The sequence below is a fragment of the Mastacembelus armatus genome, chromosome 18 (genome assembly GCF_900324485.2).
Source record: "Mastacembelus armatus chromosome 18, fMasArm1.2, whole genome shotgun sequence".
Classification (NCBI taxonomy): domain Eukaryota; kingdom Metazoa; phylum Chordata; class Actinopteri; order Synbranchiformes; family Mastacembelidae; genus Mastacembelus; species Mastacembelus armatus.
The window spans coordinates 18,223,341-18,335,480 of record NC_046650.1 but is presented as its reverse complement, the minus strand read 5'-3'; the positions used below and the strand labels follow the sequence as shown (position 1 = coordinate 18,335,480).

Sequence of the window (112,140 nt, the reverse complement as noted above, 5' to 3'; positions counted from 1 at the left end):
TGGTCCTGACTGAATCTCTTTTGCCATCTGCTGGTTCAGACCAACCTGAGTCCAAAGTCCACTGGAGTCAGGAGCAGCAGCTGCCTCTGGGAACAAACGTGATGATGTGGTGAGGTCCCTCACAGCTTTACCTGTTCCCAGTCCAGAGTCAGCAGGTTGTGTCAGTGACTGCAGTGGAACTCAGAGCTGGGCTCAGAGCTGGACTCAGAGCTGGACTCAGAGCTGGACTCAGAGCTGGACTCAGAGCTGGACTCAGAGCTGGACTCCAGCTTCTGATGTTACCTGGATGCTGCTGAGCCAGTCTTAAACAAATCACATCACAGTCACCTGACTGGTTACCAGGCAACAGCAGGTGAGTCACTACAACACATTAGTCAAACAGGAAGTGAACTTCCACACCTGGACTTTCCTCATGTAACCGACCATTTTCCATTGTATGGAGTCACACTGACACTGGTCCAATATGGATCATGGACCTGGGAACAGTGACGTTCTCCAGACCCTCGTAGTGTCACTGTAACACTGTTTGGGAGGGAAAGAAGGAACTCTAGCAGAGTCTTCAATGTTCAGCTGTTTAGGAAATGTTCAGCCATCGCCCCAGTCTCAGCTCTCACACACTCTGGAGCAGCTTTTCTTCTCTGGATCTGCCTGCATTCATCCTTCTCTCAGTCTGAGTTTTTCAGTAACTGGAAATCATTTCCAGTCTCTAACTCAGATCCAGAGGACAGTGGAACAGGTTGTGACTAGCTCAGTAATGACTCACGGGGAATTTTATCTCGGTCTGCAGTTGGGGACAGATTTCAGTCTTCACATTACACAGAATGAAAAACTGGAAGATTTTTGTCTTTCAGAAAGAAAAAGGAACCAGAGAACAACAACAGCCTTAGTGTCTGTTACAAAATGGTGGCTGTTGTTGTTCTCTGTAAAAGACACGTCCTCTTTTTGTTTTTCTTCTGTCAGACCAGGAGCAGCTGCTTCCTCCATCAGCATTTGAATTTAAGCTGCAAAGACAAAGTTTTCACCTGTTTCTCTTGTTTTTCTGCCCAAAGTGTTTCCTGTCTCCTCAGTCACTGGACTGAAGTCTCTGACTGAGGCAGTGAGGGGTTTAGTGGTTAGCACTGATGCCTCACATCAAGAAGGTTCCTGGTTTGAAACCCATCAGGGGCCTTTCTGTGTGGAGTCTTCATGTTCTCCCTGTGCTTGTGTGGGTTTCCTCCCACAGTCCAAAAACATGTATGTCAGGTTGATTGGTGACTCTAAATTGCCCATAGGAGTGAGTGTGAGTGTGTGAGGTTGTTTGTCTCTATGTGGCCCTGTGATGGACTGGGGACCTGTCCAGGGTGGACCCCTGCCTTTCACCCAAACAGAGCTGGGATAGGCTCCAGCAGGTCCCTGTGACCCTGGTTAAGGAATAAGGGGGTACAGATGATGGATGGATGGGCCTTAAAATGACTGAAGCGTCTGTGCTGCCCCCTGCTGGTTGGTCCTGGTCATAGCATGGACTGTGTTCACATGAAGCTTCTTATACAGACATGCAGTAAAATCTGACTGGGCCTCACACTCTCAGCAGCAGAGGAAGAAGTACTCAGACACTTTACTGCAGTAACAGTAGAAATACTACAGTGCTCCAAGTGTGAGTCCTGCATCACATGTATATGGTATTATTGGATTATAGAAAGGACATTATCAGTGCATCCAGACACTGCTGGTATTTCCCAAAGCATAAAGTCAAAGATGAGTCTCAGACCCAGACCAGAGCAAACCAGCCTGTGGTTGGTTTGCTCTGGTCTGTACTGGTTTGCTCTGGTCTGTACAGCTGTGTCCAGGTGTGACACCAAAGCTGGATTTGCATGTGAACATTTACACACAGTAGGTCTGGGTGCTGATGACTGACAGTTCGTCAGCAGGAGACAACATCAAATCCTGCTCTATCAGTGCAAAGGGCCAGTCAGGATGATGCAGTCCACCTCAGAGTCCACAGTCATCTCGTTTTCTTCACACTGATGCTCGTCGTCCTTGCACAGAGTCCCCAGTTCATCTGGAGCTGAGTCCAGCTTGTTGCTTTTGGAGGAGCAATAATGTAATTTGATGTGTTTACTAGGTGAAGGCCGCACCTGTAAACTGAATCTGATTTAAATGTACAGGTGTGAGGGAGGGGGCAGAGGCTGCCACCTTTAAAAATGATGTTCAAACATGATCCACAGCGTCTGACAGTAACAAGACATCAGTCACTGATTGATGGGAGAAGGTGGTTGTTTCAAACGTCCATGAGCTGCACATCTGGATTTACTGTTGTTCTGTTTGTATTTGTTCTGACTGTTACAGCAGCAGGTTGTTGTGGTGTGGTGCTGTGCTGCCCCCTGCTGGCTGCATCATGTTTCATTCCTCTTTAGTTTTTGTCTTGTGAGTTAACCGTTATTGCTTCATTTATAATTTCTTAACAGATGTAACTTCCATTCGTGTTCCAGTCAGTAGGTCCTCGTTGGCTGCAGCTTGGACACCTTCTGGTGCTGAAATCAAAGAAATGCCCAATTTAATCATCAAATCTCTCCCTAGTAAATTTATAGGGCACAAAGGTGACGACATAGAAGCATGTTTGAAAACGTGACCCAAAGTGTGTACACATGTTCACGGCTTAGTCAAATACTCTTTCACTGTCTGGCCAGAAGAACCAACACTGTAAATGTGATTGGAACATGTTCAGGGCTCTGATAGAAAAAGGCCTCAGGAGTTTTCTTCACATTCATGGTTATTGACTTTCCCTGTCACCCAGAAACACTGTTGAGACTTTATATCATGGAGCAGGTAGCAAACAGCCCAAACAGCTGAAGGTCCAGTCCATGTTCAGGGTTAGTAATGAAAACATGACCAGTCTCGCCCAAACAGACGTTCAGAGAAAACGCAGCAGGTTCCTGTTTCAGAGAAACGTTCAGAGTCAACACAAAGTGTCTCTGGGTCTTTATACAGGGATGATAAAATCAGTTCAACACTGTTTGTCAGAGACTTTAAAACATGTTTGATTGTTGGAGACGCCTTAAAGGATTAGTCTGGACCAGTTCCTATAAGTGACTGCAGTCTGATGTTGGAAACATGTGATGCAGCCTTTATAATGCAGAGAAGGACAAATGTCATATCCCTGAATTATTCTGAAGACATTCATGTGAGCATTGACTGAGTGAAGACATGAACTGTTGTGTCTTTAATCTGAGCCAGTCTGCAGGTACCTCCTCCACCTACACTCCACCCTGAGGTAGAAAACAGGACCAGGCTGTTTCTGCAGCTCACACAGCATCTTGTTAATCCACTGACTCTGACTAAACCTCAGAAAAGTTTCCAGTTCAGACTCAGAGCGGCGGCTCTTCCAAGGGGACTTGGAAACTTATTTCAGACCGTTTGTGGATCAACGGGACCAGACGACAGAAGAGAAAATGCCTCTTAAAGAAATTGCGTCATTGCTGAGTCTTTGTCTCTCAGTGAGTTTCGTGGTCTGTATGACTGGAGGTGAGTCCTGTTTATCCAGTCTGCATTTTGTGTTTGTGGTCCTGCAACAGTTCATTTGGAATAATATTGTTTAAAATCTTAAATGGAGGCAGAATTAGCCAATCAATCAATCAATCAATCAATCAATCAATCAATCAATCAGTCACCTGCTCATCAAGGCGGGTCTCTGCCTGTATCTGCTATGACCCTGACCCTCTACCCTGCCTCTGATTGGCTAACTCAAACCGTAAGCTTGACCAATCCAGGCAGAGTCCACAGACTGTCTGTGCTGTCTGCAGCAATGATGTCTATATTTATGTATAAGGTTCTGAGCAGATAGAACATCAGCAGTGCTGCTGGTTTACAGAGCAGGACCTGTAGGTCTGCAGATAATGTTTGCAGATGAGCAGCAGCTAATGCTAATGAGACTTTCACAGACCCTGGGCTAACTGACAGCAGAGTCAGACAGGTCGTAGACTGTCCCTTTACAGAAACACAGACAGGCCTCAGGTCTGTACTGAGGTGGTTAGATGCATCATGTGCCTGTTTATGTTGCAGTGGAGTTTTCCTCAGGTGTTAATAAAACCCCTGTGGTCTAAGGAGGCTCCAAATATTTGACTACATCTATAGAGCGTTAGTTTCTGTAAGGCTTGTTTATGTTTGTATGGACTGTGGATCCTGCCTCCTACTGAACACCTCCAAGAACCTCCAAGGATCCAGTATAACCAGTAAGACACAGTGTGACCCTGCCAACTAATATGCTGATCCTGAAATGAGCTTCTGCTTCAGATGAACTTTATTTCAGTCTTGTGGACAGTATTTTAAAGATGATCGGCCTTCACTCCTTTGTACCCGTTCAAATTAAAGGTTCATTAGGACTCAGAGCAGCAGGTTTCTCTTGTGCCCCTTTGGAGGCTCCACCCACAGGTTGGAAAGCACTGCACTGAAAATGTGGTTTGTTCTTAGATGTAAATAGATCGTCCTGTTTTCTAAGTGTTGATTAAAACATGGTGCTTTTCTACATCCCAGTCCAAACACGGCCTAAAAACATCTGGAGTTTAACGTATGTGGACAAAAACAAGTTATTAACATGACCAAAGGATTGTTTTAATACATGCTGCATTTTACTGGTTATACTGGGCTTCTTCAGCTACGTCGACTGGTAGAAATGAACAGAGCAGGTCACTGATTCATGTTCAAACATGATCCACAGCGTCTGACAGTAACAAGACATCAGTCACTGATTGATGGGAGAAGGTGGTTGTTTCAAACGTCCATGAGCTGCACATCTGGATTTACTGTTGTTCTGTTTGTATTTGTTCTGACTGTTACAGCAGCAGGTTTGGTGTTCAGGCCAGACTGAATGATGCAGATCCAGTTCCTGCTGGCCCCCGCGACCCAGTTCAGCAGAGACCAATATGAAGTTACACCTGGACCCTCTAACCTCTCTGCTCTCTGTCTGTTCCTCTGTTCTCTAGGTCAGATAAACATCACAGCTGAACCTGGAGACACTGTCACTCTGCCATGTCGAGAGACCAGCTACCCTGAGATCTCATATTTAAAATGGGACAGACCTGATCTGAAATCAGGTTATGTCTTCTTGTACCGCAGTAAAAGGTTTGATCCAGACAACCAGCATCCATCTTTTAAGGAGCGGGTGGAGCTGAAGGACTCACAGATGAAGGATGGAGACTTGTCTGTGACTCTGAAGAATGTGACGTTTAATGACACTGGGACATACAAGTGTCGTGTCTTTCAGAGACCAATAATCTGCATCTTGGCACAACCTGATCTCCTTAGCACCGTCCACCTGAGAGTAGTTCCAGCAGGTGAGTGTGTGTTTGTCTGAGCAGCAGAGCTAACGCTGCTTCCTGGTTGTTGATGTGAGACCAGATGTTTGTGTTTTCTCCAGATGTTGTTGATGAGACTTTGTAGAAAACAGCTGGATGAGTGATGTGGTCAAAGTGCAGGAGATAATGTCTGACAGGAGTTTGTTCTGTTCTTCAGTCATCACCTACCTGACACCTCACACCTGTTCTCTCCTGCAGGTCACAGAGAGGGTGGAGGAGACGAGGACGAAGGAGACAAGGATGGAGGAGACAAGGATGGAGGAGACATGGATGGAGGAGACAAGGATGGAGGACACAAGGATAGAGGAGACACAGATGGAGGAGACATGGATGGAGGAGACAATGATGGAGGAGACAAGGATGGAGGAGACAAGGAAGGAGGAGACACGGATGGAGGAGACACGGATGGAGGAGACATGGATGGAGGAGACGATGGAGGAGACAAGGATGGAGGAGACAATGATGGAGGAGACAAGGGTGGAGGAGACAAGGAAGGAGGAGACAAGGGTGGAGGAGACACGGATGGTGGAGACATGGATGGAGGAGACATGGATGTGGATAAGACTGAAAAAGTAACACAGGAGGAAGGAAGTTATGGACTTGTTGGACTGGCAGTGGGTCTGACAGTTTTTGTTGCACTTTTTGTTTCTGTCATTGTGTTCCTGAAACGTTGGAAGCCCGTACCAACCTCATACCAACGGGCTCCTGAGGAACCAGAACCAAAGGTGTCAAATGTCTCAGTGTAAGATATTTCCAAACCAGAACATGTGTGATACCTGACAAATACTGTTTGATTTTTTCATTTCATGTGACACTTTTTCACTGAGCTTATCTCTGAGTTTTGTATTTTGACATCAGCCTTTAGGAGGCAGGATCAGCTGCAAAGATCAATCAGTGAGAAATACTGTAACACTAAGTCTCTTTCCTTAAGGTGAACTAACAAACACCCAGCAGCACAGTATACAACTGCATCGTCTGCATAGAAATGAATTTTGATCTGCTCACTAACTTCTGGTGAAAAACAGCCTTTACAGAAAAAAGTATGAGCCACTTAAGGAGACAAACCTGCAGTGTCTGTTTGTTGTTTATTGTTGCTGTTCTTTTCTCCTTCATACCTTAAAAACCTCATATTACCATATTATCTCAGTACAGCACTTAAGATTGCAGGTTTACTTGTGGTTCCCAGGGTGTGTTCCTGTTCTTTTCTCTATCCCCAACCAGTCGAGGCAGATGGCCGCCCAAACTGAGCCTGGTTCTGCTGGAGGTTTTTTCTTCCGTTAAAGGGAGTTTTTCCTCTCCACTGTCACCAAGTGCTGCTCATAAGGGATTTGTTGGGTTTTTAGTTTTTGTAAAGTGTCTTGAGATGATTTGTATTGTGATTTGTGTTGTGATTTTTATACAAATAAAATTGAGTTGAATTGAATTGACTCGACTCTTAAACACTTTACTGTCATTAACCACTTTGACCAGTTTCAGAACAAGCTGCAAAGGTTTGGTCCTTTTTATCTGTCACCTACAGAAACAATGTGATGTTCACAATGTTTCTGAATTCAGAGGGTGGAGCCTAAATGATGATGGTTTGATTAATCTGGTCAATTGTTAATTCCACGTTGTGTCTGCTCTCCTGTGTATGAATAAATAAACTAAAGGAAATGTGTGAAAACAGGGAGTGTCTGATTTGACATATTTCATAAGGCGTCTGTGTGCAGAGGGTGTTGTTTACCAGAAGCTGGATCTGAACCGTTGGACCTTTTGTTTGTGTCTAATCTGTGGGTGTATGAGGACGTGTCTCAGCCTGCAGAGCTGATCAGCTGTTTTTGAATCAGGCAGCAACAAGCAGGTTAGAAAGTTACAGTCAGGGTTTAAACCCAGGTGGATCCAGGGCCTTTCTGTGTGGAGTCTGCATGTTGTTGTGACTGGCTGCTGATCTGTCCAGGGGTGACCCACCTCTCACCCATTGCATGCTGGGATTGGAATTAACATCATGTTATTTACAAAAGTCATGAGCTCAGACCCTGATGAGTTGGTGCCTGGTGAAATTTCCAACACTGTTCTGAATGTTGGAACAGAACCAGAACAACAGAGACCAGATCCAGGGACTTATTGTTTGTTGGCCTGTATGGGCAGGTCCTCCCTCTTTGACTTTCATTTCCTTTGACTTGCCTTAGAGCCTAACGTCCAACTGTCGGCTGATTGTTTTGGCACCAAACACAGGAACAACCTGGAAAAGTCCTTGAAACAGTCATTTTAAAATATGTTACCTGAAAAAACTGATGATGCAAAATCCTCTGAATCTTCGTTTTTCCCTTTTCAACAGTGACATAAAATTAAAGCCTTAAGAAACAAACTGCTGAACTGGTTTATAGTGACTGTTGTTGTGTGTTTCGATGGGAAACAGCTGCTGGTGACGCCCATGTTACTGGTGTGGACTGTGCTGCCCCCTAGTGATCACAAAATGAGGCTTTATGAAGATCAGAAACCTTTTTGAACCACTGTCAAAAACCGGTTCACTCCTCGAAGCTTCATTCAGTGCACCCATGGGTGACATCTACTGGCAACACCGGTTGTTGTGCAGCCACATGAAGCTTTTCAAAGTGACGCACCTTTGACGTGTGATATGAGACTGAACTCATGTTGTGACTGAAATGACCTGACAGCCTCATTTTCTCTGTCTCTGGTGTTTGTGTCCCACATTAACAATGACCTGCCTGAGTCCTTCTCTCTATGGAATAATGGTCTAAGACAAAACTACACATTTGGAGATGGGCTTGACATTGTTGATTCTGAATTACAGCCTATGGAGGTAACATCACTGCTGCCCCCTGCTGGCAGAAACATCAGAAGTGTCTGATGGTCAGTAATCACTGGTTATATTGACATATAGTGAATTTATTGTTCATCCATGGTTTGACGTCTAACAGCTCTTCTCATGTTTCTACCTGCTGCTTGAAATGGTTTTATGTTTAGAGAACAGAGCACAAACACCAGCACAGCTTTGTTCCACAGATCTACCTGTCGACTTGAACTCGTTTGTGTTACGTTAAATGGACCAATCACGTTTCTTCTCATCTGACTATTACCAGGGCATGCTGGGTAAGTAGTGCCCCCCCCCCCCCCCCCCCCTCCACCCTATGGACGTGGATCTGATTTCCTGATTGCACTGCTGTAAACAAGGATCCAGGATTTTCCAGCAGACGATGTTTTTCATGAGTTTTTACGTGTCTCTCCTGCACGTTGTGATGGACTGAGACTGATAAACTGAGATGATGAGAGTCTGATTGACTTTAAAGGCATTTGAAATGTTCTGTACTGTAGTATTACCGTAGTATCTCTGTAACTATAATAATAAGTAATCCACCCTGAATTGGAAGTGTCCTTCCAATCAGTCCAACCAGCACAGCACCAGCTGCTGCTGGACTGGACGCGACCTGAAGTGTCAGTGAGCAGTAAAGGCTGTGGACTGTAGTGTTACTGTAGTATCACTGTAACTATACTATAATAATGTATAAATAATATTACATATATATATATATATATATATATATATATATAAATAATAGAAGATAAAAATGCAGTTTTTCTTTTGTCTCCATCTGCCTCGTCCTAATGAAACTGAGGCTGTTTTGTCCTGTGTCTTTAATAAATGTGTGAACCTGAATTTTCAGTCTCCAATTCAAATCTAATGACAGCACAGGAAACAAAGTGTGTTATTGTACTTCAGTCCAGCAGAGGGCAGCACAGGACACACTGTCCCAGCTGCTGCTGCTCAGTCCATGGAGACAGACATGAACCAAGGCTGAGCAGAAAACACCCAAATCAGGCCCAGACAAGGACATGGGGTGTCCAGCTGGGACCAGGCCTGGAAACACATCTGGATCTGCTGCAGCTTCTCCCTCTCTGAGTCCTGATTGTGTGTTGCTGTTTTCTGGTGTTGCCACTTGATGGCGCCGTGGCCTCGTTGGACTGTTGGTCCTGATCTCATCAGTAAAGTCCAAAGGGAAGGAGCAGCTGGTGAGGAAGGACTGAAGCAGCTGTGAGAGTCCTGGACTGATGGATTTCCTCTGGTTGTCAGGGAGTGATGGGGGGAAACTTTCTGAAACAATCCCAGTGAAGCTGCTGTGTCAAAGGGTTTGATCCAGGTCAAATGGTGCCACCTGCTGGTCGACTCTTGGTGCTGTATTTGTGTGGATGGATTTAATGTGGACCCGCTGATTGGAATCTGAACGGACTGGTCCTAAGAAGAAAGAGGCTCTGCAGCAGCTACACAACATGATTCATCTAAATGGCAGCAGATTTTCTTCTTCTGCAGACTTTAACTGTGACAGAGACACGACCCTGACGCAGCTTTGAGTCACAGATGACAAGCGGTCAGAAGAAGAAACAGCTGGAGGAAAGTGAGCGTGCACATCTGTATCCTTCAGCAACATCAGCTTTCCACTGTCAGACCAACATTTGTCTTCCAAGTCCAACAGTCCTGAAGGTTTTTATAGGACGTCACTGTCACTGATCAGTTTCTTCAGCTCACACTAGAAATGTGGCTCAGTCATTATATGTTTTCTACTTTATTGTTTCAGCTTCAGCAAATAACCGACTTTCTATCTGCTGTGCACAGAGGACTGAACCTGGAGTTTCTGATCCACACACCTTTGGTTCCCGCATCACATCCTCATCCTTCTCTTCTGCTACCTCTCACACACTTCTTCTTCTTCTTCTTCTTCTTCTTCTTCTTCTTCTTCTCCTTCTCCTCCTCCTTCTCCTTCTTCTTCTCCTTCTTCTTCTCCTCCTCCTTCTCCTTCTCCTTCTCCTTCTTCTTCTCCTTCTTCTTCTTCTTCTTCTTCCCAGATTATCTCATTTTCCTGTAAATGTTTTGTTCTCAAAGTGTTTTCTCTTTGTAAACAGTTTTTCAATAAAATATCCACGTGTTTTTCAGTGAGGCTTTTATTTTGAAATTACTGTCTGGATTTATGTTTATGATGTTTTTTTTCATCCATAATAAAAACAACCAACCTGCATGTGTGAAGAGGATGATGATCTTCCTCTGTCATTATAAATCTGATAGCAATGAATGGGATTTTCTTCCAGCCAATAATCAATAATCTAACAGGATAACTAGCACCGCAACCGGAAATGACCTATGGATCAACCTGAGCCAATCACCAGCCCGGAGCCGTGCGCAGTGGGCGTGGCCGTCAATCACGGCTTTTTAAATTCTGAGCGCCAGGTGCTCAGGTGTTGTCCAGGTGCTCAGCCCGCTGAAGCTGTACAACCAAGACCCGAACCTTTTCTCCCTCGTTGGTCCAAACACTTCGGTTTGGAGCCGGATCAAGAAGGACCAGCACCTTGACCATTAAACCCGAAGAAGAAGAAAGGAGCGAACAGGTGCGGAGGCAGAGACGATAGAAACCTGCAGACAAACGTCATATTCACCTGAACAGAGCTGTGTCTGCAGGACCAGGGACCCAGAGTCCGGCAGAGCTGAGACACCGAGCGTTTCTTTAGCAAAGACACTTTGTTGGTGCGACCCTCCCTCATTGTTTGTCTGCACCTGCTACAGGTGCGTCAGGTGCGTGACGCCCCAACACGCAGAGCAGCGTGGCCGCATGGCGGACTGAGCTTCAAGGCCATTAGGCTCAAAGTGCCTCCTTAAAACCACGTCGGACCGAGACCGGACCTCGGGTCTGCAACGTGTGGATCCATAAGGGCCCTGAAGACTCGTGGACTAAGGTGAGCTTGTCCGTTAGGTCAGTCAGGTGGAAAAACCTGTGGCGGCTCAGTGTGACGCAGTTTTAGCCATGAGCCCTGTTAGAAGGCCCACCGACGGTCGGTTGTCCTGGGCCCACAATGACCCACTAAGTTTTCCATAAGCTGCTGGAATCATTAGTCCTAATCCAGTTTATTTAGTAGCCTGGTCATAAAAGCTGGTTTTTATCTTTCTGGGTTTTCTTGGTTCAAACTATTTGACTTTCCTTCATATCAAATAAAGAAATAAACGAAGAAACAAACAGAAACAGTCCAAACAGGAAGAGACAGCAAAGACATTGAAGATGAAACTAGTTTTAGCTCATTATTATTCAGGAGACCAGGTCAAGTGTCCGTTCAGTTCACATCAGCCTTGGACATGATTTGGTCCTGGCCATATAAGACCCAGGGGGGACCTGCCTGTCGGTTTGGGTTAGAGCCACAAACTGGAGCTGCACTGGGGGTTTTCAGGGCCCAGTATAGAGTCCAGCAGGTGTTCAGACCCAGTCTCACCTGAGCTTTGGGTTGATGTAGCAGCTCAAAGTGCAGAGTCTGAATGAGGCCGTGCTCACTCTGAGCAATAAATGAAGCAAACTCCTGGACCCCATGAGACCAGACTGACTGTTGTCCTTTCTCTTTCCAGATCCCTGTCCACTGTGAGGTCTGCCAAATAGTAAGGACGTTGTTTTCTTGTCATACTTGGCCGCCATGACTCTCTCTGTCCTGTCCTGGCCCCTGGGCCAAAGAGAAGCCTGTAGTGGTTGTTTTAGTGGTTTCTGTGCAGGGCTTAGGGTCAGGGTCTTTCTCTCCCGTCATGAGGCCTGTGTTCAGGTTCTTGGTGCTACAGGTCAAAGGTCGAACATGGTCATGGTGCCATGGGTGCTCTCTCCCTCCCTCCCCCACTTTCCAGTCATGGTGGCCTTGTATCATCTTTAAAATCCTCTCTGTGCGATCTAGCACCTGTCCTTAACTCTATCCTTATTTTTTATTTTTGCCACCAAGCCCATGAGCCGCCAACATCCAGTCTGTCCCATCAAATGGCTGCCCATAGTCAGGTGAGAGCAGCCGTCTGTGGTTTGTCGTCAGACCAGGGGCAGATGTTTGGATGTTTGTCTCAGCCTGTTGTTTGGAAGGTGTTGTGTCATTGAGGGCTGAGCTTAGTGTGACCTCTGTCTCTTTCTGCCCCAAGATGGCCCCTAAAAAATACTAAAATAAAAAACTAAACAGAAACACAAACAGCTTTTAAAAAACAAGTCTAGATAACCAGTGTGGCCATTAGAACAATGCGTCGTTACTAAAAGGCTCCTTTAGGCCACAACACCCAGCCGGTCAGCTCTCCGTCCTCCTCGTCGTCTGTTGCCTGACTGGCCGGCTCTCGTCTGGACACACACTCTCCGTCTCCACAATAATAAACATGATGATGACAAACAATAATAACAATATTAATAACGTTGTGAACTGTGCCTCTCTCTCTCTCTCTCTCTCTCTCTTCCTGTTGTTGGTTGTGTAGTGAAGGTGTTTGGTCTTGGCTGTTGTTGTTGTTGTGGTAGTCAGCCTCCTCTTTCTCTTCTCTCTCTCCAACATAGTTTTTTATATATATAATATATAGTCTGTGCAGTTTGAATCCATGTTTGTGGACTAACTGTTATAGTTTGGTTCCATCTGCTCTAAAACAAAAGGCATGATGCCAAAATAAAAACATCTCATTCTAAAATAAATCACAATAATAAAAGGTGTGGTTGTGTTTCTGGTTCTAGTGTGTCCCAACACTTCTCCTTATCGGTTCCACACATCTCTCTCTCTCTCTCTCTTTCTTCCTCTGGCGTTACCGTGTTTTCGTTTCAGCCTCCAGTGGATCTTCAGCCTGGTCTACATGAGGTAAGGGTGACAAGGTCACACGGTAAGTGGTTCTGTGATGTGGTTTGTGATGTTTGCGGGCACTGTGCCGCGGCTCACGTCGAATGGCCGCCTGCTGACAAAGAGCCCAGAGCGGAGGGTTGTTCGATCTGGTCTGCGGTCACGGTGCCAAGGTTCCCGTCCAGTGACCCCCTGCTGTTCTACGGCCGAGGGCTGTTGGACAATCCTCCCCTTCGGTCAGTAACTTTAGCACAGCGTGGCCACCGGTCGCTCCGATAGACCGACTTAGGTCAGTGTTTTAAGGACTTAAAGCAGTGACCTAAGCATGAGAGGTTTGTTCTGTGCTTTCTCATGTGGAGGCACGAAACAAACAAAAACATTAGCTCTAAATATGTTAGTCAGTGTAGATACGTCATAATAACACAAACTAAAAAGATCCCCAACCTGTCCTTTGTTATTTTGACTGCCTTGTCATTTCATCTGTCACGTTAGAAATAATTAGTAGTTTGTGATTTTGATGCCTTAGTTATTTATTATGTGTCTCTACCAATAATGAGTTATTTTTACTGCCCTGTCACTTATTTGTCTCCATTTCTGTCTAATCTATAATTCATCTTTATTTCCATTAAGCGGCTGGGCTGGTGGTGCCAAGAGAACCGACCTGTCGGTTTTGGCTCAGATAGGTCTGTCAGTTGTTGATCTAGAGTCAGTGGTGCTAGAAGTCCTGTTGTCTGTTGTGGTGTCAGAAGATCTGACTGGATTATTTTAGCTCCAACAGGCCTGGTGGTTGTTGAGTGTTAGTGGTCTGGTCTGTTGCCTGTTGTGGAGCTTAGAGGTCTGACCTGTGTGTTCTGGCTCCAGTAGGCCTGTTGGTGCACTGGTGGTTGGGTCGGTGTTGGTCCAGCTCTGTCTCAATGCAACTCTTTCCTCCTCTCACTGTTTGAACTTTGACCTCACTGTCTATAAGTGTCTGTCCAAGTTCAGTTCAGTTTTGTGTATAGCACCAGATCACAACAGAATCATCTCAAGGCCCTTTACAAAACCAAAAACCCAACAAATCCCTTATGAGCAGCACTTGGTGACAGTGGGTGCATTGGTTTATGTGTTAGCAAGTCTAAGTGTCTGCATGTCCGTCAGTCCTGACCTCAACTCTGCCCCCTCTTTGGTTTTATTTACCAAAAACCAGTTTATTATTTTCAATACGTTGTCAGTTGTCATGTCTGTACCAATAATTGGGTGTTTATTATTTTCAATACATTGTCAGTTGTCATGTCTGTACCATTAATTAGGTGTTTGTTATTTTCAATACATTGTCAGTTGTCATGTCTGTTCCAATAATTAGGTGTTTATTATTTTCAATACATTGTCAGTTGTCATGTCTGTACCAATAGTTGGGTGTTTATTTTCAATACATTGTCAGTTGTCATGTCTGTACCAATAATTAGGTGTTTGTTATTTTGACTCTTGTCATTTCACACCTGTCCCTCTACCAAAAACCAGTTTATTTTCAATACATTGTCAGTTGTCATGTCTGTACCATTAATTGGGTGTTTATTATTTTCAATACATTGTCAGTTGTCATGTCTGTACCATTAATTAGGTGTTTATTTTCAATACATTGTCAGTTGTCATGTCTGTTCCAATAATTAGGTGTTTATTATTTTCAATACATTGTCAGTTGTCATGTCTGTACCATTAATTAGGTGTTTATTTTCAATACATTGTCAGTTGTCATGTCTGTTCCAATAATTAGGTGTTTATTATTTTCAATACATTGTCAGTTATGTCTGTTCCAATAATTAGGTGTTTGTTATTTTGACTCTCTTGTCATTTCACACCTGTCCCTCTACCAAAAACCAGTTTATTATTTTCAATACATTGTCAGTTGTCATGTCTGTACCATTAATTGGGTGTTTATTATTTTCAATACATTGTCAGTTGTCATGTCTGTACCATTAATTAGGTGTTTATTTTCAATACATTGTCAGTTGTCATGTCTGTTCCAATAATTAGGTGTTTATTATTTTCAATACATTGTCAGTTGTCATGTCTGTACCAATAATTGGGTGTTTATTTTCAATACATTGTCAGTTGTCATGTCTGTACCAATAATTAGGTGTTTGTTATTTTGACTCTTGTCATTTCACACCTGTCCCTCTACCAAAAACCAGTTTATTATTTTCAATACATTGTCAGTTGTCATGTCTGTACCATTAATTGGGTGTTTATTATTTTCAATACATTGTCAGTTGTCATGTCTGTACCAATAATTAGGTGTTTTGTTATTTTGACTCTCTTGTCATTTCACACCTGTCCCTCTACCAGAAACCAGTTTATTATTTTGAATACATTGTCAGTTGTCATACATCATGAGGATCTACTGGGGCCTGTCTCTCTTCAGGCACAAGATCACCGACGAGATCACCTGGAGATCTCAACAGACCAATAATCAGTTGTCTCTAATTTTAAATGCCTTGTCATGTCTCATATGTCTGTACCAATAATCAGGTGTCTGTTGTGACGGCCATTTCTCATGTCTCTCCATTTGTCTCATGTAGAATTCTTTCTTTTCCACCTAATTAGAGGTGGCTGGGCTGGTGGTGCCAAGAGCTTTGGGCTCTGATAGGTTGTTGTTTATGGAGTCAGTGGTGCTAAAAGTCCTGGTATGGTGCCAGGAGGTCTGACTGGTCTGGTTTTGGCTCCATGAGGCCCTCAGGTTGTTGTTGTTTAGAGGTGGCTGTGTCACCTGTACAAGGAAGTCTGACCTATTCTGGTTCCAAAAGGCCTATTGGTGGTTGTGTATTGGACTGGATTAGTCGGTAGTGGTTAGAGGTCTGTTGCCAGTTTTGGCTCCAATACGCCTGTTTGTGCCCTGGAGGTGGTTGGTTGGTGCAGCTGCAGCTCTTTCCCCCTGTCACTGCATACTTGTTCTCTGACCTCACTATGTGCAAGGGTGTCTGTCCATATGGGTGCACTGGTTTATATGTTAGCATGCCTAAGTGTCTGCATGTCTGTCTGTCTGCATAAACGTGTCTGTGTCCATGTTTGTCTGTTGGAACCTGCTGGAAAGTGAAGCCTCAACAGTCCATCTGAAATTGGTAAGGCCCTGAGCTTTTTGTTTTTCAGTCAAAGAAACTTTGTTCTGACAAATGTCTGTCGTCCTTCAATACGTCTCTTGGTCTCTTGTCCTTCTACAGCTGCATCAGATGAGATGCTCAAACTCAAACGGATCATATTGGCTGCTGGATGGTGTGACAGAGATCCACAACCTTTGTTCTGGGGAAAGTAACTGCCTCCTGTGGAGAAGGCCAGATAAAGAGTCCAGGTTGGCCACATCCAGATTCAGAAGGACCTTAAAAACTGATCCAGGAAGGTGAGTGACAGCCTGAGCTCTAACTTATCCAGCCAGTGTTGGTTGTTGGCTGTGACAGGTCTGGGAAGCTCAGGTTTTGTTAGTTAATGTTCTGGAAAATATTCCAGATAAGAAAATGTTGGTGAACTAAATATTTAATGGATCTTGTAGGTAACAAGCACATCTCAAGTCTGGTTTCCTTGAGACTGAAGAACCTGGGCTCCAACAAGCACTTGTCTGTCAGGTGTCCTGTAGGGGGAGCAGTTTAGCCGCTAACCATCGGACCTCCGTCTTCTGGCACCGGATCATGGTCAGGCCTCCAGACACAGTCCTAAGGGAAGTATTGTAGAGTCTGTCTTTGTATCTGTGTTGTTGTAGAAAGTCAGCAGCCTAGTTACTAATACCTGAACTAGTCTTCCACATTAGCACCTGCAGCCCAGATCAGGATTGTGATAGTCTTGGGTTTGATGGTTCTGTCTGTCCAAAACTGGTTTGAGACTTTTCTTTGCCTGATGTTGTTGAATTTTACCTCTTTAACCATGAATTGATCAGGCTTTGATAATGATTGGCTCATTGTATGAATTGGAGACTGATGACCAGGGAAGTCTTGACCTGGTCAGACTGGGATTGTCCAAAGCAGGATGTTACGTTAAGAGTAGTTTTGTTGTTGATCATCACCACCCAAATTTAAACAGAAATATAATCCTGGTTGTACCTGAGGGTTCAGTCTCTGGGTCGTCTCTCTGCCAAGTTTCCCTCCCAAGCAGAACCTCCAGTCCTGGTAAGGTCCAGCTTTGCGTTCGGTTTCCGGTCCCGTGGGGAGGCCTCCCAGCAGGGGTTCTTATCCCACCCCTGTAAACCATCGTGTCGCTGACGTAGGGATATGTCGGACGGTTTCGTACGTATCGATCGGTGGACGTGGTACCAGTCAGGACTGGGTTTCTGTTGTTGGGGGCAGTGAACCTGGCAGAGACAGACGGTTCAGACAACTGGACTGAAGCTGTTGGACACTCGGTTTGGGTGTGTTTAATTTTTCATCCAGTGGTGATGACAGTTATGGCTCTGAAGACTTGGTTAGTGTCAAATGTCCAGGCTGACTCCATATTCAGGTTTTGTCAGTGTTATCAGTGTTAGTTGAGAAATACTTCAACAGCTGAGCTGAGTCCAGTTAGTCTCCAACAGGTTTTATCCACAGATGTGGATCAGAGAAATCAGAGTCAGGCTACTGGAGGTTTAGTTGTTGCTGCAGAACGACACAGGAGGACCAAACACAAGATGTAGGCACATAATGTGGACTCCTGGTTTGGAGCTGTGTGCCATGGTTGTGCAGTTTCCAAAACCAGACCAGGATCCCTCTGGTTTTGTGAATCAGCTGACTGTGGTGCTGAGACAGAAAGTGATGCTGACATGTTTCAGGGAAGGAAGCTTCAGCTGTCCCATATCAGCCTGATGCAGAGCAGACTACATGAAGGCAGCCTGGGTCAGTAGGTGCTGTTGGACAGTGAGGGGAGGTCAGTGAAGAGGGTAGCACTCGTCTCTCACCTCCACTCGTGTGTTAGTTGCTTTTCAATCCATAGAAACTAACTAGTCTTTATTTCCTGTTTCGAACAGACTCAGTTGGATTCAGTTGTTTCTGTTGAAGCTTTTCTGAACAGATCAGACGGTTTGTGGCGTCTGCTGCTTTCAAATGCTTCACTAGTGTCAGAGAAAAGGAGGAGTTTGAGGTAGTGAACAGGTCTGCAGCTCAGATGGACTCGGTCTTTCTTGGCTTTGTCTCTGGCCAGTGTTGGACAGACAGAAGGGTGGGGGGGTCTTGTGTGGCCTCAGTGTGTTTGCTCATATACAGCTCACTGCTGCCGTGAGCCCGTAGCTGAAAACTGACAGTCAGATCTTGTAATTGCTGTCAGATGTTAACAGACCTGACTGTGGTCACACATTCAGTGTCCAAGGCTTCAGTTGGTAGAAAGTCTAAAGAAGAGCCTGTGTTCCTGTAGCGTTGTCCCCACACCTCAGGACCCAAAGCCAGGACTAGAAGATTTGATGGTTATAAGAAAACATCTAATTGTGCTTCCTGCTTTGAAAAGTTGCAGTTCACCCACGAGCCATAAGGAGACAGAGGCTGAAGCAGGTCGGCAGGTTCCCGTGGACCAGGAGAAAACAACGTGAGACTCTGTGACCAGATGTGTCCTGGATGAGGCTGAAGACGACCACGGTGGACCAAACGTCCTCGATGACGACGTTCCTGCGCCTGTTGACCCACTGATGTGTTCAGGTACATCATCTAATTCTGTTAAACCTTAACTTGCTTTGTATTGATCAGGATTATTGACAGATTGTTTCTTTCTGGTTGGTCCAACTTAAAGGGAACCTGTGATGGGGCCATGTTGTACACCAAGACCAGCCCTCCACCTTCATCTCCAGATCTCCCATCGGACCTGTTGGTATAAAACTCTGATCCAGCAGACTGAGCTCAGTAAAGACAGGAAGTGAACTGTCTGTATGTAGGATGGAGCTCCACCTCACCTGTTGAACATTTTTGGATGAAGTCTGTCTCAGCTCCACAGGACAAAGTTAATGTTCCTGTTAGTCCATGGTGGAGGTTTCAGGGCAGTGTGGATTTGATCAGACTTTGATTCTCCAAAGCAAGAGTCACTTTATCTTGTAATATTCATAGTCGTCTTGTTGTTGTTGATCATCACCACCCAAATTTAAACAGAAATATAATCCTGGTTGTACCTGAGGGTTCAGTCTCTGGGTCGTCTCTCTGCCAAGTTTCCCTCCCAAACAGAACCTCCAGTCCTGGTAAGGTCCAGCTTTGCGTTCGGTTTCCGGTCCCGTGGGGAGGCCTCCCAGCAGGGGTTCTTATCCCACCCCTGTAAACCATCGTGTCGCTGACGTAGGGATATGTCGGACGGTTTCGTACGTATCGATCGGTGGACGTGGTACCAGCGAGGACTGGGTTTCTGTTGTTGGGGGCAGTGAACCTGGCAGAGACAGACGGTTCAGACAACTGGACTGAAGCTGTTGGACACTCGGTTTGGGTGTGTTTAGTTTAATTTTCCATCCAGTGGTGATGACAGTTATGGCTCTGACGACCTGATTAGTGTCAAATGTCCAGGCTGAAGCCTCGTTTGAAATCTTTGAGATGGTGCCGTTATATTGTGACTGACTTCCTGTGAACTGACTTAATGTTTGCGGTCAGTGTGTAATTGTCTTTCAGTCTTTGTAATAAACATCTAACTTCAGTTTTTCTCTGGCTCACATTTCTGTCCCACACTCGTAGGTTCTTATTTACCGTTGGTCTCCACAAGACACTTTCTACTTTAGGTCTTGGCCTCCAAGGACGAAGTTCATGAAGTGAATTTAGTTTTACTGTTTGAAGTTGGGTCTTGAGTTTCTGAAAATCAATAAGTAGACGTTTCAGGATTCATCACGTCCACAAGGTCATTTAGTTTTTCAGTCACAAAACCTTCTAGTTTTTCTTTGAGAACCTCTTATGTCAGTGTTTGTGGCTTTAAGGTGACTTTGTTATGATCTAGTTTCAGATCTCACAGCTTCTGCTAAATTTGTCCTTAACATAAAAGAGCAAGACCTGTCTGACAAAGGCCAGTCAGAGGAGCTGCCCCTGGAGAACCTGGATGGTGTCTGTGGGTTTTAACCAGGCAGACGGTCTGACAGAAACGTTGGAGACTTTGTGTCCAACACTGATTTTATTCCATGCAAAGATACTGAACCATGGCTGATTCTTCCACTCAGTGAGTCAGCAATGGAAACAAACATGACAGTTTGTTCACACATGATCTTGGAAGGTCAAACTTCAAACAAAACAACCTGCAGCATTTTATCACCTGCAAAAATCTGCTGAACTTTATTTATGGATCTTCTGTTGCTGTTTATCTGCAGCTTCTGCCATTTTCCTCTGATTGTCAGCTCATGCTTATTATATTTAGTGTTGGTGGAGAATTTGGTGGATTCATTGTTGGTTTGTTTTCTGCACAAGTTCAAATTGAGCTTTATTGTCGTTCATGTGGGGACATACAGACTAGAGGTCGACCGATCTATTGGCCCGTTTTGCTGCACGAGGCCGATTTATAGGCAGGCACATCTGCGACCAGCTAAACGTTGAGACAGAGCAACACACACACACACACACACACACACACACCCTGTTGACGTTTGACACACATGGCTTCAGCTGATGATGGCAGGGGAAAACCATCCTGATAACGTTCCTCAACAAATGTGTGTGTGTGTCCGACACACGGGCACGATGCTCCCACCACAAATACACTTTCAATGAGGAAAGTTAATGTGCACGTTTTAGCCGGAAGTTTGGTCTGAACTGCGCATGTTTCTACTTTCACATGCAAATGACTTGTTGCACATATTTGTTCACACATATTCTGAGACTGTGGCCCTTTTGAATTATAGCAGGTCTGTCAACTAACATAAGGATCATGACAGGTACCCTGCAATAGATCAGTCCTCAATAAATGTTTAATTTAAGCAATGAAATCCCTTTTTATACCTTATGAGATGAAGGGGGAAAATTAAAATCTGCCAAAAGAATCAGCATCATCGGCCATCGACTGCCCTGATTTCTAAATATTGTCATCTGCCAGAGAAAACTCATATCGGTCGACCTCTGTCATGAAATGAAATGTGCCTCACAGGACCATGGTGCTACATAAATCCAGACATACAACAATGAAGTAAAGGAGAGTAGACCTATCCATAACTAACCTATTGACTAACCTAGTATACTTTATATAAATGGTTACCTGTACGCAAACTAAAAAATACAAACTGGGGAACAGTGTAGGATGATTTGTCATGTGCATATAAACATTCATGCAGGCCCACTCACCTGTGTAACACACTTTGAACTGCATAAAATGTGATGATGGGGGGGCAGTGAACGCTGCCGCAAAGATCATCGGTGCCCCTCTCCCCTCCATCCTGGACGTTTTCCTTTCACACTGCTCCGGCAAGGCCAAGGACCCCACCCATCCCTCCCACAGTCTCTTCCCCAGACAAACACACAACAATCCCTTGTCTCATGCTGTGTAGACCGGATGAGTTGAATTAAGTCCAGTTTGTTTTCCAAAGAGTGGACGTTTGAGACCATGAGTGATGGATGGTCTTACCATGGTGGGGTTAGCCCTGAGGCTTGCGTGCCTCCACACTTGCCGCACTTCTGTCCCCTCTCAAACCACCGACGTTGCCGCTTAGTGTGGGTATCGTCAGTAGGCGGTTTGGCTTCAGCAGCAGACAGAGGCTTTGTAGCTGCTCAGTAGTCACCGGTGACAGCTGTTGTTTGTACACTCTGCCGATAACTAGAAGCCTCTATTGATCAGATGTGTTTCCGAGTGTTTATCTGATGACTTTGCAATAAATTCAGACAGTTTGAAGCAGTGGTGCCCCCAGAAAATTTTCACAGGGGTGGCCACAAGGGGGCCAGAGAAAATCTTGGGGTGGCACACCAGATTGGGCCTCTAAGTGGTACCTGATTGACTTCAGGTCGTGGCTGTTGACTCTTTTGCATCAAACTGTTAGGAAACTGTAAACTGCGTAAAATAACGCTACTCTCTGAACTGGTTAAAAATCATACTGAAAACACATGATAACATTAAGATAGCAGACATAAAAGTAGCCGCTGTGTCCGAACGCACCGCCATCTTCCATAAGGTATCACACTCAAAGGTTTGGACCAGAAACTCACCAGATGTTACCTGGATGCTGCTGAGCTGGTCTTAAACAAATCACATCACAGTCACCTGACTGGTTACCAAGCAACAGCAGGTGAGTCACTACAACACAGAGTTGAACTATAGTCCAACAGGAAGTGAACTTCCACACCTGGACTCTCCTAATGTGAACGACTACAGGGAAAGGCTGGTGCCATCAGCAGAGACTGTCCCTCCCAGACTATTGGTGTGTTCATCACTGACAGTCTGTGGCTTCCTTTAACTCATCCATCCATCCATCATCTAGACCTGTTTAGTCCTAACCAGGGACCATGCATCTTTGTGTAGTTACCGTCCATCAGAGTCTCTGTTCCCCGAAACGTCTGTGAAAGTGAAACTTACATGTTTTATATATTTGAAAATGTTTTGCATTTAGTCAAATCCCAGTTGGACCTGGAGTGAGTCCAAACTGAGCCAGTTTCTGTGCAGACCAACAAAGTGAACTGTCTGTTGTTCAGTCTGTGACTTTTCCTGGAGCTGCTGTGACTCAGTGTCTGTGATGATGGAGCTGATTGTTCTGGAAACTTCACATTTCTCATTTTCTCCTTCTGGGACCTTAAAGACACAAATCTCATCTGAAGCGTCTGTGCTGCCCCCTGCTGCTTCTTAGGCTGCATTTTCTTTCAGTATGTGTTTGGGCTCCAATACAGACTTTGGCCACAAGGGGGCCTCAGGGCCCAGGTGAGACAGGTAGTTGTGTCCAGAACCACACGAGAACAACAACAAACCCAGACCAAAGTTTAATGATCCTGCAGAGAAACCAGATCGCTGCTGTAGCAACAAGAACATGGTCCAAAAACCATCAATAAAATATAAATAACAGTAAAGTCACTGAGGACATTATCCACAAAACAGCTGGATTTTATCATCAGATTCTGTTAAACAGGCTCATATGAATCAAAGTCTGACAAAACAAGTAACTTGATGTTGTCGTGCACCAAACTAAAACTGAAAGAGGCTGAGGGACTTAAAAATACTTTAACAGTTTCTTTAATCTTTGGTTTTAGTTTTTAGTTCCAGTGGTTTGTGCTGAAAAATGCATCTAAACGTTTCCAAAAATAAGAGACAACAGCAAAACACACAACCTGTAAAATGTTGGAAAAAATGAATGGAGTCTGGTGAGAGAGTCTCTGGGCACCAGTTACAGACCAGCAGGACGTCAGTGGGTGGACTGGTGTCTGAAGGTCTGAAGGTGTGAAGGTCTGAAGGTCTACCTCAGTGGCGAGTAGATGACCTCTGTCTGAAACTCTGAACACACACACACACACACACACACACACACACACACACACACACACACACACAGTTCAATCCATATCCACCATCAGAGACAGCGTCCTAATGTGTCCTCACCTTCATTCATGTGTTCAGTGTATCTGGGTCTGGTCTATGGGCCAGAGGCTCCTTTAACAAACTGGTTTCCTGTTGCTGTCAGTACTACTGTTGGTATTAGCACAGTATATTGAGAATACTGCAGTAATAGTACTACTAATATACATATAATTATAAAATTATTTCTCAGGTACAGATATAAAGAGATGCAGTACTACTTCATAAATGGCAGCAGGGTTTAAGTATTTGTTTGTTCTTCACACCTCTGCTGAAACACAGTGAGACCAACCAGAGGTGGAGGGAACTGAACAGAAACAGGAAACTGTACGACCACAGAGCTGCTCACTGGAGTTAAAATAAACTGACACTTTTCACCACATGATTCAAAACAAAAACCTGTTGTCACACCATGTTCACAGAATCATCCCCCACAGTGGAACATGCTATGGTCAGAAACCAGAGTGAGACCAGAATAGAACAACAGGTTTGAAGAGAAGCTCCAGGCTGGTTCACCGACATCACAACACTGATGTTAAAGCATCAGTCAAGGTCGTAAAGCGTCAAATCAAATGAGTCCAATGTCTTTGCTTTAAATACGACACATTTCACCGTCACAGTTTTATTACGTCCTAACAATCCACTGTATAATCCATCCTGCTGGGGAGTCCTGGGACTCACTGTGACGCTTCAGGACCGAACCAGGTTCTGATAAGATCCAAAGCCACACACACAAATACAGACTCACCCGTGATCCTCCTGACGGGCTGCTGTTGTTGACGTGTCTGACACGTTCGGACGTCACTGATCTGATCTTCTCCAGCTGCAACCAACCACAATGATCCACATCATCATCTACTCACTAACATTGTTATGGACATTTGAGCTCAGTGGAAAAATTCATACACAGTCAGGAAGAACCATAAACCTGAGGAACATAAATAACATGTTAAACACAACGTCCATGTTTTATTTTGAAAAACAAAAGCTTCAGTGGAAAATCCAGAAGTTTGTGTCTGACCTTTAGGTTTCCTCTGAACATGTCGTCTCACCAGGAGAACCAGTAACACCAGGAGAACCAGACCACAGACTGATGCTACAGGCAAAATCACATAGAGAAGAAGAAGAGGAGGAGGTGCAGTAGTTGGTGCAGGTGCAGTGGTTGGTGCTGGTGCAGTGGTTGGTTTCTCTAAAACGAAGCAGAAATAATGATGTAAACCATCAAAGGACAAAGCTTCAGTGATTTAGCTGCTCAGTGAAAAATGAGATGAAACAGAAACTGGAGTTTCTTCTTCTTCTGATCATCTCCAACACATTGAACATGAATGAAGCTGCTGATTGTAAAGTTGAGAGAACGACGACGCCGATCAGAGCAGGAACCTGTTAACATCAGCACACACACATCCACTGATTCAATGAGGAGTCTGTGACCTCTGACCTGTGACAGAGATCCAGCTGGGTGGAGACTCTCCATGGCCCCTGATGTTACACCTGTAGACGCCTTCATCGGCCTTGGAAACATGGAGGATGGTCACGTGACCCGTAAGCCGATCGATGACGAGGGAGCCGTGTTTATAGAAATCAGCTGGGAGGTCGGAGGATGTCTGGTTTCTACAGATCAGGGTGATGTTTTCTCCCTCCATCACAGGGAGGACAGGACTCTGCAGGATCACTGCTCCACCTCAACACAGAGACAAACTACAGCATTTCATCCATTTCCACACAGCTTCATCAATACTAACTCCACAGGCTCATCTTACCACTGACAGTGATGTTGATGCTCTGACTGGTTGCTCCCTCTCTGGACTCACACCAGTAAACTCCACTGTCTGATGGGAAGAGGTCTCTGATGTTACAGGAAGAACCAGCTGATGTTCCCCAGTCAGCCCCACACTGAGTCCTGGTTTCTCTGGTTGTGTTCCTCCTCAGGGTCCATCCAGCAGAGCTGTCGTCCTCCTCACAGCTCAGAGACACAAAGTCGTCTTTAAAAAACTGGGAGCTGCTGGGACTCAGAGTCAGACGAGCTGTTCAACAACAACAACAACAACAACAACAACAACCTTAGTCATGTTCTTGCTGAAAAAAAGTGTTTTAATGTTGCAGCTGCTGTGTGTTTGGTGGATCAGAGGGTGGCCAGATGTTGAAAAGATGTGAATTCAAGAAACACAAGTATATTTTTTATTTTTCCCCAATAGACAAATAAAAGGAGAAAGTTTTTATCTTCTATTTATGTTTTTCTACCAAACAGCTCCAGGTCCATCCAAACCTCCTTGTGGACTGGAGGAGGACCAACCCTGATCTACATGTCAGATTTTCCTCCTGACCAACAAAGACACGACTGTGTGACTGAATAATGTCTCATCAGGATTTAACCTGATGAGACATTTAAAATAAAAATGGACACATGGAGATGGAGCCTCTGAGAACAACTGACCTTGGTCTGTTGTGCAGCTCAGCACTGACAGCAAAGCTGCAGAGAAATGAGAGTCAGGTCAGTGTGAGGTTTAACATGGAGCAGAGACACAACTTTAACAATCACACACCAGATATTTACTGTCATTTATTATTAACAACAACAACAACAAGACAAAGATCATCCATCATTTTTAGATGTGAGTTTTTAATCAGTTCAGTTGATTCTCCAAACTGTTTCTATGAATGAACAGGAAGTGATGATAGTCTAAGAATAATAAAGATAATCATCATGGTGAGAACAGATTATTGTTGCCTGGAACTAAAAGAATCTTTCTGCATTAAGTTAATGAGTCAAAGAAATTTCTTCAAATGATGTTTTGTTCAATTTTCCTGCTGGTTTTCAAAAACCACCTCAGTGGATCAATGAACTAAAAACAGTAATCGATAAAACCTGATCCAGTCTAAGGTCTGACTGACACCAACATCCAACAGTCCTTTAATTCTTTCTCACAGATCAGTGTTAGTTTAACAGATTATTTGTTGATATTGATCATCAATGATCTGAACCATATTGATCTATTGATTTGGATCAAAGTCTATGTTCCAGGTGAAGTCTCAGCTTCTCACTGATCAATATTTCATGGACTGATGAGGGTTTTTCTGGCTGTTTGTTGTATTTCCCTCCAAACTGAAGTGGCTGTGTATTTTCTTTCAGCTGCCTGATCTTAAACCTCCCTCGGTTCGGTCCTGGCCTTTCATTAGTATCTGACTACAGTCCTACTGAGCTGCTCTAAAACAGAAGCTGGATCATTCAGACCAACAGACTGTACTTACAGAGCAGCAGCTGCAGAGACGTTTGGTCCATGGCCCCACTGATGCTATGAGACCAGCCTGAGTCTGGTCTCAGCAGTTAATCCCACTTCCTTCTTCTGTAGCTGACGACGGTGGCCTGTAGTTCTTGATGGGGTTGGTTTATAGCAGCAGCAGCAGCAGCAGCAGCAGGAGCAGGCGCCTCCTTCACTTTATATCATCAGTTGTTATTCCACTTATTATATATTGTTTAGTTCATGTTGTTGCCACAGAGGAAACTGTTTGGCTGGTGGATCATTTCCTGCCAATGAACTGAAGCTTCTTCATGTATGTGTTGGTAAACTCAGTTTTCTGTGGTCAGTGAGCTGCCAACCTTGATGCTGACGACAGTAACTGATGTGGTGCTGATACGACTGTCTGACAAATGGATCCTTATGGTCCCAACATCATAGGTATGATGGTACCACAGTCCTGCCCTGACCTTAGGGACCATGAAGGTGTCAGGTACTGCAGTGAGTCCTCATGGTGGTTGTGTTGGGCTGCAGTTTGACATAAATCACCTTGTATGTCTCAGTCTGCATCAAACTGAGAGTCTGCTGACTGCAGCAAACTGGGGGACTGACCTGTCCAGGACTGGGCGTCCCCCTGGAGACTACACCCAAATATAGACCAGGTCTATGGGGGGCTGCATGTAGAAGAAGAGGAGACAAACAACAACAGTGCAGATGTTCAGCAGCACTCACTGGGACAGGAAATAAAAGGCAAACATCAAGAGTCTCCAGTCTCAGCAGTGATGGTCTGCTCTTTAGCTCCAACCTCAGTCGCTGAGCTGGATGTGTCTGCTGCTGCCCCTGTTCCAACAAAGAACAGCTGCAGACTCTGAATTCAGGACCCAACTCCAGGTAAAGGAGAGTTTGCTGCCTCACCTGTTCTCCCCCTCCAACAACACAACTCCTATAAACAGGCTCACCTCTACAGTGTTTCTGGCCCCTAGTGGTTGGCAGCTGTCATCACACCCAGAGTCAAATAAATGGAATAAATAATATGATCCTGATTTCAGGTCTCAGGACTTTTGCTGCTGTTGTTCTGTTTATTTCCAGTTATTATTTTATTTTCTGCCTGAGTCTCTGAGTTTCATAGTTTTTGTTTACACCCTCATCCCAGACTGCAACATCCTGTTTCTAGGAGAACTCAGGACAGAGAAACATCAGTCAACTTTAAAAGTCTCAGCCTCAGGTCTTTATCAGGGGTTTGGACCCTGGTCTATAGACCCGCAGCTCTGCTCATAAGCTGAACTGTGGTCCTGACTGAGTCTCTGCTGCCATCTGCTGTTTCAGACCAACCTGAGTCCAAAGTCCCCTGGAGTCAGGAGCAGCAGCTGCTCCTGAGTCCAAAGTCCCCTGGAGTCAGGAGCTGCCAGCTGCCTCTGGGAACAAACATGATGATGTGGTGAGGTCCGTCACAGCTTTACCTGTTCCCAGTCCAGAGTCAGCAGGTTGTGTCAGTGGCTGCAGTGGAGCTCAGAGCTGGACTCAGAGCTGGACTCAGAACTGGACTCCAGCTTCTGATGTTACCTGGATGCTGCTGAGCCAGTCTTAAACAAATCACATCACAGTCACCTGACTGGTTACCAGGCAACAGCAGGTGAGTCACTACAACACATTAGTCAAACAGGAAGTGAACTTCCACACCTGGACTTTCCTCATGTAACCGACTAGTTTCCACTGTATGGAGTCACACTGACACTGGTCCAATATGGAACATGGACCTGGGAACAGTGATGTTCTCCAGACCCTCGTAGTGTCACTGTAACACTGTTTGGGAGGGAAAGAAGGAACTCTAGCAGAGTCTTCAATGTTCAGCTGTTTAGGAAATGTTCAGCCATCGCCCCAGTCTCAGCTCTCACACACTCTGGAGCAGGTTTTCTTCTCTGGATCTGCCTGCATTCATCCTTCTCTCGGTCTGAGTCTCTCAGTAACTGGAAATCATTTCCAGTCTCTAAATCAGATCCAGAGGACAGTGGAACAGGTTGTGACTAGCTCAGTAATGACTCACGGGGAATTTTATCTCAGTCTGCAGTTGGGGACAAAATAACTGAAGCGTCTGTGCTGCCCCCTGCTGGCTGCATTATGTTTTATATCTCTTCAGTTTTTGCCTTGTGAGGTAACTGTTATTGCTTCATTTATAGTTTCTGAACAGATGAAGAGACATATGGAGAATGTAGTAGCCCATTTGAAAACTCACACTGCTCCACTTAAATTACACTGTAACTCACCCAGAACCAAATCTGCTGCAATAAGGTCTTCACCATGCAAAATAAGTCTGGTCTTAGAAATAAGGGGAACAAACCTCGTTTTTATAAATTCATTTACAGAGTAACGTCCTGCAGAGTTAAAGTGCAGTGCGAGGTGTGTTGTGGAATTCTGGAAGGCTTATTGTGGATGACGTCACTTCCTGTGGACAAATTCAAAACAAAACATCTGCTTATAGTTTGACGTCACTGAAACAATGAAATGATGTTTTGTTGTAATTTTATTGATGAAAGTTTGTTTTTTAGAAAACATCCAACACACGTTATTTATTTGTCTTTTCTGTGTTTATGTTCGTTTATTTTCTCCAGTTTTCTCAAACATTTTCTTCTACGGACATGACGCACTCACGTCCTCGGAATGTAATGACGTGTGTCAGGGCTCTCCTTCCATTGGCCGGTGGACGTGACGTTCCCGAACCACTTCCGCCATCTTTAAAAAGAAGCGTCATGGCGGGAAAAGGTGACTATCTGTCAGGTGTGTTTGTTTCTTTGTCAGACCTGAGTGCAGGATCAATCAGTGTTATCGATCAGGAACAGGCGGGAAAACAGTCACGTGTCACGTGTTCTGCGTGGCGTTTACAGATGTTCAGTCAACATCTGGTGGAAGGTTTTGGTTTGTGGTCACTTTGTGTTTTACCCGTTTATGTCCAGTTGTGTTGCTGTTTGTCTTTGGCTCCACAAAAATATCAGGCAGTTTTCCTCTGACTCTGTTCATGGACTTGGTTTATTGGTGACTGATCTGGTTTGAGACATTTTCCAGTGGTTGCTGACCAGTAACAGGGCGTTGCAGGGTTTCATGGTAAACCAAAGAAACATCAGAACCATGTTTAATATTTTCTTTCAAAATAAGTGTCTGATGGTCAGTAATCACTGGTTATATTGACATATAGTGAATTTATTGTTCATCCACAGTTTGACGTCTAACAGCTCTTCTCATGTTTCTACCTGCTGCTTGAAATGGTTTTATGTTTAGAGAACAGAGCACAAACACCAGCACAGCTTTGTTCCACAGATCTACCTGTTAAAGTGATACAAATACTGCGACCAGAACTATCAGAACACGTACTTTACATACACGACTCGTACTGTGTGTTTCAGATTGTTTCATCCAAGTATTTATGACACACTGATAATAAACACAAAGACAATTAGAACATGATGGACACAGCTCATAATATATATGTGCTGTGTCCATACAAGCGTAGTATATATGGATACATGTACACAATAAGGGTTTGTGTATTAGTAGTAGTACTTTGTTCTGCCATAGTATTATTATCTTCGTACTGTAAATGTGGTGCTGGTTCTGTTTGTTCTTTAACCTGAACTTTGTCGACTTGAACTCGTTTGTGTTACGTTAAATAGACCAATCACGTTTCTTCTCATCTGACTATCACTGAGCTGCCTCACCCTCAGGAGGCGGGGTCACCCCCCAGGGCATGCTGGGTAAGTAGTGCCACCTCTCCCTCCACCCTATGGACTTGGATCTGATTTCCTGATTGCACTGCTGTAAACAAGGATCCAGGATTTTCCAGCAGACGAGTTTTTACGTGTCTCTCCTGCACGTTGTGATGGACTGAGACTGATAAACTAAGATGTGTCTGTAACTGGACAAACCAAGAAGAGTCAACGTGCCTGTTGACGCCATTTTCACTTTGATGAGTCTCTTTGATAAGGATTGTTGTGACTATTTGCTGAACTATCCTGGTGCTTTGGGGAACGTTGTTTCCTGTGTTGTGTTAAAGAAAAAACAAGAGAATTTAATGTCTGTTTTATTTTGAGATGAGAATCAGCCCTGAGGTCCCTGGAATGAGGTGGCCTGCCATCTCCAGGTCAGGGGAGAGATCCTGGCTCGTGAGATTGACAGACAGATCAGTGCAGCAGTCTGTTGTGGTGAAGAAGGTAGACTGACTTACTGGTCAGTCCATGTTCCTCCTCTCACCTTCGGTCATTGGCTTTGAATCTCAGATACAAGTGGCTGAAATAAGCTTCTGTCACAGGGTGGCTGGGTGCTGACCTTAGAGAGAGGGTGAGGAGCTCGGAGTAGAGCTGCTGCTCCTCCACACTGAGAGGAGCCAGCTGAGGTGGCTCGGGCATCTGTACCGGATACCTCCTGGACTCCTCCTTAGGGAGGTGTTCAGAGTGTCCAGAGTGTGACCTCTGGTCTGGGTCGGCTCAGTAACGTGCTGACTAAGGCCGTAGGTTCCATGGACAGCAGAAAGTCCCTTGGTGTTTCTGTCACAGGCCTTATCCACGTGAACATTAGAATCAGCTGTGATAACTAAAGAGTCCAACTCTGTGTCCATCAGCTCCTTCACCTCCATTTTCTCTCTGATCCAAAGTCAGATCTGATCAATAATCAAAGACTGATCAAACTGATTGATCAGCCATCAGAGGAGTTGGATCAGTGGAGCTGCTTCTGTTCCTGATGTCCACTGATTCTTCTTTGTCCTCAATTCTCTTCAATCATCTGCAGAGGAGACAGAAGACAGTCAGAGACAAACAACCAGAGACAAACAAACAAACAACCAGAGACAGAGAAACAACCAGAGACAAACACAGAGACCTCTGACCTTTGACCCAGAGCATCACTTGTTTCTCTCTCAGGACTCTTCCCTCCCTGTTCCTGATGGACCTTCCTGTTGTCCTTGTCCGTCCACTCCACTGTTGAAACTTGAAACACGTTAACTAAAGCTCTGCAGGCCAGCTGGACAGACTCCACCCCTGAGTCCACCTCCACCTGTGGGACTGAGAGGACAACAGACACAACATGAGCTGGACAGACAGCAGCAGGACTGACAGGAACAGCAGCTCCCTGTTCCATCCTTCTCTAACAGAAACCAATGGAAACTAGTTTGTGAATGAAGACATGTTTCATTGTTCCTGACATTTGGAGCAGTTCCCAAAGAACGAGTCAGGAACCAATCAGATGAATGAATCAGTAACAGTGTTCCTGAAGAACTGACTCAGGGACTGTGCAGTCCATGATGACAAAGGACTGAGACCAGACTCTGAGACTCTGTTAGTGAGATTATTGGGAAACTACAGTTACAGACAAAATCCAACAATTACACAGCTGGATAGAAAAGGTCAGAAACAACAAGAACATGTTTGTTGTCTGGTCCCATTGGACTGGAACTGGACTAATGACTGCAGTGTTACTGAAGTCCAGGTTTCAGTCCTGATTGAGGATCATCAGCAGCTACTTATTAGAGACTGATTCATTCTCTGTTTGGTCTTGAAATGAGCTGAGACACAGTCAAAGATCAACTACAGGAAACATGGTAACCAGCCGCATTATGGGTAATGTAGTAGTGACATACCTGTCCTGAAGTAGTAACAATGTATGGGTCACTGCAGAATTGGAGGACATTTTACGTCCCACCCATCAAATCTTAAATAATCCACATATAAAATACTAAAAAAGAGAAAAGAATGCTTGAAAATAGTTTTTAAAAATAACAAATATGTCTGGAGTACCCCCTAAAATGCAATTTCTCTCTTGTCCCACCCCCTTAATGACCAAATTTAATCTCAAATAAAACAGTTTAAATCAAATTTTAATTTATTATTTGTTTCATGCCTGTCTCTTGTAACTGTGGAATCATTTGTTTTAATAAACATAATATTTCAAATAATAATTATTATTTATGGAACGTGTGTCCCACAACATGCACACAACCCTGTTACCATAAACTTTTTAGCCTGGTAGAAGAAGAAGAAAGCAGTGAATGACACGACATGCTGGACATGACATGATCAAACAGTTTTCCAAAAGAATGGCTAGAGCAAAGGTATGTCCTCTCTTCTATTTTTCATATTTTCATAACATATTTAGCCTTGACTGAATGTCTCAATCCACCTCATGCAACAGAATAAGAGGATTATTTTTGTATTTTGTCTTCACTTATTTACATAAGTAAGTTTGTCCTCTTGGTCAGTAGTAACAGCTAGATAAACAGCTAGCTTCTACTCCTGAGAGAAAGCTAACATTAGTAAGGATTTGCAACCCTGTTACCTGTAACCCTGTTGCACCAAGTAAGTAAAGTAGGAAGTAAACACCAGATAAATCATGTAAAAAATATTGTAAAATTGATCTGAAAGCTGAGCTAATCGAGCCTTTGATAGTTTATTATCTATTATTGATCAATATGTAGCAGAAAATCAGAAAAGTGAAGGTTTATTTTTCAAGAAATTTGAAGCCCAAATGTCCTTCAATTCTGGAATGACCCATATGAAAAGACCCACAGCAACAGCAAGAACCACAGACACAGTCATAGATCAACTAAAGGAAACATGGTAACATGTTCACACTGAGACATGAAACACTACGTGAACTCATCAATATAATCCAATAATAATGTAATAATCAGTGTAATCTGTGATCAGACCCCCTGCTGTGTTTACTGCACTAATGTGCACTTTAAATCTCTGCATCACAAAGATCAATAATCAATTCTCATCAATGATTCTGTTCAAGTTTGGACTTAAAGCTTCAGAAGCAGAAAATCAATGCAGACACTTCTTAAATTGACTCAGTGACTTGTTGTTTTATTGGAGCTTGTTTGATGACAGAGGCTGGACTCAGATAATATTAGAGAAGAAGAAAACACAATAGTCAGCAGTCAGTAAAATAAACAGTCAGTAACTGTCCAGCTGACCCTACAGAGGACACCATACCAAGGCTCAGATAATCACATGTTGCTGGATGGTCAACTGTATACAATACACATACTCAAGAAATACTGCTAATACTACATCAATACTATATACAATACACATACTCAAGAAATACTGCTAATACTACATCAATACTATATACAATACACATACTCAAGAAATACTGCTAATACTACATAAGTACTATATACAATACACATAACTCAAGAAATACTGCTAATACTACATCAATACTATATACAATACACATAACTCAAGAAATACTGCTAATACTACATCAATACTATATACAATACACATACTCAAGAAATACTGCTAATACTACATAAGTACTATATACAATACACATAACTCAAGAAATACTGCTAATACTACATCAATACTATATACAATACACATAACTCAAGAAATACTGCTAATACTACATCAATACTATATACAATACACATACTCAGGAAATACTGCTAATACTACATCAATACTATATACAATACACATAACTCAAGAAATACTACTAATACTACATCAATACTATATACAATACACATACTCAAGAAATACTGCTAATACTATGTTGGTTCTAATCAAACATCTACACAGAGACTTTCTTTTCTTTGTTCTAGGTTGAGCTCGTGACTTTTAGGAGATACACACTCAGTGTTATCCCCGGCTGCGCAGCCACGAACCCGCCCAGAACACTTTAATTTATATGTGATGTGGTTACATGACTTCCAGGCACCGTCTCACTTTACACAATAGGGGAGAGTTGAAACATAGGTTAACTTCAGAGTTCATACAAAGTTCACATCCATACATTTACATGTCTTGGTGATTTGCACAGAAAACCTGGGTTTCCTCAACTATGACATGCCTGGTTGCACCCTTTACATAAATCTGTCTGCAAAATGACAATTCTCATAACACAGTTAGCAATTTACAATGCCCTTATTCTAACATTTCCCTCCTGTTTGTCATTTTCACCATAGTATCAGAGTTTTCCATCTTCCTTGTAGGATTTTCTGGAAACTCGTCATTATGACTAAACAAGATTTGGAGAAGCAAGGCTCTGTGAGGGGTTGGGCGAAAACCTTCTGTAAAGGAAAAATTCCCAACCGGCCCCCAGGCTCCTGGGCGACCACCTCTGGTCCTCTATCAGAGCCCAATCAGTCACACATAATCAGTATTTACACAACCTGTAGCATGTCTGCAAGAGGATACTTGGTAGGTCCTGATCCGTAGTTTTTGTAGCTGTATGCCGAATTGGAAACCCCTTTGTTGGGAGCAAGTGGTATTTACAGTCTTGTAAATATTTACAGTCTGTGCTTGCATAACAGACAATACTTAGTGTCCCTAGACACAAAATCAGCCGATGGAGAGCCATAGCTGGGAGTAAGGATCAGATGGTCTCTTCAGCAGCCAAGGGTTTTGATACCGGCTGACTTCCACCTTACTCGGCTCCTAGTGGCTGTAGTATCTTGCAGTGGCTCTGATGAATCCACGTAGGTCTCTCCTGAATCTTCACTGCAGTGGGAGTGGTCAGGATCACTGTATAGGGCCCCTCCCACTTGGGAGTAGACCAGGTCTTCCTCTTGATGACCTTTATCAGGACTTGGTCACCAGGCTTGACTCTCTGCACCTGTGGAGACAAAACATCTCTTGGCAGATTATTTGCACTCATGACTTCTCTGGTTTGCAACATCTTGCTCATCCATTCAGCTAATGTGGTTTCTCCTTGAGGTTTTTCACACACATTTTCACAAATGGGAAGTGTAAAAGATCTTCCATAAAGGATTTCAAACGGGGTCAGGCCTCTGTCTGTTGGCGTGACCCTCATATACATTTTCACCAGGGGGAGACATTCTATCCATGTCCTTCCCGTTTGCTCCATAGTTTTCCTCAGTCTCATCTTTATAGTGCCATTAGTTCTTTCTACCAGGCCTGCACTTTGGGGATGGTATGAACAGTGGTTTTTCAATTCAAACCCCAGATGTTTAGACATCTGCGTAACTACTTCATTTACAAAATGTGGACCATTATCACTGTAGACTCGCTGTGGGATCCCATGATCTGGAATAATGTTTTTGCACAGCGCTTTAGCCACTGTCAGTGCATCAGCACTTTTGCTAGGCACAATCTCAACCCACTTAGAGTATGCATCTATCAAAACAAGACAATACTTGTATGTCTGACATTGTGACAACTCTATAAAATCCATGTGAATAACTTGGAATGGATAGTCCGGATTGGGGAATCTCCCTCTCTTTGGTCTGAGATTTCCCTGTGGGTTATGCTTACAGCAAGTCAAACAGGATTTACAAAAATTTTTTGAGTAGTTATTGAAACCTGGTGAAACCTGGTGCGTGAAAATACTTCTCCACTGCATATACCATCCCTCCTGTTGACACATGGCAAGGCCCATGCGTCAAAATAGCTGCCGTATGATAGAGACTTCTAGGCAGACAAAATTTGTCTTTAATCTTAAAAAGGTCTTGCTCAATTATGGCTCTTTTCTGCATGTCTGAAAGTACTTCATGATCTATAGGCTGTTTCACGTCTTCCATGAGGTATAGGTTACATTTTCCAAACTGTCCCTGCGCCGCTGCTTTTCTGGATTCAGTCAGGGCTCTGCCTTCTGGTGTTAGTTTATGACCCAGGAATACAACTTCAGAGGTAGCCCACTGTAGCTTTTTTGGAGATGCTTTGTTACCTGTTCTTTCTAAATGTTTGAACAGTGCTATCGCCATGTCTTTGTTGTGCTGCTGAGTGTCTGATGCAATTAAGATATCATCTACATAGGTCAAAATTTGGCTATGTGTAGGCACGTGGAATGTAGATAGGCAATTTTCCAATTCTGATGCAAATATAGTAGGGCTATCAACATAACCCTGTGGCAACCTGGTGTAGGTGAGTTTCTTTCCCTCAAAGGTGAACCCAAACCATCCCTGTGAGTCTGGATGTACTGGGATAGAGAAAAAAAAGCATTACTGAGATCCACAATCGTGAACCACTTAATTTCAGGTTTTATATGGTTCAGCAGAGTGTGAGGATCTGGGACACACGGGGCCCTACTTTCAACTGCTTTATTTACTTCCCTTAAGTCTTGAATCATCCTCCAACTCCTCCCATCAGCTTTTTTCACTGGGAATATAGGGGTGTTACACTGAGCCTCTGGTGCTCTCACCAGGATCCCTGCATCAAGCATCTCTTGTACTACAGGCCTGATTCCCTGAAGCGCGTCTGGTTTAAGGGGATACTGCTTTATCCTAGGTCTATAGTCAGATTTAGCCTTAATAATAACTTCTGGAGCTGTGGTCATTAGGCCTACATCAGTTTTGCTCCGAGACCAGAAACTGTCAGGCACCTCAGCCAAACACGGATCTAACTCCTCCAGAAGTAACACTCATTCTCGGTCATCCTCCCCCATGTGAGCACGGGGAGTGGCCGTTACAACCCAATTTAAGTTTTTGTAAAAACAGCTTCCCACACTATTACTAAACCAGCCCCCTTCATCCTCATGCCAATCACAAATACTCTCAGCTTTATTCAAAAACTGCTTCAACTCCTCCCAGTGCATGTCATTCGTCTTAGACACTGACAAGTGAGGATTAGGTGACCATCCCATCAAGAGGCGCTTAGCTTTTGAAGGAAGACTAACAGAGTAGACTGCCTTTCCTTTCCTATCAGTATAAAGGGTCTTAAGCGTTATTCTCTGTGGCCCTAACTTCTCAAACTTCCGTACATAATCAAAATCTGGACCTGGAGTGTGTTTATAATAGAGGGTGACATGCATCTGCTCTGGGGAGAGGCTTTCTGAGTGTGGTGGTTGAGGATCAGGCAGCAGGCGCAGGAGCTGCTCTCCTGTGCGCCCAGGGTCAGGCATGGGCAGATCTAGGGACCACCAGTAATGTGGCGCCCCTTGTTTCAGCACTACATAAGAGGGGATCTCCTCCCCCGGGCCTATGGCTGCCATCCCGTTTGTAGTAGGTACTAGAGATATTTTTAATTTGCTCAACAGATCTCTGCCCAATAAATTCACAGGACAGTTAGGACACAAAACTGCCATTACCTTTTCCTGAAAGCCAGATGCCTCATCCTCAATCACAAAACTTTGGGAGAAACTGCAAGGGGTGACCTGTCCATTCGCTGATTTTACAAAAATATTCTTATCACCTTTTGTCACGCCAGGAACTTTATCCCTCAAGACTGTTCTGTCTGCTCCTGTGTCACACAAAAACTTTATTTTCACTCCATTAATTTTTAACATTCTAATGGGCATTACCTTATTCCCTTCTGCACTATAATAAGTGTCTACAATTTCTTCAAGGTCCAGCATTTCATCTACAGTAGGGCCTAGTCATGCTTGGGGGTTAAAGGGTCCTGGTCTCCTATACTCTTCTGATCGTCTGCCTTCATCTCTCCCTGAGCTCTGGTTCTGCTCATCACAATCACGGGCAAAGTGTCCTGGTCTACCGCAATTATAGCATACATCATCCTTCCATTTCCTATTTCCAGAACCTCTTCCTGAGCTCCCTCTACCTCTGCCTCTTCCTCTGAATCCTCTCCTGCTGTACTGTGAAGGACCTCCTCCTCCCCTGTCACTCATGACATCCAGTAGTGCAAACATTGCAGCTTTTGATTGTTGTTCTGATTTATGTTTCTGTAAGTCTTGGGCATGCTGTGCATAATTCATTATTCGAGTCACTCCATCCGTGGGTGTATTAATATTTAGCTTTCGGATGTGGTGGGTGATGGACGGAAGAAACCCACTCAGCAAGGCCTGTTTCAGTTGTTGCTGATAGGGGGAAGCGACAGTGTCAGAGGGATCCAAACCACTGTTTGTCTTAAACACCTCCTCTAGCCGTCCTCTATAGTCCTGCACATCCTCACCTTCTTTCTGTTTACATTGGGCAATAGCTTGGTAATCAGGAGGTTTAACAAATGCATTTTTTACTCTATCTGTCAACAATGTAACTTGGTTGTCTAAGGCTGGGTCTCCAGGGGGCAAAACCTCCCCCCCTGGAGTCCGCCCTGTATATCCTCCCCTCACTCCTCCATATCTGTGTCCTAAAGCTTTCCTGCACACTGAGTCAATCTCCTGCCCGTCCAAATTGTAAGTTTGTCTAAGTTGCTGCAGATTTACAATCCATTGACGAACATTAGCGAAGGGGTCCCCTAGCCCTTTTACTGCATCCTCTAGCTCCTTACAAGACCACGGTCTCCTTACCAGGAGAAGGGGCCTGTTATCATTCCCTACTCCAAAATGAGGGTTAGGCACTTCTATGGCTGGAAAGATGCTGGCTGGGTCAGTTAATGGTGGCCAGGGCGGCGGATCAGGACGGGGCCCCATCCTTGACCCATCGCCCTGGAGGTCCCTAAACGGGCTTAATTTTGACATGGCCTCTGCCAGTCCTTGGACCTCATCAATTAAAGGACCATACAGATTTCCTGATCTAGTGTGGCTAGGACTGATTAGAGCAGGTCCAGCCGTAGGAGGCGGGGTCACGGCTGTCCTCGCTGCCCCCATCACAGGTGCGGCAGCCGCAGCAGCCGCTTCTCCTTGTTGAATTAATGCTTGTGGGTGCCCTACAAAATCAGCTGGGTCCTCCTGGAGGGCTGCTATGAGGGACTTTTATCTCTTCTCTTCTCTTTTCAGCTTGCTCTTGCCACTTTACTGCCTCAATGAGCTGCAATTTAAATTTATCAATTTTCCTAGGTTCTACTATGGCCATTTCTGCTTTTAACTAAGTTACCAATTTATCGCATGCACAGGTTTCCAACTTTCCAGGAAACTCATATTTTTTCTTCCATTCTCCTAAATATCTCGCTGATCCAGGAGAATAAGTGTTCATAAATTTAGGATCCCCTATTAATTGGGGTTTACTGTTTCCCCTTTCCCATAGTTGCAACTTTGGCACAAGCAAACGATCAGTCACAACAGCGCGGGGATCGTCCACTGTATCAGGCTTCTACAGGTACTAATTACCTGCGGATACAGCCGTCCACCACACTCAACTTTTCAATTTTTACTTGTGCCCAACAAAATACACAGTTTTTTAAAAGGTAGTGACACTGCTCTATTCAGCCGACAATAGTCCGTCAACTACCATCAGTCACACGCTCTCATTCACTCACACGTGTTTCAGTATCCCTGATACTTTCTTTTCGTCCCTGACGAATAGCGCTTTTACTTTTCAAGTGTCCCTGACACTGCTATGTCCCTGACATAGGTTTCGTCCCTGACGAACTTGCAGCTGCTTTCTAGTGTCCCAGACACTACTATGTCCCTGACATAGGTTTCGTCCCTGACGAACTTACAGCTGCTTTCTAGTGTCCCAGACACTGCTATGTCCCTGACATAGAAGTCAACGCAGCTCACCTATTTCTGCAGATACGTCTCTTGTCCGGCTTCCGTCAAGCAGCAGAAGTGAAGAGGATCTTTTCAGGCGAGCAGACACCGACCTCCCGTCGAATTCACGAGGGTGGATTTTCCTCGGTGCCCTATGGGACCGACTGTGCACAGTTTTCCAGCGTCCTCGTCCTCCTCTTCACCGTTGATGCTATATTGGAAACCGGGCGGAAACACCAATAAATGTTGGTTCTAATCAAACATCTACACAGAGACTTTCTTTTCTTTGTTCTAGGTTGAGCTCGTGACTTTTAGGAGATACACACTCAGTGTTATCCCCGGCTGCGCAGCCACGAACCCGCCCAGAACACTTTAATTTATATCTGGAGGTGGTTACATGACTTCCAGGCACCGTCTCACTTTACACAATAGGGGAGAGTTGAAACATAGGTTAACTTCAGAGTTCATACAAAGTTCACATCCATACATTTACATGTCTTGGTGATTTGCACAGAAAACCTGGGTTTCCTCAACTATGACATGCCTGGTTGCACCCTTTACATAAATCTGTCTGCAAAATGACAATTCTCATAACACAGTTAGCAATTTACAATGCCCTTATTCTAACATACTACATCAATACTATATACAATACACATAACTCAAGAAATACTGCTAATACTACATCAATACTATATACAATACACATAACTCAAGAAATACTGCTAATACTACATCAATACTATATACAATACACATACTCAAGAAATACTGCTAATACTACATCAATACTATATACAATACACATACTCAGGAAATACTGCTAATACTACATCAATACTATATACAATACACATACTCAGGAAATACTGCTAATACTACATCAATACTGTATACAATACACATACTCAAGAAATACTACTAATACTACATCAATATTATATACAATACACATAACTCAAGAAATACTGCTAATACTACATCAATACTATATATGTGTATAAGTTATGTCTGTGTGTTTGATGTGTGTCACATGTCTCTGACGTCACGTGGTGAAAAGGTTGAAGAGAAGATTCTGTATCGAGGCCAAAGATCAGATTTTAATATTCCCTCCCTATAAACACAGAGCTCTCAGCAGGAAAACACTGCAGGAACAACAAGGATTCATTCTGGCATCTGTGAGGACACATCTCATGATGGACCCCTGGACTTCCTGTCAGTTCTCTGTTCGATGCTTCTTCCGGGTGGAGGTGGTTCAGGGTTACTGCTCCACAGTTTGTTGGAAACAGGTGAAATCCAGCTGTAAATATTATATTTAGGTTTGTTTACAGTAAAGCTCAGTAAATACCAGCATCCTTGGAAATAACTCAAAGTACCGTAACTGTCCTTCAACAGGAACCGACACCAGAAGAGAAAATGTTCGATAAAAAACCTGCGTCACTGCTGAGTCTTTGTTTCCTGGTCTGTGTGACTGAAGGTGAGTCCTGTTTCTGGACTGGTTTTCAACTGAAGACTGAGTCAGTTCATTGAAACGTTGTTATTGTTGTCGTGGACTCTGAGCTGTTGTTGCTGCGACACTCGCCTTCGATGATGACGCAGCCGATTGTTTTATCGGTTCTACAACAGCAGGACGTCCCACAGACAAACAGCCAAACGCTTTGACACCTTATACAGTCCAGCACTGACTGACATCAGGTCTGGTTTTCTTATTTATGGCCAAAAGAGACCAAACCAGCTGCTCCAGTTCCACAACCAGCCTTAACAAACTGACCCAGACTAAGCCCAGATAAGGCCCATCAGTGACCCAGTAGGTCTGGACTTTCATCTCTACGTCCAGCAGAACCAAACATGGGGCTACACTGGCAGCTCAGAACACCAGACTCCTATAGAGGCTTTTTGAAACCGTCATGGTCCGACACAGTCCTCTGTGAGGAACCATAGACAAGCAGCAACAGAAAGCAGGAAACCCAAACCTGTGGACCCCCCTCTGGTCTAGTATGTCCCTGTCATCAGACAGGACATGTGTGATAGAAACACACTTGTTAGATTAAATACAACAAACCTGGAAATCTGTTGTTCCTCAGTGTGAGAACGAAAGAAAAGAAAAGATCCATGTTCTGGTTTGTCCTGCTGAGAGCAGATATTTGATCAAATGTCAAAACTAATAATCCACATGTTGTTTTTAAAATACAAACAGAAAAAACAATTTTAAGTCCAGCTCCTGTTTGTTTTGTTGGTGGAAGGAAAAAAGCAGCTTCTGTTTGCACTTCTGCTCTTCTGTAAATCAGGAATGTAGTCCGGTCACAGACAGCAGCTGAATTTATAGACTCCACCTGACTTCCTGTCACAGTGACACACCTGCAGGACTCACAGAAACCAGTCCGCCTCAGGTTTGTTGCAGGAACAAACATGTTCCCTGCAACAAATGAATGTGTCTAATGAAAATCACTAGTTGACACAATAACGTCCGACACTATGAGACTTCAGAGCTTCAGCGCCTGATTGTGTCCAGCTCAGCCCAGGACGAGGTCGAGTCTCATCAGCTAAACAAAGATCTGATTTTCATACGTCTCCAGTCTGAGCCCAGTGTCACTGCAGAGATCAGGCTCCGTTTAAACTGAGTCCACTGGAAAATCAGATGGAGTTCAACACTTCAACATGTCTGTCAGTCTGACTTTGGATCTGTCAGAGCTCTGAACAGGGTTTTGGATTTTAGCATGATGGAGGATCTGAATCCTTCCTGTCCAACCACAGTCCCACTTTGGAGGAACACATCAGTAATAACTTCATCATCTTTGCTCAGGCTGTAAACAGATTTCTTTGGATTTAGGCTGTTCTCTGTCTGTTCCTCTGTTCTTCAGGTCTGACAAACATCACAGCTGAACCTGGAGACACTGTCACTCTGACATGTCGAGCTCCCAGCAGCTCAGAGATCAGAGTTATAGAGTGGACCAGACCTGATCTGAAGACAGACTATGTCTTTGTGTATCGGAAAAAGAGGTTTGATCCAGACAGCCAGCATCCATCTTTTAAGGAGCGGGTGGAGCTGAAGGACTCACAGATGAAGGATGGAGACGTGTCTGTGACTCTGAAGAATGTGACGTTTACTGACAATGGGACATACGAGTGTCGTGTTGCCCAGGGTCAAACAGATCCACTTAAACACATCAGCACCATCCACCTGAGAGTCTCAGCAGGTGAGTGTGTGTTTGTCTGAGCAGCAGAGCTGAAGCTGCTTCCTGGTTGTTGATGTGAGACCAGATGTTTGTGTTTTCTCCAGATGTTGTTGATGAGACTTTGTAGAAAACAGCTGGATGAGTGATGTGGTCAAAGTGCAGGAGATAATGTCTGACAGGAGTTTGTTCTGTTCTTCAGTCATCACCTACCTGACACCTCACACCTGTTCTCTCCTGCAGGTCACACAGGTGGACACAAGGATGAAGGAGACCAGGATGGAAGAGACCAGGGTGGAGGAGACCAGGGTGGACCTGTTGGACTGGCTGTGGGTCTGACAGTTGTTGGTATTTTGCTTCTTGTTGCTGCTGTTGTTGGTTTTATGTTCTATAGAAAACATCAATCTCAAAGATCCAAAGAGCAGGTTTCCGTCCAGCAGCCTGTTGATGGAGAAACTGTCCAACATCTGCTGTGAATCCTAAATGGACAATGGACTGTATGTTTTTGTAGCTTTATCATTTCATTCCACTTAGTATTTTTGGCACCTGCTGTGTACTTGTACTTTTCTGTTACTACAATGCAGTTTTCCCACGGTGGGACAGATGAAGGTTTTCTGATCTTAACTTGTCTTATGAACATGTCCCTTAGAGTCAAACCATTGGACAGTCAGTGTGTGACAAACCAGTGTCTCCAGTCCCACTGTCAGGGGGTCCAGTGGGTCCAGGACTGAACATAAATCAAGTCCAGGCTACTGTTAGAGGAGCTTCAGGTTCTCTAAACCTTATAGCCTGTTTATTTCATCTTGTATTAGTCCAGACTTGGTCACAGCAGCTCACTGACTATCAGCTCACAACAAGTTCTAAGGTCGACTGTATTGCTGATGGTGTCTAGATGTTGGACACTATTTCATTTGTCCACAGATTAAACTGAGGGACCACTTTACCAGTCAGTAAATCCTACTGATAGAACCACCTCAGTTATTCTGACAGTATTAGTGTTGATGACAGCCTGTCTACATATGTGGACTGTGTCTGGAATATTGTAGAAACCATTGGAAACGTCTTCTCTCCCCCACAGATCAACATGTTTATTTGTCCTGAGAAAACAGGTTCAGGTGAGACAGTAAGAGCCGATGATAACACAACCCCAGCAGGTGGAAATAAACTTCACTGTTTTCCAGCTCATCCATTTGACTCCATGCCCTGAATTAATGAACATGTGTTGGTGTTAGAGACCAGGATTCTGATTGTTGTTATCAGACACACACACAGCAGCTCCAATAAGTCCTTCCTGTGGGAACATGTTGAAGCTGATGGGTTTGGACCAGAAACTCTGGTAGAGCCTGTTGAAACTCACCAGATGTTACCTGGATGCTGCTGAGCTGGTCTTAAACAAGTCACATCACAGTCACATGACTGGTTACCAGGCAACAGCAGGTGAGTCACTACAACACAAAGAGTTGAACTATAGTCCAACAGGAAGTGAACTTCCACACTTGGACTCTCCTCATGTGACCGACTACAGGGAAAGGCTGGTGGCATCAGCAGAGACTGTCCCTCCCAGATTATTGGTGTGTTCATCACTGACAGTCTGTGGCTTCCTTTAACTCATCCATCCATCATCTAGACCTGTTTAGTCCTAACCAGGGTCCCAGGATCTGCTGGAGCCTATCCCAGCTCTGTTTGGGTGAAAGGCAGGGGTCCACCCTGGACAGGTCACCACGTCAGGTTATCAAATTTGATGTGTGCCAAAGTGCTGCCTTCAGGCGTTATAGGTTGGAATAAAATAATCAGTTGCCCAGTTTCCAAACTATCTTGGCAGTAGTGAACTATTGTTACTGCTTTTTGACGTAACTTTACATTAGTCAGCATTAGCAACCTACCAACATAGTTAACTGCTAATTTTCAAGCTCATGTTGGGAAAAATGTATTATTCATTTAGCACAGCATTATGTTTAGCTGCATTATTATTTGTGTTTACACTGTTGTAAGGAGTTGTGCGGCCTAGAATGCCAGTAAGGATAAAGGTTAAAAGCATTGTCTCCACTGTGTGAAGACACATACAGAGTGGATAGAGAAGGTGAAGGCTTATGCTGATAGAAAACTATGGTTTACATTTACTCATTTAGTATTATATATATATATAGATATATTTGTATGAATTTGTACTAGTCGTATGTATTAAAGAATGTGTTGTACAATATAGTGTGACTGGACAGAGACTTGGGGACAGAAGGGACTACGCCCAGAGACTGTTAAACAACAGACAGATAGTAAACAATTTCTTAGTCTTCACAGCCGGATGGTGACCCTGAAGATTGAATGACCAAGTGTGTGGGGTGGGGGGCAGAACTTGCCCGAGTATCAAGATGGGGAATCAAGTCTAAACCGCGTCTTCCCCACCTGTAGTCAACCAATAAGATGTGACTTCTAGCTGTCTATATAATGTTATGTTGTCCTTTGTCTGCATCTCTCTTCTGTGGGGTTGGTCAGTGTTGTCAACGCCTCAGTAAGGACAGTAGCTATTGGCTGTCCTAAAAGTCGCTAGAAGTCGCCATGTGACGTCACCGCGTAATTTGCATAATGTCCATGGCACGTGCTGTAATTGTGATGGACGCTTTTACCAACTTCAGACATGGAAAGAAAGAGACAACTGTGATTCTTTATAAGAAATAAGGGACAGTCAATATTTGTACTGGGCCATATGATGGAGGATGACGGCCTGCAGTTAATAAGCTCTCAGAAATAATTACATTTGTCTTGCTTCACACACAGTGGATGAGGTAAATGACTGAGGCTGTTTGAGTCAAATGCAGTAATTTATTTTAGACAAAGAACATTTGCACGCGCGATTCATTTGCAGTCGGGACGCGGAGGCGTGAACATCCAGCTGTGACCGCAGCTGGAGGGACTGGGCCGCCTGTGAGGGCTTTGGGACGGGGAGGGAGTGTGAGAACTGTAGCAGTATAGACACATCAGAGTCTCCAAAAGTCTCCGGTAACACCGGAAAAAGTCGCCAGATTTGTCGCTAGTCGCTTTTTAGAGGGTCTGAATACTCGCTGAATATAGCGACAAAGGCGCTAAGTCGTGTTGTGTCTGTTTACATACAGGGACAACGCCAAGGAATGGGGGTTAGTGGTCCAACGAATGGGGGTCGCTGGCAGAGACACGACAGCAGTTGGTAAATTCCTCAGCATGGACCAAAGGCCCAAATGTCCTTCAATTCTGGAATGACCCATATGAAAAGACCCACAGCAACAGCAAGAACCACAGACACAGTCATAGATCAACTAAAGGAAACATGGTAACATGTTCACACTGAGACATGAAACACTAAGTGAACTCATCAATATAATCTAATAATAATGTAATAATCAGTGTAATCTGTGATCAGACCCCCTGCTGTGTTTACTGCACTAATGTGCACTTTAAATCTCTGCATCACAAAGATCAATAATCAATTCTCATCAATGATTCTGTTCAAGTTTGGACTTAAAGCTTCAGAAGCAGAAAATCAATGCAGACACTTCTTAAATTGACTCAGTGACTTGTTGTGTTATTGGAGCTTGTTTGATGACAGAGGCTGGACTCAGATAATATTAGAGAAGAAGAAAACACAATAGTCAGCAGTCAGTAAAATAAACAGTCAGTAACTGTCCAGCTGACCCTACAGAGGACACCATACCAAGGCTCAGATAATCACATGTTGCTGGATGGTCAACTATATACAATACACATACTCAAGAAATACTACTAATACTACATCAATACTATATACAATACACATACTCAAGAAATACTGCTAATACTACATCAATACTATATACAATACACATAACTCAATAAATACTACTAATACTACATCAATACTATATACAATACACATACTCAAGAAATACTACTAATACTACATCAATACTATATACAAAACACATAATTCAATAAATACTACTAATACTACATCAATACTGTATACAATACACATAATTCAATAAATACTACTAATACTACATCAATACTATATACAATACACATAACTCAATTAATACTACATCAATACTATATACAATACACATAACTCAATAAATACTACTAATACTACATCAATACTATATACAATACACATAATTCAATAAATACTACTAATACTACATCAATACTATATACAATACACATAACTCAAGAAATACTGCTAATACTACATCAATACTATATATGTGTATAAGTTATGTCTGTGTGTTTGATGTGTGTCACATGTCTCTGACGTCACGTGGTGAAAAGGTTGAAGAGAAGATTCTGTATCGAGGCCAAAGATCAGATTTTAATATTCCCTCCCTATAAACACAGAGCTCTCAGCAGGAAAACACTGCAGGAACAACAAGGATTCATTCTGGCATCTGTGAGGACACATCTCATGATGGACCCTGGACTTCCTGTCAGTTCTCTGTTCGATGCTTCTTCCGGGTGGAGGTGGTTCAGGGTTACTGCTCCACAGTTTGTTGGAAACAGGTGAAATCCAGCTTTAAATATTATATTTAGGTTTGTTTACAGTAAAGCTCAGTAAATACCAGCATCCTTGGAAATAACTCAAAGTACCGTAACTGTTCTTCAACAGGAACCGACGCCAGAAGAGAAAATGTTCGATAACAAACCTGCATCACTGCTGAGTCTTTGTTTCCTGGTCTGTGTGACTGAAGGTGAGTCCTGTTTCTGGACTGGTTTTCAACTGAAGACTGAGTCAGTTCATTGAAACGTTGTTATTGTTGTCGTGGACTCTGAGCTGTTGTTGCTGCGACACTCGCCTTCGATGATGACGCAGCCGATTGTTTTATCGTTTCTACGACAGCAGGACGTCCCACAGACAAACAGCCAAACGCTTTGACACCTTAGACAGTCCAGCACTGACTGACATCAGGTCTGGTTTTCTTATTTATGGCCAAAGTAGACCAAACCAGCTGCTCCAGTTCCACAACCAGCCTTAACAAACTGACCCAGACTAAGCCCAGATAAGGCCCATCAGTGACCCAGTAGGTCTGGACTTTCATCTCTACGTCCAACAGAACCAAACATGGGGCTACACTGGCAGCTCAGAACACCAGACTCCTATAGAGGCTTTTTGAAACCGTCATGGTCCGACACAGTCCTCTGTGAGGAACCATAGACAAGCAGCAACAGAAAGCAGGAAACCCAAACCTGTGGACCCCCCTCTGGTCCAGTATGTCTCTGTCATCAGACAGGACATGTGTGATAGAAACACACTTGTTAGATTAAATACAACAAACCTGGAAATCTGTTGTTCCTCAGTGTGAGAACGAAAGAAAAGAAAAGATCCATGTTCTGGTTTGTCCTGCTGAGAGCAGATATTTGATCAAATGTCAAAACTAATAATCCACATGTTGTTTTTAAAATACAAACAGAAAAACAATTTTAAGTCCAGCTCCTGTTTGTTTTGTTGGTGGAAGGAAAAAAAGCAGCTTCTGTTTCCATTTCTGCTCTTCTGTAAATCAGGAATGTAGTCCGGTCACAGACAGCAGCTGAATTTATAGACTCCACCTGACTTCCTGTTGTCACAGGGACACACCTGCTGTATCATAATCAGTTCCTCATTTAACACAATGACTGGATGCAGTTTTAAAGGAAGCATCAGCTAGTTTGTACTTTAACACCATGAATGTGAACTAAAGACCAAACTGGGCCTCAGAGCTGCTGCTGTTCAGAAAGTGGCCCAGAGACCCAGACTAGTGGGTGTAAAGCTGCAAAACACACAGCACAGTCTGAGAGCAGGACTCACAGAAACCAGTCCGTCTCAGGTTTGTTGTAGGTTTAAACATGTTCCCTGCAACAAATGAATGTGTCTAATGAAAATCACTGGTTGACACAATAACGTCCGACACTATGAGACCTCAGAGCTTCAGCGTCTGATTGTGTCCAGCTCAGCCCAGGACGAGGTCGAGTCTCATCAGCTAAACAAATATCTGATTTTCATACGTCTCCAGTCTGAGCCCAGTGTCACTGCAGAGATCAGGCTCCGTTTAAACTGAGTCCATTGGAAAATCAGATGGAGTTCAACACTTCAACATGTCTGTCAGTCTGACTTTGGATCTATCAGAGCTCTGAACAGGGTTTTGGATTTTAGCCTGATGGAGGATCTGAATCCTTCCTGTCCGACCACAGTCCCACTTTGGAGGAACACACATCAGTAATAACTTCATCATCTTTTCTCAGGCTGTAAACAGATTTCTTTGGATTTAGGCTGCTCTCTGTCTGTTCCTCTGTTCTTCAGGTCAGAGAACCATCACAGCTGAACCTGGACAGAACGTCACTCTGACATGTGAAGTTAACAACTCAGAGATCACACATCTACAGTGGACCAGACCTGATCTGCATCCAGACTATGTCTTTGTGTACAGGGACGGGTGGTTTGTTCCAAACAACCAGCATCCATCTTTTAAGGAGCGGGTGGAGCTGAAGGACTCACAGATAAAGGATGGAGACGTGTCTGTGACTCTGAAGAATGTGACGTTTACTGACACTGGGACATACGAGTGTCGTGTCTTCCAGGGTCAATCAAAAGCACCTGAACTCATCAGCACCGTCCACCTGAGAGTCTCAGCAGGTGAGTGTGTGTTTGTCTGAGCAGCAGAGCTGAAGCTGCTTCCTGGTTGTTGATGTGAGACCAGATGTTTGTGTTTTCTCCAGATGTTGTTGATGAGACTTTGTAGAAAACAGCTGGATGAGTGATGTGGTCAAAGTGCAGGAGATAATGTCTGACAGGAGTTTGTTCTGTTCTTCAGTCATCACCTACCTGACACCTCACACCTGTTCTCTCCTGCAGGTCACACAGGTGGACACAAGGATGGAGGGGACCAGGATGGAGGAGACCAGGATGGAGGAGACCAGGGTGGAGGAGACAAACGTGATCGTGTTGGACTGATAGTTGCTGTTGTTCTTTTTGTTGTTGTTGTTGTTGGTTTAGTTTTCTATATAAAATGTCGATGTCAAAGAGCCAGAGAGCAGATTTCAGTCCAGCAGCCTGTTGATGGAGAAACTGTCTATCTGGTGTGAAACCTGAATCCACAATGGACAATGGACTGTATGAACATGTCCCTTAGATCAAAACCACTGGACAGTCAGTGTGTGACAAACCAGTCTCTCCCCAGGACTGAACATAAATCAGTGTTTCTGCTCCACCAGCTGTTCCTGTCATGTGACCTCTCCTTCAATTGCCTCCTTATCATGGTGGGGGGTTTGTGTGTTCAGAGGATCCTGGGAGCTGTGTGTTGGTGGAGCCACATGAACATGTGTTTGTGTTAAAGACCAGTATTCAGATTGTTGTTATTATCTTATTGTGTGTTACACATTTCTCTGTATGTGTGTCCTTTGTTTTCATCAGGAGAGACACACACACTGGTTGTACAATAAAGTGGGTTGTGACAGAGACGTTGTTGTGAGTCACTCCAACAACATGTGGTGTCCAACAGGCTGTGAGCAGAGGGCCCACAGTAGAGACATGGGTCATGTTGTGTAGCTCAGTAAACACACAGACACACACACAGCAACACAAACAGCAGCTCCACTAAGTCCTTCCTGTGGGAACATGTTGAAGCTGATGGTTATTGATCCTGGACTGTAGTGCAGCTGATTGTGTTACTGTGATGGCTTTGGAAAACACAATGACACAGTCACATCTGGTCACGTCTTATTCAGTGTTTGTGGAGAATCTGGTGGATTCACTGTTGGTTGGTTTTCTGCACAATCACACTCAGAGGTTTGGACCAGAAACTCTGGTAGATCCTGTTGAAACTCACCTGATGTTACCTGGATGCTGCTGAGCTGGTCTTAAACAAGTCACATCACAGTCACCTGACTGGTTACCAGGCAACAGCAGGTGAGTCAACACAACACAAAGAGTTGAACTATAGTCAAACAGGAAGTGAACTTCCACACCTGGACTCTCTTCATGTGACGGATTACAGGGAAAGGCTGGTGGCATCAGCAGAGACTGTCCCTCCCAGGAGGAGAAGACCTGCCAGTTACTGGGCTACACCTGCAGCTATGGACCCCCATGTTTTTGGGATGGCCAAGATTTACCTTCACATGGCAGCTCCATCAGTGCCATGTGAGCAGGTCTTCTCCAAAGCTAGAGAGGTATTGAGCCCCAAGAGGAGCAGATTAAAGCCAAGACTGTAGAGATGATTCTTTTTTTAAAGAAAAAGATGCAGTTCTCAAAGACAACCAGCAGGTGTCGCTGTCTGACTGTCAAAGGCTTCGAAGCAGTTTGTGTTTTCAGGACACTTGTCTCAAAGTGGCTCATAAAGCTTCGATTTCACCATCACTAAGTCAAACATCCATCCATCATCTGTACCCCCTTAGTCCTAACCAGGGTCCCAGGAATCTGCTGGACCCTGGTTAGGACTAAGGACCCTGGACAGGTCACTAAGGCAAACCACTCCACTGAAGTAAGTCAGACTGTCATCTTCTTCTTGTTCCTTTGTTTTTATGACTGTGGCGCTCAGCGTTACTGATGCATTACGCCACCTACTGTGTTGGAGTGTGAACCACTGGTACTGACACATTCGTATGGATAATAGCAAACACATTTATTGAGCACAGAATATATTTTTGCACAAATATAATTTTATTGGAATTTTATTTTCAAAATATGATTTATGTGCTTGCAAAATAGATTTTTCTGTGCTCAAAATCTGCAACTGCTCGCTCAGAATAGAGATACAATAATAACACCATAGGTTATGAATAGATGCAATGACTGAAATGTAGAAACACACCCAGCAGGGGCTCAGATAGTCTGCAGTCTCAGTTTCATGTTTGTTCTTCTGTGCACAGTAGAGAGGTGTGGATCAGTTAGCCACAACCAAACAGGAACAAGTAAAATTTTCCATCTGACAACTTTATGAAACCCACAGAACCACACGAGAACAACATTTTTATTAATTTCTTTAATCTTTGGTTTTAGTTTTTAGTTCCAGTGGTTTGTGCTGAAAAATGCATCTAAACGTTTCCAAAAATAAGAGACAACAACAACAAAACACACAACCTGTAAAATGATTGAAAAAATGAATGGAGTCTGGTGAGAGAGTCTCTGGGCACCAGTTACAGACCAGCAGGACGTCAGTGGGTGGGCTGGTGTCTGAAGGTCTGAAGGTTTGAAGGTGTGAAGGTCTGAAGGTCTACCTCAGGGACGAGTAGACGACATCTGGCTCTGCCTGAAAGTCTAAACACACACGCACACACACAGTTCAAACCATATCCACCATCAGAGACAGCGTCCTAATGTGTCCTCACCTTCATTCATGTGTTCTGTGTATCTGGGTCTGGTCTATGGGCCAGAGGCTCCTTTAACAAACTGGTTTCCAGTGAACTGTCCAGACTCCAGTCACTACTCACTGCACACGTCACTGTGAAGGCTGGACTGAGCCACTATCCACCTGTTCAACGTGCACATTAAGACCTGAATGATCCACATTTGGTTTTGCTGATTTTCTCGGACTTTGGTTCCAATTTGAGCTTCAGGTGGATGGAAACCAGACGACTGTCAGAGTGACCTCTGTTCTCATGGCACAGCACGTTTGGTATCATCACATTCACACTGAGCCTTTAAAGAACATTCCTGCTCTAATTAGATCTGAACAGACAGAAACCTGTACAGGTCCAGACTCTCCTCAGGAATGATGCCAAGGTCTTTAAGGCCAAACTTCAGCTGACTGACATTTTTATGCTCCTGTTCTTCTCTAAATGAACAGCCCAACATTTCTGGGAAAAACAGTAGTTTTAGTTTCAGACCTGAGGGGACACAATGAAAACCAGTCTCATGTGTGTGTGAAGTCCAGAGCTGGAGTCAGGATGCAGTTAGCTTAGCTTAGCATAAAGACTGGGAGCAGGGGGAAAGTGTTAGCCTGGCTCTGTCCACAGTTACCTCTGCTCCTGTTTGGTACAGATATAAAGAGATGCAGTACTACTTCATAAATGGCAGCAGGGTTTAAGTATTTGTTTGTTCTTCACACCTCTGCTGAAACACAGTGAGACCAACCAGAGGTGGAGGGAACTGAACAGAAACAGGAAACTGTACGACCACAGAGCTGCTCACTGACACATTTCACCACATGACTTAAAACAAACAAACCTGTTGTCACACCATGTTCACAGAATCATCCCCCACAGTGGAACATGCTATGGTCAGAAACCAGACCAAGGTTCAGGGGAACCAGCAGAAAGAAGCTGCTGCTGTGGTTTAACATGCAGAGTTAAAAACTACAAAGTTATGAACAGTGTTTTTGGTCAGTGTGAGATGCAGAAAACAAACAGTTGAGGATCTTTGTTTGTTGATTCTGTCTCAGATCGGACTCTGTTTGTTTTATTAAAGGATTAGTCTGATGACTTTCTATGGTTTTCTTCTTCTGCAGAGTCAAACTGGTTCAGTTCAAAACCTTCACTTTGACTCAGCGACTGAATAAAATGGTCTGGAGTTAAACAGAGAAACCAGAGAACTGAGTCCTGCACCAACCAGATGAAAACACCAACAGCTGCCTAAATAACTCAGAGCCTGTTTCATTAACAGGCACTGACAGTCTGTTGACCTGTGTCATCACAGGAAAGACTTTCTCTGAAACTGGATCAGCCTGATTCTTCCTCCCCTGTGTCCACAAACTCTCCAGCTCCAGGACCCTTTGGGGGACCCCACAAACAGAGTCTTTGTTCTGCTGTGAAGCTTCCTGCTCCATGTTCAGCTGAAGCTTTGGTCCCAGACAGGAACCTGGACGACCACAGAGCTGTGAGCTTCTGTTAGCAGCTTCACCACAGGCTCAACTACACACTGACTGACAGGCAAAGCTCAACACACACTGTGTGAGACCAGAATAGAACAACAGGTTTGAAGAGAAGCTTCAGGCTGGTTCACCAACATCACAACACTGATGCAGATGCAGTGACTGGTTCAAACCACAGAGACTGTAAAAGCATCTACTTCTGTTTCTGAAGCAAAAAGAAGCAAACACACATTAAACATGAGCCTTTCTGCAAATGTTCAAGCTCAGTTTCTTCTTTTTATTCTACAAACTTTGTGTGTTTGGAACATCAGACTCTTTAGGTCTGAACTGAGACAGAAACTTGTTAGTCAGGACTAAAAATAAAGTCAGAAGACGTGAGAGGAAAGAACAAGTGAGGGAGTCGAGAGAAGTTTGAGCTGCAGCTGCAGGACAGAAACTAAACTAAACCTCCAGACTAAACGTTTGTCCAGAAATTCTCTCTCATGTCGTCACTTTGACGTCCATCTTATTAAAAATCCTCAGTCTGTAAAATCTCCTTTCTCTCTGAGGACGTTCCCTGTGTCTAAGAACAGACTCTTATTTTCCTTTCTGATGTCTCCACTTTCTAAAAACACAAAAACCAACAGCTTCTCTCACTTTATGAAAATGTCCTAAAGGTTCCAGCAGGTTCCAAATGACCAGAAACAGGAAATAGAAACCTCACCTCTGCTCCGTCTGCTCCTCTGCTCTTTTTGATTGAATGTGTTGACCTCACTGTACGTGATGGGATGTTCTCCAGCATCATCTTCAGCAGCTGCAGGGAACCAAGATAAATAATAATAACCTGTGATGAGGAACCATTTGTCGGTGGATAATAAGCAGGAACATGCACAGACACAGGATGGAGAGAAAAATGCAGCTGTGATGATCTGGAGAACATCTGTATAAAGGTTTGAAATCCAGAAGTTTGTGTCTGACCTTTAGGTTTCCTCTGAACATGTCGTCTCACCAGTAGAACCAGTAACACCAGGAGAACCAGACCACAGACTGATGCTACAGCCAACACATAAGGAGGTGCAGTGGTTGGTGCAGGTGCAGTGGTTGGTGCAGGTGCAGTGGCTGGTTTCTCTAAAACGAAGCAGAAATAATGATGAAAACCATCAAAGGACAAAGCTTCAGTGATTTAGCTGCTCAGTGAAAAATGAGATGAAACAGAAACTGGAGTTTCTTCTTCTTCTGATCTTCTCCAACACATTGAACATGAATGAAGCTGCTGATTGTAAAGTTGAGAGAACGACGACGCCGATCAGAGCAGGAACCTGTTAACATCAGCACACACACATCCACTGATTCAATGAGGAGTCTGTGACCTCTGACCTGTGACAGAGATCCAGCTGGGTGGAGACTCTCCATGGCCACTGATGTTACACCTGTAGACGCCTTCATCGGCCTTGGAAACATGGAGGATGGTCACGTGACCCGTAGGCCGATCGATGATGAGGGAGCCGTGTTTATAGAAATCAGCCGGGAGGTCGGAGGATGTCTGGGTTCTACAGATCAGGGTGATGTTTTCTCCCTCCATCACAGGGAGGACAGGACTCTGCAGGATCACTGCTCCACCTCAACACAGAGACAAACTACAGCATTTCATCCATTTCCACACAGCTTCATCAATACTAACTCCACAGGCTCATCTTACCACTGACAGTGATGTTGATGCTCTGACTGGTTGCTCCCTCTCTGGACTCACACCAGTAAACTCCACTGTCTGATGGGTAGACATCACTGATGGTACAGGAAGAACCAGCTGATGTTCCCCAGTCATCACACTGAGTCCTCTGTCGTCTGGTTGTGTTCCTCCTCAGGGTCCATCCAGCAGAGCTGTCGTCCTCCTCACAGCTCAGAGAGAAAGAGTCTCCTTTAAAAAACTGGGAGCTGCTGGGACTCAGAGTCAGACGAGCTGTTCAACAACAACAACAACAACAACAACAACAACAACCTTAGTCTGTTAGTCTCTTAGTTCCTGCAGCAGAAAAAGTGTTTTAAAGCTGCAGCTGCTGAGTGAAGATCTTCATGTGTGTTTGGTGGATCAGACAGTTTCTCACAGCAGTGAGTTAAATTATCTAAAGGTTGAGTCATGACAACTGGACTTTCAGTTTTAAGCTCGAAACGTTTCACCACCCAGTCGTTAGTCGTTAGATACACCATCCTGAGTTGGGGCGTGGATGTGGGAGATTGAGCCTCTGAGATCAGACACATCATGTGTCAGATCAGACCTCAATTCAAAGAAAATGACATATTTTGTGTTTTTTTCCTCTTAGGTCTCTGAGCTGTTGCAGACCAGGATCAAAACCAGGATTAGCCCAAGATCAGATCAGACCAGGACCAGGATCAGACCAAGACCAAACCAGAGCCAGACCAGAATGAGACCAGTATCGGGCCAGGATCAGAGTCTTACGGTCTGCACCATTTCTCAATAAACTGATAAAACAAATTAAACTTCATGTTTTAAAATGCAGGATTTGTGTTAGTCTGAGTCAACCCTGATGACATCACTATGACATCATCAGACAACAACAGGTTTTCCAGACCAGGATCAGACCAGGATCAGGGCTCTGACAGACTATCAGGACCAGCTGTCTGACCTCCATGTGTAAAGTCAGATGATCAGAGAAGCTCACTGACCTTGGTCTGTTGTGCAGCTCAGCACTGACAGCAAAGCTGCAGAGAAATGAGAGTCAGGTCAGTGTGAGGTTTAACATGGAGCAGAGACACAACTTTAACAATCACACACCAGATATTTACTGTCATTTATTATTAACAACAACAACAACAAGAGAAAGATCATCCATCATTTTTAGATGTGAGTTTTTAATCAGTTCAGTTGATTCTCCAAACTGTTTCTATGAATGAACAGGAAGTGATGATAGTCTAAGAATAATAAAGGTAATAATCATGGTGAGAACAGATTATTGTTGCCTGGAACTAAAAGAATCTTTCTGCATTAAGTTAATGAGTCAAAGAAATTTCTTCAAATGATGTTTTGTTCAATTTTCCTGCTGGTTTTCAAAAACCACCTCAGTGGATCAATGAACTAAAAACAGTAATCAATAAAACCTGATCCAGTCTAAGGTCTGACTGACACCAACATCCAACAGTCCTTTAATTCTTTCTCACTGATCAGTGTTAGTTTAACAGATTATTTGTTGATATTGATCATCAATGATCTGAACCATATTGATCTATTGATTTGGATCAAAGTCTATGTTCCAGGTGAAGTCTCAGCTTCTCACTGATCAATATTTCATGGACTGATGAGGGTTTTTCTGGCTGTTTGTTGTATTTCCCTCCAAACTAAAGTGGCTGTGTATTTTCTTTCAGCTGCCTGATCTTAAACCTCCCTCGGTTCGGTCCTGGCCTTTCATTAGTATCTGACTACAGTCCTACTGAGCTGCTCTAAAACAGAAGCTGGATCATTCAGACCAACAGACTGTACTTACAGAGCAGCAGCTGCAGAGACGTTTGGTCCATGGCCCCACTGATGCTATGAGACCAGCCTGAGTCTGGTCTCAGCAGTTAATCCCACTTCCTTCTTCTGCAGGTGACGACGGTGGCCTGTAGTTCTTGATGGGGTTGGTTTATAGCAGCAGCAGCAGCAGCAGCAGACGCCTCCTTCACTTTATATCATTACTACGTTATTTACTTTATTATTATTATTATTTATCATTGCTATTGTTTATATTGTTTCATTTATGTTGTTTATCACAGTCACGTCTTCATATATTGGGACAATGTTTTTTGTTTGTTTTTGCCGTTTGGCCTGAATCCACAGTCACTTTGAACTGAAACTCTCAGGATGTGAATAAAGTGAAGACTTTCAGCTTTAATTCAGAGGGTTGGATAAACATGTGACAACAACCATTTAGGAATTACAGCTGTTTTATAGTTTTATTTTATATTATTCTATTATTGTATTTATATTTTATATCTTTTTATATACACATTTTTGTGTCTCATGAATGATGAGACAAATGGCGGCCAAACAGTTTCCTGTTCCCATGAGGGTCCAGGACAAACCAGGCAGATGAAAAAGGCACAAACTGACACAGTGTTGAATTAAAATAATTTATATGTGCACTTGTTTTATTTCAGCAGAGTTAGAGCTTCATTAATGTGTTTCACCACCTCCCTGCAACCACTGTCTGCTGACCCTGTAGGGGGCGTGGCTTATTCACGCACACACAGCAAAGAGGGTTGGGCTGAGGTGGACTCAGGTGGACTGAGAGAAACCAGTGGTTTAGTAATCAGGACGTTATTACGTGCAAAAAAGAAATAAGAGGCAAAAAGTCCCACACCTGCAGTACACCAGGCTGTTTTACTTCATTTGATGTTTTTTGTTTGGCAGACACAGCTGCCTGTTCAGGCAAAAAGCGGTCCATACTTTTTTTTATATATAACAAAAAGTTATATATACATATATATATATATATATATGTAGAGGCAAAAATAAGGGCAACACGGAGAGAAGTTAGCCAACTGTCAGAACTGCAGAGAAGGGGGATGAAGTTGGGTAAGAAATACAGCAGGCTGTCCATACCTGAGGCCCTGGAGACTGCCAAACAACGACTCACAGCCCTGGCCACATGCCTGAAGAGGTACACCAGAGAAATAGAAGCACGGAGAATAAACAGGATGTTCTCCACCGAACCATCCAAGGTGTACTCTCAGTGGGAGGGCAGTAACACGAGGGCCGACCCACCAAGGCTGGAGACTGAACGATACTGGAAAAACATATGGGAGAGGGAGGCGTCACATAACACCAATGCCCAGTGGCTGGCAGACCTGAGAGCAGACCACAGCAACCTTCCTGAACAGGAACCAGTAACCCTCGCAACGGCAGATATCCGAGAAAGGGTCTCAAATATGAAGAGCTGGACAGCACCAGGGCCTGACATGATCCACACCTACTGGCTAAAGAAGCTAACTGCCCTCCATGAGCGCCTGGCAGCTCAAATGAACCAGCTGCTAATGGATGGGACCCACCCAGAGTGGCTAACTGAAGGCAGGACAGTCCTGATCCTGAAGGACCCCCAAAAGGGAGCAGTCCCATCCAACTACCGTCCGATAACCTGCCTCTGCACAACATGGAAGCTCCTGCCGGGCATCATAGCGGCTAAGATGAGTAGGCACATACATGAGTGGGGCCCAGAAAGGAATGGGTAAGGACACCAGGGGATTGACTACAAGAAAGCCTATGACTCAATGCCTCACACATGGATCCTGGAATGCCTGGAACTGTACAACATCAATAGGACCCTAAGAACCTTCATAAGGAACTCGATGGGACTGTGGAAAACAACCCTAGTAGCCAACCTCAAGCCGATAGCACAAGTCTCCATCAAGTGCGGCATCTACCAAGGAGATGCTCTGTCCCCGCTGCTGTTCTGCATAGGCTTGAACCCCCTCAGCCAGATCATCACTAAGACTGGCTTCAGATACCGACTGCGAAATGGGGCAACCATCAGCCACCTCCTGTACATGGATGACATCAAGCTGTATGCCAGGACTGAGCGAGACATCGACTCACTGATCCACACCACCAGGATATACAGCAACGACATTGGAATGTCATTCGGACTGGACAAGTGTGGTCGAATGATAACGAAGAGAGGGAAGGTTGTCAGGACTGAAGGAGTTGAACTCCCAGAAGGCAGCATAGCGGATGTTGAGGGGAGCTACAAGTACCTTGGAATCCCACAGGCAAATGGGAACCAAGAAGAAGCCGCAAGGAAAGCAGCCACAGCCAAATACCTACAGAGAGTAAGGCAAGTCCTAAGAAGTCAGCTAAATGGGAAGAACAAGGTCCAAGCCATCAACACCTATGCCCTGCCGGTCATCAGATACCCCGCTGGCATAATAAGCTGGTCAAAAGAGGACATAGAAGCCACGGATGTCAAGACAAGGAAGCTCTTCACAATGCAATGCATTCACCCCAAATCCAGCATCCTGAGACTGTATGCTAAGAGGAAGGAAGGAGGCCGGGGACTGGTGAGCGTCAGAGCCACCATCCAAGATGAAACAGTCAAGATCCATGAGTACATCAGGAAGATGGCCCCAAGCGATGGAATACTTAGTGAATATCTCAGGCAACAGAAGCCCGATACAGAGGAAGAGGAGCAAGAACCATCATGGCAGGACAAACCCCTGCACGGCATGTACCACCGACAGATACAAGAAGTGGCTGATATCGAAAAGTCCTACCGGTGGCTGGAAAAAGCTGGACTGAAAGACAGCACAGAGGCACTGATCGTAGCAGCACAAGAACAGGCCCTGAGCACAAGATCGATAGAGGCCGGGGTCTACCACACCAGGCAGGACCCCAGGTGCAGGCTGTGCAAAGATGCCCCTGAGACAATCCAGCACATAACAGCAGGTTGTAAGATGCTAGCAGGCAGAGCGTACATGGAACGCCATAACCAAGTGGCCGGCATAGTGTACAGAAACATCTGTGCCGAGTATGGGCTGGAGGTCCCAAGGTCAAAATGGGACACACCTCCAAAGGTGGTGGAGAATGACCGAGCTAAGATCCTGTGGGACTTCCAGATACAGACCGACAAACAGGTGATGGCTAACCAACCGGACATAGTAGTGGTGGACAAACAGCAGAAGAAAGCTGTAGTGGTAGATGTAGCGATCCCAAGTGATAGCAACATCAGAAAGAAGGAACATGAGAAGCTGGAGAAATACCAGGGGCTGAAAGAAGAACTAGAAAAGATGTGGAAGGTGAAGGCAACAGTGGTCCCCGTGGTAATCGGCACCCTCGGGGCTGTGACCCCCAAACTGGGAGAGTGGCTCCAACAGATCCCAGGAACAACATCAGAGATCTCAGTCCAGAAGAGCGCAGTGCTAGGAACAGCTAAGATACTGCGAAGAACCCTCAAACTCCCAGGCCTCTGGTAGAGGCCCCAAGATTGAGGAAGACACACACACCCGCTGTTCTTCTTCTTCCTCTTCTTGCTGTTGTTGGTTTTGTGTTCTATAGAAAACGTTGATGTCAAAGATCCAAAGAGCAGATTTCAGTCTGAAAGAAAGCTTTTAATGTGAAGCAGCAGCAGGGGAAGCTCCAAAGCAAAGAGTGAGAGAGCCAGCATTTTCTCACTGAGGTCAGACCTTGAGTGTTAGTCCTTAAATCCTTAAATCCTTAAATCCTTAGTCCTTAAATGTAGAGGGGAATTTCGAGTATGGGTCACCATACTTGACAGAAGTCACTTTCACTAATTCACTGAATCATTAATGAACTGGTTAATGTTTCATGATGGCAGCTGGATCAGTTTCTAAACACTGATGATGTTTCAGAGTCCTCAGAGTCCTCAGAGTCCTCTGAGTCCTCTGTTTACTCATGACAGGATGGAGAAACACACTAACACCCTGTATAAATAAACAGCTCAGTCACAGTAAAGCTGTTCTCATGGTGCAGAGCAAACTCATCACAGTATTATTTAGTGTGTCAACATATTTACCATCAGGAGACACGACATGGTCATGGTGTGAAAAGTTCCTGGTCATATGACCTTATTATTTATTTAAACAGCCTTTATTAAAATTATTTTTTCTGCTTGAAATGCATCTGGAGTGGTGCTGTGCTGCCCCCTGCTGGCTGCATTATGTTTTATATCTCTTCAGTTTTTGCCTTGTGAGGTAACTGTTATTGCTTCATTTATAGTTTCTGAACAGATGAAGAGACATATGGAGAATGTAGTAGCCCATTTGAAAACTCACACTGCTCCACTTAAATTACACTGTAACTCACCCAGAACCGAATCTGCTGCAATAAGGTCTTCACCATGCAAAATAAGTCTGGTCTTAGAAATAAGGGGAACAAACCTCGTTTTATAAATTCATTTACAGAGTAACGTCCAGAGTTAAAGTGCAGTGCGAGGTGTGTTGTGGAATTCTGGAAGGCTTATTGTGGGTGACGTCACTTCCTGTGGACAAATTCAAAAAACATCTGCTTATAGTTTGACGTCACTGAAACAATGAAATGATGTTTTGTTGTAATTTTATTGATGAAAGTAATTTTTTGTTTTTTAGAAAACATCCAACACACGTTATTTATTTGTCTTTTCTCTGTTTATGTTCGTTTACTTTCTCCTGGTTTTCTCAAACATTTTCTTCTACGGACATGACGCACTCACGTCCTCGGAACGTAATGACGTGTGTCAGGGCTCTCCTTCCATTGGCCGGTGGACGTGACGTTCCCGAACCACTTCCGCCATCTTTGAAAAGAAGCGTCATGGCGGGAAAAGGTGACTATCTGTCAGGTGTGTTTGTTTCTTTGTCAGACCTGAGTGCAGGATCAATCAGTGTTATCGATCAGGAACAGGCGGGAAAACAGTCATGTGTCACGTGTTTTTGCGTGGGGTTTACAGATGTTCAGTCAACATCTGGTGGAAGGTTTTGGTTTGTGGTCACTTTGTGTTTTACCCGTTTATGCCCAGTTGTGTTGCTGTTTGTCTTTGGCTCCACAAAAATATTGTTTTCAGAAGTTTAGTTTTCCTGTTTGTTCTGAATTCATTCATTTCAAAAACCAGTGCAGACCCGTTTCCCAGTACACCATAGATCTGTGTCACATTGGCCCAGTTTCTTAGTCCCACAGCTCTGCCCTCAACCAGGTCCCAGATTCTCATAAACAGGTATTTTGGAATCCTGCGGTTTGACTTTTCAGTATATGCTGCTGGTTTATGATGGTCTTTTCTTTTAAGAAGCAGTTTTCCTCTGACTCTGTTCATGGACTTGGTTTATTGGTGACTGATCTGGTTTGAGACATTTTCCAGTGGTTGCTGACCAGTAACAGGGTGTTGCAGGGTTTCATGGTAAACCAAAGAAACATCAGAACCATGTTTAATATTTTTTTTCAAAATAAGTGTCTGATGGTCAGTAATCACTGGTTATATTGACATATAGTGAATTTACTTCATACTGTAAATGTGGTGCTGGTTCTGTTTGTTCTTTAACCTGAACTTTGTCGACTTGAACTCGTTTGTGTTACGTTAAATGGACCAATCACGTTTCTTCTCATCTGACTATCACTGAGCTGCCTCACCCTCAGGAGGCGGGGTCACCCCCCAGGGCATGCTGGGTAAGTAGTGCCCCCTCCTCCACCCGATGGACTTGGATCTCATTTCCTGATTGCACTGCTGGTAAACAAGGATCCAGGATTTTCCAGCAGACGATGTTTTTCATGAGTTTTTACGTGTCTCTCCTGCACGTTGTGATGGACTGAGACTGATAAACTGAGATGTGTCTGTAACTGGACAAACCAAGAAGAGTCAACGTGGCTGTTGACGCCATTTTCACTTTGATGAGTCTCTTTGATAAGGATTGTTGTGACTATTTGCTGAACTATCCTGGTGCTTTGGGGAACGTTGTTTCCTGTGTTGTGTTAAAGAAAAAACAGGATAATTTAATGTCTGTTTTATTGAGTGAGACTGACAGACAGATCAGTGCAGCAGTCTGTTGTGGGGAAGAAGGTAGACTGACTTACTGGTCAGTCCATGTTCCTCCTCTCACCTTTGGTCATGAGCTTTGAATCTCAGATACAAGTGGCTGAAATAAGCTTCTGTCACAGGGTGGCTGGGTGCTGACCTTAGAGAGAGGGTGAGGAGCTCGGAGTAGAGCTGCTGCTCCTCCACACTGAGAGGAGCCAGCTGAGGTGGCTCGGGCATCTGTACCGGATGCCTCCTGGACTCCTCCCTAGGGAAAATAAATATCTGCCTGGAACACCTCCAGGCACATATTTATTTTCATTCCTGCCTTAGGTCCACTACACACTAATAGGCCACTTTAACTTGATGCACTCTGATCTTTCCATGACAGCCTGTTTAGCACTGTGTTGACATGTTTTTTATTTTCTTAAGGTAATTAGATTTTTATTGCTTTTAGGGTAGAAAACATTTGTAGTTAACCTGATGCTGCTTTACAAACCTGCCAAAGGTCAGTGTTTACTGGACCAAAGACTCTGACCCATGTGCCTTTACCTGACCTGAGCAGCAGGTGTGTTTTATACCAGATGTTTAAGCTGATGTTTTCTCTGTGTGCACTTACCTTGGTCTTAATTATTAAGACACACACACACACACCATGTCAGCAGCCCTGTCCAGCACTTTACTGTTTTTATTCTTATAATTATATTAACTGAAGGGAACATGTTTATAGTGACCAAACTTTATATCTTATTATTGATTAGAGACCAGTGAAGTGTTTTAATGGGAAACCTCTAATGACCTGAGCCAAGTACTGAACAACTAAACACAAGCTCTGAGCGACCAACATTTCTCATCAGGTACCAGTCAGCTCATCACCAGCACAAGTTCTCAGCTTTATTTATTTTATTTTAACAAACACTAACCCTAACATGATATTTATATATGTAGCAATGTCTAAATGTGTCTGAGTCTTTGTTCCTGCTACATCAGCTGCAGTTTTCACCACTGTCACTTTATATTATGTTCAGTGTTAGTCTGTGATCAGGATATTGATGCTCATCATGACAATCAGTCTTCAGTCTGTTGCTGCTTTAAAAGCTACAGGCAACGACTTTATTTTCATTACATCATATTTACTGTAATGTTCTTATTGTACAGATGTTTATGAGAACCAAGAAACTGCCTGAATGTGTTTTACTGCCAAAGGGAACTGGAACCACAGTAACAGCTGGATGTGAACTCCAGAATTAACTGGATTCACTAATTATCAGAGAAACTGTGAGAAAATGAGCAGCTACCTCTGTTTGCTGCTGGATCACACTGAGAACCTTTAGCGAGGGGAGCAGAACTGATGGGGAAACAGGCGGGGTCCACGGTCCGGTACCGATCTGCACGATCTGTGGTTCTGAAATGTCGGTGAGCAGTAAAGGCTGTGGACTCTGCAGAGCGGGGTCAGAGGTCATGGCTCAGGTTGAAACCATGTGTGTGTGTTATGAAGGATGAACCTCGTCTGACTCGTGTGGCCGACGACAGAGTAGCAAACAGATGAGTGTTCTGACACACACACACTAACTTTGATTGACTTTAAAGCCATTTGAAATGTTCAGTACTGTAGTATCACTGTGACTATACAAAGTATTTATGCAGAGACATGATGTTGTTTTTGTATTTTAATATTAGTTTTAAAAGAGAAAATAAAGTTCTGATAAAGGTTCTTTTGGGTTTGGATCATGTTGTCGCTTAAAAACATCAGAGGAGGATCGAAGTGAATTCAGCCCAGCAGTCCTCTCCCTCAGGACATGAGATGAACTTTCCAAGGCCCATCTTGTCTTTCATTGGTCTGATGATGGTGCAGGTGTCAACTGTGACAATAACATGATGTTTATGGGAATGACTGAGTGAGTTGGAGCTGATTTAACTCATGTTCAGTGTAGTTTCCACTGTATGGAGTCACACTGACACTAGTCCAATATGGAACATGGACCTGGGAACAGTGATGTTCTCCAGACCCTCGTAGTGTCACTGTAACACTGTTTGGGAGGGAAAGAAGGAACTCTAGCAGAGTCTTCAATGTTCAGCTGTTTAGGAAATGTTCATCTGACTCTGTAGAGTGTGGAGCTACAGGAACCTGACAAGGTGTTGAAGCCGACTCTGGAAAACTTCATTCAACACTGGACTTTGGGTTTTGTTGGAGTCGATGGAAGAAGGAAGACATTTTTATTTGTGTCCAAATGGATGAAAAAGATATTTGGGTCATATTTGGGACATCACACCGATCACTGTGACATCACTGATCAATACTGATCAATAGTGAGTGTCAGACTGTGAGAGTCAGGAGGAGTCAGAGTGAAGAAGAAGACAAAGCGTCCTCTGTTCTTCATCCATCGTCCATCAGCTCCTTCTCCTCCATTTTCTCTCTGATCCAAAGTCAGATCTGATCAATAATCAAAGACTGATCAAACTGATTGATCAGCCATCGGGTATTTGCGTTGGATCAGTGGAGCTGCTTCTGTTCTTATGCTGACTATTTCTTTGTCCTGAATTCTCTCTGCAGAGGAGACAGAAGACAGTCAGAGACAAACAACCAGAGACAAACAAACAACCAGACACAAACACAGAGACCTCTGACCTTTGACTTTGAGATCCACCTGTTTCTCCATCAGGACTCTTCCCTCCCTGTTGTAGACTCTGCAGGTGAAGATGTCTGTGTCTCTGTCTGTTGGATGTTTCAGGGTCAGACTGAGGTCTCCAGGTCTCAGCAGGTCTTTCTTCATCTCTGTTTTGTTTCTGTAAAACTCGTCCTGTTCTTCAGGTCGGTCAGAGCCGTCCTGATACACATGGACCTTCCTGTTCTTAAAGTAGTACCAGTCCACCCACTCCACTCTGACGTCTTCAGGCAGGTCAGCTTTGGTTATGAAGGGCAGCTGGACAGACTCCGCCCCTGATTCCACCTCCACCTGTGGGACTGAGAGGACAACAGACACAACATGAGCTGGACAGACAGCAGCAGCAGCAGCACTGACACATTTTCTTTGACTGTATGAAGTGAAATACTTGTAGTGGAAACAGGTCTGACTGGTTCCAGTCTGGAATCTGTCCCATTGGTCCATTTAACAGAGACAGAGTCTGTGGTGTGTGAACAACCAACAGCACAACTCCCTGTTTCTTCACTAACTTAGTGTCATTGTCAAATGTCCAGATCAAACCTTTATTTATTGGCTCTGACTGAGGATTAGTGGCCCATGATGGAACTCCACTAACTGGGAGGACAAACTGCACATTTCCATGTTTCCATCAATCAATCGATCAATCAATAAACCTTTATTAGTGAAGTCTGGACTGACAAAGACCAAAATCAGGGACACAGTCAATATCACATGGAGGAGAGTTGCACAGTTTAGGAGAGACCACAGTGAAAGGACAGTCCCCCCAGCATTTAGGTCTAGACCTCAGGACTTCCAACAGTAGCAGAGTCCAGGACCTAAGTTCTCTATCAGGTCTACCAAAGTCTGACAAGTCCCATAAATAAACAGGGATCGACCCATTAAGATGTTTAAACATGAACATCAGTAACTTCCAACCTTTGGGTCTTAGAAATAATGTGGAGAGGAAACTTTGTATTGGTTTGCAAAGAGCAGAACAGATTTCTGTTGTTTCCAGAAAAGTCATTCATCTCAAACTGATCTTAGTTTTTGGAAATCCCAGGGGGGTCCTGATGTTTGGTTTGCACAAGGCTCAGGTCTCTGAGCTACTGTTGGGATTCTTCAAACTAGACTGGATGTTAAAATATTGGCTGCACACTTTGATTCATCGACTCATTGTTGAAACACAGACTATATATAGACCAGCAGGAGCATCAGATCCAGAAACAAACCTGTTTTCTTTGGAAACTGCTTTAATAGCGGCATCATTTTAGTGGCTCAGCTGTTGAAGCCAATGCTCAGTTAGAGAATGGTACATAATTCCTCTCAGCTTATTCCATTCCTGTATGACCAGGGGGATTTTCCATTGGGGGCCATGAAAACTTCCTTCAGCTGTTGTTCTGCTGCTGAGACCCTTTTCCTTGGTGGCTCCTGTTGTTTCACATATTGACCCCATTCAAACCAATGGAGGGACGATGCTTTTTGGTCGGACAACCAAACCATCACAGCACTTCCAGACAACTGGCTGAGACTGTTCCTCATGTAATGTCCTACTGGGATGGTCTTACCAATGGCAGACCCTGGAAACCAGTTTGGGCCTGACCTTAAAAAACACAGTGTCACTAACAAAGGGAGAGAAATCTCATTTAAAGTGCTGAACAAATCCTCCCTGTCCAATCGCTGCTTTAGATTTCCAAAGGACATGGACTCCAGCTGGTCCTTCTCTAAGTCCTCACCTGGAACAGGTGGGCTTTGGTTCTGGACTTGGACTGAGACATTCTGCTCAGATGTTCCTGCCTTCATTGAAAGGGGGTTGTTCCTTAATCAGTTCTGCTTTTCCTTCTTTTTGGAATCTTTGATTCCAGGAAGGAGAATAATCAATATTATATAATCAATGACATGTTTTTCATTCCAAGACTTGACGTCCCCAAGTGTCAATTCAGGAACAGGAGCCTCCTCTGTCTTGGGCTCAGAAATGAAATTAGAAAATACTTTGACAGGATTAAATCTACAAAAGCATCAAAGCTGTTAAAATTTTACATTTGTGTGAAACTTCTGGTTCAGATTTTTACTTCTTTCATTTTTATTTATTCAACTTAAGTATTTATGTGCCTACTTTGCTCTTTATTCTTTTTTCTTTACTTACTTTTATATGTCATTTGAGAGAGAGATGGGAAGGATGTGCAGCAGGTTAGGGTGATCAAGGACAGGGATGTAAATGTGTTGACAGGTGCCACAAGTGTGATGGAAAGATGGAAGGAATACTTTGAAGAGCTGATGAATGAGGAAAATGTTAGAGAGCACAGAGTAGAAGAGGTGACTGTTGTGGAGCAGGAAGTAGCAAAGATCAGTAGGGATGAAGTGAGGAAGGCGTTGAAGAGTGGAAAAGCAGTTGGTCCTGATGACATGCCTGTGGAGGTATGGAAGTGTTTAGGAGTAGAGACCAGCAATGTTGTCTGGTATAGAGACAGTGGCACTGAGACAAAGACAGGAGGCAGAGCTGGAGGTAGCAGAGCTGAAGATGTTGAGGTTCTCTCTGGGAGTGACGAGGATGGATAGGATCAGGAATGAGGACATCAGAGGGACAGCTCATGTTAGATGGTTTGGAGAAAAAGCCAGGGAAGCCAGATTGAGATGGTTTGGACATGTTCAGAGGAGGGACAGTGAATACATTGGTAAAAGGATGCTGAGGTTAGAGCTGCCAGGAAGGAGGCCTAGAGGAAGACCAAAGAGGAGGTTCTTGGATGTAGTGAAGGAGGACATGAGGATAATTGGTGTGGGTGAGGAGGATACAGAGGATAGGGTTAAATGGAGGCAGATGATTGGCTGTGGAGACCCCTGAAGGGAGCAGCCCAAAAGAAGAGAAGACTTTTATATGTCATTCATTCTAAGGTCTCTGGTTGTTTTATTCTCTGTTCTTTCTGTTTGTGTTTAATAAAGTTAATACAAAATAGCATAAAGACTGGAAACAGTTAGCTTAGCATAAAGACTTTGAACTGACCTTTGACTTTGAGCTCCACCTGTTTCTTTCTCAGGAGTCTTCCCTCCCTGTAGACTGTGCAGATGAAGGTTCCTCTGTCTGTTGGATGTTTCAGGGTCAGACTGAGGTCTCCAGTTCTCAGCAGGTCTTCCTTCATCTTTGTTCTGTTTCTGTAAAACTTGTCCTGTTCTTTAGATCGTTCAGAGCTGTTCTGATACACATGGACCTTCCTGTAGTTCCAGTCCTTCCACTCCACTGTGACGTCTTCAGGCAGGTCAGCTTTGGTTATGAAGGGCAGCTGGACTGACTCTGCCCCTGATTCCACCTCCACCTGTGGGACTGAGAGGACAACAGACACAACATGAGCTGGACAGACAGCAGCAGCAGCAGCACTGACACATTTTCTGTGACTGTATGAAGTGGAGGCTCAGACGTGACTTCAGAGACACTTGTGTCCTGGCTTTTACAGAAACATGGTTGAAAGAAGCAACAACAACGAGCTGCGTATTAGCGGCTTTGGGCTTCCTGTCTGAATGGACAGGTTGACTCTCCTAACAAATCCATCCACCTGAGGTGGGCTGTGTTTTTATGTGGATGGGAAATATTACAACTCTGTGATAGTCCAGGAAATAATCTGCACCCCTGATATGGAGCTACAGACCCTCTGTGTGTCCCTTCTATTTGCCAAGGGAATTCCCCAGCTGGTCTTCACACTGGTCTACATCCATCCATCCCAGCTGAGCAACAGACTGGACTCTCTCTCCCCAGATGCTCCAAAACTCATTTTGGGGAATTTTCACATCCCAGTGTTCCCCAATAACAACCCATGGGTCACTAAAGAACTGAGAGGTGTGTTCAATAAGGAAAAGGCCATATTCTTTACAAGGAACAGTCAGGAACAGAAGGAAATGAACAGGGAGGTAAAGGCTATAATAAGGAAAGAAAAAGAAGCACAAAGAGAAAGTTGAATTCATCTCCAGCAGTGAAGACCTGAGGGCTGCCTTAAATCTGTGGCTTTATCTTTCCTGTTCAGAGATCAGATGGACAGAAGCCTGTTAAGATGGATGGTATTGATGACAAGGACCTTCAAATGTGGAGTGTTGACCCTGTGTGCCTTTTTGTTTGTTTTAATGTTTGTATTTTCTGTTCTGATTTGTTCGTTATTCCTGGTGTTCTTGACAGTTTGTTCCTTAGATAATAATCTATTATCTTTGTTTTTATTACCTGTGCAAGAGTAGCACTTACATTGTGTGCGTGTGTGTGTGTGTGCGCGCGTGTGTGAACCTCACCCAAGCTGTGCCAACCAACTGCTGGTGGATTAATAAAGTTGTCTGAAATCTGTCCCACTGGAAAAACTTTAAACTCACCTTTGAATGAAAACTTCACTTCTTTCTCCATCAGGACTCTTCCCTCCCTGTAGACTCTGCAGGTGAAGGCTCCTCTGACTGTTGGATGTTTCAGGGTCAGACTGAGGTCTCCAGGTCTCAGCAGGTCTTTCTTCATCTCTGTTCTGTCTCTGTAAAACTCGTCCTGTTCTTCAGAGCCGTCCTGATACACATGGACCTTCCTGTCATTATCATCCCTCCACTCCACTCTGACGTCTCCAGGCAGGTCAGCTGTGGTTATGAAGGGCAGCTGGACAGACTCTGCCCCTGATTCCACCTCCACCTGTGGGACTGAGAGGACAACAGACACAACATGAGCTGGACAGACAGCAGCAGCAGCAGCACTGACACATTTTCTTTGACTGTATGAAGTGAAATATTTGTAGTGGAAACAGGTCTGACTGGTTCCAGTCTGGAATCTGTCCCATTGGTCCATTTAACAGAGACAGAGTCTGTGGTGTGTGAACAACCAACAGCACAACTCCCTGTTTCTTCACTAACTTAGTGTCATTGTCAAATGTCCAGATCAAACCTTTATTTACTGGCTCTGACTGAGGATTAGTGGCCCATGATGGGACTCCACTAACTGGGAGGACAAACTGCACATTTCCATGTTTCTATGTCATTTTGGTTTGTTGACGTTTCCTTTGAGACACAAATGAACAAGGACACAGAAATGATGCCACAGAGGCTCTTTCCCCTGCAGAGCCCCCTGAAGCTGCAGTGTGGAGGAGGACTCTGCTCCCCAGACTGAAATCCACAGCAACTCTCTGCTTTAACCCACTGGGTTTGTTCATGGCTCTGACTTTGACTCTGCTTCTGCTTTTATTGGCTCTGAGTTTGAATCAGCTTTGAACTTAGTTCAGAGATTTGTTGTCTCTCGTTTTATTGATCCTGTTGTTTGTTTCAGTATCAAGGGACTGAGCTAAGGAGACTATTAATAAAATGATCCAGAAACTGGATCCTACAGAAGGAAAAGTGTCTTAAAGAGCTTGGCCAGGAATTCCATCCAAGGGACAGTATGGTGGAAAATCTACTTTCTGAACTTTGAGCAGACTTTCATGGTGACGTCTTAAAGAGCAGAGAGGGACTTTGTGCTCTGAGAGAAACAGAACAAAGAAAAGTCCACTCAACCAAAACAGAGCAAGTAAAGAGAACCCAGATGAGTCTGTGGATTGAACTGCTCCTGATGTAAACTTCATGAAAACTAAATACAGTGATGAAGCTGTAAAGCCTGAACTGAAGCGGTGTGTAAGCACAGAAGACAGGCTGAGGAGAATTAGATAAAAACAACAACAACAATCAAAGACCAGAAAAACAGCCAAAACAGTTTTCTCTGGATCCTCCAGAGCCTCAGAGTCTCAGACTGGACCACAACCTCGACAGTGCCCCCCCCCCCCAGCACCACCAATATCAGACTGACTCTATGTGGTCACCTCCATCATCATCCAGACGGCACAACAGTCTGTGGTTTCTGGTTTCTGGGGGTTTCCCTGTTTCCAGCTGGACCAGAGGGTCCACTGCTGAGCACCATGGTGGAAGCAGCAGGTCCTCAGAGACCACAGCTGGTTTCTGTCTATGGTCAGAGGCTGATATCAAAGAAGCCAGGACTCATGGGCCTCACCTGAAAGACTCTGGTGAGAAGCTGTCTGATGAACTAACCATCTTCTGCCAAGAGTTCAGTCCCACTGTGGCTGAACTGAAGCATCTTCTCATGTTGCTGCCTGAGCTTATCACAAAGACTGGAAACAGTTAGCTTAGCTTAGCATGAAGACTTTCAACTGACCTCTGACCCAGAGCTTCACTTGTTTCCCTTTCAGGACTCTTCCTTTCCTGTAGACTCTGCAGGTGAAGGTGTTTGTGTCTCTGACTGTTGGAGGTTTCAGGGTCAGACTGAGGTCTCCAGTTGTCAGCAGGTCTTTCTTCATCTCTGTTCTGTTTCTGTAAAACCTGTTCTGTTCTTCACGTTGGTCAGGGCCGTCCTGATACACATGGACCTTCCTGTCATTATCATCCCTCCACTCCACTGTGACGTCTCCAGGCAGGTCAGCTGTGGTTATGAAGGGCAGCTGGACAGACTCCGCCCCTGATTCCACCTCCACCTGTGGGACTGAGAGGACAACAGACACAACATGAGCTGGACAGACAGCAGCAGGTGACTGTGATCTCTCTCTGATCCACACATGAAGCTTTTAAAACTCTGATAGAGCAGATTGGACTGGGTCTAACAGAATTTCTCCTCTAAATCCAGAACTGAAGACTGGGGCAGTTAGCTTAGCTTAGCATAAAGACTGACCTTTGACTTTCAGCTCCACTTGTTTCTCCATCGGGTCTCCTCCCTTCCTGTTGTAGACTCTGCAGGTGTAGGTGTTTGTGTCTCTGCCTGTTGGATGTTTCAGGGTCAGACTGAAGTTTCCAATTTTCAGCAGGATTTTCTTCATTTCTGTTCTGGTTCTGTAAAACTCGTGCTGTTCTTCAGGTTTGTCAGAGCCGTCCTGATACACATGGACCTTCCTGTTGTCCTTGTTCGTCCACTTCACTGTGGAGACTTGAAGCAGGTTAACTAAAGCTCTGCAGGGCAGCTGGACAGACTCCGCCCCTGAGTCCACCTCCACCTGTGGGACTGAGAGGACAACAGACACAACATGAGCTGGACAGACAGCAGCAGGACTGACAGGAACAGCAGCTCCCTGTTCCATCCTTCTCTAACAGAAACCAATGGAAACTAGTTTGTGAATGAAGACATGTTTCATTGTTCCTGACATTTGGAGCAGTTCCCAAAGAACGAGTCAGGAACCAATCAGATGAATGAATCAGTAACAGTGTTCCTGAAGAACTGACTCAGGGACTGTGCAGTCCATGATGACAAAGGACTGAGTCCAGACTCTGAGACTCTGTTAGTGAGATTATTGGGAAACTACAGTTACAGACAAAATCCAACAATTACACAGCTGGATAGAAAAGGTCAGAAACAACAAGAACATGTTTGTTGTCTGGTCCCATTGGACTGGAACTGGACTAATGACTGCAGTGTTACTGAAGTCCAGGTTTCAGTCCTGATTGAGGATCATCAGCAGCTACTTATTAGAGACTGATTCATTCTCTGTTTGGTCCTGAAATGAGCTGAGACACAGTCAAAGATCAACTACAGGAAACATGGTAACCAGCCGCATTATGGGTAATGTAGTAGTGACATACCTGTCCTGAAGTAGTAACAATATATGAAGAGACCCACAGCAACAGCAAGAACCACAAGAACCACAGACACAGCATCAAGACCTTTGGCCCAGGGTGGAAATGGATCTGTGAAGAAGAGAAACATAAAGAACAACATGACCTCTGACCTGTACCTACAGTTGTGACCTCTGACCTGTACCTACAGCAGGTGTTGGTGCTGACCTTTGACCTGAAGCTCCACATCTGCCAGTCTTCGTTCGTTTCCAAACGCTGTGATGGTGCAGGTGTAGTTGCCGCTGTCAGAGAGGCGGGGTTTTCTCAGAGTGAGGCTCAGGTCTCCAGTGATCAGAGCGTCAGTTTTCATCGACGTTCGATCGCTGTAACGCTGGTTTTGGTCTGTGAGGTCATCACCTTTTGGGTAGCACTGGTGGATGGTTGAAGGCTTGAGGTCGTAGCGGCTCCACACCACTGTGGGGTTCATAGGTAGTGAAGAGATCTGACAGGGCAGCAGGACTGACTCCGCCCACTCATACACCTCTACACTTAAGGCATGCTGGGAAACTGAGGACACAGAGACAGAAACGTGCATCAGTGGTTCAAACTGGACTCAGATGTTGTTGCTGACTAACACTTGAACAAACCAAATGAGGACCCTCGGTAACCATGGTGAAGTGTGAGGATGCTCTGTTCTCCTTCACACACGTGTCACATTATAAAGAGTTTGGATAAACACTGATTGTTCTGTAGCTGCTGTGGAGCTGGAACAGACTGTTGTTCCAGAGGTTTTTCAAATTAAAGCCAGATTCTAGTGAAGCAGTGAAGGGGATTATGGGTAAGCACAGCTGGCTGAGGCTGACGGACACCTGACGCCTACGTCTCCCAGATCTCAGCAAACCTCAGTGGAGTCCTGCATGCTGATTGGCTGATCTGACTTCCTGCTGGGAGGAGGTGGCGTTGGACTAGCAGCAGGAGGGAACAGCTCATGATTTTCTCACCTGTTTCTGCTGCTTCCACCTTTTCTGTACTTTGTGGTTTGATCGGCCCCGATCGGCCTGATTGATCACACGAGTATAAAGCAACAGCTACTGGACGGAGACGCAGGTTCACATACAGGAAGTGACACAGATGTGTAATAACTGAGTGACGATCAGGTCAAAACTGTTTTTACAGACTCACCTGAGAAGATTCTCCTCTGATCCTTATACGTCTTGTTCACAGAGCATCACTAGAATTATTATTTTACTTTGGGTATGTTTCTATTGATGGCACTGACCTCTGACCTGTAGCTCTACATTCATCCTGCTCAGTTCTACTCCCTTCCTGTGGACAGTGCAGGTGTAGTTGCCGCCGTCAAAGATGTTGGGTTTTCTCAGAGTCAGGCTCAGGTCTCCAGTTTTCAGAGCCGCAGTTTTCATCGACGTTCGGTTCCTGTAAATCTGGTTTTGTCTGGTCAGATCATCACCGCTCGGCAGACGTACATGAACAATCCAGTCCTTGAGCTCCTCTCGGCTCCAAACCACCTTGGACCCCTTAGAAACAGAGACACTGACCTGGCAGGGCAGCAGAACAGACTCCGCCCCCTCATACACCTCCACACCTGAGGCATGCTGGGAAACTGAGGACACAGACAGAAGTGTGGGTCAAGTCTCAGGTAAGTCAACACATCAAGTCCACAGAGACAACACAGGGAATCAAACCAACATTTGGGAGGCCAAAGAAGGACTTTGGTCCCTTTGAGGACAACAGGGTTTGACAGCACCATGTTTAACCGTCGGGATGAAGTTTATAGAGTTATTGATTATTATTTATCGATCAGGGACACTCGCTTCCGTGACCCCAACAAATGTGGTGACCATCGACGGTCTGCCTTAAGGGTCTGAGGACTGTCCTGGTCTGAAGATCCAAGTCGAAACACCTACACCTGGACCCTGCAATTGGACGGTGGGAACCAGGACTTTAACAAATTTAGGGCCAATAGTCCACAACGGGACCCGCACAAACATGGCGGAGGAGGCAAATAACAGAGGCCTGAACTGGGTGTGAGGGTCGGGGTTAGTCCTCCTGGTTAACCTCGACCTCGTGTCTGCGCACGAATCATCCGACATGCTGGACCGAACCGAACCGAGCCCGGACCGTCAGGCGGAGAACTCACCGGACAAGAGGCTCAGAAACACCAAGAACATCTTCATCTTCTGTAAAAACCACAAAAGGTCCCGGTAGACCCGCTGCTACCGGACCAGGTTCGGGTTATTGGACCACAAACTCCCCCTGAAAAACGGACGCGCCAACAAAACTTTGCTTTCGATTTCAACAGGAAGTCCGCTGTTCTGCAACACGCCTTCAAAATAAAAGCCTCAACATATTGGCGTTCCTACACATTAAAAGCCGCTGCTCCCTCGGGCCTTCTGTTGTGTTGAGAACAACTATAGACATGAAACACAGATGTAAAAATGTATTTTATGTGTCTATGAGAACAACTATGTTGATTTATTCCCTGTCCGTTCTGAAGGAGGAAGGAGTCCTCACCTGTTGCTCTTCCAGAGGTTCATTTCCTTGATCCCATTCCTGGGTCTAAGGACTGAGGGGGTCCAGACTGTAAAGCCACTGGAGGCAGATTTGTGAAAAGGGTCCTGCTGTTTCCACCATGTTTATTTCCTGTCTTATATGTGACAACAGCACTGACGTTTCTACTGTGAAATGATCATTTTACGTGACATTGATGTAAAACTAGACAATAACCAGGTAACTGGCTAAATGTCAGTGTGATTCATTTATATTGTAGACCAGGACAACTGAGCTCTGTTTGCTGCAGTGAGACAAGTCTGTGCACGTTGGTGTGAAGATGTTTTAAAGTGTAAAGCATCATATTTAAACTAACACATGTAGAACAGTCTAGAGGTTGAGTCATGGCAACTGGACTTCTTGTTTTTAGGTTTTGGGTCCCAGGTTGGTTTCACTCCACCTCTAGACCCATAGGCTCATAAGGTGAACTATGTAAACCAGGTGACAGTCGTTAGACCCACAGTCCTGAATTGGTTTCACACCTGGTCTGAATAGGATCTAATGGACTCATGTGACCCCTATGAACATAGTTTGGTTCTCTGATAGTTCTGAACATTGTTCTCTACACTGGGACTTTCTGAAACACCTGCTACATAGGGAATGGGACCAGGTGTTTCCTCTGTGGATCTTGAGGCTCAGCTGTGTCTCTTGTTTTCCTGCCTGATGTGGATGTTGCCCTGTTGAAGGTCCACTTGGGGCAGCCACAGGTTTTGAGGGCTGTCTTCCAATGACTATCCTCCTTTCTCTTGGCCTCCATAGACGTAGGGATGTTGTTAGCTCTGTGGCGTAAAGTCCTGATGACTCCTAGTTTGTGTTGCATTGGGTGATGGGAGTCAAATAGCAGGTGGATCAGAGGGATCACCTGAGTCCACTATTAGATCTATTAGATCCTAAGGACCCTCACCTGTGCTCACTGTCCCCTAACAAACCTATTCAGACTTGGGGTGAAAGGTAAATCTGAGACCCCCACCAGCTTCCCCTTAAATTGAAGGAGCCTCTGGATTAATGATGAAACGTTTTAACTCAACTACTAAAAGTCCAGTTGTCCTGACTCAGTCTCTAGATAAGTTCACCTGGACGACTGAGAGTCTTCAGACATTTAAACAGTGCACCTCCAAACAGTGGACTGCAGAGGGCAGCCTACTGAAGAGGATGTTCCTGTCAATCTGGTCCTGTGTTTGATTCTACAGCCTGTTCATTGGTTCTGCCTGGGACTGGTCTGTGAACAAACTACACCTCTACCTAAATTTCTCTTCTGCAGTTAATCAAGTTTATGTCATCTAGTATTTCTCCAATAGCTGACACAAGTCCAGGAGACACTGATAGTTACAGACAGAACAGAAACCACATCAGACCAACAAACATCCCTGAAAATGAACTGTCACACTGTTACATATAAACCCTACATGTACAGACAGGTGACCAAGGAAGACCTGAATAAATGAGAGGTCTTTTCTGGGACCTTGACCCTTCAGGACACAAGGGGGAACTGAACAGTTGTATGAGGATGAAAATGATGTGAATCAGATGCTGTGACTCTCACAGTCACATCTCCACCAGCTGAACAGCTGTAGAGAGGTTGGACTGATGTGTTACAGCAGCGCCATCATCAAAACACCAGCTCAGGGAAAAGCTTTAGAAGAACCATGTTGATGGTTTGATTGATCAGGCTGCAAATGTAAAATTTTAGTTATTCAGAGCCAGATGTGTGTTACTGTAGGTGTTGTACGGGAGGTGTTTCTATATTTTTGTCCTCCTTATATTATAATATATAATGTGAAAACAAACAGGTTGGACAGACTATATCCAATATAATACAGGAACAGGAAACCAGGTAACACAGCACAAAGCTCCAGAAAATGAGGAGCAGCCTGATGAACATTGGCAGCACAAGCTTTGCTCAGAAAAACAACAAACACAAAAATAAATCCTTATAATACCTGCAGTGTGTGTCCTCAGTCCAGAGTAGACAGTATCTTGGTCAGCACGGTGTTTGTCTGGAAGAGAAACAAAGATGGTTCAGTCTGATCAAATAGAAAACCAGTCTAGAGGAGGATTTCTACGAAGCTCCAGGGACTGACAGTCGTCTCATATCTAAAATGAATACCCAGGGCCCTGTCTACCTTCAGTACCACGACCAGATCCTCTTCACCAACATCCTTGAGAACCCTGTGTCCCTTAGTGTCAGACTATACTGGGTCAGGAAGAACATAAACATCAGACATGGTTATGAAAAACACATGAGTCTTAGTGAATCAACCTGTAAATGAAAACCTGTGGAACCTGAAAAACCAAAAATACAGTGAGAAACAATAACAATCATAATCAGTGACAATAATCAATAATCAGTAACAATAATCAATAATCAGTGACAATAATCAGTAACATAATCAATAATCAGTGACAATAATCAATAATCAGTAATAATAATCAATAATCAGTGACAATAATCAATCATTCAAACTCATTTATCCACATGTTTTGAGAAATATGTTGTGTGTCTTCCTGAGGAGGTTCAGCCCTTGTCAGACGTCTGTCAGGTCGTCCACCTCCTCTGGAAACATCTTGGATTCTTTTCATAGATTCTGGTTCAGACTTTAATAATGAACAAGCTGATTCACTTTCAAGCTTCACAACATTAATGTGAATCAACTTTGATCACACGTTTTATTCATTTTGAAACAACGGGCCAGACTTTGTCTGACACCAAATCCAGGAGCACAGGAGTTCCACAAAGCTGGTGTGGTGTCACCAGCATTATTCACGTTGTTCACACACGACTGTAGGAAAACACATCCTGGCAAGTCTCTATGGAAATATGCTGATGAGAGTCACCCTGAGCCTGCTACACAAGGACAGGGACACACTCCTCTGCTCTGATGAGATCAATGCTGTTAGCCAGCCACGCCAACCTTATTTATAAAGCACCTAACCAACAGGAAGTAGTGACCAAAGTGCTAAACAATAGGATCATTAAGAACAAGAACACAAATCAAAAGTACGTAAAACAATAAAAACAATAAAACATTTAAAAGTAATCAAATCAAATCAAACCTCACTCTGGGTTAAAGGCCAAAGTAAGAAGGTTTTTATTTCTTTTATTACCTGGTGAGACTCCAGTCACCTGATTTCAAATGTAGCCAAAACACAGGAAGTGACCACAGACCCAAGACAGGTGGTTATTAAGAACTGATTATTAAGAATCAAGTCACTGCTCAGGTTTCTTCTTATAGATGTTTAGGTGTTCATGCTGACAGCACTCTGACTGGGAAAACAACTCTTGAAAAATGAAGTAACGACCTGCAGCAGAGACTGTTTTCTCAGGAGACTGAGGCCGTGTGGACTGGACTAACCAGGAATGATGATGGTTAATCCAGCCACACTGGATCACAGCATCATATGACTGTGGCAACGTGACTGTCCAAATGACAAACTGACCCATATCCAGAAATGTGCAATGAAAATAACTGGACTATGCCACCATGGACACTGTCTGAGAGCACAGTCCTGAAACAGGCAACAAAAGTCAAGGCAGAACCATGAACGGACTGTGACATATGTGGTCCAAGACAAAGTTCCCTTTGGGGACAATAAAGTATATTCTATTCCATTCTGTTCTGCAGTGTCTGTGAGGACCAACATGATCCGTCCACACATGAACCTGTTCTGTTTCTCGTCTGCAGCTGGTACCAAAGTCACTTCCCTGCCTCAGACGGGGTCAGGTGGATTTAGTCTGTGCTGCTTCATACTGGTCTGATGAGTCCAGCAGAGGGAGCTGTCTGCTTGGACCAGTTTAAATGCTGCCTGACGGAGAGTTAACAAATCTGGTCTAAGCAGTGAGAACAGAACCAAAGGACTGTTTGTGGCAGTGTATATATTATATACTCACATTTCAGACCATGACTCTGTGTGATGCTCCATCATGGAGCAGGTAGACACACAGGAAACATTGTCCTGTTCCTGGAACATGTTCAGGGCTCTGATAGAAAAAGGCCTCAGGAGTTTTCTTCACATTCATGGTTATTGACTTTCCCTGTCACCCAGAAACACTGTTGAGACTTTATATCATGGAGCAGGTAGCAAACAGCCCAAACAGCTGAAGGTCCAGTCCATGTTCAGGGTTAGTAATGAAAACATGACCAGTCTCGCCCAAACAGACGTTCAGAGAAAACGCAGCAGGTTCCTGTTTCAGAGAAACGTTCAGAGTCAACACAAAGTGTCTCTGGGTCTTTATACAGGGATGATAAAATCAGTTCAACACTGTTTGTCAGAGACTTTAAAACATGTTTGATTGTTGGAGACGCCTTAAAGGATTAGTCTGGACCAGTTCCTATAAGTGACTGCAGTCTGATGTTGGAAACATGTGATGCAGCCTTTATAATGCAGAGAAGGACAAATGTCATATCCCTGAATTATTCTGAAGACATTCATGTGAGCATTGACTGAGTGAAGACATGAACTGTTGTGTCTTTAATCTGAGCCAGTCTGCAGGTACCTCCTCCACCTACACTCCACCCTGAGGTAGAAAACAGGACCAGGCTGTTTCTGCAGCTCACACAGCATCTTGTTAATCCACTGACTCTGACTAAACCTCAGAAAAGTTTCCAGTTCAGACTCAGAGCGGCGGCTCTTCCAAGGGGACTTGGAAACTTATTTCAGAACGTTTGTGGATCGGCGGGACCAGACGACAGAAGAGAAAATGCCTGTTAAAGAAATTGCGTCATTGCTGAGTCTTTGTCTCTCAGTGAGTTTCGTGGTCTGTATGACTGGAGGTGAGTCCTGTTTATCCAGTCTGCATTTTGTGTTTGTGGTCCTGCAACAGTTCATTTGGAATAATATTGTTTAAAATCTTAAATGGAGGCAGAATTAGCCAATCAATCAATCAATCAATCAATCAATCAATCAATCAATCAATCAATCAGTCAGTCAGTCAGTCAGTCAGTCAGTCAATCAATCAGTCAGTCAGTCAATCAATCAGTCAGTCAGTCAGTCAGTCAGTCAGTCAGTCAATCAGTCAGTCAGTCAGTCAGTCAATCAATCAGTCAGTCAGTCAGTCAGTCAGTCAATCAATCAGTCAGTCAGTCAGTCAATCAATCAGTCAGTCAGTCAGTCAGTCAGTCAATCAATCAGTCAGTCAGTCAATCAATCAGTCAGTCAGTCAGTCAGTCAGTCAGTCAATCAATCAGTCAGTCAGTCAGTCAATCAATCAGTCAGTCAATCAGTCAGTCAGTCAGTCAGTCAGTCAATCAATCAGTCAGTCAGTCAATCAGTCAATCAGTCAGTCAGTCAGTCAGTCAGTTAATCAATCAGTCAGTCATATGTCCATGGGTCTTTGGTCTCTTTATGCCACTGTGGCAGTGAAACAGCGCCCCCAACAGGCTGTTTTGGTGTCAAACTTCAATCCTCAATGCAAACTGTCACCTGCTCATCAAGGCGGGTCTCTGCCTGTATCTGCTATGACCCTGACCCTCTACCCTGCCTCTGATTGGCTAACTCAAACCGTAAGCTTGACCAATCCAGGCAGAGTCCACAGACTGTCTGTGCTGTCTGCAGCAATGATGTCTATATTTATGTATAAGGTTCTGAGCAGATAGAACATCAGCAGTGCTGCTGGTTTACAGAGCAGGACCTGTAGGTCTGCAGATAATGTTTGCAGATGAGCAGCAGCTAATGCTAATGAGACTTTCACAGACCCTGGGCTAACTGACAGCAGAGTCAGACAGGTCGTAGACTGTCCCTTTACAGAAACACAGACAGGCCTCAGGTCTGTACTGAGGTGGTTAGATGCATCATGTGCCTGTTTATGCTGCAGTGGAGTTTTCCTCAGGTGTTAATAAAACCCCTGTGGTCTAAGGAGGCTCCAAATATTTGACTACATCTATAGAGCGTTAGTTTCTGTAAGGCTTGTTTATGTTTGTATGGGCTGTGGATCCTGCCTCCTACTGAACACCTCCAAGGACCTCCAAGGATCCAGTATAACCAGTAAGACACAGTGTGACCCTGCCAACTAATATGCTGATCCTGAAATGAGCTTCTGCTTCAGATGAACTTTATTTCAGTCTTGTGGACAGTATTTTAAAGATGATCGGCCTTCGCTCCTTTGTACCCGTTCAAATAAAAAGTTCATTAGGACTCAGAGCAGCAGGTTTCTCTTGGGCCCCTTTGGAGGCTCCACCCACAGGTTGGAAAGCACTTCAATGAAAATGTGGTTGGTTCTTAGATGTAAATAGATCGTCATGTTTTCTAAGTGTTGATTAAAACATCACAGTCCGAAAAACGGCCTAAAAACATGTGGAGTTTAACGTATGTGGACAAAAACAAGTTATTAACATGACCAAAGGATTGTTTTAATACATGCTGCATTTTACTGGTTATACTGGGCTTCTTCAGCTACGTCGACTGGTAGAAATGAACAGAGCAGGTCACTGATTCATGTTCAAACATGATCCACAGCGTCTGACAGTAACAAGACATCAGTCACTGATTGATGGGAGAAGGTGGTTGTTTCAAACGTCCATGAGCTGCACATCTAGATTTACTGTTGTTCTGTTTGTATTTGTTCTGACTGTTACAGCAGCAGGTTTGGTGTTCAGGCCAGACTGAATGATGCAGATCCAGTTCCTGCTGGCCCCCGCGACCCAGTTCAGCAGAGACCAATATGAAGTTACACCTGGACCCTCTAACCTCTCTGCTCTCTGTCTGTTCCTCTGTTCTCTAGGTCAGAGAACCATCACAGCTGAACCTGGAGACACTGTCACTCTGCCATGTCGAGCTCCCAGCAGCTCAGAGATCTCATATTTAGAATGGGACAGACCTGATCTGAAATCAGGTTATGTCTTCTTGTACCGCAGTAAAAGGTTTCATCCAGACATCCAGCATCCATCTTTTAAGGAGCGGGTGGAGCTGAAGGACTCACAGATGAAGGATGGAGACTTGTCTGTGACTCTGAAGAATGTGACGTTTAATGACACTGGGACATACAAGTGTTATATCTTTAAGGAAGAAGTAATGTGCATGAGGCAACGACCTAAGCTCATCAGCACCGTCCACCTGAGAGTAGTTCCAGCAGGTGAGTGTGTGTTTGTCTGAGCAGCAGAGCTGAAGCTGCTTCCTGGTTGTTGATGTGAGACCAGATGTTTGTGTTTTCTCCAGATGTTGTTGATGAGACTTTGTAGAAAACAGCTGGATGAGTGATGTGGTCAAAGTGCAGGAGATAATGTCTGACAGGAGTTTGTTCTGTTCTTCAGTCATCACCTACCTGACACCTCACACCTGTTCTCTCCTGCAGGTCACAGAGAGGGTGGAGGAGACGAGGACGAAGGAGACGAGGATGGAGGAGACAAGGATGGAGGAGACATGGATGGAGGAGACAAGGATGGAGGAGACAAGGATGGAGGAGACAAGGATGGAGGAGACACGGATGGAGGAGACACGGATGGAGGAGACAAGGATGGAGGAGACAAGGATGGAGGAGACAAGGAAGGAGGAGACAAGGGTGGAGGAGACACGGATGGAGGAGACACGGATGGAGGAGACACGGATGGAGGAGACAAGGATGGAGGAGACAAGGATGGAGGAGACAAGGGTGGAGGAGACACGGATGGAGGAGACACGGATGGAGGAGACACGGATGGAGGAGACAATGATGGAGGAGACAAGGATGGAGGAGACATGGATGTGGATAAGACTGAAAAAGTAACACAGGAGGAAGGAAGTTATGGACTTGTTGGACTGGCAGTGGGTCTGACAGTTTTTGTTGCACTTTTTGTTTCTGTCATTGTGTTCCTGAAACGTTGGAAGCCCATACAAACCTCATACCAACGGGCTCCTGAGGAACCAGAACCAAAGGTGTCAAATATCTCAGTGTAACATATTTCCAAACCAGAACATGTGTGATACCTGACAAATACTGTTTGATTTTTTCATTTCATGTGACACTTTTTCACTGAGCTTATCTCTGAGTTTTGTATTTTGACATCAGCCTTTAGGAGGCAGGATCAGCTGCAAAGATCAATCAGTGAGAAATACTGTAACACTAAGTCTCTTTCCTTAAGGTGAACTAACAAACACTCAGCAGCACAGTATACAACTGCATCGTCTGCATAGAAATGAATTTTGATCTGCTCACTAACTTCTGGTGAAAAACAGCCTTTACAGAAAAAAGTATGAGCCACTTAAGGAGACAAACCTGCAGTGTGTGTTTGTTGTTTATTGTTGCTGTTCTTTTCTCCTTCATACCTTAAAAACCTCATATTACCATATTATCTCAGTACAGCACTTAAGATTGCAGGTTTACTTGTGGTTCCCAGGGTGTGTTCCTGTTCTTTTCTCTCTCCCCAACCAGTCGAGGCAGATGGCCGCCCAAACTGGCTCTGCTGGAGGTTTTTTCTTCCGTTAAAGGGAGTTTTTCCTCTCCACTGTCACCAAGTGCTGCTCATAAGGGATTTGTTGGGTTTTTAGTTTTTGTAAAGTGTCTTGAGATGATTTGTATTGTGATTTCTATTGTGATTTTTACACAAATAAAATTGAGTTGAATTGAATTGACTCGACTCTTAATTAAACACTTTACTGTCATTAACCACTTTGACCAGTTTCAGAACAAGCTGCAAAGGTTTGGTCCTTTTTATCTGTCACCTACAGAAACAATGTGATGTTCACAATGTTTCTGAATTCAGAGGGTGGAGCCTAAATGATGATGGTTTGATTAATCTGGTCAATTGTTAATTCCACGTTGTGTCTGCTCTCCTGTGTATGAATAAATAAACTAAAGGAAATGTGTGAAAACAGGGAGTGTCTGATTTGACATATTTCATAAGGCGTCTGTGTGCAGAGGGTGTTGTTTACCAGAAGGTGGATCTGAACCGTTGGACCTTTTGTTTGTGTCTAATCTGTGGGTGTATGAGGACGTGTCTCAGCCTGCAGAGCTGATCAGCTGTTTTTGAATCAGGCAGCAACAAGCAGGTTAGAAAGTTACAGTCAGGGTTTAAACCCAGGTGGATCCAGGGCCTTTCTGTGTGGAGTCTGCATGTTGTTGTGACTGGCTGCTGATCTGTCCAGGGGTGACCCACCTCTCACCCATTGCATGCTGGGATTGGAATTAACATCATGTTATTTACAAAAGTCATGAGCTCAGACCCTGATGAAAAGTCTGGAAACCTGGAAAAGTCCTTGAAACAGTCATTTTAAAATATGTTACCTGAAAAAACTGATGATGCAAAATCCTCTGAATCTTTGTTTTTCCCTTTTCAATAGTGACATAAAATTAAAGCCTTAAGAAACAAACTGCTGAACTGGTTTATAGTGACTGTTGTTGTGTGTTTCGATGGGAAACAGCTGCCGGTGACGCCCATGTTACTGGTGTGGACTGTGCTTCCCCCTAGTGGTCACAAAATGAGGCTTTATGAAGATCTGAACCTTTTTGAACCACTGTCAAAAACCGGTTCACTCCTCGAAGCTTCATTCAGTGCACCCATGGGTGACATCTACTGGCAACACCGGTTGTCGTGCAGCCACATGAAGCTTTTCAAAGTGACGCACCTTTGATGTGTGATATGAGACTGAACTCATGTTGTGACTGAAATGACCTGACAGCCTCATTTTCTCTGTCTCTGGTGTTTGTGACCCACATTAACAATGACCTGCCTGAGTCCTTCTCTCTATGGAATAATGGTCTAAGACAAAACTACACATTTGGAGATGGGCTTGGCATTGTTGATTCTGAATTACAGCCTATGGAGGTAACATCACTGCTGCCCCCTGCTGGCAGAAACATCAGAAGTGTCTGATGGTCAGTAATCACTGGTTATATTGACATATAGTGAATTTATTGTTCATCCACAGTTTGACGTCTAACAGCTCTTCTCATGTTTCTACCTGCTGCTTGAAATGGTTTTATGTTTAGAGAACAGAGCACAAACACCAGCACAGCTTTGTTCCACAGATCTACCTGTCGACTTGAACTCGTTTGTGTTACGTTAAATGGACCAATCACGTTTCTTCTCATCTGACTATTACCAGGGCATGCTGGGTAAGTAGTGCCCCCCCCCCCCCCCCCCCTCCAGCCTATGGACGTGGATCTGACTTCCTGATTGCACTGCTGTAAACAAGGATCCAGGATTTTCCAGCAGATGATGTTTTTCATGAGTTTTTACGTGTCTCTCCTGCACGTTGTGATGGACTGAGACTGATAAACTGAGATGATGAGAGTCTGATTGACTTTAAAGGCATTTGAAATGTTCTGTACTGTAGTATTACCGTAGTATCTCTGTAACTATAATAATAAGTAATCCACCCTGAGTTGGAAGTGTCCTTCCAATCAGTCCAACCAGCACAGCACCAGCTGCTGCTGGACTGGACACGACCCGAAGTGTCAGTGAGCAGTAAAGGCTGTGGACTGTAGTGTTACTGTAGTATCACTGTAACTATACTATAATAATGTATAAATAATATTATATATATATATATATATATAAATAATAGAAGATAAAAATGCAGTTTTTCTTTTGTCTCCATCTGCCTCGTCCTAATGAAACTGAGGCTGTTTTGTCCTGTGTCTTTAATAAATGTGTGAACCTGAATTTTCAGTCTCCAATTCAAATCTAGTGACAGCACAGGAAACAAAGTGTGTTATTGTACTTCAGTCCAGCAGGGGGCAGCACAGGACACACTGTCCCAGCTGCTGCTGCTGCTCAGGCCATGGAGACAGACATGAACCAAAGCCGAGCAGAAAACACCCAAATCAGGCCCAGACAAGGACATGGGGTGTCCAGCTGTGACCAGGCCTGGAAACACATCTGGATCTGCTGCAGCTTCTCCCTCTCTGAGTCCTGATTGTGTGTTGCTGTTTTCTGGTGTTGCCACTGGATGGCGCCGTGGCCTCGTTGGACTGTTGGTCCTGATCTCATCAGTAAAGTCCAAAGGGAAGGAGCAGCTGGTGAGGAAGGACTGAAGCAGCTGTGAGAGTCCTGGACTGATGGATTTCCTCTGGTTGTCAGGGAGTGATGGGGGGAAACTCTCTGAAACAATCCCAGTGAAGCTGCTGTGTCAAAGGGTTTGATCCAGGTCAAATGGTGCCACCTGCTGGTCGACTCTTGGTGCTGTATTTGTGTGGATGGATTTAATGTGGACCTGCTGATTGGAATCTGAACGGACTGGTCCTAAGAAGAAAGAGGCTCTGCAGCAGCTACACAACATGATTCATCTACATGGCAGCAGATTTTCTTCTTCTGCAGACTTTAACTGTGACAGAGACACGACCCTGACGCAGCTTTGAGTCACAGATGACAAGCGGTCAGAAGAAGAAACAGCTGGAGGAAAGTGAGCGTGCACATCTGTATCCTTCAGCAACATCAGCTTTCCACTGTCAGACCAACATTTGTCTTCCAAGTCCAACAGTCCTGAAGGTTTTTATAGGACGTCACTGTCACTGATCAGTTTCTTCAGCTCACACTAGAAATGTGGCTCAGTCATTATATGTTTCCTACTTTATTGTTTCAGCTTCAGCAAATAACCGACTTTCTATCTGCTGTGCACAGAGGACTGAACCTGGAGTTTCTGATCCACACACCTTTGGTTCCTGCATCACATCCTCATCCTTCTCTTCTGCTGCCTCTCACACACTTCTCCTCCTTCTTCTTCTCCTTCTTCTTCTCCTTCTTCTTCTTCTTCTTCTTCTCCTTCTTCTTCTCATTTTCCTGTAACTGTTTTGTTCTCAAAGTGTTTTCTCTTTGTAAATAAACAGTTTTTCAATAAAATATCCACATATGTGTTTTCAGTGAGGCTTTTATTTTGAAATTACTGTCTGGATTTATGTTTATGTTTTTTTCATCCATAATAAAAACAACCAACCTGCATGTGTGAAGAGGATGATGATCTTCCTCTGTCATTATAAATCTGATAACAATGAATGGGATTTTCTTCCAGCCTTAGAATTTATCAATAATCTGACAGGATAACTAGCACCGCAACCGGAAATTACCTATGGATCAGCCTGAGCCAATCACCAGCCCGGAGCCGTGCGCAGTGGGCGTGGCCGTCAATCACGGCTTTTTAAACTCTGAGCGCCAGGTGCTCAGGTGTTGTCCAGGTGCTCAGCCCGTTGATGCTGTACAACCAAGACCCGAACCTTTTCTCCCTTGTCGGCCCAAACACGTCGGTTTGGAGCCGGATCAAGAAGGACCAGCACCTTGACCATTAAACCCGAAGAAGAAGAAGAAGCTGAAAGGAGCGAACAGGTGCGGAGGCAGAGACGATAGAAACCTGCAGACAAACGTCATATTCACCTGAACAGAGCTGTGTCTGCAGGGCCAGGGACCCAGAGTCCGGCAGAGCTGAGACACCGAGCGTTTCTTTAGCAAAGACACTTTGTTGGTGCGACCCTCCCTCATTGTTTGTCTGCACCTGCTACAGGTGCGTCAGGTGCGTGACGCCCCAACACGCAGAGCAGCGTGGCCGCATGGCGGACTGAGCTTCAAGGCCTTTAGGCTCAAAGTGCCTCCTTAAAACCACGTCGGACCGAGACCAGACATCGGGTCTGCAATTTGTGGATCCATAAGGGCCCTGAAGACTCGTGGACTAAGGTGAGCTTGTCCTTTAGGCCAGTCAGGTGGAAAAACCTGTGGCGGCTCAGTGTGACGCAGTTTTAGCCATGAGCCCTGTTAGCAGGCCCACCGACGGTCGGTTGTCCTGGGCCCACAATGACCCACTAAGTTTTCCATAAGCTGCTGGAATCATTAGTCCAAATCCAGTTTATTTAGTAGCCTGGTCATAAAAGCTGGTTTTTATCTTTCTGGGTTTTCTTGGTTCAAACTATTTGACTTTCCTTCATATCAAATAAAGAAATAAATGAAGAAACAAACAGAAACAGTCCAAACAGGAAGTGACAGCAAAGACATTGAAGATGAAACTAGTTGAAGCTCATTATTATTCAGGAGACCAGGTCAAGTGTCCGTTCAGTTCACATCAGCCTTGGACATGATCTGGTTCTGGCCCTGAAAGACCCAGGGGGGACCTGCCTGTCGGTTTGGGTTAGAGCCACAAACTGGAGCTGCACTGGGGGTTTTCAGGGCCCAGTATAGAGTCGAGCAGGTGCTCAGACCCAGTCTCACCTGAGTTTTGGGTTGATGTAGCAGCTCAAAGTGCAGAGTCTGAATGAGGCCGTGCTCACTCTGAGCAATAAATGAAGCAAACTCCTGGACCCCATGAGACCAGACTGACTGTTGTCCTTTCTCTTTCCAGATCCCTGTCCAATGTGAGGTCTGCCAAATAGTAAGGACGTTGTTTTCTTGTCATACTTGGCCGCCATGACTCTGTCTCTGTCCTGTCCTGGCCCCTGGGCCAAAGTGAAGCCTGTAGTGGTTGTTTTAGTGGTTTCTGTGCAGGACTTAGGGTCAGGGTCTTTCTCTCCCGTCATGAGGCCTGTGTTCAGGTTCTTGGTGCTACAGGTCAAATGTCGAACATGGTCATGGTGCCATGGGTGCTCTCTCCTTCCCTCCCCCACCTTCCAGTCATGGCGGCCTTGTATCGTCTTTAAAATCCTCTGTGCGATCTAGCACCTGTCCTTAACTCTATCCTTATTTTTTATTTTTGCCACCAAGCCCATGAGCCGCCAACATCCAGTCTGTCCCATCAAATGGCTGCCCATAGTCAGGTGAGAGCAGCCGTCTGTGGTTTGTCGTCAGACCAGTGGCAGATGTTTGGATGTTTGTCTCAGCCTGTTGTTTGGAAGGTGTTGTGTCATTGAGGGCTGAGCTTAGTGTGACCTCTGTCTCTTTCTGCCCCAAGATGGCCCCTAAAAAATACTAAAATAAAAAACTAAACAGAAACACAAACAGCTTTTAAAAAACAAGTCTAGATAACCAGTGTGGCCATTAGAACAATGCGTCGTTACTAAAAGGCTCCTTTAGGCCACAACACCCAGCCGGTCAGCTCTCCGTCCTCCTCGTCGTCTGTTGCCTGACTGGCCGGCTCTCGTCTGGACACACACTCTCCGTCTCCACAATAATAAACATGATGATGACAAACAATAATAACAATATTAATAACGTTGTGAACTGTGCCTCTCTCTCTCTCTCTCTCTCTCTCTTCCTGTTGTTGGTTGTGTAGTGAAGGTGTTTGGTCTTGGCTGTTGTTGTTGTTGTGGTAGTCAGCCTCCTCTTTCTCTTCTCTCTCTCCAACATAGTTTTTTATATATATAATATATAGTCTGTGCAGTTTGAATCCATGTTTGTGGACTAACTGTTATAGTTTGGTTCCATCTGCTCTAAAACAAAAGGCATGATGCCAAAATAAAAACATCTTTCTAAAATAAATCACAATAATAAAAGGTGTGGTTGTGTTTCTGGTTCTAGTGTGTCCCAACACTTATCAGTTCCACACATCTCTCTCTCTCTCTCTTTCTTCCTCTGGCGTTACCGTGTTTTCGTTTCAGCCTCCAGTGGATCTTCAGCCTGGTCTACATGAGGTAAGGGTGACAAGGTCACACGGTAAGTGGTTCTGTGATGTGGTTTGTGATGTTTGCGGGCACTGTGCCGCGGCTCACGTCGAATGGCCGCCTGCTGACAAAGAGCCCAGAGCGGAGGGTTGTTCGATCTGGTCTGCGGTCACGGTGCCACGGTTCCCGTCCAGTGACCCCCTGCTGTTCTACGGCCGAGGGCTGTTGGACAATCCTCCCCTTCGGTCAGTAACTTTAGCATAGCGTGGCCACCGGTCGCTCCGATAGACTGACTTAGGTCAGTGTTTTAAGGACTTAAAGCAGTGACCTAAGCATGAGAGGTTTGTTCTGTGCTTTCTCATGTGGAGGCACGAAACAAACAAAAACATTAGCTCTAAATATGTTAGTCAGTGTAGATACGTCATAATAACACAAACTAAAAAGATCCCCAACCTGTCCTTTGTTATTTTGACTGCCTTGTCATTTCATCTGTCATGTTAGAAATAATTAGTAGTTTGTGATTTTGATGCCTTAGTTATTTATTATGTCTCTACCAATAATGAGTTATTTTTACTGCCCTGTCACTTATTTGTGTCTCCATTTCTGTCTAATCTATAATTCATCTTTATTTCTATTAAGCGGCTGGGCTGGTGGTGCCAAGAGAACCGACCTGTCGGTTTTGGCTCAGATAGGTCTGTCAGTTGTTGATCTAGAGTCAGTGGTGCTAGAAGTCCTGTTGTCTGTTGTGGTGTCAGAAGATCTGACTGGATTATTTTAGCTCCAACAGACCTGGTGGTTGTTGAGTGTTAGTGGTCTGGTCTGTTGCCTGTTGTGGAGCTTAGAGGTCTGACCTGTGTGTTCTGGCTCCAGTAGGCCTGTTGGTGCACTGGTGGTTGGGTTGGTGTTGGTCCAGCTCTGTCTCAATGCAACTCTTTCCTCCTCTCACTGTTTGAACTTTGACCTCACTGTCTATATGTGTCTGTCCAAGTTCAGTTCAGTTTTATGTGTATAGCACCAGGTCACAACACAATCATCTCAAGGGCCTTTACAAACCAAAAACCCAACAAATCCCTTATGAGCAGCACTTGGTGACAGTGGGTGCATTGGTTTATATGTTAGCAAGTCTAAGTGTCTGCATGTCCGTCAGTCCTGACCTCAACTCTGCCCCCTCTTTGGTTTTATTTACCAAAAACCAGTTTGTTATTTTCAATACATTGTCAGTTGTCATGTCTGTACCAATAATTGGGTGTTTATTATTTTCAATACATTGTCAGTTGTCATGTCTGTACCAATAATTGGGTGTTTATTTTCAATACATTGTCAGTTGTCATGTCTGTACCAATAATTGGGTGTTTATTATTTTCAATACATTGTCAGTTGTCATGTCTGTACCAATAATCAGGTGTTTATTTTGACTCTCTTGTCATTTCACATCTGTCCCTCTACCAAAAACCAGTTTATTATTTTGAATACATTGTCAGTTGTCATACATCATGAGGATCTACTGGGGCCTGTCTCTCTTCAGGCACAAGATCACCGACCAGATCACCCTGAGATCTCAACAGACCAATAATCAGTTGTCTGTAATTTTAAATGCCTTGTCATGTCTCATATGTCTGTACCAATAATCAGGTGTCTGTTGTGACGGCCATTTCTCATGTCTCTCCATTTCCGTCTCATGTAGAATTCTTTCATTTCCACCTAATTAGAGGTGGCTGGGCTGGTGGTGCCAAGAGCGTTTGGCTCTGATAGGTCTGTTGGTTGTTGTTGATGGAGTCAGTGGTGCTAAAAGTCCTGGTATGGGGCCAGGAGGTCTGACTGGTCTGGTTTTGGCTCCATGGGGCCCTCAGGTTGTTGTTGTTGTTTAGAGGTGGCTGTGTCACCTGTACAAGGAAGTCTGACCTGTTCTGGTTCCAAAAGGCCTATTGGTGGTTGTGTATTGGACTGGATTAGTCAGTAGTGGTTAGAGGTCTGTTGCCAGTTTTGGCTCCAATAGGCCTGTTTGTGCCCTGGAGGTGGTTGGTTGGTGCAGCTGCAGCTCTTTCCCCCTGTCACTGCATACTTGACCTTTGACCTCACTATGTGCAAGGGTGTCTGTCCATATGGGTGCACTGGTTTATATGTTAGCATGCCTAAGTGTCTGCATGTCCGTCTGTCTGCATAAACGTGTCTGTGTCCATGTTTGTCTGTTGGAACCTGCTGGAAAGTGAAGCCTCAACAGTCCATCTGAAATTGGTAAGGCCCTGAGCTTTTTGTTTTTCAGTCAAAGAAACTTTGTTCTGACAAATGTCTGTCGTCCTTCAATACGTCTTTTGGTCTCTTGTCCTTCTACAGCTGCATCAGATCAGATGTTCAAACTGAAACGGATCATATTGACTGCTGGATGGTGTGACAGAGATCCACAACCTTTGTTCTGGGGAAAGTAACTGTCTCCTGTGCAGAAGGCCAGATAAAGAGTCCAGGTTGTCCACATCCAGATTCAGAAGGACCTTAAAAACTGATCCAGGAAGGTGAGTGACAGCCTGAGCTCTAACTTATCCAGCCAGTGTTGGTTGTTGGCTGTGACAGGTCTGGGAAGCTCAGGTTTTGTTACTTAATGTTCTGGAAAATATTCCAGATAAGAAAATGTTGATGCACTAAATATTTAATGGATCTTGTAGGTAACAAGCACATCTCAAGTCTGGTTTCCTTGAGACTGAAGAACCTGGGCTCCAACAAGCACTTGTCTGTCAGGTGTCCTGTAGGGGGAGCAGTTTAGCCGCTACCCATCGGACCATGGTCTTCTGGCACCGGATCATGGTCAGGCCTCCAGACACAGTCCTAAGGGAAGTATTGTAGAGTCTGTTTTTGTATCTGTGTTGTGTTGTAGAAAGTCAGCAGCCTAGTTACTAACACCTGAACTAGTCTTCCACATTAGCACCTGCAGCCCAAATCAGGATTGTGATAGTGTTGGATTTGATGGTTCTGTCTGTCCAAAACTGGTTTGAGACTTTTCTTTGCCTGATGTTGTTGAATTTTAACTCTTTAACCATGAATTGATCAGGCTTTGATAATGATTGGCTCATTGTATGAATTGGAGACTGATGACCAGGGAAGTCTTGACCTGGTCAGACTGGGATTGTCCAAAGCAGGAAGTTACGTTAAGAGTAGTTTTGTTGTTGATCATCACCACCCAAATTTAAACAGAAATATAATCTTGGTTGTACCTGAGGGTTCAGTCTCTGGGTCGTCTCTCTGCCAAGTTTCCCTCCCGAACAGAACCTCCAGTCCTGGTAAGGTCCAGCTTTGCGTTTGGTTTCCGGCCCCGTGGGGAGGCCTCCCAGCAGGGGATCTTATCCCACCCCTGTAAACCGTCGTGTCGCTGATGTAGGGATATGTCCGACGGTTTTATACGTGTCGATCGGTCGGTGGACGTGCTACCAGCCAGGACTGGGTTTCTGTTGTTGGGGGGACTGAACCTGGCAGAGACAGACTGTTCAGACAACTGGACTGAAGCTGTTGGACACTCGGTTTGGGTGTGTTAGTTTAATTTTTCATCCAGTGGTGATGACAGTTATGGCTCTGAAGACTTGGTTAGTGTCAAATGTCCAGGCTGACTCCATGTTCAGGTTTTGTCAGTGTTCTCAGTGTTAGTTCAGAAATACTTCAACAGCTGAGCTGAGTCCAGTTAGTCTCAAACAGGTTTTATCCACAGATGTGGATCATAGAAATCAGAGTCAGGCTACTGGAGGTTTAGTTGTTGCTGCAGAACGACACAGGAGGACCAAACACAAGATGTAGGCACATAATGTGGACTCCTGCTTTGGAGCTGTGTGCCATGGTTGTGCAGTTTCCAAAACCAGACCAGGATCCCTCTGGTTTTGTGAATCAGCTGACTCTGGTGCTGAGACAGAAAGTGATGCTGACATGTTTCAGGGAAGGAAACTTCAGGCTGTCCCATATCAGCCTGATGCAGAGCAGACTACATGAAGGCAGCCTGGGTCAGTAGGTTGTTGTGCTGTTGGACAGTGAGGGGAGGTCGGTGAAGAGGGCAGCACTCGTCTCTCACCTCCACTCATGTGTTAGAGCTGCTTTTCAATCCATCGGAACTAACTAGTCTTTATTTCCTGTTTTGAACAGACTGTTGGATTCAGTTGTTTCTGTTGAAGCTTTTCTGAACAGATCAGACGGTTTGTGGCGTCTGCTGCTTTCAAATGCTTCACTAGTGTCAGAGAAAATGAGGAGTTTGAGGTAGTGAACAGGTCTGCAGCTCAGATGGACTCGGTCTTTCTTGGCTTTGTCTCTGGCCAGTGTTGGACAGACAGAAGGGTGGGGGGTCTTGTGTGGCCTCAGTGTGTTTGCTCATATACAGCTCACTGCTGCCGTGAGCCCGTAGCTGAAAACTGACAGTCAGATCTTGTAGTTGCTGTCAGATGTTAATAGGCCTGACGGTGGTCACACATTTAGTGTCCAAGGCTTCAGTTGGTGGAAAGTCTAAAGAAGAGCTTGTGTTCCTGTAGCATTGTGCCCACACCTCAGGACCCAAAGCCAGGACTAGAAGATTTGATGGTTAAAAGAAAACATCTAATTGTGCTTCCTGCTTTGAGAAGTTGCAGTTCACCCACAAGCCGTAAGGAGACGGAGGCTGAAGGAGGTCGGCAGGTTCCCGTGGACCAGGAGAAAACAACGTGAGACTCTGTGACCAGATGTGTCCTGGATGAGGCTGAAGACGACCACGGTGGACCAAACGTCCTCAATGACGACGTCCCTGCGCCTGTTGACCCACTGATGTGTTCAGGTACATCATCTAATTCTGTTAAACCTTAACTTGCTTTGTATTGATCAGGATTATTGACAGATTGTTTCTTTCTGGTTGGTCCAACTTAAAGGAAACCTGTGATGGGGCCATGTTGTACACCAAGACCAGCCCTCCACCTTCATCTCCAGATCTCCCATCAGACCTGTTGGTATAAAACTCTGATCCAGCAGACTGAGCTCAGTAAAGACAGGAAGTGAACTGTCTGCATGTAGGATGGAGCTCCACCTCACCTGTTGAACATTTTTGGATGAAGTCTGTCTCAGCTCCACAGGACAAAGTTAATGTTCCTGTTAGTCCATGGTGGAGGTCTCAGGGCAGTGTGGATTTGATCACTTTGATTCTCCAAAGCGAGAGTCACTATCTTGTAATATTCAGAGTCGTCTTGTTGTTGTTGATCATCACCACCCAAATTTAAACAGAAATATAATCCTGGTTGTACGTGAGGGTTCAGTCTCTGGGTCGTCTCTCTGCCAAGTTTCCCTCCCAAACAGAACCTCCAGTTTTGGTAAGGTCCAGCTTTGCGTTCGGTTTCCGGTCCCGTGGGGAGGCCTCCCAGCAGGGGTTCTTATCCCACCCCTGTAAACCGTCGTGTCGCTGACGTAGGGATATGTCGGACGGTTTTGTACGTATCGATCGGTGGACGTGGTACCAGCGAGGACTGGGTTTCTGTTGTTGGGGGCAGTGAACTTGGCAGAGACAGACGGTTCAGAAAACGGGACTGAAGCTTTTGGACACTCGGTTTGGGTGTGTTAGTTTAATTTTCCATCCAGTGGTGATGACAGTTATGGCTCTGAAGACTTGATTAGTGTCAAATGTCCAGGCTGAAGCCTCGTTTGAAATCTTTGAGATGGTGCCGTTATATTGTGACCGACTTCCTGTGAACTGACTTAATGTTTGAGGTCAGTGTGTAATTGTCTTTCAGTCTTTGTAATAAACGTTTAACTTCAGTTTTTCTCTGGCTCACATTTCTGTCCCACACTCGTAGGTTCTTATTTACCGTTGGTCTCCACAAGACACTTTCTACTTTAGCTCTTGGCCTCCAAGGAGGAAGTTCATGAATTAAATTTTGATTTGATTTTCTTTAAGAACCTCTTTATGTCAGTGTTTGTGGCTTTAAGGTGACTTTGTAATGATCTAGTTTCAGATCTCACAGCTTCTGCTAAATTTGTCCTTAACATAAAAGAGCAAGACCTGTCTGACAAAGTCCAGTCAGAGGAGCTGCCCCTGGAGAACCTGGGTGGTGTCTGTGGGTTTTAACCAGGCAGACGGTCTGAGAAACGTTGGAGACTTTGTGTCCAACACTGATTTTATTCCATGCAAAGACACTGAACCATGGCTGATTCTTCCACTCAGTGAGTCAGCAATGGAAACAAACCACATGACAGTTTGTTCACACATGATCTTGGAAGGTCAAACTTCAAACAAAACAACCTGCAGCATTTTATCACCTGCAATAATCTGCTGAACCTTATTTATGGATCTTCTGTTGCAGTTTATCTGCAGCTTCTGCCATTTTCCTCTGATTGTCAGCTCCCTGCTTTCCTTCAGGTCATACAGGTGCATATGATACACACAGTTTCATCCAGGTGCAGACTGAAAAACCCAACCTGGTTAGTCTGAAGCCGAACCCACAGAGTCCTTTTCCTTCTGCTCTGAGCTGCAGGTGCCAGTTTAGAACAGCAGGTGGCAGAGTTGTCCCATTTAGCAGGAACCTGCTGATTTAGTTTGACATTTCCATGTTAATGACTCTGATGATGATCAGACAACAAGTAGCACAAACAGTAACAATGAAGTATTTTATACTGCAGTATTTACAGTACAAAACTACAGGAGCTGCTGCTGTTTCAGACTGGATCACTTCAGAACTGATGCTCTGTGGTGACGTCATCATAGTCATCGTCCAATCCCTGCTCAGCATGGGTGGGCGGGGTCATCACCATGGAGACAGACAGGTGATTTCCTGCAGTCAGAGCAGGTGACAAAGAAAAAGGAGAATTTATCAACATTGGACACAAGAAGAGTCAGAGACAACTGGTATTGATTGATTGATTGATTCAGTGTTACCTGTGGGTCTGTGTCGATACAGACACCATGAGGACAGTGGAGATGACGTAGGGACAGAACACCACCAGGTAACGGACCACTGTGAACACCTGCTGGAGGGGGGCGGAGTCTGGGGGTGGGGCTGCGGTTGTAGGTGTTCCTGCAGACAGAAGCCCACCTGGTCAGGTGAACATGTGGCTGAAATCAGAGTGTCAATCAAAGTGAAGCTGCTGACCTGTGACAGAGATCCAGCTGGGTGGAGACTCTCCATGGCCCCTGATGTTACACCTGTAGACGCCTTCATCGGCCTTGGAAACATGGAGGATGGTCACGTGACCCGTAGGCCGATCGATGATGAGGGAGCCGTGTTTATAGAAATCGGCCGGGAGGTCGGAGGATGTCTGGGTTCTACAGATCAGGGTGATGTTTTCTCCCTCCATCACAGGGAGGACAGGACTCTGCAGGATCACTGCTCCACCTCAACACAGAGACAAACTACAGCATTTCATCCATTTCCACACAGCTTCATCAATACTAACTCCACAGGCTCATCTTACCACTGACAGTGATGTTGATGCTCTGACTGGTTGCTCCCTCTCTGGACTCACACCAGTAAACTCCACTGTCCAGTGGGTCAATGTGACTGATCTTACAGGAAGAACCAGCTGCTTTTCCCCAGTCAGGTCCACACTGAGTCCTGGTTTCTGTGGTTGTGTTCCTCCTCAGGGTCCATCCAGCAGAGCTGTCGTCCTCCTCACAGCTCAGAGACACAAACTTGTCTTTAAAAAACTGGGAGCTTCCGGGACTTACAGTCAGACGAGCTGTGGGTGGTTTGCCAGGGTTTATATCAGTTTGGTGTCTTAATGTATTTCACTGCCTCAAGTTATGCACCAGTCAAATTTTCTATTTTTACACTGTTCATAGGCAGTTTACATTTACAGCTTTAACAGATTTAGAAGCAAACTGTCCTTTAAACAAGTTGTTGGTTTCAGGCAGATGGAGCTAAAACAGCTTCTTATTTTTAGTTGGCCAATGTTGATTTTCCTCCATTAACTGTTACTGCAAATCATCAGGTGCACTTAGTTTCCATTAACTTTGAGTTGAAAACTCTATTTGCAGAAACTACAGTTAGCAGATAGATGGCCCAGCTATTAGTAAAAATGTAAAATGTAGTATCACTGATCTTTCTGTCATGTCAGACATTTACTAGAGAAACACACAAGTTACCTGAATATGCAAACCAGAGGTTTAATTTATTCTTTTCGCATTTAAAGTTTTTGATGAATGTCCAACTTATATAATAGAACTGCTCTGTTGCTGAGTCTCAGGCTGCGACAGTAACAGCTCACTGACCTTGGTCTGTTGTGCAGCTCAGCACCGACACCACAGCTACAGAGAAATGAGAGTCAGGTCAGTGGGAGCTGTAATGGCTGCTCTGCTCATCCACATTCACACAGACAGGACTCACCCAGCAGCATCTGGACAGATGTTCCCTCCATTCTGTAGCTGGAATGAGACAAAGACCAACCTGACAGTCAGTAAACGCCTCATCCTTCCTGTTTGACGCCTCTGCAAGTCAGTGGCTTTTCTCTGCAGCTGACACCCGGAAACATTTTGATGTCAATGGAACAAAGACAAAAACCTCACAACCACATGGTAACAAAACACAGAGAAGGTCTTGATCTTTATCTTTATTTAAGCAGATGAGCTATAAAAGCTGCCATAAGTCTTCTGCACCCAGAGGTGAAAGGAAAAGAAACAAAGTGTTGAATAGTGGCACAAACGCTTACACAAGTATACTCTCGTCTTGAACGTAAAAAACCTGATCACTGCTGCCCTGAATCACTGCATATCACTTACAGAAATACAAAACAACTGAATGTTGATTCTATTAATATTTACAACTGCAAGAAACCAAACATCTGCCCTGCCTTTATATTTCATATAATCTCATTGAAACATAAAAGACATTGTGTTTTGTTACTTTTTTCTAAAACATAATTATAGAAAACTTTTTCTGCTACAAACAGAGACCTCCTTCCTGTCAGTCAGTGTTGTGGTCTGCTTTGTTTTCAGCTGTAATAAGAGAGAAATTAAAACCACACTGCACCACCATAAGAGGAAAAAAACGATGAAGATGCTGAGCTGAAAACCTGTTTGATGTTAACTGGCAGTAAATCATGTGTGCTCATGGTTTTTATCAGAATGATGAAAGTGAGTCAGAGACAGATTGATTGGGAAATTATGTGATTACCTGAAAAAAAGGCTGAGTCTTTCTTTATGACAGTAATTGAATTAGAAAGTGGAGTGAGATAGTTACATCTGTGTGTCTGAGACACAGTCATCCAGGCAGGGTAGGGGCAGGTCATAGCAGATGTCACTGTCTTGATGAGCAGGTGATTGGATGTTGACACTGACTACAAAATGGCAACCAGTTAACCTGTTTGAGTGACGGCCAGTGTCATCACTGGTCAGACACACTGGTGGTCATGGTGCCTTGACTATAACAATAAGTTAACAGCATATATGTCCAGCAGCAGTTACACTAATATACTTTTATTCCAGAATCCTTTCAACATATTAACACTTTATTTATATTTATCAAACTGATTGACAATCATATTTACACATTTTTACTGAAGTATCATTTTAAATGCAGCTATTTTCACTGCAGTATTTTCACATTGTGTATACTATTAATACTTTTGCTTAAGTGAAATATCACAGTCTCACCTTCACTGATGCTGATGGTGTCTGAGATCTCATAAGAGTCAGTTTATTATATTTTTCTGTGTTTTTAGAGTCCAGCATATAATAGTCTGATAATGCAGATGACATATGCAACATACTGTATATACATATTTACTTTAATGCAGTGAAGGTTAAATATTAGTGCGTGGTAATGTCCAATTATTGACTCTCAGTCCGTTTCTCTTTACTTTTGTTTTGTCAGACTAAACAGGTCACACAGCTTCTGTGAAATTTACTCCTGCCTTCACTTCCTGTTTCCCTCTATTTGCCAACACTGAAGCGACTCAGACACTGTATCTGCATTAGGATTCACTTCATAAGATGTTTCATTCCTGCCGGCCTGTGACTGTTAAACTTTCCCTCAGCTGAAGTTTAACAAACTGAGCTTTCTCTCAACCCACTCTCTGGAATAACCCCCAGGGGGGCTGTGCAGACGGAGCATGTTTGTTTTCAGGTATATGCTCTTCTCGGTGACATGCTTGCGATTGTTGGACCCGGTGGTTTCTCCAGAGGGTGAGTAACTCGATTGGTTGTTAAGCTCATCTCTGCTCTGTAACAAAGTGCAATATGGGTAAAAAACACTTGGTTTGGAGACACAGGCCTAGTTATTTGTGCAGACTCAGGCTGGAGGAGGATTTTATTTATTCTTTTCTCTGATCTATATGTTGAAGGTTACAATGATTTGACGCTTTAACAGCCTTTGCTTCTTGCTCAGCCCGAAGGTCACATACAACACACCAGTTTTAAAATGTGAATTAAGCCACTAATGTTTAGGAGTTGTAGCTTAACGTGCAGCGTACACAGCACAGGACTATGGAGACTCCTGGAAATAACCACAGAAACATTGCTGAGAGGCTGGACCTTGTTTGCTTCAATGTCAGGTGCATCTAACAATAACTTTTATAACATTTATTAGTACTAAAACACAGTTTTATCATAATTATATCATCATAATGAAAGTTAAGAAGCGATCAAAAAAATTTTACTTTCACTTGTCTATCAGCCGTCATGAAGGTGAACAGGAATTTTTAAACTATGCGTTTTTGGACTGGACCCAAGTTTGCAAGCAAAACACTTTTATTGAACAGCACACAAAGACAAACCCAACCCAGGCATTTACATAGTGGGGGAATCCAGGAACACAGGAGCAGGAATAGGTAACAGAGAACCAGACGAAGACTGGGAGGACACAGAGGAGAACAACAGGAGACCCAGGACACATGAACCAGGGGAGGCACAGAATGCCAGAACCAGTCAGAGACCCCAGGGGACCTAATAACAGGAACCAGGAGGAGACTCGAGAGTGCTAACTCACAGGAAAACACAAACCAAGAAACATGGAACCAGGAAAGCTGGAGTCCTTTGACGGCAAATACAGGAACAGGGAGAGGCCAAGGAGACTCAGGAGAACGTGGCCACACACAGGGAACAGTTAGGGAACATTTAGGTCACAGTACAGTCCAGCAACTAGTTGAAGAGCTGGCTTAAATACCTGATCCACCTGAAGTCTCATGAACATCAGGTGGATCATCACCTAGTTGCCCAAGAGAACACGTGCACACACAGGGAGGAAGAGACTAAGGGGAGGAGAAACCAGGGAACCCAGGTGAAAGAAATCAAGGACATAGAACAGGAAATAATACAAAATAAGAGTTACCAAAACATGAAGCAGGGCACAGAGCCTGACACTGTGTTTGCAGAAAAAAAGATAATATAACAAATAAGCCTATAAAAATACCAACATCATTATTATTACACCTTTACTACAACTGTTATTTTCTATGCTGCCCAGGTTCAAAGTGAGTCAGGTTCATGGTACTGGAAAACGTATGTAAAAAAGTTGTCATTACTAAATATGTTGATTCACATTGTGCAGTAGAACTATCACAGACTAAAGTCTATAAGAACCACCTGTAATTTAACCTGTCTGCCTTCACTCTGACTGAGAAGCTACTACTTTATTCAGCAACACAAAAACCACAGTATAAAAGTAGAAGCATGAAGTTTCTTTAAAGCCTCATGTTTTTCAGCCATAGCTCATGTTCTGCAGTATCTGGCTCCAAACATTCAGTGTTTTTGATTTATCATGATTCATTTGCTGCTTTTATATGTCACTTCATACACATATGTGTAATTATTGTGTGGATTCCATCTCAATTCTCCATGACCAGCTTAGTTCAGGTATGGTTTGTGTCCATAAAAATGAGCATTATATGAGTGACCTGCTGAAATAAAATTAACATATTTCTCCTGTTTTTGTTTGTACCGGCCAGAAAACTGGAAACCAGGACAGGATGTGCCTCTTAAGTGCCAGGACCGCAGAAATGTTACCATCACGCTGATAAAGTGGCAGAAACAAGGCCACGGTTATGTCTTCTACTACCGAGATGAACTCATATATGAAAATTATGCAGATGAATCTTTTCGGGGTCGAGTGCACCTGAACGATCCAACAATGAAGAATGGAAACGTTTCTGTGATCCTGAAGAACGTCACCATCAATGATACTGGAAGATATGAGTGTTTGACCGGGACAAGCAGCATGGACAGTGACGTTCAGCTCATTCACATCTTGAACTTGACAGTGACTGATCCAGGTGAGTTCACAGAGGCCAAACTCAGGAGACTTTGTAGAAAACAGCTGGATGAGTGATGTGGTCAAAGTGCAGGAGATAATGTCTGACAGGAGTTTGTTCTGTTCTTCAGTCATCACCTACCTGACACCTCACACCTGTTCTCTCCTGCAGGTCACAGAGAGGGTGGACATGTTGGACTGACATTGGGTCTGCCAGTTGTTGCGGCTGTTCTTCTTCTTGCTGCTATATAATATATATCTATATAAAACATCAATGTCAAAGATCCAGAGAGCAGGTTTCAGTCCAGCAGCCTGTTGATGGAGGAACTGACCAACAGCTGCTGGTGAAACTTGAATCCTAAATGGACAAGGGACTGTATGAACATGTCCCCTGACGGGTGGGGGGGTTTGTGTGTTCAGAGGATCCTGGGAGCTGTGTTGTCTGTAGCGTTCAGCTCCTGGTAGGGTCTCCCATGACAAACTGGTCCCAGGTGATGAACCAGACAAACAGTTATTTAAAAAACTATTTTCTACCTGCAGTTCCCACAGTCACAGTGGGCCCAGGTCGGCCCCATGGGGCCTTAGAGTGAGCAGGTGGGGCCACATGAACATGTGTTTGTGTTAGAGACCAGTATTCAGATTGTTGTTATTACCTGATTGTGTGTTACACATTTCTCTGTATGTGTGTCCTTTGTTTTCATCAGGAGAGACACACACACTGGTTGTACAATAAAGTGGGTTGTGACTGTGACGTTGTTGTGAGTCAGTCCAACAACATGTAGTGTCCAACAGGCTGTGAGCAGAGGGCCCACAGTAGAGACATGGGTCATGTTGTGTAGCTCAGTAAACACACAGACACACACACAGCAACACAAACAGCAGCTCCACTAAGTCCTTCCTGTGGGAACATGTTGAAGCTGATGGTTATTGATCCTGGACTGTAGTGCAGCTGATTGTGTTACTGTGATGGCTTTGGAAAACACAATGACACAGTCACATCTGGTCACGTCTTATTCAGTGTTTGTGGACAAGCTGGTGGATTCACTGTTGGTTGGTTTTCTGCACAATCACACTCAGAGGTTTGGACCAGAAACTCTGGTAGATCCTGCTGAAACACACCTGATGTTACCTGGATGCTGCTGAGCCGGTCTTAAACAAATCACATCACAGTCACCTGACTGGGTACCAGGCAACAGCAGGTGAGTCACTACAATTAAATTGAGTCAACACAACACAAAGAGTTGAACTATAGTCAAACAGGAAGTGAACTTCCACACCTGGACTCTCCTCATGTGACCGACTACAGGGAAAGGCTGGTGGCATCAGCAGAGACTGTCCCTCCCAGACTATTGGTGTGTTCATCACTGACAGTCTGTGGCTTCCTTTAACTCATGCATCCATCATCTGTACCCCCTTATTCCTAACCAGGGTCCCAGGATCTGCTGGAGCCTATCCCATCTCTGTTTGGGTGAAAGGCAGGAGTACACCCTGGACAGGTCACCAGTCCATCACAGGCCTCCCTCACCCCCCTCAACAAAACAACACAACACAGACACATTGGCACAGGAGACTGGACTGTCTGGTTCTGAGTAGATGGAATGACTGAAATGTAGAAACACACCCAGCAGATGGTTCAGATAGTCTGAGGTTGTTTTATGTCTGTCCACAGCAGAGAGGTGTGGATCAGTTAGACACATCCAAACAGGTACAAGTCAAATTTTCCATCTGACACCTTTATGAAACCCACAGAACCACACGAGAACAACAACGAAACCAGACCAAAGTTTAATGATCCTGCAGAGAAAACAGATCGCTGCTGCAGCAACAAGAACATGGTCCAAAAACCATCAATAAAATATAAATAACAGTAAAGTCACTGAGGACATTATCCACAAAACAGCTGGATTTTATCATCAGATTCTGTTAAACAGGCTCATATGAATCAAAGTCTGACAAAACAAGTAACTTGATGTTGTCGTGCACTAAACTAAAACTGAAAGAGGCTGAGGGACTTAAAAATACTTTAACAGTTTCTTTAATCTTTGGTTTTAGTTTTTAGTTCCAGTGGTTTGTGCTGAAAAATGCATCTAAACGTTTCCAAAAATAAGAGACAACAACAACAAAACACACAACCTGTAAAATGTTTGAAAAAATGAATGGAGTCTGGTGAGAGAGTCTCTGGGCACCAGTTACAGACCAGCAGGACGTCAGTGGGTGGACTGGTCTGAAGGTGTGAAGGTCTGAAGGTCTACCTCAGTGGCGAGTAGATGACCTCTGTCTGAAACTCTGAACACACACACACACACACACACACACACGCAGTTCAATCCATATCCACCATCAGAGACAGCGTCCTAATGTGTCCTCACCTTCATTCATGTGTTCTGTGTATCTGGGTCTGGTCTATGGGCCAGAGGCTCCTTTAACAAACTGGTTTCCTGTTGCTGTCAGTACTACTGTTGGTATTAGCACAGTATATTGAGAGTACTGCAGTAATAGTACTACTAATATACGTATAATTATAAAGTTATTTCTCAGGTACAGATATAAAGAGATGCAGTACTACTTCATAAATGGCAGCAGGGTTTAAGTATTTGTTTGTTCTTCACACCTCTGCTGAAACACAGTGAGACCAACCAGAGGTGGAGGGAACTGAACAGAAACAGGAAACTGTACGACCACAGAGCTGCTCACTGGAGTTAAAATAAACTGACACTTTTCACCACATGATTCAAAACAAAAACCTGTTGTCATACCATGTTCACAGAATCATCCCCCACAGTGGAACATGCTACATACATCAGAAACCAGAGTGAGACCAGAATAGAACAACAGGTTTGAAGAGAAGCTCCAGGCTGGTTCACAAACATCACAACACTGATGTTAAAGCATCAGTCAAGGTCGTAAAGCGTCAAATCAAATGAGTCCAATGTCTTTGCTTTAAATACGACACATTTCACCGCCACAGTTTTATTACGTCCTAACAATCCACTGTATAATCCATCCTGCTGGGGAGTCCTGGGGTCTGGACTCACTGTGACGCTTCAGGACCGAACCAGGTTCTGATAAGATCCAAAGCCACGCACACAAATACAGACTCACCTGTGATCCTCCTGACGGGCTGCTGTTGTTGACGTGTCTGACACGTTCGGACGTCACTGATCTGATCTTCTCCAGCTGCAACCAACCACAATGATCCACATCATCATCTACTCACTAACATTGTTATGGACATTTGAGCTCAGTGGAAAAATTCATACACAGGCAGGAAGAACCATAAACCTGAGGAACATAAATAACATGTTAAACACAACGTCCATGTTTTATTTTGAAAAACAAAAGCTTCAGTGGAAAATCCACAAGTTTGTGTCTGACCTTTAGGTTTCCTCTGAACATGTCGTCTCACCAGGAGAACCAGTAACACCAGGAGAACCAGACCACAGACTGATGCTACAGTCAAAAACACATGGAGAAGAGGAGGAGGAGGAGGTGCAGTAGTTGGTGCAGATGCAGTGGCTGGTTTCTCTAAAACGAAGCAGAAATAATGATGAAAACCATCAAAGGACAAAGCTTCAGTGATTTAGCTGCTCAGTGAAAAATGAGATGAAACAGAAACTGGAGTTTCTTCTTCTTCTGATCTTCTCCAACACATTGAACATGAATGAAGCTGCTGATTGTAAAGTTGAGAGAACGACGACGCCGATCAGAGCAGGAACCTGTTAACATCAGCACACACACATCCACTGATTCAATGAGGAGTCTGTGACCTCTGACCTGTGACAGAGATCCAGCTGGGTGGAGACTCTCCATGGCCCCTGATGTTACACCTGTAGACGCCTTCATCGGCCTTGGAAACATGGAGGATGGTCACGTGACCCGTAGGCCGATCGATGATGAGGGAGCCGTGTTTATAGAAACCAGCTGGGAGGTCGGAGGATGTCTGGGTTCTACAGATCAGGGTGATGTTTTCTCCCTCCATCACAGGGAGGACAGGACTCTGCAGGATCACTGCTCCACCTCAACACAGAGACAAACTACAGCATTTCATCCATTTCCACACAGCTTCATCAATACTAACTCCACAGGCTCATCTTACCACTGACAGTGATGTTGATGCTCTGACTGGTTGCTCCCTCTCTGGACTCACACCAGTAAACTCCACTGTCTGATGGGAAGAGGTCTCTGATGTTACAGGAAGAACCAGCTGATGTTCCCCAGTCAGGTCCACACTGAGTCCTGGTTTCTCTGGTTGTGTTCCTCCTCAGGGTCCATCCAGCAGAGCTGTCGTCCTCCTCACAGCTCAGAGACACAAAGTCTCCTTCAAAAAACTGGGAGCTGCTGGGACTCAGAGTCAGACGAGCTGTTCATCAACAACAACAACAACAACAACAACAACAACAACAACCACAACAACCACAACAACCACCACCACCACCACCACCACCACCACAGTCATGTTCTTGCTGAAAAAAAGTGTTTTAATGTTGCAGCTGCTGTGTGTTTGGTGGATCAGAGGGTGGCCAGATGTTGAAAAGATGTGAATTCAAGAAACACAAGTATATTTTTTATTTTTCCCCAAATGATAAATAAAAGGAGAAAGTTTTTTCTTATACTTATGTTTTCTCCCAAACAGCTCCAGGTCCATCCAAACCTCCCTGTGGACTGGAGGAGGACCAACCCTGATCTACATGTCAGATTTTCCTCCTGACCAACAAAGACACGACTGAGTGACTGAATAATGTCTCATCTGGATTTAACCTGATGTGGGACATTTAAAATAAAAATGGACACATGGAGATGGAGCCTCTGAGAACAACTGACCTTGGTCTGTTGTGCAGCTCAGCACTGACAGCAAAGCTGCAGAGAAATGAGAGTCAGGTCAGTGTGAGGTTTAACATGGAGCAGAGACACAACTTTAACAATCACACACCAGATATTTACTGTCATTTATTATTAACAACAACAACAACAAGACAAAGATCATCCATCATTTTTAGATGTGAGTTTTTAATCAGTTCAGTTGATTCTCCAAACTGTTTCTATGAATGAACAGGAAGTGATGATAGTCTAAGAATAATAAAGATAATAATCATGGTGAGAACAGATTATTGTTGCCTGGAACTAAAAGAATCTTTCTGCATTAAGTTAATGAGTCAAAGAAATTTCTTCAAATGATGTTTTGTTCAATTTTCCTGCTGGTTTTCAAAAACCACCTCAGTGGATCAATGAACTAAAAACAGTGATCGATAAAACCTGATCCAGTCTAAGGTCTGACTGACACCAACATCCAACAGTCCTTTAATTCTTCCTCACAGATCAGTGTTAGTTTAACAGATTATTTGTTGATATTGATCATCAATGATCTGAACCATATTGATCTATTGATTTGGATCAAAGTCTATGTTCCAGGTGAAGTCTCAGCTTCTCACTGATCAATATTTCATGGACTGATGAGGGTTTTTCTGGCTGTTTGTTGTATTTCCCTCCAAACTAAAGTGGCTGTGTATTTTCTTTCAGCTGCCTGATCTTAAACCTCCCTCGGTTCGGTCCTGGCCTTTCATTAGTATCTGACTACAGTCCTACTGAGCTGCTCTAAAACAGAAGCTGGATCATTCAGACCAACAGACTGTACTTACAGAGCAGCAGCTGCAGAGACGTTTGGTCCATGGCCCCACTGATGCTATGAGACCAGCCTGAGTCTGGTCTCAGCAGTTAATCCCACTTCCTTCTTCTGTAGCTGACGACGGTGGCCTGTAGTTCTTGATGGGGTTGGTTTATAGCAGCAGCAGCAGCAGCAGCAGCAGACGCCTCCTTCACTTTATATCATTACTACTTTAATTTGTATGTGTCATTATTAATAATAATTGTTAATAATATTATTAGTAGATTTAATATTATTACATTGTCTAAATATATTCTTAGTTCCCATTTATTTTTATTTCATAAATGTATCTCATATAAAATATTTTTATATTGTGTTTGTTTATTTTTATTATATTTTGTTACTTAATTTGATTCTATTTATTATTATTATTTTCTATATTCTTATTGTGTATACCTTGTAAATACCTTTCTGGTTACTTTTAAAGTATTGTTGTTCTTTCTTTCTTGAGTTCTTTATGTCCTGCTGTAACTTCCTCACTGTGGGACAAATAAAGGTTCATCTCATCTTTATTACATTTAGGTTTGTATTTATTGGAGCAGTGAGATGTTATTTGCCATGTGGCCTCTTTCCGTCACCACATTGACTTTGAATTGAAACACAAGACTTTCGAGGTTTAACTTTGAGTTTAAGTTTCCAGCTTTAATTCAATCACAGCCATTTTATAGAATCAGCCCCGTCAGTGATGGGACAAATGGCTGGAAAACAGTTTCACTTTTGATGTCAACTACAAATCCAGCTGCTGGAACACTAGTTAACAGTGGTTAAGTGGTGTATGATGGATTTAGCCTAATAAAATGGCCATTTATTGCATCTGTACTTACAGGAAATAAAGAAGACTTGATACATACATACATGTTCTCTTTATTTTATTATGTACCTAATTATCCTGCCCTCTGGCACATCTGGAGGTTAGTCTGTTTCACTTCCTGTTGGTGCAGGACATTGCTCTTTTCACATTGTTGCTATGTTGTGGAGAACCACACACACAACAGTAATCTCATAGGCCCTGTCTGGTCTGACCCTGAGCCTGTGAAGGCACTGGAACTGGGCCCAGACTATGGCCATGATCATTTCAGTTCTGGCCTGTGTCCTGCTGTGGGCCAGGAGGTGCAGGATCAGTAGTAAGGTGTTAAAGGATGTGTCTGGCAGGGGTAGGTCCATGCATGAAGTGCAGTTTATTATTCATATGTAAAACAGACTTTGGGTAATGCCTTTTTAACGCTGTTGTTTCAGGGAGGAGCTTGGTACCACGCAAACGGTTGTCACGTGTTCTCAATATAAAATAAGGATAAAGGAAGTCAGGGGGCGGGGCCAGTCACTGGGACTTTCACAGTAGAAACCCTGATAATGTTTAAAAACATGGAGGATCTCCTGCAGGCAGGCTCATGGGTGATGGTGTGCCTCAACCCGTGCTCCTCCAGGGTGGTGGTGAGGAGGCTGAAGTACTATTCAATGGGCCCCCTCTTGGCACAGGATGCCCTCCCACGGTCAATGATGTCTGGGGTCCTGGATGTAAGGCGATGGTGATGCCGCTCCCTGAAATGAATCCACCACGTCTGGCCAAGCGCCGTTTTTGGTGCCTCTGGGTGGCGGAGGTTGTAAAGGGCCAGAGCGTGGGCCACGACCTTCTTGACCTGAGGCTTTGTCAGAGGAAACCCATGACTGGCACAATACAAACAGTACTCCACCTGGGAATTCTCATCTTCAGGGGTGAGAAGTGTCCTCTGTCCTGACGCACAATCAGAGGACACCCTTCCGTTGACTCTGTTTCTCAGGATGGTCTTGGGAATGACAAACTGTTTGGCTGCCTGCCTCACACTGAGCCTGCCTGCTTCCGCCTCCTGTAACGCCAGTTCCATGGCCTCAAGGGGCCACTTCCTTGTCTTCCTCTCCCTCTTCCTGAGCTGGCGGATGTTAGGCATCTATAAATGAACAATACAAACTGTGGTCAAAAGACTAAATTCATGTTCTGTATATGGACAAATACAGTTTTAAATAGTACCAAACACAGCCCCCATATTTACCACAAGAGTAGCTGTGGATGTTTGACTTAAAGGAGTCCATTTTAGTTTCAGTAACATCTTGATGCTTCTGTGAAAAAACAGTAGACACACACCCTCATACACAGACTGCATCACGGACTATAGAAGCTTTTGCTTTGAAAACACCGTGCCCTCCCGGACAGTGTTTTTCAAACAGCAAGCCCTGGATTATCCCTGATATCAAAGCTCTCCTGCATTCATCCTTCTCTCGGTCTGAGTCTCTCAGTAACTGGAAATCATTTCCAGTCTCTAACTCAGATCCAGAGGACAGTGGAACAGGTTGTGACTAGCTCAGTAATGACTCACAGGGAATTTTATCTCGGTCTGCAGTTGGGGACAGATTTCAGTCTTCACATTACACAGAATGAAACACTGGAAGATTTTTGTCTTTCAGAAAGAAAAAGGAACCAGAGAACAACAACAGCCTTAGTGTCTGTTACAAAATGGTGGCTGTTGTTGTTCTCTGTAAAAGACACGTCCTCTTTTTGTTTTTCTTCTGTCAGACCAGGAGCAGCAGCTGCTTCCTCCATCAGCATTGAAATGAATTTAAGCTGCAAAGACAAAGTTTTCACCTGTTTCTCTTGTTTTTCTGCCCAAAGTGTTTCCTGTCTCCTCAGTCACTGGACTGAAGTCTCTGACTGAGGCAGTGAGAGGTTTAGTGGTTAGCTCTGTTGCCTCACATCAAGAAGGTTCCTGGTTTGAAACCCATCAGGGCCCTTTCTGTGTGAAGTCTGCATGTTCTCCCTGTGCTTGTGTGGGTTTTCTCCAGGTACTCTGGTTTCCTCCCACAGTCCAAAAACATGTATGTCAGGTTGATTGGTGACTCTAAATTGTCCATAGGAGTGAGTGTGAGTGTGTGAGGTTGTTGGTCTCTATGTGGCCCTGTGATGGACTGGGGACCTGTCCAGGGTGGACCCCTGCCTTTCACCCAAAGAGAGCTGGGATAGGCTCCAGCTGATCCCTGGGACTCTGGTTAAGGAATAAGGGGGTACAGATGATGGATGGATGGACCCTAAAATGACTGAAGCGTCTGGGCTGCCCCCTGCTGGTTGGTCCTGGTCATAGCATGGACTGTGTTCACATGAAGCTTCTTACACAGACATGCAGTAAAATCTGACTGGGCCTCACACTCTCAGCAGCAGAGGAAGAAGTACTCAGACACTTTACTGCAGTAACAGTAGAAATACTACAGTGCTCCAAGTGTGAGTCCTGCATCACATGTATATGGTATTATTGGATTATAGAAAGGACATTATCAGTGCATCCAGACACTGCTGGTATTTCCCAAAGCATAAAGTCAAAGATGAGTCTCAGACCCAGACTGGTCTGTACTGGTTTGCTCTGGTCTGTACAGCTGTGTCCAGGTGTGACACCAAAGCTGGATTTGCATGTGAACATTTACACACAGTAGGTCTGGGTGCTGATGACTGACAGTTCGTCAGCAGGAGACAACATCAAATCCTGCTCTATCAGTGAAAAGGGCCAGTCAGGATGATGCAGTCCACCTCAGAGTCCACAGTCATCTCGTTTTCTTCACACTGATGCTGGTCGTCCTTGCACAGAGTCCCCAGTTCATCTGGAGCTGAGTCCAGCTTGTTGCTACTGGAGGAGCAATAATGTAATTTGATGTGTTTACTAGGTGAAGGCCACACCTGTAAACTGAATCTAATTTAAATGTACAGGTGTGAGGGAGGGGGCAGAGGCTGCCACCTTTAAAAATGATGTTCAAACATGATCCACAGCGTCTGA

General features: G+C 44.3%; 6 protein-coding genes across 10 annotated transcripts; 2 read left to right on the top strand and 4 right to left on the bottom strand.

The window, feature by feature from the left end:
- Window positions 1-24,682: 24,682 nt before the first annotated feature.
- LOC113141038 (low affinity immunoglobulin gamma Fc region receptor II-like) lies at window positions 24,683-26,765 on the bottom strand. Its single transcript, XM_026325226.1, has 4 exons — window positions 26,604-26,765; window positions 25,789-25,824; window positions 25,115-25,378; window positions 24,683-25,035 (listed from the first exon to the last, which is right to left on the bottom strand). The coding sequence occupies exons 1-4, from the start codon at window positions 26,632-26,634 to the stop codon at window positions 24,767-24,769; spliced, it is 600 nt and encodes a 199-aa protein (XP_026181011.1). The 5' UTR covers window positions 26,635-26,765; the 3' UTR covers window positions 24,683-24,766.
- Window positions 26,766-41,112: 14,347 nt separating this feature from the next.
- On the top strand, window positions 41,113-50,367 carry LOC113141634 (coxsackievirus and adenovirus receptor-like). The gene is made up of 4 exons (XM_033325733.1): window positions 41,113-41,205; window positions 41,312-41,393; window positions 42,778-43,831; window positions 50,267-50,367. Exons 1-3 carry the CDS (start codon window positions 41,113-41,115, stop codon window positions 43,131-43,133), a joined length of 531 nt encoding a protein of 176 aa, XP_033181624.1. The 3' UTR covers window positions 43,134-43,831; window positions 50,267-50,367.
- A 1,667-nt stretch (window positions 50,368-52,034) lies between these two features.
- On the bottom strand, window positions 52,035-108,478 carry LOC113140438 (low affinity immunoglobulin gamma Fc region receptor II-like). 3 transcript variants are annotated; one of them, XM_033325698.1, is made up of 7 exons: window positions 108,321-108,478; window positions 107,506-107,541; window positions 106,781-107,044; window positions 106,459-106,701; window positions 106,060-106,209; window positions 54,580-54,669; window positions 52,035-52,324 (listed from the first exon to the last, which is right to left on the bottom strand). In XM_033325698.1, exons 1-7 carry the CDS (start codon window positions 108,349-108,351, stop codon window positions 52,281-52,283), a joined length of 858 nt encoding a protein of 285 aa, XP_033181589.1. In that variant the 5' UTR covers window positions 108,352-108,478; the 3' UTR covers window positions 52,035-52,280. The 3 variants fall into 3 exon arrangements, with proteins under 3 accessions (XP_033181589.1, XP_033181590.1, XP_026180021.1); XM_033325699.1 differs by having other exon boundaries at window positions 106,060-106,134; window positions 108,321-108,477; XM_026324236.2 differs by lacking the exons at window positions 52,035-52,324; window positions 54,580-54,669 and adding exons at window positions 104,448-104,970; window positions 105,787-105,861 and having other exon boundaries at window positions 108,321-108,477.
- On the bottom strand, window positions 64,996-75,864 carry LOC113139174 (uncharacterized). Of its 2 annotated transcripts, XM_026322202.2 has the most exons (10): window positions 75,677-75,864; window positions 74,798-75,139; window positions 73,747-74,085; window positions 73,546-73,650; window positions 72,644-72,970; window positions 72,134-72,457; window positions 70,330-70,638; window positions 68,984-69,301; window positions 65,970-66,305; window positions 64,996-65,888 (listed from the first exon to the last, which is right to left on the bottom strand). In XM_026322202.2, exons 1-10 carry the CDS (start codon window positions 75,711-75,713, stop codon window positions 65,797-65,799), a joined length of 2,529 nt encoding a protein of 842 aa, XP_026177987.1. In that variant the 5' UTR covers window positions 75,714-75,864; the 3' UTR covers window positions 64,996-65,796. The 2 variants fall into 2 exon arrangements, with proteins under 2 accessions (XP_026177987.1, XP_026177994.1); XM_026322209.2 differs by lacking the exon at window positions 72,134-72,457.
- On the bottom strand, window positions 97,098-98,920 carry LOC113140671 (low affinity immunoglobulin gamma Fc region receptor II-like). 2 transcript variants are annotated; one of them, XM_026324566.1, is made up of 6 exons: window positions 98,827-98,920; window positions 98,712-98,747; window positions 97,916-98,179; window positions 97,594-97,836; window positions 97,380-97,518; window positions 97,098-97,275 (listed from the first exon to the last, which is right to left on the bottom strand). In XM_026324566.1, exons 1-6 carry the CDS (start codon window positions 98,855-98,857, stop codon window positions 97,227-97,229), a joined length of 762 nt encoding a protein of 253 aa, XP_026180351.1. In that variant the 5' UTR covers window positions 98,858-98,920; the 3' UTR covers window positions 97,098-97,226. The 2 variants fall into 2 exon arrangements, with proteins under 2 accessions (XP_026180351.1, XP_026180361.1); XM_026324576.1 differs by lacking the exon at window positions 98,712-98,747 and having other exon boundaries at window positions 98,827-98,903.
- LOC113141431 (V-set domain-containing T-cell activation inhibitor 1-like) lies at window positions 100,375-103,435 on the top strand. The gene is made up of 3 exons (XM_026325843.1): window positions 100,375-100,622; window positions 102,383-102,706; window positions 102,857-103,435. The coding sequence occupies exons 1-3, from the start codon at window positions 100,550-100,552 to the stop codon at window positions 102,934-102,936; spliced, it is 477 nt and encodes a 158-aa protein (XP_026181628.1). The 5' UTR covers window positions 100,375-100,549; the 3' UTR covers window positions 102,937-103,435.
- Window positions 108,479-112,140: the final 3,662 nt, after the last annotated feature.

Excerpts from the sequence above, each read along its gene's own strand:
- LOC113141038 (XM_026325226.1), bottom strand. The coding sequence starts at position 26,634 with ATGGACCAAACGTCTCTGCAGCTGCTGCTCT. Across the intron at positions 25,825-26,603 it reads GTCTCTGCAGCTGCTGCTCT|CTTTGCTGTCAGTGCTGAGC; the intron begins GTAAGTACAGTC and ends ATTTCTCTGCAG. Across the intron at positions 25,036-25,114 it reads CATCAACATCACTGTCAGTG|GTGGAGCAGTGATCCTGCAG; the intron begins GTAAGATGAGCC and ends CTCTGTGTTGAG.
- LOC113141634 (XM_033325733.1), top strand. The coding sequence starts at position 41,113 with ATGGACCCCTGGACTTCCTGTCAGTTCTCTGTTCGATGCTTCTTCCGG. Across the intron at positions 41,206-41,311 it reads CCACAGTTTGTTGGAAACAG|GAACCGACACCAGAAGAGAA; the intron begins GTGAAATCCAGC and ends GTCCTTCAACAG. Across the intron at positions 41,394-42,777 it reads CCTGGTCTGTGTGACTGAAG|GTCTGACAAACATCACAGCT; the intron begins GTGAGTCCTGTT and ends TCTGTTCTTCAG.
- LOC113139174 (XM_026322202.2), bottom strand. The coding sequence starts at position 75,713 with ATGAAGATGTTCTTGGTGTTTCTGAGCCTCTTGTCCG. Across the intron at positions 70,639-72,133 it reads AGTGAAGCTCTGGGTCAGAG|TCCCACAGGTGGAGGTGGAA; the intron begins GTCAGTTGAAAG and ends TTGTCCTCTCAG. Across the intron at positions 69,302-70,329 it reads AGTGAAGTTTTCATTCAAAG|TCCCACAGGTGGAGGTGGAA; the intron begins GTGAGTTTAAAG and ends TTGTCCTCTCAG.
- LOC113140671 (XM_026324566.1), bottom strand. The coding sequence starts at position 98,857 with ATGGAGGGAACATCTGTCCAGATGCTGCTGG. Across the intron at positions 98,180-98,711 it reads GAGCTGCACAACAGACCAAG|CTCGTCTGACTGTAAGTCCC; the intron begins GTCAGTGAGCTG and ends AACCACCCACAG. Across the intron at positions 97,837-97,915 it reads CATCAACATCACTGTCAGTG|GTGGAGCAGTGATCCTGCAG; the intron begins GTAAGATGAGCC and ends CTCTGTGTTGAG.
- LOC113141431 (XM_026325843.1), top strand. The coding sequence starts at position 100,550 with ATGTTTGTTTTCAGGTATATGCTCTTCTCGGTGACATGCTTGCGATTG. Across the intron at positions 100,623-102,382 it reads CCCGGTGGTTTCTCCAGAGG|AAAACTGGAAACCAGGACAG; the intron begins GTGAGTAACTCG and ends TGTACCGGCCAG. Across the intron at positions 102,707-102,856 it reads CTTGACAGTGACTGATCCAG|GTCACAGAGAGGGTGGACAT; the intron begins GTGAGTTCACAG and ends TCTCTCCTGCAG.
- LOC113140438 (XM_033325698.1), bottom strand. The coding sequence starts at position 108,351 with ATGGACCAAACGTCTCTGCAGCTGCTGCTCT. Across the intron at positions 106,702-106,780 it reads CATCAACATCACTGTCAGTG|GTGGAGCAGTGATCCTGCAG; the intron begins GTAAGATGAGCC and ends CTCTGTGTTGAG. Across the intron at positions 54,670-106,059 it reads TGTTCAGAGGAAACCTAAAG|CTGCTGAAGATGATGCTGGA; the intron begins GTCAGACACAAA and ends GGTTCCCTGCAG.